This window comes from Lepidochelys kempii, chromosome 16 (genome assembly GCF_965140265.1).
Source record: "Lepidochelys kempii isolate rLepKem1 chromosome 16, rLepKem1.hap2, whole genome shotgun sequence".
In the NCBI taxonomy this organism is placed as follows: domain Eukaryota; kingdom Metazoa; phylum Chordata; order Testudines; family Cheloniidae; genus Lepidochelys; species Lepidochelys kempii.
The window spans coordinates 906,775-1,050,953 of record NC_133271.1 but is presented as its reverse complement, the minus strand read 5'-3'; positions in this window follow the sequence as shown (position 1 = coordinate 1,050,953).

The window sequence follows — 144,179 nt, the reverse complement described above, 5'->3', positions numbered from 1 at the left end:
CCCCTACACATACAGATACTACCAATACAAAACCAAACACACACACAAATGCCTTCTCCTCCAACAGAACTCCCACTCAGACTCCCCTGTTTACAGCTCTGTTTGCTAGCTCCTGTGCCGCTGCCTGACTGGCTGCTACCTTTATAGGAACCCTAGTCAGTGAAGCCCCGCCCCCTAATCAGGGCTCAGCTTCTCTCCCAGCACAAAGCCCCTCCAAGCCTCTACACATACAGATACTACCAATACAAAACCAAACACACACACAAATAGCTTCTCCTCCAACAGAACTCCAACTCAAAGTCCCCTATTTACAGCCCTGTTTCCTAGCTCCTGTACCGCTGCAGCTGTCTGTGTCGCTGCCTGAATGGCTGCTCCCTTTATAGGACCCTCGTCAGTGAAGCCCCGCCCCTTAATCAGGGCTCAGCTTCTCTCCCAGCACAAAGCCCCTCCAAGCCTCTACACATACAGATACCACCAATACAAAACCAAACACACACAAATACCTTCTCCTCCAACAGAACTCCCACTCAAACTCCCCTGTTTACAGCTCAGTTTTGTAGCTCCTGTTCCGCTGCAGCTGTCTGTGCCCCTGCCTGACTGGCTGCTCCCTTTATAGGACCCCTAGTCAATGAAGCCCGCCCCCTAATCAGGGCTGAGCTTCGCTCCCAGCACAAAGCCCCTCCAAGCCTCTACACATACAGATACTACCAATACAATACCAAACACACACACAAATACCTTCTCCTCCAACAGAAGTCCCACTCAAACTCCCCTGTTTACAGCTCTGTTTGCTAGCTCCTGTACCGCTGCAGCTGTCTGTGTCGCTGCCTGACTGGCTGCTCCCTTTATAGGACCCCTCGTCAGTGAAGCCCCGCCCCCTAATCAGGGCTCAGCTTCGCTCCCAGCACAAATCCCCTCCAAGCCTCTACACATACAGATACTACCAATACAAAACCAAACACACACACAAATAGCTTCTTCTCAAACAGAACTCCCACTCAAACTCCCCTGTTTACAGCTCTATTTGCTAGCTCCAGTGCCGCTGCAGCTGTCTGTGCCGCTGCCTGACTGGCTGCTACCTTTATAGGACCCCTCCTCAGTGAAGCCCCGCCCCCTAATCAGGGCTCAGCTTCGCTCCCAGCACAAAGCCCCTCCAAGCCTCTGCACATACAGATACCAACAATACAAAACCAAACACACACACAAATACCTTCTCCTCCAACAGAACTCCCACTCAAACTCCCCTGTTTACAGCTCTCTTTGCGAGCTCCTGTGCCACTGCAGCTGTCTGTGCCGCTGCCTGACTCGCTGCTGCCTTTATAGGACCCCTAGTCAGTGAAGCCCCGCCCCCTAATCAGGGCTCAGCTTCTCTCTCAGCACAAAGCCCCTACACATACAGATACCACCAACACAAAACCAAACACACACAAATACCTTCTCCTCCAACAGAACTCCCACTCAAACTCCCCTGTTTACAGCTCTGTTTGCTAGCTCCTGTGCCGCTGCAGCTGTCCGTGCCGCCGCCTGACTGGCTGCTCCCTTTATAGGACCCCTAGTCAGTGAAGCCCCGCCCCCTAATCAGGGCTCAGCTTCTCTCCCAGCACAAAGCCCCTACACATACAGATGCTACCAATACAAAACCAAACACACACACAAATGCCTTCTCCTCCAACAGAACTCCCACTCAGACTCCCCTGTTTACAGCTCTGTTTGCTAGCTCCTGTGCCGCTGCCTGACTGTCTGCTACCTTTATAGGACCCCTAGTCAGTGAAGCCCCGCCCCCTAATCAGGGCTCAGCTTCGCTCCCAGCACAAAGCCCCTCCAAGCCTCTACACATACAGATACTACCAATACAAAACCAAACACACACACAAATAGCTTCTCCTCCAACAGAACTCCCACTCAAAGTCCCCTATTTACAGCCCTGTTTGCTAGCTCCTGTACCGCTGCTGCTGCCTGTGTCGCTGCCTGACTGGCTGCTCCCTTTATAGGACCCCTCGTCAGTGAAGCCCCGCCCCCTAATCAGGGCTCAGCTTCTCTCCCAGCACAAAGCCCCTCCAAGCCTCGACACATACAGATACCACCAATACAAAACCAAACACACACAAATACCTTCTCCTCCAACAGAACTCCCACTCAAACTCCCCTGTTTACAGCTCTCTTTGCTAGCTCCTGTGCCACTGCAGCTGTCTGTGCCGCTGCCTGATTGGCTGCTGCCTTTATAGGACCCCTAGTCAGTGAAGCCCCGCCCCCTAATCAGAGCTCAGCTTCTCTCCCAGCACAAAGCCAATACACATACAGATACCACCAACACAAAAGCAAACACACACAAATACCTTCTCCTCGAACAGAACTCCCACTCAAACTTCCCTGTTCACAGCTCTGTTTGCTAGCTCCTGTGCCGCTGCAGCTGTCTGTGTCGCTGCCTGACTGGCTGCTCCCTTTATAGGACCCTCGTCAGTGAAGCCCCGCCCCTTAATCAGGGCTCAGCTTCTCTCCCAGCACAAAGCCCCTCCAAGCCTCTACACATACAGATACTACCAATACAAAACCAAACACACACACAAATAGCTTCTCCTCCAACAGAACTCCCACTCAAAGTCCCCTATTTACAGCCCAGTTTGCTAGCTCCTGTACCGCTGCAGCTGTCTGTGTCGCTGCCTGACTGGCTGCTCCCTTTATAGGACCCCTCGTCAGTGAAGCCCCGCCCCCTAATCAGGGCTCTGCTTCTCTCCCAGCACAAAGCCCCTCCAAGCCTCTACACATACAGATACCACCAATACAAAACCAAACACACACAAATACCTTCTCCTCCAACAGAACTCCCACTCAAAGTCCCCTATTTACAGCTCTGTTTGCTAGCTCCTGTACCGCTGCAGCTGTCTGTGTCGCTGCCTGACTGGCTGCTCCCTTTATAGGACCCCTCGTCAGTGAAGCCCCGCCCCCTAATCAGGGCTCAGCTTCTCTCCCAGCACAAAGCCCCTCCAAGCCTCTACACATACAGATACCACCAATACAAAACCAAACACACACACAAATACCTTCTTCTCAAACAGAACTCCCACTCAAACTCCCCTGTTTACAGCTCTATTTGCTAGCTCCAGTGCCGCTGCAGCTGTCTGTGCCGCTGCCTGACTGGTTGGTACCTTTATAGGACCCCTAGTCAGGGAAGCCCCGCCCCCTAATCACGGCTCAGATTCTCTCCCAGCACAAAGCCTCTACTCATACAGACACTACCAATACCAAACCAAACACACAAATACCTTCTCCTCGAACAGAACTCCCTCTCAAACTCACCTGTTTACAGCTCTGTTTGCTAGCTCCTGTGCCGCTGCCTGACTGGCTGCTACCTTTATAGGACCCCTCGTCAGTGAAGCCCCGCCCCCTAATCAGGGCTCAGCTTCGCTCCCAGCACAAAGCCCCTACACATACAGATACCACCAATACAAAACCAAAAACACACAGAAATACCTTCTCCTCAAACAGAACTCCCTCTCAAACTCCCCTGTTTACAGCTCGGTTTTGTAGCTCCTGTTCCGCTGCAGCTGTCTGTGCCCCTGCCTGACTGGCTGCTCCCTTTATAGGACCCCTAGTCAGTGAAGCCCCGCCCCCTAATCAGGGCTCAGCTTCGCTCCCAGCACAAAGCCCCTCCATGCCTCTACACATACAGATACTACCAATACAATACCAAACACACACACAAATACCTTCTCCTCCAACAGAAGTCCCTCTCAAACTCCCCTGTTTACAGCTCAGTTTTGTAGCTCCTGTTCCGCTGCAGCTGTCTGTGCCCCTGCCTGACTGGCTGCTCCCTTTATAGGACCCCTAGTCAATGAAGCCCGCCCCCTAATCAGGGCTGAGCTTCGCTCCCAGCACAAAGCCCCTCCATGCCTCTACACATACAGATACTACCAATACAATACCAAACACACACACAAATACCTTCTCCTCCAACAGAAGTCCCACTCAAACTCCCCTGTTTACAGCTCTGTTTGCTAGCTCCTGTACCGCTGCAGCTGTCTGTGTCGCTGCCTGACTGGCTGCTCCCTTTATAGGACCCCTAGTCAGGGAAGCCCCGCCCCCTAATCAGGGCTCAGCTTCTCTCTCAGCACAAAGCCCCTACACATACAGATACCACCAACACAAGACCAAACACACACAAATACCTTCTCCTCCAACAGAACTCCCACTCAAACTCCCCTGTTTACAGCTCTGTTTGCTAGCTCCTGTGCCGCTGCAGCTGTCCGTGCCGCCGCCTGACTGGCTGCTCCCTTATAGGACCCCTAGTCAGTGAAGCCCCGCCCCCTAATCAGGGCTCAGCTTCTCTCCCAGCACAAAGCCCCTACACATACAGATGCTACCAATACAAAACGAAACACACACACAAATGCCTTCTCCTCCAACAGAACTCCCACTCAGACTCCCCTGTTTACAGCTCTGTTTGCTAGCTCCTGTGCCGCTGCCTGACTGTCTGCTACCTTTATAGGACCCCTAGTCAGTGAATCCCCGCCCCTAATCAGGGCTCAGCTTCGCTCCCAGCACAAAGCCCCTCCAAGCCTCTACACATACAGATACTACCAATACAAAACCAAACACACACACAAATAGCTTCTCCTCCAACAGAACTCCCACTCAAAGTCCCCTATTTACAGCCCTGTTTGCTAGCTCCTGTACCGCTGCAGCTGTCTGTGCCGCTGCCTGATTGGCTGCTGCCTTTATAGGACCCCTAGTCAGTGAAGCCCCGCCCCCTAATCAGAGCTCAGCTTCTCTCCCAGCACAAAGCCCCTACACATACAGATACCACCAACACAAAAGCAAACACACACAAATACCTTCTCCTCCAACAGAACTCCCACTCAAACTCCCCTGTTTACAGCTCTGTTTGCTAGCTCCTGTTCCGCTGCAGCTGTCTGTGCCCCTGCCTGACTGGCTGCTCCCTTTATAGGACCCCTACTCAGTGAAGCCCCGCCCCCTTCTCAGGGCTCAGATTCTATCCCAGCACAAAGCCTCTACTCATACAGATACTACCAATACAAAACCAAACACACACAAATACCTTCTCTTCCAACAGAAGTCCCACTCAAACTCCCCTGTTCACAGTTCTGTTTGCTAGCTCCTGTGCCGCTGCCTGACTGGCTGCTACCTTTATAGGAACCCTAGTCAGTGAAGCCCCGCCCCCTAATCAGGGCTCAGCTTCTCTCCCAGCACAAAGCCCCTCCAAGCCTCTACACATACAGATACTACCAATACAAAACCAAACACACACAAATACCTTCTCCTCCAACAGAACTCCCTCTCAAACTCCCCTGTTTACAGCTCGGTTTTGTAGCTCCTGTTCCGCTGCAGCTGTCTGTGTTGCTGCCTGACTGGCTGCTCCCTTTATAGGACCCCTCGTGAGTGAAGCCCCGCCCCCTAATCAGGGCTCAGCTTCTCTCCCAGCACAAAGCCCCTACACATACAGATACCACCAACACAAAACAAAACACACACAAATACCTTCTCCTCCAACAGAACTCCAACTCAAACTTCCCTGTTTACAGCTCTGTTTGCTAGCTCCTGTGCCCCTGCAGCTGTCTGTGACGCTGCCTGACTGGCTGCTACCTTTATATGACCCCTAGTCAGTGAAGCCCGCCCCCTAATCAGGGCTCAGCTTCTCTCCCAGCACAAAGCCCCTCCAAGCCTCTACACATACAGATACTACCAATACAAAACCAAACACACACACAAATGCCTTCTCCTCCAACAGAACTCCCACTCAAACTCCCCTGTTTACAGCTCTGTTTGCTAGCTCCTGTGCCAATGCAGCTGTCTGTGCTGCTGCCTGACTGGCTGCTACCTTTATAGGACCCCTAGTCAGTGAAGCCCCGCCCCCTAATCAGGTCTCAGATTCTCTCCCAGCACAAAGCCTCTACTCATACAGATACTACCAATACAAAACCAAACACACACAAATACCTTCTCCTCCAACAGAACTCCCTCTCAAACTCCCCTGTTTACAGCTCGGTTTTGTAGCTCCTGTTCCGCTGCAGCTGTCTGTGCCCCTGCCTGACTGGCTGCTCCCTTTATAGGACCCCTAGTCAATGAAGCCCCGCCCCCTAATCAGGGCTCAGCTTCGCTCCCAGCACAAAGCCCCTCCATGCCTCTACACATACAGATACTACCAATACAATACCAAACACGCACACAAATACCATCTCCTCCAACAGAAGTCCAACTCAAACTCCCCTGTTTACAGCTCTGTTTGCTAGCTCCTGTGCCGCTGCCTGACTGGCTGCTACCTTTATAGGACCCCTAGTCAGTGAAGCCCCGCCCCCTAATCAGGGCTCAGCTTCGCTCCCAGCACAAAGACCCTCCAAGCCTCTACTCATACAGATACTACCAATACAATACCAAACACACACACAAATACCTTCTCCTCCAACAGAAGTCCCACTCAAACTCCCCTGTTTACAGCTCTGTTTGCTAGCTCCTGTACCGCTGCAGCTGTCTGTGTTGCTGCCTGACTGGCTGCTCCCTTTATAGGACCCCTCGTCAATGAAGCCCCGCCCCCTAATCAGGGCTCAGCTTCTCTCCCAGCACAAAGCCCCTACACATACAGATACCACCAACACACAACCAAACACACACAAATACCTTCTCCTCCAACAGAACTCCCACTCAAACTTCCCTGTTTACAGCTATGTTTGCTAGCTCCTGTGCCCCTGCAGCTGTCTGTGACGCTGCCTGACTGGCTGCTACCCTTATATGACCCCTAGTCAGTGAAGCCCCGCCCCCTAATCAGGGCTCAGCTTCTCTCCCAGCACAAAGCCCCTCCAAGCCTCTACACATACAGATACTACCAATACAAAACCAAACACACACACAAATGCCTTCTCCTCCAACAGAAATCCCACTCAAACTCCCCTGTTTACAGCTCAGTTTGCTAGCTCCTGTTCCGCTGCAGCTGTCTGTGCCCCTGCCTGACTGGCTGCTCCCTTTATAGGACCCCTAGTCAGTGAAGCCCCGCCCCCTAATCAGGGCTCAGCTTTTCTCCCAGCACAAAGCCCCTACACATACAGATACTACCAATACAAAACCAAACACACACAAATACCTTCTCCTCAAACAGAACTCCCTCTCAAACTCCCCTGTTTACAGCTCAGTTTGCTAGCTCCTGTTCCTCTGCAGCTGTCTGTGCCCCTGCCTGACTGGCTGCTCCCTTTATAGGACCCCTAGTCAGTGAAGCCCCGCCCCCTAATCAGGGCTCAGCTTCGCTCCCAGCACAAAGCCCCTCCAAGCCTCTACACATACAGGTACTACCAATACAATACCAAACACACACACAAATACCTTCTCCTCCAACAGAAGTCCCACTCAAACTCCCCTGTTTACAGCTCTGTTTGCTACCTCCTGTGCCGCTGCCTGACTGGCTGCTACCTTTATAGGACCCCTAGTCAGTGAACCCCCGCCCCCTAATCAGGGCTCAGCTTCGCTCCCAGCACAAAGCCCCTCCAAGCCTATACACATACAGATACCACCAATACAAAACCAAACACACACAGAAATACCTTCTCCTCAGACAGAACTCCCACTCAAACTCCCCTGTTTACAGCTCTGTTTGCTAGCTCCTGTGCCGCTGCCTGACTGGCTGCTACCTTTATAGGACGCCTAGTCAGTGAAGCCCCGCCCCCTTATCAGGGCTCAGCTTCTCTCCCAGCACAAAGCCTCTACACATACAGATACTACCAATACAAAACCAAACACACACAAACACCTTCTCCTCCAACAGAACTCCCACTCATACTCCCCTGTTTAGAGCTCTGTTTGCTAGCTCCTGTGCCGCTGCCTGACTGGCTGCTATCTTTCTAGGACCCCTAGTCAGTGAATCCCCGCCCCCTAATCAGGGCTCAGCTTTTCTACCAGCACAAAGACCCTACACATACAGATACTACCAATACAAAACGAAACACACACAAATACCTTCTCTTCCAACAGAACTCCCACTCAAACTCCCCTGTTTACAGCTCTGTTTGCTAGCTCCTGTACCGCTGCAGCTGTCTGTGTCGCTGCCTGACTGTCTGCTCCCTTTATAGGACCCCACGTCAGTGAAGCCCCGCCCCCTAATCAGGGCTCAGCTTCTCTCCCAGCACAAAGCCCCTCCAAGCCTCTACACATACAGATACCAACAATACAAAACCAAACACACACACAAATGCCTTCTCCTCCAACAGAACTCCCACTCAAACTCCCCTGTTTACATCTCTCTTTGCTAGCTCCTGTGCCACTGCAGCTGTCTGTGCCGCTGCCTGACTGGCTGCTGCCTTTATAGGACCCCTAGTCAGTGAAGCCCCGCCCCCTAATCAGGGCTCAGCTTTTCTCCCAGCACAAAGCCCCTACACATAACGATACTACCAATACAAAACCAAACACACACAAATACCTTCTCTTCCAACAGAAGTCCCACTCAAACTCCCCTGTTTACAGCTCTGTTTGCTAGCTCCTGTGCCGCTGCCTGACTGGCTGCTCCCTTTATAGGACCCCTCGTCAGTGAAGCCCCGCCCCCTAATCAGGGCTCAGCTTCTCTCCCAGCACAAAGCCCCTACACATACAGATGCGACCAATACAAAACCAAACACAGACAAATACCTTCTCCTCCAACAGAACTCCCACTCAAACTCCCCTGTTTACAGCTCTGTTTGCAAGCTCCTGTGCCCCTGCAGCTGTCTGTGACGCTGCCTGACTGGCTGCTACAATCATAGGACCCCTAGTCAGCGAAGCCCCGCCCCCTAATCAGGGCTCAGCTTCTCTCCCAGCACAAAGCCCCTCCAAGCCTCTATAAATACAGATACCACCAATACAAAACCAAACACACACACAAATACCTTCTCCTCAAACAGAACTCCCACTCAAACTCCCCTCTTTACAGCTCTATTTGCTAGCTCCAGTGCCGCTGCCTGACTGGCTGCTACCTTTATAGGACCCCTTGTCAGTGAAGCCCCGCCCCCTAATCAGGGCTCAGCTTCTCTCCCAGCACAAAGCCCCTCCAAGCCTCTACACATACAGATACCACCAATACAAAACCAAACACACACACAAATGCCTTCTCCTCCAACAGAACTCCCTCTCAAACTCCCCTGTTTACAGCTCTGTTTGCTAGCTCCAGTGCCGCTGCAGCTGTCTGTGCCGCTGCCTGACTGGCTGCTACCTTTATAGGACCCCTAGTCAGTGAAGCCCCGCCCCCTAATCAGGGCTCAGCTTCTCTCCCAGCACAAAGCCCCTCCAAGCCTCTACACATACAGATACTACCAATACAAAACCAAACAAACACAAATACCTTCTCCTCCAACAGAACTCCCACTCAAACTCCCCTGTTTACAGCTCAGTTTGCAAGCTCCTGTGCCAATGCAGCTGTCTGTGCCGCTGCCTGACTGGCTGCTACCTTTATAGGACCCCTGGTCAGTGAAGCCCTGCACGCTAATCAGGGCTCAGCTTCTCTCTCAGCACAAAGCCCCTACACATACAGATACCACCAACACAAAACCAAACACACACAAATACCTTCTCCACCAACAGTACTCCCACTCAAACTCCCCTGTTTACAGCTCTGTTTGCTAGCCTCTGTACCGCTGCAGCTGTCTGTGCAGCTGCCTGACTGGCTGCTCCCTTTATAGGACCCCTAGTCAGTGAAGCCCCGCCCCCTAATCAGGGCTCAGCTTCTCTCCCAGCACAAAGCCCCTCCAAGCCTCTACACATACAGATACTACCAATACAAAACCAAACAAACACAAATACCTTCTCCTCCAACAGAACTCCCACTCAAACTCCCCTGTTTACAGCTCTGTTTGCTAGCTCCTGTGCCGCTGCCTGACTGGCTGCTACCTTTATGGGACCCCTAGTCAGTGAAGCCCCGCCCCCTAATCAGGGCTCAGCTTCGCTCCCAGCACAAAGCCCCTCCAAGCCTCTACACATACAGATACTACCAATACAAAACCAAACACACACAAATACCTTCTCCTCCAACAGAACTCCCACTCAAACTCCCCTATTTACAGCCCTGTTTGCTAGCTCCTGTACCGCTGCAGCTGTCTGTGCCGCTGCCTGATTGGCTGCTGCCTTTATAGGACCCCTAGTCAGTGAAGCCCCGCCCCCTAATCAGAGCTCAGCTTCTCTCCCAGCACAAAGCCCCTACACATACAGATACCACCAACACAAAAGCAAACACACACAAATACCTTCTCCTCCAACAGAACTCCCACTCAAACTCCCCTGTTTACAGCTCTGTTTGCTAGCTCCTGTTCCGCTGCAGCTGTCTGTGCCCCTGCCTGACTGGCTGCTCCCTTTATAGGACCCCTACTCAGTGAAGCCCCGCCCCCTTCTCAGGGCTCAGATTCTATCCCAGCACAAAGCCTCTACTCATACAGATACTACCAATACAAAACCAAACACACACAAATACCTTCTCTTCCAACAGAAGTCCCACTCAAACTCCCCTGTTCACAGTTCTGTTTGCTAGCTCCTGTGCCGCTGCCTGACTGGCTGCTACCTTTATAGGAACCCTAGTCAGTGAAGCCCCGCCCCCTAATCAGGGCTCAGCTTCTCTCCCAGCACAAAGCCCCTCCAAGCCTCTACACATACAGATACTACCAATACAAAACCAAACACACACAAATACCTTCTCCTCCAACAGAACTCCCTCTCAAACTCCCCTGTTTACAGCTCGGTATTGTAGCTCCTGTTCCGCTGCAGCTGTCTGTGTTGCTGCCTGACTGGCTGCTCCCTTTATAGGACCCCTCGTGAGTGAAGCCCCGCCCCCTAATCAGGGCTCAGCTTCTCTCCCAGCACAAAGCCCCTACACATACAGATACCACCAACACAAAACCAAACACACACAAATACCTTCTCCTCCAACAGAACTCCAACTCAAACTTCCCTGTTTACAGCTCTGTTTGCTAGCTCCTGTGCCCCTGCAGCTGTCTGTGACGCTGCCTGACTGGCTGCTACCTTTATATGACCCCTAGTCAGTGAAGCCCCGCCCCCTAATCAGGGCTCAGCTTCTCTCCCAGCACAAAGCCCCTCCAAGCCTCTACACATACAGATACTACCAATACAAAACCAAACACACACACAAATGCCTTCTCCTCCAACAGAACTCCCACTCAAACTCCCCTGTTTACAGCTCTGTTTGCTAGCTCCTGTGCCAATGCAGCTGTCTGTGCTGCTGCCTGACTGGCTGCTACCTTTATAGGACCCCTAGTCAGTGAAGCCCCGCCCCCTAATCAGGTCTCAGATTCTCTCCCAGCACAAAGCCTCTACTCATACAGATACTACCAATACAAAACCAAACACACACAAATACCTTCTCCTCCAACAGAACTCCCTCTCAAACTCCCCTGTTTACAGCTCGGTTTTGTAGCTCCTGTTCCGCTGCAGCTGTCTGTGCCCCTGCCTGACTGGCTGCTCCCTTTATAGGACCCCTAGTCAATGAAGCCCCGCCCCCTAATCAGGGCTCAGCTTCGCTCCCAGCACAAAGCCCCTCCATGCCTCTACACATACAGATACTACCAATACAATACCAAACACGCACACAAATACCATCTCCTCCAACAGAAGTCCCACTCAAACTCCCCTGTTTACAGCTCTGTTTGCTAGCTCCTGTGCCGCTGCCTGACTGGCTGCTACCTTTATAGGACCCCTAGTCAGTGAAGCCCCGCCCCCTCATCAGGGCTCAGCTTCGCTCCCAGCACAAAGCCCCTCCAAGCCTCTACTCATACAGATACTACCAATACAATACCAAACACACACACAAATACCTTCTCCTCCAACAGAAGTCCCACTCAAACTCCCCTGTTTACAGCTCTGTTTGCTAGCTCCTGTACCGCTGCAGCTGTCTGTGTTGCTGCCTGACTGGCTGCTCCCTTTATAGGACCCCTCGTCAATGAAGCCCCGCCCCCTAATCAGGGCTCAGCTTCTCTCCCAGCACAAAGCCCCTACACATACAGATACCACCAACACAAAACCAAACACACACAAATACCTTCTCCTCCAACAGAACTCCCACTCAAACTTCCCTGTTTACAGCTCTGTTTGCTAGCTCCTGTGCCCCTGCAGCTGTCTGTGACGCTGCCTGACTGGCTGCTACCTTTATATGACCCCTAGTCAGTGAAGCCCCGCCCCCTAATCAGGGCTCAGCTTCTCTCCCAGCACAAAGCCCCTCCAAGCCTCTACACATACAGATACTACCAATACAAAACCAAACACACACACAAATGCCTTCTCCTCCAACAGAACTCCCACTCAAACTCCCCTGTTTACAGCTCTGTTTGCTAGCTCCTGTGCCAATGCCGCTGTCTGTGCTGCTGCCTGACTGGCAGCTACCTTTATAGGACCCCTAGTCAGTGAAGCCCCGCCCCCTAATCAGGGCTCAGATTCTCTCCCAGCACAAAGCCTCTACTCATACAGATACTACCAATACAAAACCAAACACACACAAGTACCTTCTCCTCCAACAGAACTCCCACTCAAACTCCCCTGTTTACAGCTCAGTTTGCTAGCTCCTGTTCCGCTGCAGCTGTCTGTGCCCCTGCCTGACTGGCTGCTCCCTTTATAGGACCCGTAGTCAGTGAAGCCCCGCCCCCTAATCAGGGCTCAGCTTTTCTCCCAGCACAAAGCCCCTACACATACAGATACTACCAATACAAAACCAAACACACACAAATACCTTCTCCTCAAACAGAACTCCCTCTCAAACTCCCCTGTTTACAGCTCAGTTTTGTAGCTCCTGTTCCTCTGCAGCTGTCTGTGCCCCTGCCTGACTGGCTGCTCCCTTTATAGGACCCCTAGTCAGTGAAGCCCCGCCCACTAATCAGGGCTCAGCTTCTCTCCCAGCACAAAGCCCCTACACATACAGATACCACCAACACAAAACCAAACACACACAAATACCTTCTCCTCCAACAGAACTCCCACTCAAACTTCCCTGTTTACAGCTCTGTTTGCTAGCTCCTGTGCCCCTGCAGCTGTCTGTGACGCTGCCTGACTGGCTGCTACCTTTATATGACCCCTAGTCAGTGAAGCCCCGCCCCCTAATCAGGGCTCAGCTTCTCTCCCAGCACAAAGCCCCTCCAAGCCTCTACACATACAGATACTACCAATACAAAACCAAACACACACACAAATGCCTTCTCCTCCAACAGAACTCCCACTCAAACTCCCCTGTTTACAGCTCTGTTTGCTAGCTCCTGTGCCAATGCAGCTGTCTGTGCTGCTGCCTGACTGGCTGCTACCTTTATAGGACCCCTAGTCAGTGAAGCCCCGCCCCCTAATCAGGTCTCAGATTCTCTCCCAGCACAAAGCCTCTACTCATACAGATACTACCAATACAAAACCAAACACGCACACAAATACCTTCTCCTCCAACAGAACTCCCACTCATACTCCCCTGTTTACAGCCCTGTTTGCTAGCTCCAGTACCGCTGCTGCTGTCTGTGTCGCTGCCTGATTGGCTGCTCCCTTTATAGGACCCCTCGTCAGTGAAGCCCCGCCCCCTAATCAGAGCTCAGCTTCTCTCCCAGCACAAAGCCTCTACACATACAGATACTACCAATACAAAACCAAACACACACAAACACCTTCTCCTCCAACAGAACTCCCACTCATACTCCCCTGTTTACAGCTCTGTTTGCTAGCTCCTGTGCCGCTGCCTGACTGGCTGCTACCTTTCTAGGACTCCTAGTCAGTGAAGCCCCGCCCCCTAATCAGGGCTCAGCTTTTCTCCCAGCACAAAGACCCTACACATACAGATACTACCAATACAAAACCAAACACACACAAATACCTTCTCTTCCAACAGAACTCCCACTCAAACTCCCCTGTTTACAGCTCTGTTTGCTAGCTCCTGTACCGCTGCAGCTGTCTGTGTCGCTGCCTGACTGGCTGCTGCCTTTATAGGACCCCTAGTCAGTGAAGCCCCGCCCCCTAATCAGGGCTCAGATTCTCTCCCAGCACAAAGCCTCTACTCATACAGATACTACCAATACAAAACCACACACACACAAATACCTTCTCTTCCAACAGAAGTCCCACTCCAACTCCCCTGTTTACAGCCCTGTTTGCTAGCTCCTGTGCCGCTGCCTGACTGGCTGCTCCCTTTATAGGACCCCTCGTCAGTGAAGCCCCGCCCCCTAATCAGGGCTCAGCTTCTCTCCCAGCACAAAGCCCCTCCAAGCCTCTACACATACAGATACCAACAATACAAAACCAAACACACACACAAATACCTTCTCCTCCAACAGAACTCCCACTCAAACTCCCCTGTTTACAGCTCTCTTTGCTAGCTCCTGTGCCACTGCAGCTGTCTGTGCCGCTGCCTGACTGGCTGCTGCCTTTATAGGACCCCTAGTCAGTGAAGCCAGCCCCCTAATCAGGGCTCAGCTTCTCTCTCAGCACAAAGCCCCTACACATACAGATAACACCAACACAAAACCAAACACACACAAATACCTTCTCCTCCAACAGAACTCCCACTCAAACTCCCCTGTTTACAGCTCTGTTTGCTAGCTCCTGTGCCGCTGCAGCTGTCCGTGCCGCCGCCTGACTGGCTGCTCCCTTTATAGGACCCCTAGTCAGTGAAGCCCCGCCCCCTAATCAGGGCTCAGCTTCTCTCCCAGAACAAAGCCCCTACACATACAGATACCACCAACACAAAACCAAACACACACAAATACCTTCTCCTCCAACAGAACTCCCACTCAAACTCCCCTGTTTACAGCTCAGTTTGCTAGCTCCTGTTCCGCTGCAGCTGTCTGTGCCCCTGCCTGACTGGCTGCTCCCTTTATAGGACCCCTAGTCAGTGAAGCACCGCCCCCTAATCAGGGCTCAGCTTTTCTCCCAGCACAAAGCCCGTACACATAACGATACTACCAATACAAAACCAAACACACACAAATACCTTCTCTTCCAACAGAAGTCCCACTCAAACTCCCCTGTTTACAGCTCTGTTTGCTAGCTCCTGTGCCGCTGCCTGACTGGCTGCTCCCTTTATAGGACCCCTCGTCAGTGAAGCCCCGCCCCCTAATCAGGGCTCAGCTTCTCTCCCAGCACAAAGCCCCTCCAAGCCTCTACACATACAGATACCAACAATACAAAACCAAACACACACACAAATACCTTCTCCTCCAACAGAACTCCCACTCAAAGTCCCCTGTTTACAGCTCTCTTTGCTAGCTCCTGTGCCACTGCAGCTGTCTGTGCCGCTGCCTGACTGGCTGCTGCCTTTATAGGACCCCTAGTCAGTGAAGCCAGCCCCCTAATCAGGGCTCAGCTTCTCTCTCAGCACAAAGCCCCTACACATACAGATAACACCAACACAAAACCAAACACACACAAATACCTTCTCCTCCAACAGAACTCCCACTCAAACTCCCCTGTTTACAGCTCTGTTTGCTAGCTCCTGTGCCGCTGCAGCTGTCCGTGCCGCCGCCTGACTGGCTGCTCCCTTTATAGGACCCCTAGTCAGTGAAGCCCCGCCCCCTAATCAGGGCTCAGCTTCTCTCCCAGAACAAAGCCCCTACACATACAGATACCACCAACACAAAACCAAACACACAAAAATACCTTCTCCTCCAACAGAACTCCCACTCAAACTCCCCTGTTTACAGCTCTGTTTGCTAGCTCCTGTGCCGCTGCCTGACTGGCTGCTACCTTTATAGGACCCCTAGTCAGTGAAGCCCCGCCCCCTAATCAGGGCTCAGCTTCTCTCCCAGCACAAAGCCCCTACACATACAGATGCGACCAATACAAAACCAAACACAGACAAATACCTTCTCCTCCAACAGAACTCCCACTCAAACTCCCCTGTTTACAGCTCTGTTTGCAAGCTCCTGTGCCCCTGCAGCTGTCTGTGACGCTGCCTGACTGGCTGCTACAATCATAGGACCCCTAGTCAGCGAAGCCCCGCCCCCTAATCAGGGCTCAGCTTCTCTCCCAGCACAAAGCCCCTCCAAGCCTCTACAAATACAGATACCACCAATACAAAACCAAACACACACACAAATACCTTCTCCTCAAACAGAACTCCCACTCAAACTCCCCTCTTTACAGCTCTATTTGCTAGCTCCAGTGCCGCTGCCTGACTGGCTGCTACCTTTATAGGACCCCTAGTCAGTGAAGCCCCGCCCCCTAATCAGGGCTCAGCTTCTCTCCCAGCACAAAGCCCCTCCAAGCCTCTACACATACAGATACCACCAATACAAAACCAAACACACACACAAATGCCTTCTCCTCCAACAGAACTCCCTCTCAAACTCCCCTGTTTACAGCTCTGTTTGCTAGCTCCAGTGCCGCTGCAGCTGTCTGTGCCGCTGCCTGACTGGCTGCTACCTTTATAGGACCCCTAGTCAGTGAAGCCCCGCCCCCTAATCAGGGCTCAGCTTCTCTCCCAGCACAAAGCCCCTCCAAGCCTCTACACATACAGATACTACCAATACAAAACCAAACAAACACAAATACCTTCTCCTCCAACAGAACTCCCACTCAAACTCCCCTGTTTACAGCTCAGTTTGCAAGCTCCTGTGCCAATGCAGCTGTCTGTGCCGCTGCCTGACTGGCTGCTACCTTTATAGGACCCCTGGTCAGTGAAGCCCTGCACGCTAATCAGGGCTCAGCTTCTCTCTCAGCACAAAGCCCCTACACATACAGATACCACCAACACAAAACCAAACACACACAAATACCTTCTCCACCAACAGTACTCCCACTCAAACTCCCCTGTTTACAGCTCTGTTTGCTAGCCTCTGTACCGCTGCAGCTGTCTGTGCAGCTGCCTGACTGGCTGCTCCCTTTATAGGACCCCTAGTCAGTGAAGCCCCGCCCCCAATCAGGGCTCAGCTTCTCTCCCAGCACAAAGCCCCTACACAAAGAGATACCACCAACACAAAACCAAACAAACACAAATACCTTCTCCTCCAACAGAACTCAAACTCAAACTCCCCTGTTTACAGCTCTGTTTGCTAGCTCCTGTGCCGCTGCCTGACTGGCTGCTACCTTTATGGGACCCCTAGTCAGTGAAGCCCCGCCCCCTAATCAGGGCTCAGCTTCGCTCCCAGCACAAAGCCCCTCCAAGCCTCTACACATACAGATACTACCAATACAAAACCAAACACACACAAATACCTTCTCCTCCAACAGAACTCCCACTCAAACTCCCCTGTTTACAGCTCTCTTTGCTAGCTCCTGTGCCACTGCAGCTGTCTGTGCCGCTGCCTGACTGGCTGCTCCCTTTATAGGACCCCTCGTCAGTGAAGCCCCGCCCCCTAATCAGGGCTCAGCTTCTCTCCCAGCACAAAGCCCCTCCAAGCCTCTACACATACAGATACCACCAATACAAAACCAAACACACACAAATACCTTCTCCTCCAACAGATCTCCCACTCAAACTCCCCTGTTTACAGCTCTCTTTGCTAGCTCCTGTGCCACTGCAGCTGTCCGTGCCGCTGCCTGACTGGCTGCTGCCTTTATAGAACCCCTAGTCAGTGAAGCCCCGCCCCCTAATCAGGGCTCAGCTTCTCTCCCAGCACAAAGCCCCTCCAAGCCTCTACACATACAGATACCACCAATACAAAACCAAACACACACAAATACCTTCTCCTCCAACAGATCTCCCACTCAAACTCCCCTGTTTACAGCTCTCTTTGCTAGCTCCTGTGCCACTGCAGCTGTCCGTGCCGCTGCCTGACTGGCTGCTGCCTTTATAGAACCCCTAGTCAGTGAAGCCCCGCCCCCTAATCAGGGCTCAGCTTCTCTCCCAGCACAAAGCCCCTACACATACAGATGCTACCAATACAAAACCAAACACAGACAAATACCTTCTCCTCCAACAGAACTCCCACTCAAACTCCCCTGTTTACAGCTCTGTTTGCTAGCTCCTGTGCCCCTGCAGCTGTCTGTGACGCTGCCTGACTGGCTGCTACAATCATAGGACCCCTAGTCAGCGAAGCCCCGCCCCCTAATCAGGGCTCAGCTTCTCTCCCAGCACAAAGCCCCTCCAAGCCTCAGCAAATACAGATACCACCAATACAAAACCAAACACAGACAAATACCTTCTCCTCAAACAGAACTCCCACTCAAACTCCCCTGTTTACAGCTCTATTTGCTAGCTCCAGTGCCGCTGCAGCTGTCTGTGCCGCTGCCTGACTGGTTGGTACCTTTATAGGACCCCTAGTCAGGGAAGCCCCGCCCCCTAATCAGGGCTCAGATTCTCTCTCAGCACAAAGCCCCTACACATACAGATACTACCAATACAAAACCAAACACACAAAAATACCTTCTCCTCCAACAGAACTCCCACTCAAACTCCCCTGTTTACAGCTCTGTTTGCTAGCTCCTGTGCTGCTGCCTGACTGGCTGCTAGCTTTATAGGACCCCTAGTCAGCGAAGTCCCGCCCCCTAATAAGGGCTCAGCTTCTCTCCCAGCACAGAGCCCCTCCAAGCCTCTACACATACAAATACTACCAATACAAAACCAAACACACACAAATACCTTCTCCTCCAACACAACTCCCACTCAAACTCCCCTGTTTACAGCTCTGTTTGCTTGCTCCTGTGCCGCTGCAGCTGTCTGTGCCGCTGCCTGACTGGCTGCTACCTTTATAGGACCCCTAGTCAGTGAAGCCCCGCCCCCTAATCAGGGCTCAGATTCTCTCTCAGCACAAAGCCCATACACATACAGATACTACCAATACAAAACCAAACACACACAAATACCTTCTCCTCCAACAGAACTCCCACTCAAACTCCCCTGTTTACAGCTCTGTTTGCTAGCTCCTGTGCTGCTGCCTGACTGGCTGCTAGCTTTATAGGACCCCTAGTCAGCGAAGTCCCGCCCCCTAATAAGGGCTCAGCTTCTCTCCCAGCACAGAGCCCCTCCAAGCCTCTACACATACAAATACTACCAATACAAAACCAAACACACACAAATACCTTCTCCTCCAACACAACTCCCACTCAAACTCCCCTGTTTACAGCTCTGTTTGCTCGCTCCTGTGCCGCTGCAGCTGTCTGTGCCGCTGCCTGACTGGCTGCTACCTTTATAGGACCCCTAGTCAGTGAAGCCCCGCCCCCCTTTCAGGGCTCAGCTTCTCTCCCAGCACAAAGCCTCTACACATACAGATACTACCAATACAAAACCAAACACACACAAACACCTTCTCCTCCAACAGAACTCCCACTCATACTCCCCTGTTTACAGCTCTGTTTGCTAGCTCCTGTGCCGCTGCCTGACTGGCTGCTACCTTTCTAGGACCCCTAGTCAGTGAAGCCCCGCCCCCTAATCAGGGCTCAGCTTTTCTCCCAGCACAAAGACCCTACACATACAGATACTGCCAATACAAAACCAAACACACACAAATACCTTCTCTTCCAACAGAACTCCCACTCAAACTCCCCTGTTTACAGCTCTGTTTGCTAGCTCCTGTGCCGCTGCCTGACTGGCTGCTCCCTTTATAGGACCCCTAGTCAGTGAAGCCCCGCCCCCTAATCAGGGCTCAGCTTCTCTCCCAGCACAAAGCCCCTACACATACAGATACTACCAATACAAAACCAAACACACACACACAAATACCTTCTCTTCCAACAGAAGTCCCACTCAAACTCCCCTGTTTACAGCTCTGTTTGGTAGCTCCTGTGCCGCTGCCTGACTGGCTGCTACCTTTATAATAACCCTAGTCAGTGAAGCCCCGCCCCCTAATCAGGGCTCAGCTTCTCTCTCAGCACAAAGCCCCTCCAAGCCTCTACACATACAGATACCAACAATACAAAACCAAACACACACACAAATACCTTCTCCTCCAACAGAACTCCCACTCAAACTCCCCTGTTTACAGCTCTCTTTGCTAGCTCCTGTGCCACTGCAGCTGTCTGTGCCGCTGCCTGACTGGCTGCTGCCTTTATAGGACCCCTAGTCAGTGAAGCCAGCCCCCTAATCAGGGCTCAGCTTCTCTCTCAGCACAAAGCCCCTACACATACAGATAACACCAACACAAAACCAAACACACACAAATACCTTCTCCTCCAACAGAACTCCCACTCAGACTCCCCTGTTCACAGCTCTGTTTGCTAGCTCCTGTGCCGCTGCCTGACTGGCTGCTACCTTTATAGGACCCCTAGTCAGTGAAGCCCCGCCCCCTAATCAGGGCTCAGCTTCTCTCCCAGCACAAAGCCCCTCCAAGCCTCTACACATACAGATACCAACAATACAAAACCAAACACACACACAAATACCTTCTCCTCCAACAGAACTCCCACTCAAACTCCGCTGTTTACAGCTGTCTTTGCTAGCTCCTGTGCCACTGCAGCTGTCTGTGCCGCTGCCTGACTGGCTGCTGCCTTTATAGGACCCCTAGTCAGTGAAGCCAGCCCCCTAATCAGGGCTCAGCTTCTCTCTCAGCACAAAGCCCCTACACATACAGATAACACCAACACAAAACCAAACACACACAAATACCTTCTCCTCCAACAGAACTCCCACTCAAACTCCCCTGTTTACAGCTCTGTTTGCTAGCTCCTGTGCCGCTGCAGCTGTCCGTGCCGCCGCCTGACTGGCTGCTCCCTTTATAGGACCCCTAGTCAGTGAAGCCCCGCCCCCTAATCAGGGCTCAGCTTCTCTCCCAGAACAAAGCCCCTACACATACAGATACCACCAACACAAAACCAAACACACACAAATACCTTCTCCTCCAACAGAACTCCCACTCAAACTCCCCTGTTTACAGCTCTGTTTGCTAGCTCCTGTGCCGCTGCCTGACTGGCTGCTACCTTTATGGGACCCCTAGTCAGTGAAGCCCCGCCCCCTAATCAGGGCTCAGCTTCGCTCCCAGCACAAAGCCCCTCCAAGCCTCTACACATACAGATACTACCAATACAAAACCAAACACACACAAATACCTTCTCCTCCAACAGAACTCCCACTCAAACTCCCCTGTTTACAGCTCTCTTTGCTAGCTCCTGTGCCACTGCAGCTGTCTGTGCCGCTGCCTGACTGGCTGCTCCCTTTATAGGACCCCTCGTCAGTGAAGCCCCGCCCCCTAATCAGGGCTCAGCTTCTCTCCCAGCACAAAGCCCCTCCAAGCCTCTACACATACAGACACCACCAATACAAAACCAAACACACACAAATACCTTCTCCTCCAACAGAACTCCCACTCAAACTCCCCTGTTTACAGCTCTGTTTGCTAGCTCCTGTACCGCTGCAGCTGTCTGTGCAGCTGCCTGACTGGCTGCTCCCTTTATAGGACCCCTAGTCAGTGAAGCCCCGCCCCCAATCAGGGCTCAGCTTCTCCCAGCACAAAGCCCCTACACATACAGATACCACCAACACAAAACCAAACACACACAAATACCTTCTCCTCCAACAGAACTCCCACTCAAACTCCCCTGTTTACAGCTCTGTTTGCTAGCTCCTGTGCCGCTGCCTGACTGGCTGCTACCTTTATGGGACCCCTAGTCAGTGAAGCCCCGCCCCCTAATCAGGGCTCAGCTTCGCTCCCAGCACAAAGCCCCTCCAAGCCTCTACACATACAGATACTACCAATACAAAACCAAACACACACAAATACCTTCTCCTCCAACAGAACTCCCACTCAAACTCCCCTGTTTACAGCTCTCTTTGCTAGCTCCTGTGCCACTGCAGCTGTCTGTGCCGCTGCCTGACTGGCTGCTCCCTTTATAGGACCCCTCGTCAGTGAAGCCCCGCCCCCTAATCAGGGCTCAGCTTCTCTCCCAGCACAAAGCCCCTCCAAGCCTCTACACATACAGATACCACCAATACAAAACCAAACACACACAAATACCTTCTCCTCCAACAGATCTCCCACTCAAACTCCCCTGTTTACAGCTCTCTTTGCTAGCTCCTGTGCCACTGCAGCTGTCCGTGCCGCTGCCTGACTGGCTGCTGCCTTTATAGAACCCCTAGTCAGTGAAGCCCCGCCCCCTAATCAGGGCTCAGCTTCTCTCCCAGCACAAAGCCCCTACACATACAGATGCTACCAATACAAAACCAAACACAGACAAATACCTTCTCCTCCAACAGAACTCCCACTCAAACTCCCCTGTTTACAGCTCTGTTTGCTAGCTCCTGTGCCCCTGCAGCTGTCTGTGACGCTGCCTGACTGGTTGGTACCTTTATAGGACCCCTAGTCAGGGAAGCCCCGCCCCCTAATCAGGGCTCAGATTCTCTCCCAGCACAAAGCCCCTCCAAGCCTCAGCAAATACAGATACCACCAATACAAAACCAAACACAGACAAATACCTTCTCCTCAAACAGAACTCCCACTCAAACTCCCCTGTTTACAGCTCTATTTGCTAGCTCCAGTGCCGCTGCAGCTGTCTGTGCCGCTGCCTGACTGGTTGGTACCTTTATAGGACCCCTAGTCAGGGAAGCCCCGCCCCCTAATCAGGGCTCAGATTCTCTCTCAGCACAAAGCCTCTACTCATACAGACACTACCAATACAAAACCAAACACACAAATACCTTCTCCTCCAACAGAACTCCCTCTCAAACTCACCTGTTTACAGCTCTGTTTGCTAGCTCCTGTGCCGCTGCAGCTGTCTGTTCCCCTGCCTGACTGGCTGCTCCCTTTATACGACCCCTAGTCAGTGAAGCCCCGCCCCCTAATCAGGGCTCAGATTCTCTCTCAGCACAAAGCCCCTACACATACAGATACTACCAATACAAAACCAAACACACACAAATACCTTCTCCTCCAACAGAACTCCCACTCAAACTCCCCTGTTTACAGCTCTGTTTGCTCGCTCCTGTGCCGCTGCAGCTGTCTGTGCCGCTGCCTGACTGGCTGCTACCTTTATAGGACCCCTAGTCAGTGAAGCCCCGCCCCCTAATCAGGGCTCAGCTTTTCTCCCAGCACAAAGCCCCTCCAAGCCTCTACACATACAGATACTACCAATACAAAACGAAACACACACATATACCTTCTCCTCCAACAGAACTCCACTCAAACTCACCTGTTTACAGCACTGTTTGCTAGCTGCTGTGCCGCTGCCTGACTGGCTGCTACCTTTATAGGGCGCCTAGTCAGTGAAGCCCCGCCCCCCTTTCAGGGCTCAGCTTCTCTCCCAGCACAAAGCCTCTACACATACAGATACTACCAATACAAAACCAAACACACACAAACACCTTCTCCTCCAACAGAACTCCCACTCATACTCCCCTGTTTACAGCTCTGTTTGCTAGCTCCTGTGCCGCTGCCTGACTGGCTGCTACCTTTCTAGGACCCCTAGTCAGTGAAGCCCCGCCCCCTAATCAGGGCTCAGCTTTTCTCCCAGCACAAAGACCCTACACATACAGATACTGCCAATACAAAACCAAACACACACAAATACCTTCTCTTCCAACAGAACTCCCACTCAAACTCCCCTGTTTACAGCTCTGTTTGCTAGCTCCTGTGCCGCTGCCTGACTGGCTGCTACCTTTATAGGACCCCTAGTCAGTGAAGCCCCGCCCCCTAATCAGGGCTCAGCTTCGCTCCCAGCACAAAGCCCCTCCAAGCCTCTACACATACAGATACTACCAATACAAAACCAAAAACACACACAAATACCTTCTCCTCCAACAGAACTCCCACTCAAACTCCCCTGTTTACAGCTCTGTTTGCTAGCTCCTGTACAGCTGCAGCTGTCTGTGTCGCTGCCTGACTGACTGCTCCCTTTATAGGACCCGTAGTCAGTGAAGCCCCGCCCCCTAATCAGGGCTCAGCTTTTCTCCCAGCACAAAGCCCCTACACATACAGATACTACCAATACAAAACCAAACACACACACACAAATACCTTCTCTTCCAACAGAAGTCCCACTCAAACTCCCCTGTTTACAGCTCTGTTTGCTAGCTCCTGTGCCGCTGCCTGACTGGCTGCTACCTTTATAATAACCCTAGTCAGTGAAGCCCCGCCCCCTAATCAGGGCTCAGCTTCTCTCCCAGCACAAAGCCCCTCCAAGCCTCTACACATACAGATACTACCAATACAAAACCAAACACACACAAATACCTTCTCCTCCAACAGAACTCCCTCTCAAACTCCCCTGTTTACAGCTCAGTTTTGTAGCTCCTGTTCCGCTGCAGCTGTCTGTGCCCCTGCCTGACTGGCTGCTCCCTCTATAGGACCCCTAGTCAATGAATACCCGCCCCCTAATCAGGGCTCAGCTTCGCTCCCAGCACAAAGCCCCTCCAAGCCTCTACCCATACAGATACTACCAATACAATACCAAACACACACACAAATAACTTCTCCTCCAACAGAAGTCCCACTCAAACTCCCCTGTTTACAGCTCTGTTTGCTAGCTCCTGTGCCACTGCAGCTGTCTGTGCCGCTGCCTGACTGGCTGCTGCCTTTATAGGACCCCTAGTCAGTGAAGCCCGCCCCCTAATCAGGGCTCAGCTTCTCTCTCAGCACAAAGCCCCTACATATACAGATACCACCAACACAAAACCAAACACACACACAAATACCTTCTCCTCCAACAGAACTCCCACTCAGACTCCCCTGTTCACAGCTCTGTTTGCTAGCTCCTGTGAAGCTGCCTGACTGGCTGCTACCTTTATAGGACCCCTAGTCAGTGAAGCCCCGCCCCCTAATCAGGGCTCAGCTTCGCTCCCAGCACAAAGCCCCTCCAAGCCTCTACACATACAGATACTACCAATACAAAACCAAACACACACAAATAGCTTCTCCTCCAACACAACTCCCACTCAAAGTCCCCTATATACAGCTCTGTTTGCTAGCTCCTGTACCGCTGCAGCTGTCTGTGTCGCTGCCTGACTGGCTGCTCCCTTTATAGGACCCCTCGTCAGTGAAGCCCCGCCCCCTAATCAGGGCTCAGCTTCTCTCCCAGCACAAAGCCCCTCCAAGCCTCTACACATACAGATACTACCAATACAAAACCAAACACACACAAATAGCTTCTCCTCCAACTCAACTCCCACTCAAAGTCCCCTATTTACAGCTCTGTTTGCTAGCTCCTGTACCGCTGCAGCTGTCTGTGTCGCTGCCTGACTGGCTGCTCCCTTTATAGGACCCCTAGTCAGGGAAGCCCCGCCCCCTAATCAGGGCTCAGATTCTCTCCCAGCACAAAGCCTCTACTCATACAGACACTACCAATACAAAACCAAACACACAAATAACTTCTCCTCCAACAGAACTCCCTCTCAAACTCACCTGTTTACAGCTCTGTTTGCTAGCTCCTGTGCCGCTGCCTGACTGGCTGCTACCTTTATAGGACCCCTCGTCAGTGAAGCCCCGCCCCCTAATCAGGGCTCAGCTTCTCTCCCAGCACAAAGCCCCTCCAAGCCTCTACACATACAGATACCACCAATACAAAACCAAACACACACAAATACCTTCTCCTCCAACAGAACTCCCACTCAAACTCCCCTGTTTACAGCTCAGTTTTGTAGCTCCTGTTCCGCTGCAGCTGTCTGTGCCCCTGCCTGACTGGCTGCTCCCTTTATAGGACCCCTAGTCAATGAAGCCCGACCCCTAATCAGGGCTGAGCTTCGCTCCCAGCACAAAGCCCCTCCAAGCCTCTACACATACAGATACTACCAATACAATACCAAACACACACACAAATACCTTCTCCTCCAACAGAAGTCCCACTCAAACTCCCCTGTTTACAGCTCTGTTTGCTAGCTCCTGTGCCGCTGCCTGACTGGCTGCTCCCTTTATAGGACCCCTAGTCAGTGAAGCCCCGCCCCCTAATCAGAGCTCAGCTTCTCTCCCAGCACAAAGCCCCTACACATACAGATACCACCAACACAAAAGCAAACACACACAAATACCTCCTCCTCGAACAGAACTCCCACTCAAACTCCCCTGTTTACAGCTCTGTTTGCTAGCTCCTGTACCGCTGCAGCTGTCTGTGCAGCTGCCTGACTGGCTGCTCCCTTTATAGGACCCCTAGTCAGTGAAGCCCCGCCCCCTAATCAGGGCTCAGCTTCTCTCCCAGCACAAAGCCCCTCCAAGCCTCTACACATACAGATACTACCAATACAAAACCAAACACACAAAAATACCTTCTCCAACAGAACTCCCACTCAAACTCCCCTGTTTACAGCTCTGTTTGCTACCTCCTGTGCCAATGCAGCTCTCTGTGCCGCTGCCTGACTGGCTGCTACCTTTATAGGACCCCTAGTCAGTGAAGCCCCGCCCCCTAATCAGGGCTCAGCTTCTCTCCCAGCACAAAGCCCCTCCAAGCCTCTACACATACAGATACTACCAATACAAAACCAAACACACACAAATACCTTCTCCTCCAACAGAACTCCCTCTCAAACTCCCCTGTTTACAGCTCAGTTTGCTAGCTCCTGTTCCGCTGCAGCTGTCTGTGCCCCTGCCTGACTGGCTGCTCCCTTTATAGGACCCGTAGTCAGTGAAGCCCCGCCCCCTAATCAGGGCTCAGCTTTTCTCCCAGCAGAAAGCCCCTACACATACATATACTACCAATACAAAACCAAACACACACAAATACCTTCTCTTCCAACAGATGTCCCACTCAAACTCCCTTGTTTACAGTTCTGTTTGCTAGCTCCTGTGCCGCTGCCTGACTGGCTGCTCCCTTTATAGGACCCCTCGTCAGTGAAGCCCCGCCCCCTAATCAGGGCTCAGCTTCTCTCCCAGCACAAAGCCCCTACACATACAGATACCACCAACACAAAACCAAACACACACAAATACCTTCTCCTCCAACAGAACTCCCACTCAAACTTCCCTGTTCACAGCTCTGTTTGCTAGCTCCTGTGCCGCTGCCTGACTGGCTGCTACCTTTATAGGACCCCTAGTCAGTGAAGCCCCGCCCCCTAATCAGGGCTCAGCTTCGCTCCCAGCACAAAGCCCCTCCAAGCCTCTACACATACAGATACTACCAATACAAAACCAAACACACACAAATAGCTTCTCCTCCAACAGAACTCCCACTCAAAGTCCCCTATTTACAGCTCTGTTTGCTAGCTCCTGTACCGCTGCAGCTGTCTGTGTCGCTGCCTGACTGGCTGCTCCCTTTATAGGACCCCTCGTCAGTGAAGCCCCGCCCCCTAATCAGGGCTCAGCTTCTCTCCCAGCACAAAGCCCCTCCAAGCCTCTACACATACAGATACCACCAATACAAAACCAAACACACACACAAATACCTTCTCCTCAAACAGAACTCCCACTCAAACTCCCCTGTTTACAGCTCTATTTGCTAGCTCCAGTGCCGCTGCAGCTGTCTGTGCCGCTGCCTGACTGGTTGGTACCTTTATAGGACCCCTAGTCAGGGAAGCCCCGCCCCCTAATCAGGGCTCAGATTCTCTCCCAGCACAAAGCCTCTACTCATACAGACACTACCAATACCAAACCAAACACACAAATACCTTCTCCTCCAACAGAACTCCCTCTCAAACTCACCTGTTTACAGCTCTGTTTGCTTGCTCCTGTGCCGCTGCAGCTGTCTGTGCCGCTGCCTGACTGGCTGCTACCTTTATAGGACCCCTAGTCAGTGAAGCCCCGCCCCCTAATCAGGGCTCAGATTCTCTCTCAGCACAAAGCCCCTACACATACAGATACTACCAATACAAAACCAAACACACACAAATACCTTCTCCTCCAACAGAACTCCCACTCAAACTCCCCTGTTTACAGCTCTGTTTGCTAGCTCCTGTGCTGCTGCCTGACTGGCTGCTAGCTTTATAGGACCCCTAGTAGGCGAAGTCCCGCCCCCTAATAAGGGCTCAGCTTCTCTCCCAGCACAGAGCCCCTCCAAGCCTCTACACATACAAATACTACCAATACAAAACCAAACACACACAAATACCTTCTCCTCCAACACAACTCCCACTCAAACTCCCCTGTTTACAGCTCTGTTTGCTCGCTCCTGTGCCGCTGCAGCTGTCTGTGCCGCTGCCTGACTGGCTGCTACCTTTATAGGACCCCTAGTCAGTGAAGCCCCGCCCCCTAATCAGGGCTCAGCTTTTCTCCCAGCACAAAGCCCCTCCAAGCCTCTACACATACAGATACTACCAATACAAAACGAAACACACACATATACCTTCTCCTCCAACAGAACTCCACTCAAACTCCCGTGTTTACAGCACTGTTTGCTAGCTGCTGTGCCGCTGCCTGACTGGCTGCTACCTTTATAGGGCGCCTAGTCAGTGAAGCCCCGCCCCCCTTTCAGGGCTCAGCTTCTCTCCCAGCACAAAGCCTCTACACATACAGATACTACCAATACAAAACCAAACACACACAAACACCTTCTCCTCCAACAGAACTCCCACTCATACTCCCCTGTTTACAGCTCTGTTTGCTAGCTCCTGTGCCGCTGCCTGACTGGCTGCTACCTTTCTAGGACCCCTAGTCAGTGAAGCCCCGCCCCCTAATCAGGGCTCAGCTTTTCTCCCAGCACAAAGACCCTACACATACAGATACTGCCAATACAAAACCAAACACACACAAATACCTTCTCTTCCAACAGAACTCCCACTCAAACTCCCCTGTTTACAGCTCTGTTTGCTAGCTCCTGTGCCGCTGCCTGACTGGCTGCTACCTTTATAGGACCCCTAGTCAGTGAAGCCCCGCCCCCTAATCAGGGCTCAGCTTCGCTCCCAGCACAAAGCCCCTCCAAGCCTCTACACATACAGATACTACCAATACAAAACCAAAAACACACACAAATACCTTCTCCTCCAACAGAACTCCCACTCAAACTCCCCTGTTTACAGCTCTGTTTGCTAGCTCCTGTACAGCTGCAGCTGTCTGTGTCGCTGCCTGACTGGCTGCTCCCTTTATAGGACCCCTAGTCAGTGAAGCCCCGCCCCCTAATCAGGGCTCAGCTTCTCTCCCAGCACAAAGCCCCTACACATACAGATACTACCAATACAAAACCAAACACACACACACAAATACCTTCTCTTCCAACAGAAGTCCCACTCAAACTCCCCTGTTTACAGCTCTGTTTGCTAGCTCCTGTGCCGCTGCCTGACTGGCTGCTACCTTTATAATAACCCTAGTCAGTGAAGCCCCGCCCCCTAATCAGGGCTCAGCTTCTCTCCCAGCACAAAGCCCCTCCAAGCCTCTACACATACAGATACTACCAATACAAAACCAAACACACACAAATACCTTCTCCTCCAACAGAACTCCCTCTCAAACTCCCCTGTTTACAGCTCAGTTTTGTAGCTCCTGTTCCGCTGCAGCTGTCTGTGCCCCTGCCTGACTGGCTGCTCCCTCTATAGGACCCCTAGTCAATGAATACCCGCCCCCTAATCAGGGCTCAGATTCGCTCCCAGCACAAAGCCCCTCCAAGCCTCTACCCATACAGATACTACCAATACAATACCAAACACACACACAAATACCTTCTCCTCCAACAGAAGTCCCACTCAAACTCCCCTGTTTACAGCTCTGTTTGCTAGCTCCTGTGCCGCTGCCTGACTGGCTGCTACCTTTATAGGACCCCTAGTCAGTGAAGCCCCGCCCCCTAATCAGGGCTCAGCTTTTCTCCCAGCACAAAGACCCTACACATACAGATACTACCAATACAAAACCAAACACACACAAATACCTTCTTTTCCAACAGAACTCCCACTCAAACTCCCCTGTTTACAGCTCTCTTTGCTAGCTCCTGTGCCACTGCAGCTGTCTGTGCCGCTGCCTGACTGGCTGCTGCCTTTATAGGACCCCTAGTCAGTGAAGCCCGCCCCCTAATCAGGGCTCAGCTTCTCTCTCAGCACAAAGCCCCTACATATACAGATACCACCAACACAAAACCAAACACACACACAAATACCTTCTCCTCCAACAGAACTCCCACTCAGACTCCCCTGTTCACAGCTCTGTTTGCTAGCTCCTGTGCCGCTGCCTGACTGGCTGCTACCTTTATAGGACCCCTAGTCAGTGAAGCCCCGCCCCCTAATCAGGGCTCAGCTTCTCTCCCAGCACAAAGCCCCTCCAAGCCTCTACACATACAGATACCAACAATACAAAACCAAACACACACACAAATACCTTCTCCTCCAACAGAACTCCCACTCAAACTCCCCTGTTTACAGCTCTCTTTGCTAGCTCCTGTGCCACTGCAGCTGTCTGTGCCGCTGCCTGACTGGCTGCTGCCTTTATAGGACCCCTAGTCAGTGAAGCCAGCCCCCTAATCAGGGCTCAGCTTCTCTCTCAGCACAAAGCCCCTACACATACAGATAACACCAACACAAAACCAAACACACACAAATACCTTCTCCTCCAACAGAACTCCCACTCAAACTCCCCTGTTTACAGCTCTGTTTGCTAGCTCCTGTGCCGCTGCAGCTGTCCGTGCCGCCGCCTGACTGGCTGCTCCCTTTATAGGACCCCTAGTCAGTGAAGCCCCGCCCCCTAATCAGGGCTCAGCTTCTCTCCCAGAACGAAGCCCCTACACATACAGATACCACCAACACAAAACCAAACACACACAAATACCTTCTCCTCCAACAGAACTCCCACTCAAACTCCCCTGTTTACAGCTCTGTTTGCTAGCTCCTGTGCCGCTGCCTGACTGGCTGCTACCTTTATAGGACCCCTAGTCAGTGAAGCCCCGCCCCCTAATCAGGGCTCAGCTTCGCTCCCAGCACAAAGCCCCTCCAAGCCTCTACACATACAGATACTACCAATACAAAACCAAACACACACAAATAGCTTCTCCTCCAACAGAACTCCCACTCAAACTCCCCTATTTACAGCTCTGTTTGCTAGCTCCTGTACCGCTGCAGCTGTCTGTGTCGCTGCCTGACTGGCTGCTCCCTTTATAGGACCCCTCGTCAGTGAAGCCCCGCCCCCTAATCAGGGCTCAGCTTCTCTCCCAGCACAAAGCCCCTCCAAGCCTCTGCACATACAGATACCACCAATACAAAACCAAACACACACAAATACCTTGTCCTCCAACAGAACTCCCACTCAAACTCCCCTGTTTACAGCTCTCTTTGCTAGCTCCTGTGCCACTGCAGCTGTCTGTGCCGCTGTCTGACTGGCTGCTGTCTTTATAGAACCCCTAGTCAGTGAAGCCCCGCCCCCTAATCAGGGCTCAGCTTCTCTCCCAGCACAAAGCCCCTACACATACAGATGCGACCAATACAAAACCAAACACAGACAAATACCTTCTCCTCCAACAGAACTCCCACTCAAACTCCCCTGTTTACAGCTCTGTTTGCAAGCTCCTGTGCCCCTGCAGCTGTCTGTGACGCTGCCTGACTGGCTGCTACAATCATAGGACCCATAGTCAGCGAAGCCCCGACCCCTAATCAGGGCTCAGCTTCTCTCCCAGCACAAAGCCCCTCCAAGCCTCTACAAATACAGATACCACCAATACAAAACCAAACACACACACAAATACCTTCTCCTCAAACAGAACTCCCACTCAAACTCCCCTCTTTACAGCTCTATTTGCTAGCTCCAGTGCCGCTGCCTGACTGGCTGCTACCTTTATAGGACCCCTAGTCAGTGAAGCCCCGCCCCCTAATCAGGGCTCAGCTTCTCTCCCAGCACAAAGCCCCTCCAAGCCTCTACACATACAGATACCACCAATACAAAACCAAACACACACACAAATGCCTTCTCCTCCAACAGAACTCCCTCTCAAACTCCCCTGTTTACAGCTCTGTTTGCTAGCTCCAGTGCCGCTGCAGCTGTCTGTGCCGCTGCCTGACTGGCTGCTACCTTTATAGGACCCCTAGTCAGTGAAGCCCCGCCCCCTAATCAGGGCTCAGCTTCTCTCCCAGCACAAAGCCCCTCCAAGCCTCTACACATACAGATACTACCAATACAAAACCAAACAAACACAAATACCTTCTCCTCCAACAGAACTCCCACTCAAACTCCCCTGTTTACAGCTCAGTTTGCAAGCTCCTGTGCCAATGCAGCTGTCTGTGCCGCTGCCTGACTGGCTGCTACCTTTATAGGACCCCTGGTCAGTGAAGCCCTGCACGCTAATCAGGGCTCAGCTTCTCTCTCAGCACAAAGCCCCTACACATACAGATACCACCAACACAAAACCAAACACACACAAATACCTTCTCCACCAACAGTACTCCCACTCAAACTCCCCTGTTTACAGCTCTGTTTGCTAGCCTCTGTACCGCTGCAGCTGTCTGTGCAACTGCCTGACTGGCTGCTCCCTTTATAGGACCCCTAGTCAGTGAAGCCCCGCCCCCAATCAGGGCTCAGCTTCTCTCCCAGCACAAAGCCCCTACACATACAGATACCACCAACACAAAACCAAACAAACACAAATACCTTCTCCTCCAACAGAACTCAAACTCAGACTCCCCTGTTTACAGCTCTGTTTGCTAGCTCCTGTGCCGCTGCCTGACTGGCTGCTACCTTTATGGGACCCCTAGTCAGTGAAGCCCCGCCCCCTAATCAGGGCTCAGCTTCGCTCCCAGCACAAAGCCCCTCCAAGCCTCTACACATACAGATACTACCAATACAAAACCAAACACACACAAATACCTTCTCCTCCAACAGAACTCCCACTCAAACTCCCCTGTTTACAGCTCTCTTTGCTAGCTCCTGTGCCACTGCAGCTGTCTGTGCCGCTGCCTGACTGGCTGCTCCCTTTATAGGACCCCTCGTCAGTGAAGCCCCGCCCCCTAATCAGGGCTCAGCTTCTCTCCCAGCACAAAGCCCCTCCAAGCCTCTACACATACAGACACCACCAATACAAAACCAAACACACACAAATACCTTCTCCTCCAACAGAACTCCCACTCAAACTCCCCTGTTTACAGCTCTGTTTGCTAGCTCCTGTACCGCTGCAGCTGTCTGTGCAGCTGCCTGACTGGCTGCTCCCTTTATAGGACCCCTAGTCAGTGAAGCCCCGCCCCCAATCAGGGCTCAGCTTCTCTCCCAGCACAAAGCCCCTACACATACAGATACCACCAACACAAAACCAAACACACACAAATACCTTCTCCTCCAACAGAACTCCCACTCAAACTCCCCTGTTTACAGCTCTGTTTGCTAGCTCCTGTGCCGCTGCCTGACTGGCTGCTACCTTTATGGGACCCCTAGTCAGTGAAGCCCCGCCCCCTAATCAGGGCTCAGCTTCGCTCCCAGCACAAAGCCCCTCCAAGCCTCTACACATACAGATACTACCAATACAAAACCAAACACACACAAATACCTTCTCCTCCAACAGAACTCCCACTCAAACTCCCCTGTTTACAGCTCTCTTTGCTAGCTCCTGTGCCACTGCAGCTGTCTGTGCCGCTGCCTGACTGGCTGCTCCCTTTATAGGACCCCTCGTCAGTGAAGCCCCGCCCCCTAATCAGGGCTCAGCTTCTCTCCCAGCACAAAGCCCCTCCAAGCCTCTACACATACAGATACCACCAATACAAAACCAAACACACACAAATACCTTCTCCTCCAACAGATCTCCCACTCAAACTCCCCTGTTTACAGCTCTCTTTGCTAGCTCCTGTGCCACTGCAGCTGTCCGTGCCGCTGCCTGACTGGCTGCTGCCTTTATAGAACCCCTAGTCAGTGAAGCCCCGCCCCCTAATCAGGGCTCAGCTTCTCTCCCAGCACAAAGCCCCTACACATACAGATGCTACCAATACAAAACCAAACACAGACAAATACCTTCTCCTCCAACAGAACTCCCACTCAAACTCCCCTGTTTACAGCTCTGTTTGCTAGCTCCTGTGCCCCTGCAGCTGTCTGTGACGCTGCCTGACTGGCTGCTACAATCATAGGACCCCTAGTCAGCGAAGCCCCGCCCCCTAATCAGGGCTCAGCTTCTCTCCCAGCACAAAGCCCCTCCAAGCCTCAGCAAATACAGATACCACCAGTACAAAACCAAACACAGACAAATACCTTCTCCTCAAACAGAACTCCCACTCAAACTCCCCTGTTTACAGCTCTATTTGCTAGCTCCAGTGCCGCTGCAGCTGTCTGTGCCGCTGCCTGACTGGTTGGTACCTTTATAGGACCCCTAGTCAGGGAAGCCCCGCCCCCTAATCAGGGCTCAGATTCTCTCTCAGCACAAAGCCTCTACTCATACAGACACTACCAATACAAAACCAAACACACAAATACCTTCTCCTCCAACAGAACTCCCTCTCAAACTCACCTGTTTACAGCTCTGTTTGCTAGCTCCTGTGCCGCTGCAGCTGTCTGTTCCCCTGCCTGACTGGCTGCTCCCTTTATACGACCCCTAGTCAGTGAAGCCCCGCCCCCTAATCAGGGCTCAGATTCTCTCTCAGCACAAAGCCCCTACACATACAGATACTACCAATACAAAACCAAACACACACAAATACCTTCTCCTCCAACAGAACTCCCACTCAAACTCCCCTGTTTACAGCTCTGTTTGCTAGCTCCTGTGCTGCTGCCTGACTGGCTGCTAGCTTTATAGGACCCCTAGTCAGCGAAGTCCCGCCCCCTAATAAGGGCTCAGCTTCTCTCCCAGCACAGAGCCCCTCCAAGCCTCTACACATACAAATACTACCAATACAAAACCAAACACACACAAATACCTTCTCCTCCAACACAACTCCCACTCAAACTCCCCTGTTTACAGCTCTGTTTGCTCGCTCCTGTGCCGCTGCAGCTGTCTGTGCCGCTGCCTGACTGGCTGCTACCTTTATAGGACCCCTAGTCAGTGAAGCCCCGCCCCCTAATCAGGGCTCAGCTTTTCTCCCAGCACAAAGCCCCTCCAAGCCTCTACACATACAGATACTACCAATACAAAACGAAACACACACATATACCTTCTCCTCCAACAGAACTCCACTCAAACTCCCGTGTTTACAGCACTGTTTGCTAGCTGCTGTGCCGCTGCCTGACTGGCTGCTACCTTTATAGGGCGCCTAGTCAGTGAAGCCCCGCCCCCCTTTCAGGGCTCAGCTTCTCTCCCAGCACAAAGCCTCTACACATACAGATACTACCAATACAAAACCAAACACACACAAACACCTTCTCCTCCAACAGAACTCCCACTCATACTCCCCTGTTTACAGCTCTGTTTGCTAGCTCCTGTGCCGCTGCCTGACTGGCTGCTACCTTTCTAGGACCCCTAGTCAGTGAAGCCCCGCCCCCTAATCAGGGCTCAGCTTTTCTCCCAGCACAAAGACCCTACACATACAGATACTGCCAATACAAAACCAAACACACACAAATACCTTCTCTTCCAACAGAACTCCCACTCAAACTCCCCTGTTTACAGCTCTGTTTGCTAGCTCCTGTGCCGCTGCCTGACTGGCTGCTACCTTTATAGGACCCCTAGTCAGTGAAGCCCCGCCCCCTAATCAGGGCTCAGCTTCGCTCCCAGCACAAAGCCCCTCCAAGCCTCTACACATACAGATACTACCAATACAAAACCAAAAACACACACAAATACCTTCTCCTCCAACAGAACTCCCACTCAAACTCCCCTGTTTACAGCTCTGTTTGCTAGCTCCTGTACAGCTGCAGCTGTCTGTGTCGCTGCCTGACTGGCTGCTCCCTTTATAGGACCCGTAGTCAGTGAAGCCCCGCCCCCTAATCAGGGCTCAGCTTCTCTCCCAGCACAAAGCCCCTCCAAGCCTCTACACATACAGATACTACCAATACAAAACCAAACACACACAAATACCTTCTCCTCCAACAGAACTCCCTCTCAAACTCCCCTGTTTACAGCTCAGTTTTGTAGCTCCTGTTCCGCTGCAGCTGTCTGTGCCCCTGCCTGACTGGCTGCTCCCTCTATAGGACCCCTAGTCAGTGAATACCCGCCCCCTAATCAGGGCTCAGCTTCGCTCCCAGCACAAAGCCCCTCCAAGCCTCTACCCATACAGATACTACCAATACAATACCAAACACACACACAAATAACTTCTCCTCCAACAGAAGTCCCACTCAAACTCCCCTGTTTACAGCTCTGTTTGCTAGCTCCTGTGCCGCTGCCTGACTGGCTGCTCCCTTTATAGGACCCCTAGTCAGTGAAGCCCCGCCCCCTAATCAGGGCTCAGCTTTTCTCCCAGCACAAAGACCCTACACATACAGATACTACCAATACAAAACCAAACACACACAAATACCTTCTTTTCCAACAGAACTCCCACTCAAACTCCCCTGTTTACAGCTCTCTTTGCTAGCTCCTGTGCCACTGCAGCTGTCTGTGCCGCTGCCTGACTGGCTGCTGCCTTTATAGGACCCCTAGTCAGTGAAGCCCGCCCCCTAATCAGGGCTCAGCTTCTCTCTCAGCACAAAGCCCCTACATATACAGATACCACCAACACAAAACCAAACACACACACAAATACCTTCTCCTCCAACAGAACTCCCACTCAGACTCCCCTGTTCACAGCTCTGTTTGCTAGCTCCTGTGCCGCTGCCTGACTGGCTGCTACCTTTATAGGACCCCTAGTCAGTGAAGCCCCGCCCCCTAATCAGGGCTCAGCTTCGCTCCCAGCACAAAGCCCCTCCAAGCCTCTACACATACAGATACTACCAATACAAAACCAAACACACACAAATAGCTTCTCCTCCAACACAACTCCCACTCAAAGTCCCCTATATACAGCTCTGTTTGCTAGCTCCTGTACCGCTGCAGCTGTCTGTGTCGCTGCCTGACTGGCTGCTCCCTTTATAGGACCCCTCGTCAGTGAAGCCCCGCCCCCTAATCAGGGCTCAGCTTCTCTCCCAGCACAAAGCCCCTCCAAGCCTCTACACATACAGATACTACCAATACAAAACCAAACACACACAAATAGCTTCTCCTCCAACTCAACTCCCACTCAAAGTCCCCTATTTACAGCTCTGTTTGCTAGCTCCTGTACCGCTGCAGCTGTCTGTGTCGCTGCCTGACTGGCTGCTCCCTTTATAGGACCCCTCGTCAGGGAAGCCCCGCCCCCTAATCAGGGCTCAGCTTCTCTCCCAGCACAAAGCCCCTCCAAGCCTCTACACATACAGATACTACCAATACAAAACCAAACACACACAAATAGCTTCTCCTCCAACTCAACTCCCACTCAAAGTCCCCTGTTTACAGCTCAGTTTTGTAGCTCCTGTTCCGCTGCAGCTGTCTGTGCCCCTGCCTGACTGGCTGCTCCCTTTATAGGACCCCTAGTCAATGAAGCCCGCCCCCTAATCAGGGCTGAGCTTCGCTCCCAGCACAAAGCCCCTCCAAGCCTCTACACATACAGATACTACCAATACAATACCAAACACACACACAAATACCTTCTCCTCCAACAGAAGTCCCACTCAAACTCCCCTGTTTACAGCTCTGTTTGCTAGCTCCTGTGCCGCTGCCTGACTGGCTGCTCCGTTTATAGGACCCCTAGTCAGTGAAGCCCCGCCCCCTAATCAGAGCTCAGCTTCTCTCCCAGCACAAAGCCCCTACACATACAGATACCAGCAACACAAAAGCAAACACACACAAATACCTTCTCCTCGAACAGAACTCCCACTCAAACTCCCCTGTTTACAGCTCTGTTTGCTAGCTCCTGTACCGCTGCAGCTGTCTGTGCAGCTGCCTGACTGGCTGCTCCCTTTATAGGACCCCTAGTCAGTGAAGCCCCGCCCCCTAATCAGGGCTCAGCTTCTCTCCCAGCACAAAGCCCCTCCAAGCCTCTACACATACAGATACTACCAATACAAAACCAAACACACAAAAATACCTTCTCCTCCAACAGAACTCCCACTCAAACTCCCCTGTTTACAGCTCTGTTTGCTACCTCCTGTGCCAATGCAGCTCTCTGTGCCGCTGCCTGACTGGCTGCTACCTTTATAGGACCCCTAGTCAGTGAAGCCCCGCCCCCTAATCAGGGCTCAGCTTCTCTCCCAGCACAAAGCCCCTCCAAGCCTCTACACATACAGATACTACCAATACAAAACCAAACACACACAAATACCTTCTCCTCCAACAGAACTCCCTCTCAAACTCCCCTGTTTACAGCTCAGTTTGCTAGCTCCTGTTCCGCTGCAGCTGTCTGTGTTGCTGCCTGACTGGCTGCTCCCTTTATAGGACCCCTCGTCAGTGAAGCCCCGCCCCCTAATCAGGGCTCAGCTTCTCTCCCAGCACAAAGCCCCTACACATACAGATACCACCAACACAAAACCAAACACACACAAATACCTTCTCCTCCAACAGAACTCCCACTCAAACTTCCCTGTTCACAGCTCTGTTTGCTAGCTCCTGTGCCGCTGCCTGACTGGCTGCTACCTTTATAGGACCCCTAGTCAGTGAAGCCCCGCCCCCTAATCAGGGCTCAGCTTCGCTCCCAGCACAAAGCCCCTCCAAGCCTCTACACATACAGATACTACCAATACAAAACCAAACACACACAAATAGCTTCTCCTCCAACAGAACTCCCACTCAAAGTCCCCTATTTACAGCTCTGTTTGCTAGCTCCTGTACCGCTGCAGCTGTCTGTGTCGCTGCCTGACTGGCTGCTCCCTTTATAGGACCCCTCGTCAGTGAAGCCCCGCCCCCTAATCAGGGCTCAGCTTCTCTCCCAGCACAAAGCCCCTCCAAGCCTCTACACATACAGATACCACCAATACAAAACCAAACACACACACAAATACCTTCTCCTCAAACAGAACTCCCACTCAAACTCCCCTGTTTACAGCTCTATTTGCTAGCTCCAGTGCCGCTGCAGCTGTCTGTGCCGCTGCCTGACTGGTTGGTACCTTTATAGGACCCCTAGTCAGGGAAGCCCCGCCCCCTAATCAGGGCTCAGATTCTCTCCCAGCACAAAGCCTCTACTCATACAGACACTACCAATACCAAACCAAACACACAAATACCTTCTCCTCCAACAGAACTCCCTCTCAAACTCACCTGTTTACAGCTCTGTTTGCTAGCTCCTGTGCCGCTGCCTGACTGGCTGCTACCTTTATAGGACCCCTCGTCAGTGAAGCCCCGCCCCCTAATCAGGGCTCAGCTTCTCTCCCAGCACAAAGCCCCTACACATACAGATACCATCAATACAAAACCAAAAACACACAGAAATACCTTCTCCTCAAACAGAACTCCCACTCAAACTCCCCTGTTTACAGCTCTATTTGCTAGCTCCAGTGCCGCTGCAGCTGTCTGTGCCGCTGCCTGACTGGCTGGTACCTTTATAGGACCCCTAGTCAGGGAAGCCCCGCCCGCTAATCAGGGCTCAGCTTCTCTCCCAGCACAAAGCCCCTACACATACAGATACTACCAATACAAAACCAAACACACACACAAATGCCTTCTCCTCCAACAGAACTCCCTCTCAAACTTCCCTGTTCACAGCTCTGTTTGCTAGCTCCTGTGCCGCTGCCTGACTGGCTGCTACCTTTATAGGAACCCTAGTCAGTGAAGCCCCGCCCCCTAATCAGGGCTCAGCTTCTCTCCCAGCACAAAGCCCCTCCAAGCCTCTACACATACAGATACTACCAATACAAAACCAAACACACACAAAAATAGCTTCTCCTCCAACAGAACTCCCACTCAAAGTCCCCTATTTACAGCCCTGTTTCCTAGCTCCTGTACCGCTGCAGCTGTCTGTGTCGCTGCCTGACTGGCTGCTCCCTTTATAGGACCCTCGTCAGTGAAGCCCCGCCCCCTAATCAGGGCTCAGCTTCTCTCCCAGCACAAAGCCCCTCCAAGCCTCTACACATACAGATACCACCAATACAAAACCAAACACACACACAAATACCTTCTCCTCCAACAGAACTCCAACTCAAACTCCCCTGTTTACAGCTCAGTTTTGTAGCTCCTGTTCCGCTGCAGCTGTCTCTGCCCCTGCCTGACTGGCTGCTCCCTTTATAGGACCCCAAGTCAATGAAGCCCGCCCCCTAATCAGGGCTGAGCTTCGCTCCCAGCACAAAGCCCCTCCAAGCCTCTACACATACAGATACTACCAATACAATACCAAACACACACACAAATACCTTCTCCTCCAACAGAAGTCCCACTCAAACTCCCCTGTTTACAGCTCTGTTTGCTAGCTCCTGTGCCAATGCAGCTGTCTGTGCCGCTGCCTGACTGGCTGCTACCTTTATAGGACCCCTAGTCAGTGAAGCCCCGCCCCCTAATCAGGGCTCAGATTCTCTCCCAGCACAAAGCCTCTACTCATACAGATACTACCAATACAAAACCAAACACACACAAATACCTTCTCCTCCAACAGAACTCCCTCTCAAACTCCCCTGTTTACAGCTCAGTTTGCTAGCTCCTGTTCCGCTGCAGCTGTCTGTGCCCCTGCCTGACTGGCTGCTCCCTTTATAGGAGCCGTAGTCAGTGAAGCCCCGCTCCCTAATCAGGGCTCAGCTTTTCTCCCAGCACAAAGCCCCTACACATACAGATACTACCAATACAATACCAAACACACACACAAATACCTTCTCCTCCAACAGAAGTCCCTCTCAAACTCCCCTGTTTACAGCTCAGTTTTGTAGCTCCTGTTCCGCTGCAGCTGTCTGTGCCCCTGCCTGACTGGCTGCTCCCTTTATAGGACCCCTAGTCAATGAAGCCCGCCCCTAATCAGGGCTGAGCTTCGCTCCCAGCACAAAGCCCCTCCAAGCCTCTACACATACAGATACTACCAATACCAAACACACACACAAATACCTTCTCCTCCAACAGAAGTCCCACTCAAACTCCCCTGTTTACAGCTCTGTTTGCTAGCTCCTGTGCCGCTGCAGCTGTCTGTTCCCCTGCCTGACTGGCTGCTCCCTTTATACGACCCCTAGTCAGTGAAGCCCCGCCCCCTAATCAGGGCTCAGATTCTCTCTCAGCACAAAGCCCCTACACATACAGATACTACCAATACAAAACCAAACACACACAAATACCTTCTCCTCCAACAGAACTCCCACTCAAACTCCCCTGTTTACAGCTCTGTTTGCTAGCTCCTGTGCTGCTGCCTGACTGGCTGCTAGCTTTATAGGACCCCTAGTCAGCGAAGTCCCGCCCCCTAATAAGGGCTCAGCTTCTCTCCCAGCACAGAGCCCCTCCAAGCCTCTACACATACAAATACTACCAATACAAAACCAAACACACACAAATACCTTCTCCTCCAACACAACTCCCACTCAAACTCCCCTGTTTACAGCTCTGTTTGCTCGCTCCTGTGCCGCTGCAGCTGTCTGTGCCGCTGCCTGACTGGCTGCTACCTTTATAGGACCCCTAGTCAGTGAAGCCCCGCCCCCTAATCAGGGCTCAGCTTTTCTCCCAGCACAAAGCCCCTCCAAGCCTCTACACATACAGATACTACCAATACAAAACGAAACACACACATATACCTTCTCCTCCAACAGAACTCCACTCAAACTCCCGTGTTTACAGCACTGTTTGCTAGCTGCTGTGCCGCTGCCTGACTGGCTGCTACCTTTATAGGGCGCCTAGTCAGTGAAGCCCCGCCCCCCTTTCAGGGCTCAGCTTCTCTCCCAGCACAAAGCATCTACACATACAGATACTACCAATACAAAACCAAACACACACAAACACCTTCTCCTCCAACAGAACTCCCACTCATACTCCCCTGTTTACAGCTCTGTTTGCTAGCTCCTGTGCCGCTGCCTGACTGGCTGCTACCTTTCTAGGACCCCTAGTCAGTGAAGCCCCGCCCCCTAATCAGGGCTCAGCTTTTCTCCCAGCACAAAGACCCTACACATACAGATACTACCAATACAAAACCAAACACACACACACAAATACCTTCTCTTCCAACAGAACTCCCACTCAAACTCCCCTGTTTACAGCTCTGTTTGCTAGCTCCTGTGCCGCTGCCTGACTGGCTGCTACCTTTATAGGAACCCTAGTCAGTGAAGCCCCGCCCCCTAATCAGGGCTCAGCTTCGCTCCCAGCACAAAGCCCCTCCAAGCCTCTACACATACAGATACTACCAATACAAAACCAAACACACACAAATACCTTCTCCTCCAACAGAACTCCCTCTCAAACTCCCCTGTTTACAGCTCAGTTTTGTAGCTCCTGTTCCGCTGCAGCTGTCTGTGCCCCTGCCTGACTGGCTGCTCCCTCTATAGGACCCCTAGTCAATGAATACCCGCCCCCTAATCAGGGCTCAGCTTCGCTCCCAGCACAAAGCCCCTCCAAGCCTCTACCCATACAGATACTACCAATACAATACCAAACACACACACAAATACCTTCTCCTCCAACAGAAGTCCCACTCAAACTCCCCTGTTTACAGCTCTGTTTGCTAGCTCCTGTGCCGCTGCCTGACTGGCTGCTACCTTTATAGGACCCCTAGTCAGTGAAGCCCCGCCCCCTAATCAGGGCTCAGCTTTTCTCCCAGCACAAAGACCCTACACATACAGATACTACCAATACAAAACCAAACACACACAAATACCTTCTTTTCCAACAGAACTCCCACTCAAACTCCCCTGTTTACAGCTCTCTTTGCTAGCTCCTGTGCCACTGCAGCTGTCTGTGCCGCTGCCTGACTGGCTGCTGCCTTTATAGGACCCCTAGTCAGTGAAGCCCGCCCCCTAATCAGGGCTCAGCTTCTCTCTCAGCACAAAGCCCCTACATATACAGATACCACCAACACAAAACCAAACACACACACAAAGACCTTCTCCTCCAACAGAACTCCCACTCAGACTCCCCTGTTCACAGCTCTGTTTGCTAGCTCCTGTTCCGCTGCAGCTGTCTGTGCCCCTGCCTGACTGGCTGCTCCCTTTATAGGACCCCTAGTCAATGAAGCCCGCCCCCTAATCAGGGCTGAGCTTCGCTCCCAGCACAAAGCCCCTCCAAGCCTCTACACATACAGATACTACCAATACAATACCAAACACACACACAAATACCTTCTCCTCCAACAGAAGTCCCACTCAAACTCCCCTGTTTACAGCTCTGTTTGCTAGCTCCTGTGCCAATGCAGCTGTCTGTGCCGCTGCCTGATTGGCTGCTACCTTTATAGGACCCCTAGTCAGTGAAGCCCCGCCCCCTAATCAGGGCTCAGCTTCTCTCCCAGCACAAAGCCCCTCCAAGCCTCTACACATACAGATACTACCAATACAAAACCAAACACACACAAATACCTTCTCCTCCAACAGAACTCCCTCTCAAACTCCCCTGTTTACAGCTCAGTTTGCTAGCTCCTGTTCCGCTGCAGCTGTCTGTGCCCCTGCCTGACTGGCTGCTCCCTTTATAGGACCCGTAGTCAGTGAAGCCCCGCCCCCTAATCAGGGCTCAGCTTTTCTCCCAGCAGAAAGCCCCTACACATACATATACTACCAATACAAAACCAAACACACACAAATACCTTCTCTTCCAACAGAAGTCCCACTCAAACTCCCTTGTTTACAGTTCTGTTTGCTAGCTCCTGTGCCGCTGCCTGACTGGCTGCTACCTTTATAGGACCCCTAGTTAATGAAGCCCCGCCCCCTAATCAGGGCTCAGCTTCGCTCCCAGCACAAAGCCCCTCCATGCCTCTACACATACATATACTACCAATACAATACCAAACACACACACAAATAACTTCTCCTCCAACAGAAGTCCCACTCAAACTCCCCTGTTTACAGCTCTGTTTGCTAGCTCCTGTGCCGCTGCCTGACTGGCTGCTACCTTTATAGGACCCCAGTCAGTGAAGCCCCGCCCCCTAATCAGGGCTCAGCTTCGCTCCCAGCACAAAGCCCCTCCAAGCCTCTACTCATACAGATACTACCAATACAATACCAAACACACACACAAATACCTTCTCCTCCAACAGAAGTCCCACTCAAACTCCCCTGTTTACAGCTCTGTTTGCTAGCTCCTGTACCTCTGCAGCTGTCTGTGTTGCTGCCTGACTGGCTGCTCCCTTTATAGGACCCCTCGTCAGTGAAGCCCCGCCCCCTAATCAGGGCTCAGCTTCTCTCCCAGCACAAAGCCCCTACACATACAGATACCACCAACACAAAACCAAACACACACAAATACCTTCTCCTCCAACAGAACTCCCACTCAAACTTCCCTGTTCACAGCTCTGTTTGCTAGCTCCTGTGCCGCTGCCTGACTGGCTGCTACCTTTATAGGACCCCTAGTCAGTGAAGCCCCGCCCCCTAATCAGGGCTCAGCTTCGCTCCCAGCACAAAGCCCCTCCAAGCCTCTACACACACAGATACTACCAATACAAAACCAAACACACACAAATAGCTTCTCCTCCAACAGAACTCCCACTCAAAGTCCCCTATTTACAGCTCTGTTTGCTAGCTCCTGTACCGCTGCAGCTGTCTGTGTCGCTGCCTGACTGGCTGCTCCCTTTATAGGACCCCTCGTCAGTGAAGCCCCGCCCCCTAATCAGGGCTCAGCTTCTCTCCCAGCACAAAGCCCCTCCAAGCCTCTACACATACAGATACCACCAATACAAAACCAAACACACACACAAATACCTTCTCCTCAAACAGAACTCCCACTCAAACTCCCCTGTTTACAGCTCTATTTGCTAGCTCCAGTGCCGCTGCAGCTGTCTGTGCCGCTGCCTGACTGGTTGGTACCTTTATAGGACCCCTAGTCAGGGAAGCCCCGCCCCCTAATCAGGGCTCAGATTCTCTCCCAGCACAAAGCCTCTACTCATACAGACACTACCAATACCAAACCAAACACACAAATACCTTCTCCTCCAACAGAACTCCCTCTCAAACTCACCTGTTTACAGCTCTGTTTGCTAGCTCCTGTGCCGCTGCCTGACTGGCTGCTACCTTTATAGGACCCCTCGTCAGTGAAGCCCCGCCCCCTAATCAGGGCTCAGCTTCTCTCCCAGCACAAAGCCCCTACACATACAGATACCACCAATACAAAACCAAAAACACACAGAAATACCTTCTCCTCAAACAGAACTCCCACTCAAACTGCCCTGTTTACAGCTCTATTTGCTAGCTCCAGTGCCGCTGCAGCTGTCTGTGCCGCTGCCTGACTGGCTGGTACCTTTATAGGACCCCTAGTCAGGGAAGCCCCGCCCGCTAATCAGGGCTCAGCTTCTCTCCCAGCACAAAGCCCCTACACATACAGATACTACCAATACAAAACCAAACACACACACAAATGCCTTCTCCTCCAACAGAACTCCCACTCAAACTTCCCTGTTCACAGCTCTGTTTGCTAGCTCCTGTGCCGCTGCCTGACTGGCTGCTACCTTTATAGGAACCCTAGTCAGTGAAGCCCCGCCCCCTAATCAGGGCTCAGCTTCTCTCCCAGCACAAAGCCCCTCCAAGCCTCTACACATACAGATACTACCAATACAAAACCAAACACACACACAAATAGCTTCTCCTCCAACAGAACTCCCACTCAAAGTCCCCTATTTACAGCCCTGTTTCCTAGCTCCTGTACCGCTGCAGCTGTCTGTGTCGCTGCCTGACTGGCTGCTCCCTTTATAGGACCCTCGTCAGTGAAGCCCCGCCCCTTAATCAGGGCTCAGCTTCTCTCCCAGCACAAAGCCCCTGCAAGCCTCTACACATACAGATACCACCAATACAAAACCAAACACGCACAAATACCTTCTCCTCCAACAGAACTCCCACTCAAACTCCCCTGTTTACAGCTCTCTTTGCTAGCTCCTGTGTCGCTGCCTGACTGGCTGCTCCCTTTATAGGACCCTCGTCAGTGAAGCCCCGCCCCCTAATCAGGGCTCAGCTTCTCTCCCAGCACAAAGCCCCTCCAAGCCTCTACACATACAGATACCACCAATACAAAACCAAACACACACAAATACCTTCTCCTCCAACAGAACTCCAACTCAAACTCCCCTGTTTACAGCTCAGTTTTGTAGCTCCTGTTCCGCTGCAGCTGTCTGTGCCCCTGCCTGACTGGCTGCTCCCTTTATAGGACCCCTAGTCAATGAAGCCCGCCCCCTAATCAGGGCTGAGCTTCGCTCCCAGCACAAAGCCCCTCCAAGCCTCTACACATACAGATACTACCAATACAATACCAAACACACACACAAATACCTTCTCCTCCAACAGAAGTCCCACTCAAACTCCCCTGTTTACAGCTGTGTTTGCTAGCTCCTGTACCGCTGCAGCTGTCTGTGTCGCTGCCTGACTGGCTGCTCCCTTTATAGGACCCCTCGTCAGTGAAGCCCCGCCCCCTAATCAGGGCTCAGCTTCTCTCCCAGCACAAAGCCCCTACACATACAGATGCTACCAATACAAAACCAAACACACACACAAATGCCTTCTCCTCCAACAGAACTCCCACTCAAAGTCCCCTGTTTACAGCTCTGTTTGCTAGCTCCTGTACCGCTGCAGCTGTCTGTGCAGCTGCCTGACTGGCTGCTCCCTTTATAGGACCCCTAGTCAGTGAAGCCCCGCCCCCTAATCAGGGCTCAGCTTCTCTCCCAGTACAAAGCCCCTCCAAGCCTCTACACATACAGATACTACCAATACAAAACCAAACACACAAAAATACCTTCTCCTCCAACAGAACTCCCACTCAAAGTCCCCTGTTTACAGCTCTGTTTGCTAGCTCCTGTGCCAATGCAGCTGTCTGTGCCGCTGCCTGACTGGCTGCTACCTTTATAGGACCCCTAGTCAGTGAAGCCCCGCCCCCTAATCAGGGCTCAGATTCTCTCCCAGCACAAAGCCTCTACTCATACAGATACTACCAATACAAAACCAAACACACACAAATACCTTCTCCTCCAACAGAACTCCCTCTCAAACTCCCCTGTTTACAGCTCAGTTTGCTAGCTCCTGTTCCGCTGCAGCTGTCTGTGCCCCTGCCTGACTGGCTGCTCCCTTTATAGGAGCCGTAGTCAGTGAAGCCCCGCTCCCTAATCAGGGCTCAGCTTTTCTCCCAGCACAAAGCCCCTACACATACAGATACTACCAATACAATACCAAACACACACACAAATACCTTCTCCTCCAACAGAAGTCCCTCTCAAACTCCCCTGTTTACAGCTCAGTTTTGTAGCTCCTGTTCCGCTGCAGCTGTCTGTGCCCCTGCCTGACTGGCTGCTCCCTTTATAGGACCCCTAGTCAATGAAGCCCGCCCCTAATCAGGGCTGAGCTTCGCTCCCAGCACAAAGCCCCTCCAAGCCTCTACACATACAGATACTACCAATACCAAACACACACACAAATACCTTCTCCTCCAACAGAAGTCCCACTCAAACTCCCCTGTTTACAGCTCTGTTTGCTAGCTCCTGTGCCGCTGCAGCTGTCTGTTCCCCTGCCTGACTGGCTGCTCCCTTTATACGACCCCTAGTCAGTGAAGCCCCGCCCCCTAATCAGGGCTCAGATTCTCTCTCAGCACAAAGCCCCTACACATACAGATACTACCAATACAAAACCAAACACACACAAATACCTTCTCCTCCAACAGAACTCCCACTCAAACTCCCCTGTTTACAGCTCTGTTTGCTAGCTCCTGTGCTGCTGCCTGACTGGCTGCTAGCTTTATAGGACCCCTAGTCAGCGAAGTCCCGCCCCCTAATAAGGGCTCAGCTTCTCTCCCAGCACAGAGCCCCTCCAAGCCTCTACACATACAAATACTACCAATACAAAACCAAACACACACAAATACCTTCTCCTCCAACACAACTCCCACTCAAACTCCCCTGTTTACAGCTCTGTTTGCTCGCTCCTGTGCCGCTGCAGCTGTCTGTGCCGCTGCCTGACTGGCTGCTACCTTTATAGGACCCCTAGTCAGTGAAGCCCCGCCCCCTAATCAGGGCTCAGCTTTTCTCCCAGCACAAAGCCCCTCCAAGCCTCTACACATACAGATACTACCAATACAAAACGAAACACACACATATACCTTCTCCTCCAACAGAACTCCACTCAAACTCCCGTGTTTACAGCACTGTTTGCTAGCTGCTGTGCCGCTGCCTGACTGGCTGCTACCTTTATAGGGCGCCTAGTCAGTGAAGCCCCGCCCCCCTTTCAGGGCTCAGCTTCTCTCCCAGCACAAAGCATCTACACATACAGATACTACCAATACAAAACCAAACACACACAAACACCTTCTCCTCCAACAGAACTCCCACTCATACTCCCCTGTTTACAGCTCTGTTTGCTAGCTCCTGTGCCGCTGCCTGACTGGCTGCTACCTTTCTAGGACCCCTAGTCAGTGAAGCCCCGCCCCCTAATCAGGGCTCAGCTTTTCTCCCAGCACAAAGACCCTACACATACAGATACTACCAATACAAAACCAAACACACACACACAAATACCTTCTCTTCCAACAGAACTCCCACTCAAACTCCCCTGTTTACAGCTCTGTTTGCTAGCTCCTGTGCCGCTGCCTGACTGGCTGCTACCTTTATAGGAACCCTAGTCAGTGAAGCCCCGCCCCCTAATCAGGGCTCAGCTTCGCTCCCAGCACAAAGCCCCTCCAAGCCTCTACACATACAGATACTACCAATACAAAACCAAACACACACAAATACCTTCTCCTCCAACAGAACTCCCTCTCAAACTCCCCTGTTTACAGCTCAGTTTTGTAGCTCCTGTTCCGCTGCAGCTGTCTGTGCCCCTGCCTGACTGGCTGCTCCCTCTATAGGACCCCTAGTCAATGAATACCCGCCCCCTAATCAGGGCTCAGCTTCGCTCCCAGCACAAAGCCCCTCCAAGCCTCTACCCATACAGATACTACCAATACAATACCAAACACACACACAAATACCTTCTCCTCCAACAGAAGTCCCACTCAAACTCCCCTGTTTACAGCTCTGTTTGCTAGCTCCTGTGCCGCTGCCTGACTGGCTGCTACCTTTATAGGACCCCTAGTCAGTGAAGCCCCGCCCCCTAATCAGGGCTCAGCTTTTCTCCCAGCACAAAGACCCTACACATACAGATACTACCAATACAAAACCAAACACACACAAATACCTTCTTTTCCAACAGAACTCCCACTCAAACTCCCCTGTTTACAGCTCTCTTTGCTAGCTCCTGTGCCACTGCAGCTGTCTGTGCCGCTGCCTGACTGGCTGCTGCCTTTATAGGACCCCTAGTCAGTGAAGCCCGCCCCCTAATCAGGGCTCAGCTTCTCTCTCAGCACAAAGCCCCTACATATACAGATACCACCAACACAAAACCAAACACACACACAAAGACCTTCTCCTCCAACAGAACTCCCACTCAGACTCCCCTGTTCACAGCTCTGTTTGCTAGCTCCTGTTCCGCTGCAGCTGTCTGTGCCCCTGCCTGACTGGCTGCTCCCTTTATAGGACCCCTAGTCAATGAAGCCCGCCCCCTAATCAGGGCTGAGCTTCGCTCCCAGCACAAAGCCCCTCCAAGCCTCTACACATACAGATACTACCAATACAATACCAAACACACACACAAATACCTTCTCCTCCAACAGAAGTCCCACTCAAACTCCCCTGTTTACAGCTCTGTTTGCTAGCTCCTGTGCCAATGCAGCTGTCTGTGCCGCTGCCTGATTGGCTGCTACCTTTATAGGACCCCTAGTCAGTGAAGCCCCGCCCCCTAATCAGGGCTCAGCTTCTCTCCCAGCACAAAGCCCCTCCAAGCCTCTACACATACAGATACTACCAATACAAAACCAAACACACACAAATACCTTCTCCTCCAACAGAACTCCCTCTCAAACTCCCCTGTTTACAGCTCAGTTTGCTAGCTCCTGTTCCGCTGCAGCTGTCTGTGCCCCTGCCTGACTGGCTGCTCCCTTTATAGGACCCGTAGTCAGTGAAGCCCCGCCCCCTAATCAGGGCTCAGCTTTTCTCCCAGCAGAAAGCCCCTACACATACATATACTACCAATACAAAACCAAACACACACAAATACCTTCTCTTCCAACAGAAGTCCCACTCAAACTCCCTTGTTTACAGTTCTGTTTGCTAGCTCCTGTGCCGCTGCCTGACTGGCTGCTACCTTTATAGGACCCCTAGTTAATGAAGCCCCGCCCCCTAATCAGGGCTCAGCTTCGCTCCCAGCACAAAGCCCCTCCATGCCTCTACACATACATATACTACCAATACAATACCAAACACACACACAAATAACTTCTCCTCCAACAGAAGTCCCACTCAAACTCCCCTGTTTACAGCTCTGTTTGCTAGCTCCTGTGCCGCTGCCTGACTGGCTGCTACCTTTATAGGACCCCAGTCAGTGAAGCCCCGCCCCCTAATCAGGGCTCAGCTTCGCTCCCAGCACAAAGCCCCTCCAAGCCTCTACTCATACAGATACTACCAATACAATACCAAACACACACACAAATACCTTCTCCTCCAACAGAAGTCCCACTCAAACTCCCCTGTTTACAGCTCTGTTTGCTAGCTCCTGTACCTCTGCAGCTGTCTGTGTTGCTGCCTGACTGGCTGCTCCCTTTATAGGACCCCTCGTCAGTGAAGCCCCGCCCCCTAATCAGGGCTCAGCTTCTCTCCCAGCACAAAGCCCCTACACATACAGATACCACCAACACAAAACCAAACACACACAAATACCTTCTCCTCCAACAGAACTCCCACTCAAACTTCCCTGTTCACAGCTCTGTTTGCTAGCTCCTGTGCCGCTGCCTGACTGGCTGCTACCTTTATAGGACCCCTAGTCAGTGAAGCCCCGCCCCCTAATCAGGGCTCAGCTTCGCTCCCAGCACAAAGCCCCTCCAAGCCTCTACACACACAGATACTACCAATACAAAACCAAACACACACAAATAGCTTCTCCTCCAACAGAACTCCCACTCAAAGTCCCCTATTTACAGCTCTGTTTGCTAGCTCCTGTACCGCTGCAGCTGTCTGTGTCGCTGCCTGACTGGCTGCTCCCTTTATAGGACCCCTCGTCAGTGAAGCCCCGCCCCCTAATCAGGGCTCAGCTTCTCTCCCAGCACAAAGCCCCTCCAAGCCTCTACACATACAGATACCACCAATACAAAACCAAACACACACACAAATACCTTCTCCTCAAACAGAACTCCCACTCAAACTCCCCTGTTTACAGCTCTATTTGCTAGCTCCAGTGCCGCTGCAGCTGTCTGTGCCGCTGCCTGACTGGTTGGTACCTTTATAGGACCCCTAGTCAGGGAAGCCCCGCCCCCTAATCAGGGCTCAGATTCTCTCCCAGCACAAAGCCTCTACTCATACAGACACTACCAATACCAAACCAAACACACAAATACCTTCTCCTCCAACAGAACTCCCTCTCAAACTCACCTGTTTACAGCTCTGTTTGCTAGCTCCTGTGCCGCTGCCTGACTGGCTGCTACCTTTATAGGACCCCTCGTCAGTGAAGCCCCGCCCCCTAATCAGGGCTCAGCTTCTCTCCCAGCACAAAGCCCCTACACATACAGATACCACCAATACAAAACCAAAAACACACAGAAATACCTTCTCCTCAAACAGAACTCCCACTCAAACTGCCCTGTTTACAGCTCTATTTGCTAGCTCCAGTGCCGCTGCAGCTGTCTGTGCCGCTGCCTGACTGGCTGGTACCTTTATAGGACCCCTAGTCAGGGAAGCCCCGCCCGCTAATCAGGGCTCAGCTTCTCTCCCAGCACAAAGCCCCTACACATACAGATACTACCAATACAAAACCAAACACACACACAAATGCCTTCTCCTCCAACAGAACTCCCACTCAAACTTCCCTGTTCACAGCTCTGTTTGCTAGCTCCTGTGCCGCTGCCTGACTGGCTGCTACCTTTATAGGAACCCTAGTCAGTGAAGCCCCGCCCCCTAATCAGGGCTCAGCTTCTCTCCCAGCACAAAGCCCCTCCAAGCCTCTACACATACAGATACTACCAATACAAAACCAAACACACACACAAATAGCTTCTCCTCCAACAGAACTCCCACTCAAAGTCCCCTATTTACAGCCCTGTTTCCTAGCTCCTGTACCGCTGCAGCTGTCTGTGTCGCTGCCTGACTGGCTGCTCCCTTTATAGGACCCTCGTCAGTGAAGCCCCGCCCCTTAATCAGGGCTCAGCTTCTCTCCCAGCACAAAGCCCCTGCAAGCCTCTACACATACAGATACCACCAATACAAAACCAAACACGCACAAATACCTTCTCCTCCAACAGAACTCCCACTCAAACTCCCCTGTTTACAGCTCTCTTTGCTAGCTCCTGTGTCGCTGCCTGACTGGCTGCTCCCTTTATAGGACCCTCGTCAGTGAAGCCCCGCCCCCTAATCAGGGCTCAGCTTCTCTCCCAGCACAAAGCCCCTCCAAGCCTCTACACATACAGATACCACCAATACAAAACCAAACACACACAAATACCTTCTCCTCCAACAGAACTCCAACTCAAACTCCCCTGTTTACAGCTCAGTTTTGTAGCTCCTGTTCCGCTGCAGCTGTCTGTGCCCCTGCCTGACTGGCTGCTCCCTTTATAGGACCCCTAGTCAATGAAGCCCGCCCCCTAATCAGGGCTGAGCTTCGCTCCCAGCACAAAGCCCCTCCAAGCCTCTACACATACAGATACTACCAATACAATACCAAACACACACACAAATACCTTCTCCTCCAACAGAAGTCCCACTCAAACTCCCCTGTTTACAGCTGTGTTTGCTAGCTCCTGTACCGCTGCAGCTGTCTGTGTCGCTGCCTGACTGGCTGCTCCCTTTATAGGACCCCTCGTCAGTGAAGCCCCGCCCCCTAATCAGGGCTCAGCTTCTCTCCCAGCACAAAGCCCCTACACATACAGATGCTACCAATACAAAACCAAACACACACACAAATGCCTTCTCCTCCAACAGAACTCCCACTCAAAGTCCCCTGTTTACAGCTCTGTTTGCTAGCTCCTGTACCGCTGCAGCTGTCTGTGCAGCTGCCTGACTGGCTGCTCCCTTTATAGGACCCCTAGTCAGTGAAGCCCCGCCCCCTAATCAGGGCTCAGCTTCTCTCCCAGTACAAAGCCCCTCCAAGCCTCTACACATACAGATACTACCAATACAAAACCAAACACACAAAAATACCTTCTCCTCCAACAGAACTCCCACTCAAACTCCCCTGTTTACAGCTCTGTTTGCTAGCTCCTGTGCCAATGCAGCTGTCTGTGCCGCTGCCTGACTGGCTGCTACCTTTATAGGACCCCTAGTCAGTGAAGCCCCGCCCCCTAATCAGGGCTCAGATTCTCTCCCAGCACAAAGCCTCTACTCATACAGATACTACCAATACAAAACCAAACACACACAAATACCTTCTCCTCCAACAGAACTCCCTCTCAAACTCCCCTGTTTACAGCTCAGTTTGCTAGCTCCTGTTCCGCTGCAGCTGTCTGTGCCCCTGCCTGACTGGCTGCTCCCTTTATAGGAGCCGTAGTCAGTGAAGCCCCGCTCCCTAATCAGGGCTCAGCTTTTCTCCCAGCACAAAGCCCCTACACATACAGATACTACCAATACAAAACCAAACACACACAAATACCTTCTCTTCCAACAGAAGTCCCACTCAAACTCCCCTGTTTACAGTTCTGTTTGCTAGCTCCTGTGCCGCTGCCTGACTGGCTGCTACCTTTATAGGACCCCAAGTCAATGAAGCCCCGCCCCCTAATCAGGGCTCAGCTTCGCTCCCAGCACAAAGCCCCTCCATGCCTCTACACATACAGATACTACCAATACAATACCAAACACACACACAAATACCTTCTCCTCCAACAGAAGTCCCTCTCAAACTCCCCTGTTTACAGCTCAGTTTTGTAGCTCCTGTTCCGCTGCAGCTGTCTGTGCCCCTGCCTGACTGGCTGCTCCCTTTATAGGACCCCTAGTCAATGAAGCCCGCCCCTAATCAGGGCTGAGCTTCGCTCCCAGCACAAAGCCCCTCCAAGCCTCTACACATACAGATACTACCAATACCAAACACACACACAAATACCTTCTCCTCCAACAGAAGTCCCACTCAAACTCCCCTGTTTACAGCTCTGTTTGCTAGCTCCTGTACCGCTGCAGCTGTCTGTGTCGCTGCCTGACTGGCTGCTCCCTTTATAGGACCCCTCGTCAGTGAAGCCCCGCCCCCTAATCAGGGCTCAGCTTCTCTCCCAGCACAAAGCCCCTCCAAGCCTCTGCACATACAGATACCAACAATACAAAACCAAACACACACACAAATACCTTCTCCTCCAACAGAACTCCCACTCAAACTCCCCTGTTTACAGCTCTGTTTGCTAGCTCCTGTACCGCTGCAGCTGTCTGTGCCGCTGCCTGACTGGCTGCTGCCTTTATAGGACCCCTAGTCAGTGAAGCCCCGCCCCCTAATCAGGGCTCAGCTTCTCTCTCAGCACAAAGCCCCTACACATACAGATGCTACCAATACAAAACCAAACACACACACAAATGCCTTCTCCTCCAACAGAACTCCCACTCAAAGTCCCCTATTTACAGCCCTGTTTGCTAGCTCCTGTACCGCTGCTGCTGTCTGTGTCGCTGCCTGACTGGCTGCTCCCTTTATAGGACCCCTCGTCAGTGAAGCCCCGCCCCCTAATCAGGGCTCAGATTCTCTCCCAGCACAAAGCCCCTCCAAGCCTCGACACATACAGATACCACCAATACAAAATCAAACACACACAAATACCTTCTCCTCCAACAGAACTCCCTCTCAAAATCCCCTGTTTACAGCTCAGTTTGCTAGCTCCTGTTCCGCTGCAGCTGTCTGTGCCCCTGCCTGACTGGCTGCTCCCTTTATAGGACCCGTAGTCAGTGAAGCCCCGCCCCCTTATCAGGGCTCAGATTCTCTCCCAGCACAAAGCCTCTACTCATACAGATACTACCAATACAAAACCAAACACACACAAATACCTTCTCTTCCAACAGAAGTCCCACTCAAACTCCCCTGTTCACAGTTCTGTTTGCTAGCTCCTGTGCCGCTGCCTGACTGGCTGCTACCTTTATAAGAACCCTAGTCAGTGAAGCCCCGCCCCCTAATCAGGGCTCAGCTTCTCTCCCAGCACAAAGCCCCTCCAAGCCTCTACACATACAGATACTACCAATACAAAACCAAACACACACAAATACCTTCTCCTCCAACAGAACTCCCTCTCAAACTCCCCTGTTTACAGCTCGGTTTTGTAGCTCCTGTTCCGCTGCAGCTGTCTGTGCCCCTGCCAGACTGGCTGCTCCCTTTATAGGACCCCTAGTCAATGAAGCCCCGCCCCCTAATCAGGGCTCAGATTCTCTCCCAGCACAAAGCCTCTACTCATACAGATACTACCAATACAAAACCAAACACACACAAATACCTTCTCCTCCAACAGAACTCCCTCTCAAACTCCCCTGTTTACAGCTCAGTTTGCTAGCTCCTGTTCCGCTGCAGCTGTCTGTGCCCCTGCCTGACTGGCTGCTCCCTTTATAGGACCCGTCGTCAGTGAAGCCCCGCCCCCTAATCAGGGCTCAGCTTTTCTCCCAGCACAAAGCCCCTACACATACAGATACTACCAATACAAAACCAAACACACACAAATACCTTCTCTTCCAACAGAAGTCCCACTCAAACTCCCCTGTTTACAGTTCTGTTTGCTAGCTCCTGTGCCGCTGCCTGACTGGCTGCTACCTTTATAGGACCCCTAGTCAATGAAGCCCCGCCCCCTAATCAGGGCTCAGCTTCGCTCCCAGCACAAAGCCCCTCCATGCCTCTACACATACAGATACTACCAATACAATACCAAACACACACACAAATACCTTCTCCTCCAACAGAAGTCCCTCTCAAACTCCCCTGTTTACAGCTCAGTTTTGTAGCTCCTGTTCCGCTGCAGCTGTCTGTGCCCCTGCCTGACTGGCTGCTCCCTTTATAGGACCCCTAGTCAATGAAGCCCGCCCCCTAATCAGGGCTGAGCTTCGCTCCCAGCACAAAGCCCCTCCATGCCTCTACACATACAGATACTACCAATACAATACCAAACACACACACAAATACCTTCTCCTCCAACAGAAGTCCCACTCAAACTCCGCTGTTTACAGCTCTGTTTGCTAGCTCCTGTACCGCTGCAGCTGTCTGTGTCGCTGCCTGACTGGCTGCTCCCTTTATAGGACCCCTCGTAAGTGAAGCCCCGCCCCCTAATCAGGGCTCAGATTCTCTCCCAGCACAAAGCCTCTACTCATACAGATACTACCAATACAAAACCAAACACACACAAATACCTTCTCCTCCAACAGAACTCCCTCTCAAACTCCCCTGTTTACAGCTCAGTTTGCTAGCTCCTGTTCCGCTGCAGCTGTCTGTGCCCCTGCCTGACTGGCTGCTCCCTTTATAGGAGCCGTAGACAGTGAAGCCCCGCTCCCTAATCAGGGCTCAGCTTTTCTCCCAGCACAAAGCCCCTACACATACAGATACTACCAATACAAAACCAAACACACACAAATACCTTCTCTTCCAACAGAAGTCCCACTCAAACTCCCCTGTTTACAGTTCTGTTTGCTAGCTCCTGTGCCGCTGCCTGACTGGCTGCTACCTTTATAGGACCCCTAGTCAATGAAGCCCCGCCCCCTAATCAGGGCTCAGCTTCGCTCCCAGCACAAAGACCCTCCATGCCTCTACACATACAGATACTACCAATACAATACCAAACACACACACAAATACCTTCTCCTCCAACAGAAGTCCCTCTCAAACTCCCCTGTTTACAGCTCAGTTTTGTAGCTCCTGTTCCGCTGCAGCTGTCTGTGCCCCTGCCTGACTGGCTGCTCCCTTTATAGGACCCCTAGTCAATGAAGCCCGCCCCTAATCAGGGCTCAGCTTCGCTCCCAGCACAAAGCCCCTCCAAGCCTCTGCACATACAGATACCAACAATACAAAACCAAACACACACACAAATACCTTCTCCTCCAACAGAACTCCCACTCAAACTCCCCTGTTTACAGCTCTCTTTGCGAGCTCCTGTGCCACTGCAGCTGTCTGTGCCGCTGCCTGACTGGCTGCTGCCTTTATAGGACCCCTAGTCAGTGAAGCCCCGCCCCCTAATCAGGGCTCAGCTTCTCTCTCAGCACAAAGCCCCTACACATACAGATACCACCAACACAAAACCAAACACACAAATACCTTCTCCTCCAACAGAACTCCCACTCAAACTCCCCTGTTTACAGCTCTGTTTGCTAGCTCCTGTGCCGCTGCAGCTGTCCGTGCCGCCGCCTGACTGGCTGCTCCCTTTATAGGACCCCTAGTCAGTGAAGCCCCGCCCCCTAATCAGGGCTCAGCTTCTCTCCCAGCACAAAGCCCCTACACATACAGATGCTACCAATACAAAACCAAACACACACACAAATGCCTTCTCCTCCAACAGAACTCCCACTCAGACTCCCCGGTTTACAGCTCTGTTTGCTAGCTCCTGTGCCGCTGCCTGACTGTCTGCTACCTTTATAGGACCCCTCGTCAGTGAAGCCCCGCCCCCTAATCAGGGCTCAGCTTCGCTCCCAGCACAAAGCCCCTCCAAGCCTCTACACATACAGATACTACCAATACAAAACCAAACACACACACAAATAGCTTCTCCTCCAACAGAACTCCCACTCAAAGTCCCCTATTTACAGCCCTGTTTGCTAGCTCCTGTACCGCTGCTGCTGTCTGTGTCACTGCCTGACTGGCTGCTCCCTCTATAGGACCCCTCGTCAGTGAAGCCCCGCCCCCTAATCAGGGCTCAGCTTCTCTCCCAGCACAAAGCCCCTCCAAGCCTCTACACATACAGATACTACCAATACAAAACCAAACACACACAAATACCTTCTCCTCCAACAGAACTCCCTCTCAAACTCCCCTGTTTACAGCTCGGTTTTGTAGCTCCTGTTCCGCTGCAGCTGTCTGTGCCCCTCCCTGACTGGCTGCTCCCTTTATAGGACCCCTAGTCAATGAAGCCCCGCCCCCTAATCAGGGCTCAGATTCTCTCCCAGCACAAAGCCTCTACTCATACAGATACTACCAATACAAAACCAAACACACACAAATACCTTCTCCTCCAACAGAACTCCCTCTCAAACTCCCCTGTTTACAGCTCAGTTTGCTAGCTCCTGTTCCGCTGCAGCTGTCTGTGCCCCTGCCTGACTGGCTGCTCCCTTTATAGGACCCCTCGTCAGTGAAGCCCCGCCCCCTAATCAGGGCTCAGCTTTTCTCCCAGCACAAAGCCCCTACACATACAGATACTACCAATACAATACCAAACACACACACAAATACCTTCTCTTCCAACAGAAGTCCCACTCAAACTCCCCTGTTTACAGTTCTGTTTGCTAGCTCCTGTGCCGCTGCCTGACTGGCTGCTACCTTTATAGGACCCCTAGTCAATGAAGCCCCGCCCCCTAATCAGGGCTCAGCTTCGCTCCCAGCACAAAGCCCCTCCATGCCTCTACACATACAGATACTACCAATACAATACCAAACACACACACAAATACCTTCTCCTCCAACAGAAGTCCCTCTCAAACTCCCCTGTTTACAGCTGAGTTTTGTAGCTCCTGTTCCGCTGCAGCTGTCTGTGCCCCTGCCTGACTGGCTGCTCCCTTTATAGGACCCCTAGTCAATGAAGCCCGCCCCCTAATCAGGGCTGAGCTTCGCTCCCAGCACAAAGCCCCTCCATGCCTCTACACATACAGATACTACCAATACAATACCAAACACACACACAAATACCTTCTCCTCCAACAGAAGTCCCACTCAAACTCCCCTGTTTACAGTTCTGTTTGCTAGCTCCTGTGCCGCTGCCTGACTGGCTGCTACCTTTATAGGACCCCTAGTCAATGAAGCCCCGCCCCCTAATCAGGGCTCAGCTTCGCTCCCAGCACAAAGACCCTCCATGCCTCTACACATACAGATACTACCAATACAATACCAAACACACACACAAATACCTTCTCCTCCAACAGAAGTCCCTCTCAAACTCCCCTGTTTACAGCTCAGTTTTGTAGCTCCTGTTCCGCTGCAGCTGTCTGTGCCCCTGCCTGACTGGCTGCTCCCTTTATAGGACCCCTAGTCAATGAAGCCCGCCCCTAATCAGGGCTCAGCTTCGCTCCCAGCACAAAGCCCCTCCAAGCCTCTGCACATACAGATACCAACAATACAAAACCAAACACACACACAAATACCTTCTCCTCCAACAGAACTCCAACTCAAACTCCCCTGTTTACAGCTCTCTTTGCGAGCTCCTGTGCCACTGCAGCTGTCTGTGCCGCTGCCTGACTGGCTGCTGCCTTTATAGGACCCCTAGTCAGTGAAGCCCCGCCCCCTAATCAGGGCTCAGCTTCTCTCTCAGCACAAAGCCCCTACACATACAGATACCACCAACACAAAACCAAACACACAAATACCTTCTCCTCCAACAGAACTCCCACTCAAACTCCCCTGTTTACAGCTCTGTTTGCTAGCTCCTGTGCCGCTGCAGCTGTCCGTGCCGCCGCCTGACTGGCTGCTCCCTTTATAGGACCCCTAGTCAGTGAAGCCCCGCCCCCTAATCAGGGCTCAGCTTCTCTCCCAGCACAAAGCCCCTACACATACAGATGCTACCAATACAAAACCAAACACACACACAAATGCCTTCTCCTCCAACAGAACTCCCACTCAGACTCCCCGGTTTACAGCTCTGTTTGCTAGCTCCTGTGCCGCTGCCTGACTGTCTGCTACCTTTATAGGACCCCTCGTCAGTGAAGCCCCGCCCCCTAATCAGGGCTCAGCTTCGCTCCCAGCACAAAGCCCCTCCAAGCCTCTACACATACAGATACTACCAATACAAAACCAAACACACACACAAATAGCTTCTCCTCCAACAGAACTCCCACTCAAAGTCCCCTATTTACAGCCCTGTTTGCTAGCTCCTGTACCGCTGCTGCTGTCTGTGTCGCTGCCTGACTGGCTGCTCCCTTTATAGGACCCCTCGTCAGTGAAGCCCCGCCCCCTAATCAGGGCTCAGCTTCTCTCCCAGCACAAAGCCCCTCCAAGCCTCTACACATACAGATACTACCAATACAAAACCAAACACACACAAATACCTTCTCCTCCAACAGAACTCCCTCTCAAACTCCCCTGTTTACAGCTCGGTTTTGTAGCTCCTGTTCCGCTGCAGCTGTCTGTGCCCCTCCCTGACTGGCTGCTCCCTTTATAGGACCCCTAGTCAATGAAGCCCCGCCCCCTAATCAGGGCTCAGATTCTCTCCCAGCACAAAGCCTCTACTCATACAGATACTACCAATACAAAACCAAACACACACAAATACCTTCTCCTCCAACAGAACTCCCTCTCAAACTCCCCTGTTTACAGCTCAGTTTGCTAGCTCCTGTTCCGCTGCAGCTGTCTGTGCCCCTGCCTGACTGGCTGCTCCCTTTATAGGACCCCTCGTCAGTGAAGCCCCGCCCCCTAATCAGGGCTCAGCTTTTCTCCCAGCACAAAGCCCCTACACATACAGATACTACCAATACAATACCAAACACACACACAAATACCTTCTCTTCCAACAGAAGTCCCACTCAAACTCCCCTGTTTACAGTTCTGTTTGCTAGCTCCTGTGCCGCTGCCTGACTGGCTGCTACCTTTATAGGACCCCTAGTCAATGAAGCCCCGCCCCCTAATCAGGGCTCAGCTTCGCTCCCAGCACAAAGCCCCTCCATGCCTCTACACATACAGATACTACCAATACAATACCAAACACACACACAAATACCTTCTCCTCCAACAGAAGTCCCTCTCAAACTCCCCTGTTTACAGCTGAGTTTTGTAGCTCCTGTTCCGCTGCAGCTGTCTGTGCCCCTGCCTGACTGGCTGCTCCCTTTATAGGACCCCTAGTCAATGAAGCCCGCCCCCTAATCAGGGCTGAGCTTCGCTCCCAGCACAAAGCCCCTCCATGCCTCTACACATACAGATACTACCAATACAATACCAAACACACACACAAATACCTTCTCCTCCAACAGAAGTCCCACTCAAACTCCCCTGTTTACAGCTCTGTTTGCTAGCTCCTGTACCGCTGCAGCTGTCTGTGTCGCTGCCTGACTGGCTGCTCCCTTTATAGGACCCCTCGTCAGTGAAGCCCCGCCCCCTAATCAGGGCTCAGCTTCTCTCCCAGCACAAAGCCCCTCCAAGCCTCTGCACATACAGATACCAACAATACAAAACCAAACACACACACAAATACCTTCTCCTCCAACAGAACTCCCACTCAAACTCCCCTGTTTACAGCTCTCTTTGCGAGCTCCTGTGCCACTGCAGCTGTCTGTGCCGCTGCCTGACTGGCTGCTGCCTTTATGGGACCCCTAGTCAGTGAAGCCCCGCCCCCTAATCAGGGCTCAGCTTCTCTCTCAGCACAAAGCCCCTACACATACAGATACCACCAACACAAAACCAAACACACACAAATACCTTCTCCTCCAACAGAACTCCCACTCAAACTCCCCTGTTTACAGCTCTGTTTGCTAGCTCCTGTGCCGCTGCAGCTGTCCGTGCCGCCGCCTGACTGGCTGCTCCCTTTATAGGACCCCTAGTCAGTGAAGCCCCGCCCCCTAATCAGGGCTCAGCTTCTCTCCCAGCACAAAGCCCCTACACATACAGATGCTACCAATACAAAACCAAACACACACACAAATGCCTTCTCCTCCAACAGAACTCCCACTCAGACTCCCCTGTTTACAGCTCTGTTTGCTAGCTCCTGTGCCGCTGCCTGACTGTCTGCTACCTTTATAGGACCCCTAGTCAGTGAAGCCCCGCCCCCTAATCAGGGCTCAGCTTCGCTCCCAGCACAAAGCCCCTCCAAGCCTCTACACATACAGATACTACCAATACAAAACCAAACACACACACAAATAGCTTCTCCTCCAACAGAACTCCCACTCAAAGTCCCCTATTTACAGCCCTGTTTGCTAGCTCCTGTACCGCTGCTGCTGCCTGTGTCGCTGCCTGACTGGCTGCTCCCTTTATAGGACCCCTCGTCAGTGAAGCCCCGCCCCCTAATCAGGGCTCAGCTTCTCTCCCAGCACAAAGCCCCTCCAAGCCTCGACACATACAGATACCACCAATACAAAACCAAACACACACAAATACCTTCTCCTCCAACAGAACTCCCACTCAAACTCCCCTGTTTACAGCTCTCTTTGCTAGCTCCTGTGCCACTGCAGCTGTCTGTGCCGCTCCCTGACTGGCTGCTGCCTTTATAGGACCCCTAGTCAGTGAAGCCCCGCCCCCTAATCAGAGCTCAGCTTCTCTCCCAGCACAAAGCCCCTACACATACAGATACCACCAACACAAAAGCAAACACACACAAATACCTTCTCCTCGAACAGAACTCCCACTCAAACTCCCCTGTTCACAGTTCTGTTTGCTAGCTCCTGTGCCGCTGCCTGACTGGCTGCTACCTTTATAGGAACCCTAGTCAGTGAAGCCCCGCCCCCTAATCAGGGCTCAGCTTCTCTCCCAGCACAAAGCCCCTCCAAGCCTCTACACATACAGATACTACCAATACAAAACCAAACACACACAAATACCTTCTCCTCCAACAGAACTCCCTCTCAAACTCCCCTGTTTACAGCTCGGTTTTGTAGCTCCTGTTCCGCTGCAGCTGTCTGTGCCCCTGCCTGACTGGCTGCTCCCTTTATAGGACCCCTAGTCAATGAAGCCCCGCCCCCTAATCAGGGCTCAGCTTCGCTCCCAGCACAAAGCCCCTCCATGCCTCTACACATACAGATACTACCAATACAATACCAAACACACACACAAATACCTTCTCCTCCAACAGAAGTCCCACTCAAACTCCCCTGTTTACAGCTCTGTTTGCTAGCTCCTGTACCGCTGCAGCTGTCTGTGTCGCTGCCTGACTGGCTGCTCCCTTTATAGGACCCCTCGTCAGTGAAGCCCCGCCCCCTAATCAGGGCTCAGCTTCTCTCCCAGCACAAAGCCCCTCCAAGCCTCTGCACATACAGATACCAACAATACAAAACCAAACACACACAAATACCTTCTCCTCCAACAGAACTCCCTCTCAAACTCCCCTGTTTACAGCTCGGTTTTGTAGCTCCTGTTCCGCTGCAGCTGTCTGTGCCCCTGCCAGACTGGCTGCTCCCTTTATAGGACCCCTAGTCAATGAAGCCCCGCCCCCTAATCAGGGCTCAGATTCTCTCCCAGCACAAAGCCTCTACTCATACAGATACTACCAATACAAAACCAAACACACACAAATACCTTCTCCTCCAACAGAACTCCCACTCAAACTCCCCTGTTTACAGCTCTGTTTGCTAGCTCCTGTGCCGCTGCAGCTGTCCGTGCCGCCGCCTGACTGGCTGCTCCCTTTATAGGACCCCTAGTCAGTGAAGCCCCGCCCCCTAATCAGGGCTCAGCTTCCCTCCCAGCACAAAGCCCCTACACATACAGATGCTACCAATACAAAACCAAACACACACACAAATGCCTTCTCCTCCAACAGAACTCCCACTCAGACTCCCCTGTTTACAGCTCTGTTTGCTAGCTCCTGTGCCGCTGCCTGACTGTCTGCTACCTTTATAGGACCCCTAGTCAGTGAAGCCCCGCCCCCTAATCAGGGCTCAGCTTCGCTCCCAGCACAAAGCCCCTCCAAGCCTCTACACATACAGATACTACCAATACAAAACCAAACACACACACAAATAGCTTCTCCTCCAACAGAACTCCCACTCAAAGTCCCCTATTTACAGCCCTGTTTGCTAGCTCCTGTACCGCTGCTGCTGCCTGTGTCGCTGCCTGACTGGCTGCTCCCTTTATAGGACCCCTCGTCAGTGAAGCCCCGCCCCCTAATCAGGGCTCAGCTTCTCTCCCAGCACAAAGCCCCTCCAAGCCTCGACACATACAGATACCACCAATACAAAACCAAACACACACAAATACCTTCTCCTCCAACAGAACTCCCACTCAAACTCCCCTGTTTACAGCTCTCTTTGCTAGCTCCTGTGCCACTGCAGCTGTCTGTGCCGCTCCCTGACTGGCTGCTGCCTTTATAGGACCCCTAGTCAGTGAAGCCCCGCCCCCTAATCAGAGCTCAGCTTCTCTCCCAGCACAAAGCCCCTACACATACAGATACCACCAACACAAAAGCAAACACACACAAATACCTTCTCCTCGAACAGAACTCCCACTCAAACTCCCCTGTTCACAGTTCTGTTTGCTAGCTCCTGTGCCGCTGCCTGACTGGCTGCTACCTTTATAGGAACCCTAGTCAGTGAAGCCCCGCCCCCTAATCAGGGCTCAGCTTCTCTCCCAGCACAAAGCCCCTCCAAGCCTCTACACATACAGATACTACCAATACAAAACCAAACACACACAAATACCTTCTCCTCCAACAGAACTCCCTCTCAAACTCCCCTGTTTACAGCTCGGTTTTGTAGCTCCTGTTCCGCTGCAGCTGTCTGTGCCCCTGCCTGACTGGCTGCTCCCTTTATAGGACCCCTAGTCAATGAAGCCCCGCCCCCTAATCAGGGCTCAGCTTCGCTCCCAGCACAAAGCCCCTCCATGCCTCTACACATACAGATACTACCAATACAATACCAAACACACACACAAATACCTTCTCCTCCAACAGAAGTCCCACTCAAACTCCCCTGTTTACAGCTCTGTTTGCTAGCTCCTGTACCGCTGCAGCTGTCTGTGTCGCTGCCTGACTGGCTGCTCCCTTTATAGGACCCCTCGTCAGTGAAGCCCCGCCCCCTAATCAGGGCTCAGCTTCTCTCCCAGCACAAAGCCCCTCCAAGCCTCTGCACATACAGATACCAACAATACAAAACCAAACACACACAAATACCTTCTCCTCCAACAGAACTCCCTCTCAAACTCCCCTGTTTACAGCTCGGTTTTGTAGCTCCTGTTCCGCTGCAGCTGTCTGTGCCCCTGCCAGACTGGCTGCTCCCTTTATAGGACCCCTAGTCAATGAAGCCCCGCCCCCTAATCAGGGCTCAGATTCTCTCCCAGCACAAAGCCTCTACTCATACAGATACTACCAATACAAAACCAAACACACACAAATACCTTCTCCTCCAACAGAACTCCCTCTCAAACTCCCCTGTTTACAGCTCAGTTTGCTAGCTCCTGTTCCGCTGCAGCTGTCTGTGCCCCTGCCTGACTGGCTGCTCCCTTTATAGGACCCGTCGTCAGTGAAGCCCCGCCCCCTAATCAGGGCTCAGCTTTTCTCCCAGCACAAAGCCCCTACACATACAGATACTACCAATACAAAACCAAACACACACAAATACCTTCTCTTCCAACAGAAGTCCCACTCAAACTCCCCTGTTTACAGTTCTGTTTGCTAGCTCCTGTGCCGCTGCCTGACTGGCTGCTACCTTTATAGGACCCCTAGTCAATGAAGCCCCGCCCCCTAATCAGGGCTCAGCTTCGCTCCCAGCACAAAGCCCCTCCATGCCTCTACACATACAGATACTACCAATACAATACCAAACACACACACAAATACCTTCTCCTCCAACAGAAGTCCCTCTCAAACTCCCCTGTTTACAGCTCAGTTTTGTAGCTCCTGTTCCGCTGCAGCTGTCTGTGCCCCTGCCTGACTGGCTGCTCCCTTTATAGGACCCCTAGTCAATGAAGCCCGCCCCCTAATCAGGGCTGAGCTTCGCTCCCAGCACAAAGCCCCTCCATGCCTCTACACATACAGATACTACCAATACAATACCAAACACACACACAAATACCTTCTCCTCCAACAGAAGTCCCACTCAAACTCCGCTGTTTACAGCTCTGTTTGCTAGCTCCTGTACCGCTGCAGCTGTCTGTGTCGCTGCCTGACTGGCTGCTCCCTTTATAGGACCCCTCGTAAGTGAAGCCCCGCCCCCTAATCAGGGCTCAGCTTCTCTCCCAGCACAAAGCCCCTCCAAGCCTCTGCACATACAGATACCAACAATACAAAACCAAACACACACACAAATACCTTCTCCTCCAACAGAACTCCCACTCAAACTCCCCTGTTTACAGCTCTCTTTGCGAGCTCCTGTGCCACTGCAGCTGTCTGTGCCGCTGCCTGACTGGCTGCTGCCTTTATAGGACCCCTAGTCAGTGAAGCCCCGCCCCCTAATCAGGGCTCAGCTTCTCTCTCAGCACAAAGCCCCTACACATACAGATACCACCAACACAAAACCAAACACACACAAATACCTTCTCCTCCAACAGAACTCCCACTCAAACTCCCCTGTTTACAGCTCTGTTTGCTAGCTCCTGTACCGCTACAGCTGTCTGTGCAGCTGCCTGACTGGCTGCTCCCTTTATAGGACCCCTAGTCAGTGAAGCCCCGCCCCCTAATCAGGGCTCAGCTTCTCTCCCAGCACAAAGCCCCTCCAAGCCTCTACACATACAGATACTACCAATACAAAACCAAACACACAAAAATACCTTCTCCTCCAACAGAACTCCCACTCAAACTCCCCTGTTTACAGCTCTGTTTGCTAGCTCCTGTGCCAATGCAGCTGTCTGTGCCGCTGCCTGACTGGCTGCTACCTTTATAGGACCCCTAGTCAGTGAAGCCCCGCCCCCTAATCAGGGCTCAGATTCTCTCCCAGCACAAAGCCTCTACTCATACAGATACTACCAATACAAAACCAAACACACACAAATACCTTCTCCTCCAACAGAACTCCCTCTCAAACTCCCCTGTTTACAGCTCAGTTTGCTAGCTCCTGTTCCGCTGCAGCTGTCTGTGCCCCTGCCTGACTGGCTGCTCCCTTTATAGGAGCCGTAGACAGTGAAGCCCCGCTCCCTAATCAGGGCTCAGCTTTTCTCCCAGCACAAAGCCCCTACACATACAGATACTACCAATACAAAACCAAACACAAACAAATACCTTCTCTTCCAACAGAAGTCCCACTCAAACTCCCCTGTTTACAGTTCTGTTTGCTAGCTCCTGTGCCGCTGCCTGACTGGCTGCTACCTTTATAGGACCCCTAGTCAATGAAGCCCCGCCCCCTAATCAGGGCTCAGCTTCGCTCCCAGCACAAAGACCCTCCATGCCTCTACACATACAGATACTACCAATACAATACCAAACACACACACAAATACCTTCTCCTCCAACAGAAGTCCCTCTCAAACTCCCCTGTTTACAGCTCAGTTTTGTAGCTCCTGTTCCGCTGCAGCTGTCTGTGCCCCTGCCTGACTGGCTGCTCCCTTTATAGGACCCCTAGTCAATGAAGCCCGCCCCTAATCAGGGCTCAGCTTCGCTCCCAGCACAAAGCCCCTCCAAGCCTCTGCACATACAGATACCAACAATACAAAACCAAACACACACACAAATACCTTCTCCTCCAACAGAACTCCCACTCAAACTCCCCTGTTTACAGCTCTCTTTGCGAGCTCCTGTGCCACTGCAGCTGTCTGTGCCGCTGCCTGACTGGCTGCTGCCTTTATAGGACCCCTAGTCAGTGAAGCCCCGCCCCCTAATCAGGGCTCAGCTTCTCTCTCAGCACAAAGCCCCTACACATACAGATACCACCAACACAAAACCAAACACACAAATACCTTCTCCTCCAACAGAACTCCCACTCAAACTCCCCTGTTTACAGCTCTGTTTGCTAGCTCCTGTGCCGCTGCAGCTGTCCGTGCCGCCGCCTGACTGGCTGCTCCCTTTATAGGACCCCTAGTCAGTGAAGCCCCGCCCCCTAATCAGGGCTCAGCTTCTCTCCCAGCACAAAGCCCCTACACATACAGATGCTACCAATACAAAACCAAACACACACACAAATGCCTTCTCCTCCAACAGAACTCCCACTCAGACTCCCCGGTTTACAGCTCTGTTTGCTAGCTCCTGTGCCGCTGCCTGACTGTCTGTGTCGCTGCCTGACTGGCTGCTCCCTTTATAGGACCCCTCGTCAGTGAAGCCCCGCCCCCTAATCAGGGCTCAGCTTCTCTCCCAGCACAAAGCCCCTCCAAGCCTCTACACATACAGATACTACCAATACAAAACCAAACACACACAAATACCTTCTCCTCCAACAGAACTCCCTCTCAAACTCCCCTGTTTACAGCTCGGTTTTGTAGCTCCTGTTCCGCTGCAGCTGTCTGTGCCCCTCCCTGACTGGCTGCTCCCTTTATAGGACCCCTAGTCAATGAAGCCCCGCCCCCTAATCAGGGCTCAGATTCTCTCCCAGCACAAAGCCTCTACTCATACAGATACTACCAATACAAAACCAAACACACACAAATACCTTCTCCTCCAACAGAACTCCCTCTCAAACTCCCCTGTTTACAGCTCAGTTTGCTAGCTCCTGTTCCGCTGCAGCTGTCTGTGCCCCTGCCTGACTGGCTGCTCCCTTTATAGGACCCCTCGTCAGTGAAGCCCCGCCCCCTAATCAGGGCTCAGCTTTTCTCCCAGCACAAAGCCCCTACACATACAGATACTACCAATACAATACCAAACACACACACAAATACCTTCTCTTCCAACAGAAGTCCCACTCAAACTCCCCTGTTTACAGTTCTGTTTGCTAGCTCCTGTGCCGCTGCCTGACTGGCTGCTACCTTTATAGGACCCCTAGTCAATGAAGCCCCGCCCCCTAATCAGGGCTCAGCTTCGCTCCCAGCACAAAGCCCCTCCATGCCTCTACACATACAGATACTACCAATACAATACCAAACACACACACAAATACCTTCTCCTCCAACAGAAGTCCCTCTCAAACTCCCCTGTTTACAGCTGAGTTTTGTAGCTCCTGTTCCGCTGCAGCTGTCTGTGCCCCTGCCTGACTGGCTGCTCCCTTTATAGGACCCCTAGTCAATGAAGCCCGCCCCCTAATCAGGGCTGAGCTTCGCTCCCAGCACAAAGCCCCTCCATGCCTCTACACATACAGATACTACCAATACAATACCAAACACACACACAAATACCTTCTCCTCCAACAGAAGTCCCACTCAAACTCCCCTGTTTACAGCTCTGTTTGCTAGCTCCTGTACCGCTGCAGCTGTCTGTGTCGCTGCCTGACTGGCTGCTCCCTTTATAGGACCCCTCGTCAGTGAAGCCCCGCCCCCTAATCAGGGCTCAGCTTCTCTCCCAGCACAAAGCCCCTACACATACAGATGCTACCAATACAAAACCAAACACACACACAAATGCCTTCTCCTCCAACAGAACTCCCACTCAGACTCCCCTGTTTACAGCTCTGTTTGCTAGCTCCTGTGCCGCTGCCTGACTGTCTGCTACCTTTATAGGACCCCTAGTCAGTGAAGCCCCGCCCCCTAATCAGGGCTCAGCTTCGCTCCCAGCACAAAGCCCCTCCAAGCCTCTACACATACAGATACTACCAATACAAAACCAAACACACACACAAATAGCTTCTCCTCCAACAGAACTCCCACTCAAAGTCCCCTATTTACAGCCCTGTTTGCTAGCTCCTGTACCGCTGCTGCTGCCTGTGTCGCTGCCTGACTGGCTGCTCCCTTTATAGGACCCCTCGTCAGTGAAGCCCCGCCCCCTAATCAGGGCTCAGCTTCTCTCCCAGCACAAAGCCCCTCCAAGCCTCGACACATACAGATACCACCAATACAAAACCAAACACACACAAATACCTTCTCCTCCAACAGAACTCCCACTCAAACTCCCCTGTTTACAGCTCTCTTTGCTAGCTCCTGTGCCACTGCAGCTGTCTGTGCCGCTCCCTGACTGGCTGCTGCCTTTATAGGACCCCTAGTCAGTGAAGCCCCGCCCCCTAATCAGAGCTCAGCTTCTCTCCCAGCACAAAGCCCCTACACATACAGATACCACCAACACAAAAGCAAACACACACAAATACCTTCTCCTCGAACAGAACTCCCACTCAAACTCCCCTGTTTACAGCTCTGTTTGCTAGCTCCTGTACCGCTGCAGCTGTCTGTGCAGCTGCCTGACTGGCTGCTCCCTTTATAGGACCCCTAGTCAGTGAAGCCCCGCCCCCTAATCAGGGCTCAGATTCTCTCCCAGCACAAAGCCTCTACTCATACAGATACTACCAATACAAAACCAAACACACACAAATACCTTCTCCTCCAACAGAACTCCCTCTCAAACTCCCCTGTTTACAGCTCAGTTTGCTAGCTCCTGTTCCGCTGCAGCTGTCTGTGCCCCTGCCTGACTGGCTGCTCCCTTTATAGGACCCGTAGTCAGTGAAGCCCCGCCCCCTTATCAGGGCTCAGATTCTCTCCCAGCACAAAGCCTCTACTCATACAGATACTACCAATACAAAACCAAACACACACAAATAACTTCTCTTCCAACAGAAGTCCCACTCAAACTCCCCTGTTCACAGTTCTGTTTGCTATCTCCTGTGCCGCTGCCTGACTGGCTGCTACCTTTATAGGAACCCTAGTCAGTGAAGCCCCGCCCCCTAATCAGGGCTCAGCTTCTCTCCCAGCACAAAGCCCCTCCAAGCCTCTACACATACAGATACTACCAATACAAAACCAAACACACACAAATACCTTCTCCTCCAACAGAACTCCCTCTCAAACTCCCCTGTTTACAGCTCGGTTTTGTAGCTCCTGTTCCGCTGCAGCTGTCTGTGCCCCTGCCTGACTGGCTGCTCCCTTTATAGGACCCCTAGTCAATGAAGCCCCGCCCCCTAATCAGGGCTCAGCTTCGCTCCCAGCACAAAGCCCCTCCATGCCTCTACACATACAGATACTACCAATACAATACCAAACACACACACAAATACCTTCTCCTCCAACAGAAGTCCCACTCAAACTCCCCTGTTTACAGCTCTGTTTGCTAGCTCCTGTACCGCTGCAGCTGTCTGTGTCGCTGCCTGACTGGCTGCTCCCTTTATAGGACCCCTCGTCAGTGAAGCCCCGCCCCCTAATCAGGGCTCAGCTTCTCTCCCAGCACAAAGCCCCTCCAAGCCTCTGCACATACAGATACCAACAATACAAAACCAAACACACACACAAATACCTTCTCCTCCAACAGAACTCCCACTCAAACTCCCCTGTTTACAGCTCTGTTTGCTAGCTCCTGTGCCGCTGCAGCTGTCCGTGCCGCCGCCTGACTGGCAGCTCCCTTTATAGGACCCCTAGTCAGTGAAGCCCCGCCCCCTAATCAGGGCTCAGCTTCTCTCCCAGCACAAAGCCCCTACACATACAGATGCTACCAATACAAAACCAAACACACACACAAATGCCTTCTCCTCCAACAGAACTCCCACTCAGACTCCCCTGTTTACAGCTCTGTTTGCTAGCTCCTGTGCCTCTGCCTGACTGTCTGCTACCTTTATAGGACCCCTAGTCAGTGAAGCCCCGCCCCCTAATCAGGGCTCAGCTTCGCTCCCAGCACAAAGCCCCTCCAAGCCTCTACACATACAGATACTACCAATACAAAACCAAACACACACACAAATAGCTTCTCCTCCAACAGAACTCCCACTCAAAGTCCCCTATTTACAGCCCTGTTTGCTAGCTCCTGTACCGCTGCTGCTGCCTGTGTAGCTGCCTGACTGGCTGCTCCCTTTATAGGACCCCTCGTCAGTGAAGCCCCGCCCCCTAATCAGGGCTCAGCTTCTCTCCCAGCACAAAGCCCCTCCAAGCCTCGACACATACAGATACCACCAATACAAAACCAAACACACAAATACCTTCTCCTCCAACAGAACTCCCACTCAAACTCCCCTGTTTACAGCTCTCTTTGCTAGCTCCTGTGCCACTGCAGCTGTCTGTGCCGCTCCCTGACTGGCTGCTGCCTTTATAGGACCCCTAGTCAGTGAAGCCCCGCCCCCTAATCAGAGCTCAGCTTCTCTCCCAGCACAAAGCCCCTACACATACAGATACCACCAACACAAAAGCAAACACACACAAATACCTTCTCCTCGAACAGAACTCCCACTCAAACTCCCCTGTTTACAGCTCTGTTTGCTAGCTCCTGTACCGCTGCAGCTGTCTGTGCAGCTGCCTGACTGGCTGCTCCCTTTATAGGACCCCTAGTCAGTGAAGCCCCGCCCCCTAATCAGGGCTCAGATTCTCTCCCAGCACAAAGCCTCTACTCATACAGATACTACCAATACAAAACCAAACACACACAAATACCTTCTCCTCAAACAGAACTCCCTCTCAAACTCCCCTCTTTACAGCTCAGTTTGCTAGCTCCTGTTCCGCTGCAGCTGTCTGTGCCCCTGCCTGACTGGCTGCTCCCTTTATAGGACCCGTAGTCAGTGAAGCCCCGCCCCCTTATCAGGCCTCAGATTCTCTCCCAGCACAAAGCCTCTACTCATACAGATACTACCAATACAAAACCAAACACACACAAATACCTTCTCTTCCAACAGAAGTCCCACTCAAACTCCCCTGTTCACAGTTCTGTTTGCTAGCTCCTGTGCCGCTGCCTGACTGGCTGCTACCTTTATAGGAACCCTAGTCAGTGAAGCCCCGCCCCCTAATCAGGGCTCAGCTTCTCTCCCAGCACAAAGCCCCTCCAAGCCTCTACACATACAGATACTACCAATACAAAACCAAACACACACAAATACCTTCTCCTCCAACAGAACTCCCTCTCAAACTCCCCTGTTTACAGCTCGGTTTTGTAGCTCCTGTTCCGCTGCAGCTGTCTGTGCCCCTGCCTGACTGGCTGCTCCCTTTATAGGACCCCTAGTCAATGAAGCCCCGCCCCCTAATCAGGGCTCAGCTTCGCTCCCCGCACAAAGCCCCTCCATGCCTCTACACATACAGATACTACCAATACAATACCAAACACACACACAAATACCTTCTCCTCCAACAGAAGTCCCACTCAAACTCCCCTGTTTACAGCTCTGTTTGCTAGCTCCTGTGCCAATGCAGCTGTCTGTGCTGCTGCCTGACTGGCTGCTACCTTTATAGGACCCCTAGTCAGTGAAGCCCCGCCCCCTAATCAGGTCTCAGATTCTCTCCCAGCACAAAGCCTCTACTCATACAGATACCACCAACACAAAACCAAACACACACAAATACCTTCTCCTCCAACAGAACTCCCACTCAAACTTCCCTGTTTACAGCTCTGTTTGCTAGCTCCTGTGCCCCTGCAGCTGTCTGTGACGCTGCCTGACTGGCTGCTACCTTTATATGACCCCTAGTCAGTGAAGCCCCGCCCCCTAATCAGGGCTCAGCTTCTCTCCCAGCACAAAGCCCCTCCAAGCCTCTACACATACAGATACTACCAATACAAAACCAAACACACACACAAATGCCTTCTCCTCCAACAGAACTCCCACTCAAACTCCCCTGTTTACAGCTCTGTTTGCTAGCTCCTGTGCCAATGCCGCTGTCTGTGCTGCTGCCTGACTGGCTGCTACCTTTACAGGACCCCTAGTCAGTGAAGCCCCGCCCCCTAATCAGGGCTCAGATTCTCTCCCAGCACAAAGCCTCTACTCATACAGATACTACCAATACAAAACCAAACACACACAAGTACCTTCTCCTCCAACAGAACTCCCTCTCAAACTCCCCTGTTTACAGCTCAGTTTGCTAGCTCCTGTTCCGCTGCAGCTGTCTGTGCCCCTGCCTGACTGGCTGCTCCCTTTATAGGACCCGTAGTCAGTGAAGCCCCGCCCCCTAATCAGGGCTCAGCTTTTCTCCCAGCACAAAGCCCCTACACATACAGATACTACCAATACAAAACCAAACACACACAAATACCTTCTCCTCAAACAGAACTCCCTCTCAAACTCCCCTGTTTACAGCTCAGTTTTGTAGCTCCTGTTCCTCTGCAGCTGTCTGTGCCCCTGCCTGACTGGCTGCTCCCTTTATAGGACCCCTAGTCAGTGAAGCCCCGCCCCCTAATCAGGGCTCAGCTTCGCTCCCAGCACAAAGCCCCTCCAAGCCTCTACACATACAGATACCACCAATACAAAACCAAACACACACACAAATACCTTCTCCTCAGACAGAACTCCCACTCAAACTCCCCTGTTTACAGCTCTGTTTGCTAGCTCCTGTGCCGCTGCCTGACTGGCTGCTACCTTTATAGGACGCCTAGTCAGTGAAGCCCCGCCCCCTTATCAGGGCTCAGCTTCTCTCCCAGCACAAAGCCTCTACACATACAGATACTACCAATACAAAACCAAACACACACAAACACCTTCTCCTCCAACAGAACTCCCACTTATACTCCCCTGTTTAGAGCTCTGTTTGCTAGCTCCTGTGCCGCTGCCTGACTGGCTGCTATCTTTCTAGGACCCCTAGTCAGTGAAGCCCCGCCCCCTAATCAGGGCTCAGCTTCTCTCCCAGCACAAAGCCCCTCCAAGCCTCTACAAATACAGATACCACCAATACAAAACCAAACACACAAATACCTTCTCCTCCAACAGAACTCCCTCTCAAACTCCCCTGTTTACAGCTCTGTTTGCTAGCTCCAGTGCCGCTGCAGCTGTCTGTGCCGCTGCCTGACTGGCTGCTACCTTTATAGGACCCCTGGTCAGTGAAGCCCTGCACGCTAATCAGGGCTCAGCTTCTCTCCCAGCAAAAAGCCCCTACACATACAGATACCACCAATACAAAACCAAACACACACAAATACCTTCTCCTCCAACACAACTCCCACTCAAACTCCCGTGTTTACAGCACTGTTTGCTAGCTCCTGTGCTGCTGCCTGGCTGGCTGCTAGCTTTATAGGACCCCTAGTCAGGGAAGTCCCGCCCCCTAATAAGGGCTCAGCTTCTCTCCCAGCACAAAGCCCCTCCAAGCCTCTACACATACAAATGCTACCAATACAAAACCAAACACACACAAATACCTTTTCCTCAAAAAGAACTCCCACTCAAACTCCCCTGTTTACAGCTCTATTTGCTAGCTCCAGTGCCGCTGCAGCTGTATGTGCCGCTTCCTGACTGGTTGGTACCTTTATAGGACCCCTAGTCAGGGAAGCCCCGCCCCCTAATCAGGGCTCAGCTTCTCTCCCAGCACAAAGCCTCTACTCATACAGATACTACCAATACAAAACCAAACACACAAATACCTTCTCCTCCAACAGAACTCCCTCTCAAACTCCCCTGTTTACAGCTCTGTTTGCTAGCTCCTGTGCTGCTGCCTGACTGCTGCTACCTTTATAGGACCCCTAGTCAGTGAAGCCCCGCCCCCTAATCAGGGCTCAGCTTCGCTCCCAGCACAAAGCCCCTCCAAGCCTCTACACATACAGATACCACCAATACAAAACCAAACACACACACAAATGCCTTCTCCTCCAACAGAACTCCCTCTCAAACTCCCCTGTTTACAGCTCTGTTTGCTAGCTCCAGTGCCGCTGCAGCTGTCTGTGCCGCTGCCTGACTGGCTGCTACCTTTATAGGACCCCTAGTCAGTGAAGCCCCGCCCCCTAATCAGGGCTCAGCTTCGCTCCCAGCACAAAGCCCCTCCAAGCCCCTACACATACAGATACTACCAATACAAAACCAAACACACACACAAATAGCTTCTCCTCCAACAGAACTCCCACTCAAAGTCCCCTGTTTACAGCCCTGTTTGCTAGCTCCTGTACCGCTGCTGCTGCCTGTGTCGCTGCCTGACTGGCTGCTCCCTTTATAGGATCCCTCGTCAGTGAAGCCCCGCCCCCTAATCAGGGCTCAGCTTCTCTCCCAGCACAAAGCCCCTCCAAGCCTCGACACATACAGATACCACCAATACAAAACCAAACACACAAATACCTTCTCCTCCAACAGAACTCCCACTCAAACTCCCCTGTTTACAGCTCTCTTTGCTAGCTCCTGTGCCACTGCAGCTGTCTGTGCCGCTCCCTGACTGGCTGCTGCCTTTATAGGACCCCTAGTCAGTGAAGCCCCGCCCCCTAATCAGAGCTCAGCTTCTCTCCCAGCACAAAGCCCCTACACATACAGATACAACCAACACAAAAGCAAACACACACAAATACCTTCTCCTCGAACAGAACTCCCACTCAAACTCCCCTGTTTACAGCTCTGTTTGCTAGCTCCTGTACCGCTGCAGCTGTCTGTGCAGCTGCCTGACTGGCTGCTCCCTTTATAGGACCCCTAGTCAGTGAAGCCCCGCCCCCTAATCAGGGCTCAGATTCTCTCCCAGCACAAAGCCTCTACTCATACAGATACTACCAATACAAAACCAAACACACACAAATACCTTCTCCTCAAACAGAACTCCCTCTCAAACTCCCCTCTTTACAGCTCAGTTTGCTAGCTCCTGTTCCGCTGCAGCTGTCTGTGCCCCTGCCTGACTGGCTGCTCCCTTTATAGGACCCGTAGTCAGTGAAGCCCCGCCCCCTTATCAGGCCTCAGATTCTCTCCCAGCACAAAGCCTCTACTCATACAGATACTACCAATACAAAACCAAACACACACAAATACCTTCTCTTCCAACAGAAGTCCCACTCAAACTCCCCTGTTCACAGTTCTGTTTGCTAGCTCCTGTGCCGCTGCCTGACTGGCTGCTACCTTTATAGGAACCCTAGTCAGTGAAGCCCCGCCCCCTAATCAGGGCTCAGCTTCTCTCCCAGCACAAAGCCCCTCCAAGCCTCTACACATACAGATACTACCAATACAAAACCAAACACACACAAATACCTTCTCCTCCAACAGAACTCCCTCTCAAACTCCCCTGTTTACAGCTCGGTTTTGTAGCTCCTGTTCCGCTGCAGCTGTCTGTGCCCCTGCCTGACTGGCTGCTCCCTTTATAGGACCCCTAGTCAATGAAGCCCCGCCCCCTAATCAGGGCTCAGCTTCGCTCCCCGCACAAAGCCCCTCCATGCCTCTACACATACAGATACTACCAATACAATACCAAACACACACACAAATACCTTCTCCTCCAACAGAAGTCCCACTCAAACTCCCCTGTTTACAGCTCTGTTTGCTAGCTCCTGTGCCAATGCAGCTGTCTGTGCTGCTGCCTGACTGGCTGCTACCTTTATAGGACCCCTAGTCAGTGAAGCCCCGCCCCCTAATCAGGTCTCAGATTCTCTCCCAGCACAAAGCCTCTACTCATACAGATACTACCAATACAAAACCAAACACACACAAATACCTTCTCCTCCAACAGAACTCCCTCTCAAACTCCCCTGTTTACAGCTCGGTTTTGTAGCTCCTGTTCCACTGCAGCTGTCTGTGCCCCTGCCTGACTGGCTGCTCCCTTTATAGGACCCCTAGTCAATGAAGCCCCGCCCCCTAATCAGGGCTCAGCTTCGCTTCCCGCACAAAGCCCCTCCATGCCTCTACACATACAGATACTACCAATACAATACCAAACACACACACAAATACCTTCTCCTCCAACAGAAGTCCCACTCAAACTCCCCTGTTTACAGCTCTGTTTGCTAGCTCCTGTGCCAATGCAGCTGTCTGTGCTGCTGCCTGACTGGCTGCTACCTTTATAGGACCCCTAGTCAGTGAAGCCCCGCCCCCTAATCAGGTCTCAGATTCTCTCCCAGCACAAAGCCTCTACTCATACAGATACCACCAACACAAAACCAAACACACACAAATACCTTCTCCTCCAACAGAACTCCCACTCAAACTTCCCTGTTTACAGCTCTGTTTGCTAGCTCCTGTGCCCCTGCAGCTGTCTGTGACGCTGCCTGACTGGCTGCTACCTTTATATGACCCCTAGTCAGTGAAGCCCCGCCCCCTAATCAGGGCTCAGCTTCTCTCCCAGCACAAAGCCCCTCCAAGCCTCTACACATACAGATACTACCAATACAAAACCAAACACACACACAAATGCCTTCTCCTCCAACAGAACTCCCACTCAAACTCCCCTGTTTACAGCTCTGTTTGCTAGCTCCTGTGCCAATGCCGCTGTCTGTGCTGCTGCCTGACTGGCTGCTACCTTTATAGGACCCCTAGTCAGTGAAGCCCCGCCCCCTAATCAGGGCTCAGATTCTCTCCCAGCACAAAGCCTCTACTCATACAGATACTACCAATACAAAACCAAACACACACAAGTACCTTCTCCTCCAACAGAACTCCCTCTCAAACTCCCCTGTTTACAGCTCAGTTTGCTAGCTCCTGTTCCGCTGCAGCTGTCTGTGCCCCTGCCTGACTGGCTGCTCCCTTTATAGGACCCGTAGTCAGTGAAGCCCCGCCCCCTAATCAGGGCTCAGCTTTTCTCCCAGCACAAAGCCCCTACACATACAGATACTACCAATACAAAACCAAACACACACAAATACCTTCTCCTCAAACAGAACTCCCTCTCAAACTCCCCTGTTTACAGCTCAGTTTTGTAGCTCCTGTTCCTCTGCAGCTGTCTGTGCCCCTGCCTGACTGGCTGCTCCCTTTATAGGACCCCTAGTCAGTGAAGCCCCGCCCCCTAATCAGGGCTCAGCTTCGCTCCCAGCACAAAGCCCCTCCAAGCCTATACACATACAGATACCACCAATACAAAACCAAACACACACAGAAATACCTTCTCCTCAGACAGAACTCCCACTCAAACTCCCCTGTTTACAGCTCTGTTTGCTAGCTCCTGTGCCGCTGCCTGACTGGCTGCTACCTTTATAGGACGCCTAGTCAGTGAAGCCCCGCCCCCTTATCAGGGCTCAGCTTCTCTCCCAGCACAAAGCCTCTACACATACAGATACTACCAATACAAAACCAAACACACACAAACACCTTCTCCTCCAACAGAACTCCCACTTATACTCCCCTGTTTAGAGCTCTGTTTGCTAGCTCCTGTGCCGCTGCCTGACTGGCTGCTATCTTTCTAGGACCCCTAGTCAGTGAAGCCCCGCCCCCTAATCAGGGCTCAGCTTCTCTCCCAGCACAAAGCCCCTCCAAGCCTCTACAAATACAGATACCACCAATACAAAACCAAACACACAAATACCTTCTCCTCCAACAGAACTCCCTCTCAAACTCCCCTGTTTACAGCTCTGTTTGCTAGCTCCAGTGCCGCTGCAGCTGTCTGTGCCGCTGCCTGACTGGCTGCTACCTTTATAGGACCCCTGGTCAGTGAAGCCCTGCACGCTAATCAGGGCTCAGCTTCTCTCCCAGCAAAAAGCCCCTACACATACAGATACCACCAATACAAAACCAAACACACACAAATACCTTCTCCTCCAACACAACTCCCACTCAAACTCCCGTGTTTACAGCACTGTTTGCTAGCTCCTGTGCTGCTGCCTGGCTGGCTGCTAGCTTTATAGGACCCCTAGTCAGGGAAGTCCCGCCCCCTAATAAGGGCTCAGCTTCTCTCCCAGCACAAAGCCCCTCCAAGCCTCTACACATACAAATGCTACCAATACAAAACCAAACACACACAAATACCTTTTCCTCAAAAAGAACTCCCACTCAAACTCCCCTGTTTACAGCTCTATTTGCTAGCTCCAGTGCCGCTGCAGCTGTATGTGCCGCTTCCTGACTGGTTGGTACCTTTATAGGACCCCTAGTCAGGGAAGCCCCGCCCCCTAATCAGGGCTCAGCTTCTCTCCCAGCACAAAGCCTCTACTCATACAGATACCACCAATACAAAACCAAACACACACACAAATGCCTTCTCCTCCAACAGAACTCCCTCTCAAACTCCCCTGTTTACAGCTCTGTTTGCTAGCTCCAGTGCCGCTGCAGCTGTCTGTGCCGCTGCCTGACTGGCTGCAACCTTTATAGGACCCCTAGTCAGTGAAGCCCCGCCCCCTAATCAGGGCTCAGCTTCTCTCCCAGCACAAAGCCCCTCCAAGCCTCTGCACATACAGATACTACCAATACAAAACCAAACAAACACAAATACCTTCTCCTCCAACAGAACTCCCACTCAAACTCCCCTGTTTACAGCTCAGTTTGCAAGCTCCTGTGCCACTGCAGCTGTCTGTGCCGCTGCCTGACTGGCTGCTACCTTTATAGGACCCCTGGTTAGTGAAGCCCTGCACGCTAATCAGGGCTCAGCTTCTCTCCCAGCACAAAGCCCCTCCAAGCCTCTACACATACAGATACCACCAATACAAAACCAAACACACACACAAATGCCTTCTCCTCCAACAGAACTCCCTCTCAAACTCCCCTGTTTACAGCTCTGTTTGCTAGCTCCAGTGCCGCTGCAGCTGTCTGTGCCGCTGCCTGACTGGCTGCTACCTTTATAGGACCCCTAGTCAGTGAAGCCCCGCCCCCTAATCAGGGCTCAGCTTCGCTCCCAGCACAAAGCCCCTCCAAGCCTCTACACATACAGATACTACCAATACAAAACCAAACACACACACAAATAGCTTCTCCTCCAACAGAACTCCCACTCAAAGTCCCCTATTTACAGCCCTGTTTGCTAGCTCCTGTACCGCTGCTGCTGCCTGTGTCGCTGCCTGACTGGCTGCTCCCTTTATAGGACCCCTCGTCAGTGAAGCCCCGCCCCCTAATCAGGGCTCAGCTTCTCTCCCAGCACAAAGCCCCTCCAAGCCTCGACACATACAGATACCACCAATACAAAACCAAACACACAAATACCTTCTCCTCCAACAGAACTCCCACTCAAACTCCCCTGTTTACAGCTCTCTTTGCTAGCTCCTGTGCCACTGCAGCTGTCTGTGCCGCTCCCTGACTGGCTGCTGCCTTTATAGGACCCCTAGTCAGTGAAGCCCCGCCCCCTAATCAGAGCTCAGCTTCTCTCCCAGCACAAAGCCCCTACACATACAGATACCACCAACACAAAAGCAAACACACACAAATACCTTCTCCTCGAACAGAACTCCCACTCAAACTCCCCTGTTTACAGCTCTGTTTGCTAGCTCCTGTACCGCTGCAGCTGTCTGTGCAGCTGCCTGACTGGCTGCTCCCTTTATAGGACCCCTAGTCAGTGAAGCCCCGCCCCCTAATCAGGGCTCAGATTCTCTCCCAGCACAAAGCCTCTACTCATACAGATACTACCAATACAAAACCAAACACACACAAATACCTTCTCCTCAAACAGAACTCCCTCTCAAACTCCCCTCTTTACAGCTCAGTTTGCTAGCTCCTGTTCCGCTGCAGCTGTCTGTGCCCCTGCCTGACTGGCTGCTCCCTTTATAGGACCCGTAGTCAGTGAAGCCCCGCCCCCTTATCAGGCCTCAGATTCTCTCCCAGCACAAAGCCTCTACTCATACAGATACTACCAATACAAAACCAAACACACACAAATACCTTCTCTTCCAACAGAAGTCCCACTCAAACTCCCCTGTTCACAGTTCTGTTTGCTAGCTCCTGTGCCGCTGCCTGACTGGCTGCTACCTTTATAGGAACCCTAGTCAGTGAAGCCCCGCCCCCTAATCAGGGCTCAGCTTCTCTCCCAGCACAAAGCCCCTCCAAGCCTCTACACATACAGATACTACCAATACAAAACCAAACACACACAAATACCTTCTCCTCCAACAGAACTCCCTCTCAAACTCCCCTGTTTACAGCTCGGTTTTGTAGCTCCTGTTCCGCTGCAGCTGTCTGTGCCCCTGCCTGACTGGCTGCTCCCTTTATAGGACCCCTAGTCAATGAAGCCCCGCCCCCTAATCAGGGCTCAGCTTCGCTCCCCGCACAAAGCCCCTCCATGCCTCTACACATACAGATACTACCAATACAATACCAAACACACACACAAATACCTTCTCCTCCAACAGAAGTCCCACTCAAACTCCCCTGTTTACAGCTCTGTTTGCTAGCTCCTGTGCCAATGCAGCTGTCTGTGCTGCTGCCTGACTGGCTGCTACCTTTATAGGACCCCTAGTCAGTGAAGCCCCGCCCCCTAATCAGGTCTCAGATTCTCTCCCAGCACAAAGCCTCTACTCATACAGATACTACCAATACAAAACCAAACACACACAAATACCTTCTCCTCCAACAGAACTCCCTCTCAAACTCCCCTGTTTACAGCTCGGTTTTGTAGCTCCTGTTCCACTGCAGCTGTCTGTGCCCCTGCCTGACTGGCTGCTCCCTTTATAGGACCCCTAGTCAATGAAGCCCCGCCCCCTAATCAGGGCTCAGCTTCGCTCCCAGCACAAAGCCCCTCCATGCCTCTACACATACAGATACTACCAATACAATACCAAACACGCACACAAATACCATCTCCTCCAACAGAAGTCCCACTCAAACTCCCCTGTTTACAGCTCTGTTTGCTAGCTCCTGTACCGCTGCAGCTGTCTGTGTTGCTGCCTGACTGGCTGCTCCCTTTATAGGACCCCTCGTCAATGAAGCCCCGCCCCCTAATCAGGGCTCAGCTTCTCTCCCAGCACAAAGCCCCTACACATACAGATACCACCAACACAAAACCAAACACACACAAATACCTTCTCCTCCAACAGAACTCCCACTCAAACTTCCCTGTTTACAGCTCTGTTTGCTAGCTCCTGTGCCCCTGCAGCTGTCTGTGACGCTGCCTGACTGGCTGCTACCTTTATATGACCCCTAGTCAGTGAAGCCCCGCCCCCTAATCAGGGCTCAGCTTCTCTCCCAGCACAAAGCCCCTCCAAGCCTCTACACATACAGATACTACCAATACAAAACCAAACACACACACAAATGCCTTCTCCTCCAACAGAACTCCCACTCAAACTCCCCTGTTTACAGCTCTGTTTGCTAGCTCCTGTGCCAATGCCGCTGTCTGTGCTGCTGCCTGACTGGCTGCTACCTTTATAGGACCCCTAGTCAGTGAAGCCCCGCCCCCTAATCAGGGCTCAGATTCTCTCCCAGCACAAAGCCTCTACTCATACAGATACTACCAATACAAAACCAAACACACACAAGTACCTTCTCCTCCAACAGAACTCCCTCTCAAACTCCCCTGTTTACAGCTCAGTTTGCTAGCTCCTGTTCCGCTGCAGCTGTCTGTGCCCCTGCCTGACTGGCTGCTCCCTTTATAGGACCCGTAGTCAGTGAAGCCCCGCCCCCTAATCAGGGCTCAGCTTTTCTCCCAGCACAAAGCCCCTACACATACAGATACTACCAATACAAAACCAAACACACACAAATACCTTCTCCTCAAACAGAACTCCCTCTCAAACTCCCCTGTTTACAGCTCAGTTTTGTAGCTCCTGTTCCTCTGCAGCTGTCTGTGCCCCTGCCTGACTGGCTGCTCCCTTTATAGGACCCCTAGTCAGTGAAGCCCCGCCCCCTAATCAGGGCTCAGCTTCGCTCCCAGCACAAAGCCCCTCCAAGCCTATACACATACAGATACCACCAATACAAAACCAAACACACACAGAAATACCTTCTCCTCAGACAGAACTCCCACTCAAACTCCCCTGTTTACAGCTCTGTTTGCTAGCTCCTGTGCCGCTGCCTGACTGGCTGCTACCTTTATAGGACGCCTAGTCAGTGAAGCCCCGCCCCCTTATCAGGGCTCAGCTTCTCTCCCAGCACAAAGCCTCTACACATACAGATACTACCAATACAAAACCAAACACACACAAACACCTTCTCCTCCAACAGAACTCCCACTTATACTCCCCTGTTTAGAGCTCTGTTTGCTAGCTCCTGTGCCGCTGCCTGACTGGCTGCTATCTTTCTAGGACCCCTAGTCAGTGAAGCCCCGCCCCCTAATCAGGGCTCAGCTTCTCTCCCAGCACAAAGCCCCTCCAAGCCTCTACAAATACAGATACCACCAATACAAAACCAAACACACAAATACCTTCTCCTCCAACAGAACTCCCTCTCAAACTCCCCTGTTTACAGCTCTGTTTGCTAGCTCCAGTGCCGCTGCAGCTGTCTGTGCCGCTGCCTGACTGGCTGCTACCTTTATAGGACCCCTGGTCAGTGAAGCCCTGCACGCTAATCAGGGCTCAGCTTCTCTCCCAGCAAAAAGCCCCTACACATACAGATACCACCAATACAAAACCAAACACACACAAATACCTTCTCCTCCAACACAACTCCCACTCAAACTCCCGTGTTTACAGCACTGTTTGCTAGCTCCTGTGCTGCTGCCTGGCTGGCTGCTAGCTTTATAGGACCCCTAGTCAGGGAAGTCCCGCCCCCTAATAAGGGCTCAGCTTCTCTCCCAGCACAAAGCCCCTCCAAGCCTCTACACATACAAATGCTACCAATACAAAACCAAACACACACAAATACCTTTTCCTCAAAAAGAACTCCCACTCAAACTCCCCTGTTTACAGCTCTATTTGCTAGCTCCAGTGCCGCTGCAGCTGTATGTGCCGCTTCCTGACTGGTTGGTACCTTTATAGGACCCCTAGTCAGGGAAGCCCCGCCCCCTAATCAGGGCTCAGCTTCTCTCCCAGCACAAAGCCTCTACTCATACAGATACTACCAATACAAAACCAAACACACAAATACCTTCTCCTCCAACAGAACTCCCTCTCAAACTCCCCTGTTTACAGCTCTGTTTGCTAGCTCCTGTGCTGCTGCCTGACTGCTGCTACCTTTATAGGACCCCTAGTCAGTGAAGCCCCGCCCCCTAATCAGGGCTCAGCTTCGCTCCCAGCACAAAGCCCCTCCAAGCCTCTACACATACAGATACCACCAATACAAAACCAAACACACACACAAATGCCTTCTCCTCCAACAGAACTCCCTCTCAAACTCCCCTGTTTACAGCTCTGTTTGCTAGCTCCAGTGCCGCTGCAGCTGTCTGTGCCGCTGCCTGACTGGCTGCAACCTTTATAGGACCCCTAGTCAGTGAAGCCCCGCCCCCTAATCAGGGCTCAGCTTCTCTCCCAGCACAAAGCCCCTCCAAGCCTCTGCACATACAGATACTACCAATACAAAACCAAACAAACACAAATACCTTCTCCTCCAACAGAACTCCCACTCAAACTCCCCTGTTTACAGCTCAGTTTGCAAGCTCCTGTGCCACTGCAGCTGTCTGTGCCGCTGCCTGACTGGCTGCTACCTTTATAGGACCCCTGGTTAGTGAAGCCCTGCACGCTAATCAGGGCTCAGCTTCTCTCCCAGCACAAAGCCCCTCCAAGCCTCTACACATACAGATACCACCAATACAAAACCAAACACACACACAAATGCCTTCTCCTCCAACAGAACTCCCTCTCAAACTCCCCTGTTTACAGCTCTGTTTGCTAGCTCCAGTGCCGCTGCAGCTGTCTGTGCCGCTGCCTGACTGGCTGCTACCTTTATAGGACCCCTAGTCAGTGAAGCCCCGCCCCCTAATCAGGGCTCAGCTTCGCTCCCAGCACAAAGCCCCTCCAAGCCTCTACACACACAGATACTACGAATACAATACCAAACAAACACAAATACCTTCTCCTCCAACAGAACTCCCACTCAAACTCCCGTGTTTACAGCACTGTTTGCTAGCTCCTGTGCTGCTGCCTGACTGGCTGCTAGCTTTATAGGACCCCTAGTCAGGGAAGTCCCGCCCCCTAATAAGGGCTCAGCTTCTCTCCCAGCACAAAGCCTCTACACATACAGATACTACCAATACAAAACCAAACACACACAAACACCTTCTCATCCAACAGAACTCCCACTCATACTCCCCTGTTTACAGCTCTGTTTGCTAGCTCCTGTGCCGCTGCCTGACTGGCTGCTACCTTTATAGGACCCCTAGTCAGGGAAGCCCCGCCCCTTAATCAGGGCTCAGCTTCGCTCCCAGCACAAAGCCCCTCCAAGCCTCTACACATACAGATACTACCAATACAAAACCAAAAACACACACAAATACCTTCTCCTCCAACAGAACTCCCACTCAAACTCCCCTGTTTACAGCTCTGTTTGCTAGCTCCTGTACCGCTGCAGCTGTCTGTGCAGCTGCCTGACTGGCTGCTCCCTTTATAGGACCCCTCGTCAGTGAAGCCCCGCCCCCTAATCAGGGCTCAGCTTCTCTCCCAGCACAAAGCCCCTCCAAGCCTCTGCACATACAGACACCACCAATACAAAACCAAACACACACACAAATACCTTCTCCTCCAACAGAACTCCCACTCAAACTCCCCTGTTTACAGCTCTCTTTGCTAGCTCCTGTGCCACTGCAGCTGTCTGTGCCGCTGCCTGACTGGCTGCTGCCTTTATAGAACCCCTAGTCAGTGAAGCCCCGCCCCCTAATCAGGGCTCAGCTTCTCTCCCAGCACAAAGCCCCTACACATACAGATACCACCAACACAAAACCAAACACACACAAATACCTTCTCCTCGAACAGAACTCCCACTCAAACTCCCCTGTTTACAGCTCTGTTTGCTAGCTCCTGTACCGCTCCAGCTGTCTGTGCAGCTGCCTGACTGGCTGCTCCCTTTATAGGACCCCTAGTCAGTGAAGCCCCGCCCCCTAATCAGGGCTCAGCTTCTCTCCCAGCGCAAAGCCCCTACACATACAGATGCTACCAATACAAAACCAAACACACACAAATACCTTCTCCTCCAACAGAACTCCTACTCAAACTCCCCTGTTTACAGCTCTGTTTGCTAGCTCCTGTGCCCCTGGAGCTGTCTGTGACGATGCCTGACTGGCTGCTCCCTTTATAGGACCCCTAGTCGGTGAAGCCCCGCCCCCTAATCAGGGCTCAGCTTCGCTCCCAGCACAAAGCCCCTCCAAGCCTCTACACATACAGATACTACCAATACAAAACCAAACACACGCAAATACCTTCTCCTCCAACAGAACTCCCTCTCAAACACCCCTGTTTACAGCTCAGTTTGCTAGCTCCTGTACCGCTGCAGCTGTCTGTGTCGCTGCCTGAATGGCTGCTCCCTTTATAGCACCCCTCGTCAGTGAAGCCCCGCCCCCTAATCAGGGCTCAGCTTCTCTCCCAGCACAAAGCCCCTCCAAGCCTCTACACATACAGATACCAACAATACAAAACCAAACACACACACAAATACCTTCTCCTCCAACAGAACTCCCTCTCAAACTCCCCTGTTTACAGCTCAGTTTGCTAGCTCCTGTACCGCTGCAGCTGTCTGTGTCGCTGCCTGAATGGCTGCTCCCTTTATAGGACCCCTAGTCAGTGAAGCCCCGCCCCCTAATCAGGGCTCAGCTTCTCTCCCAGCACAAAGCCCCTACACATACAGATGCTACCAATACAAAACCAAACACACACAAATACCTTCTCCTCCAACAGAACTCCCACTCAAACTCCCCTGTTTACAGCTCTGTTTGCTAGCTCCTGTGCCCCTGGAGCTGTCTGTGACGCTGCCTGACTGGCTGCTACAATCATAGGACCCCTAGTCAGCGAAGCCCCGCCCCCTAATCAGGGCTCAGCTTCTCTCCCAGCACAAAGCCCCTACACATACAGATACCACCAACACAAAAAAAAACACACACAAATACCTTCTCCTCGAACAGAACTCCCACTCGAACTCCCCTGTTTACAGCTCTGTTTGCTAGCTCCTGTACCGCTGCAGCTGTCTGTGCAGCTGCCTGACTGGCTGCTCCCTTTATAGGACCCCTAGTCAGTGAAGCCCCGCCCCCTAATCAGGGCTCAGCTTCTCTCCCAGCACAAAGCCCCTACACATACAGATGCTACCAATACAGAACCAAACACACACAAATACCTTCTCCTCCAACAGAACTCCCACTCAAACTCCCCTGTTTACAGCTCTGTTTGCTAGCTCCTGTGCCCCTGGAGCTGTCTGTGACGCTGCCTGACTGGCTGCTACAATCATAGGACCCCTAATCAGCGAAGCTCCGCCCCCTAATCAGGGCTCAGCTTTTCTCCCAGCACAAAGCCCCTCCAAGCCTCTACACATACAGATACTGCCAATACAATACCAAGCACACACACAAATACCTTCTCCTCCAACAGAAGTCCCACTCAAACTCCCCTGTTTACAGCTCTGTTTGCTAGCTCCTGTGTTGCTGCCTGACTGGCTGCTCCCTTTATAGGAACCCTCGTCAGGGAAGTCCCGCCCCCTAATCAGGGCTCAGCTTTTCTCCCAGCACAAAGCCCCTCCAAGCCTCTACACATACAGATACTACCAATACGAAACCAAACACACACATATACCTTCTCCTCCAACAGAACTCCCACTCAAACTCCCGTGTTTACAGCACTGTTTGCTAGCTGCTGTGCCGCTGCCTGACTGGCTGCTACCTTTATAGGACCCCTCGTCAGTGAAGCCCCGCCCCCTAATCAGGGCTCAGCTTCTCTCCCAGCACAAAGCCCCTCCAAGCCTCTACACATACAGATACCAACAATACAAAACCAAACACACACACAAATACCTTCTCCTCCAACAGAACTCCCACTCAAACTCCCTTGTTTACAGCTCTCTTTGCTAGCTCCTGTGCCACTGCAGCTGTCTGTGCCGCTGCCTGACTGACTGCTGCCTTTATAGGACCCCTAGTCAGTGAAGCCCCGCCCCCTAATCAGGGCTCAGCTTCTCTCCCAGCACAAAGCCCCTACACATACAGATGCTACCAATACAAAACCAAACACACACACACATGCCTTCTCCTCCAACAGAACTCCCACTCAGACTCCCCTGTTTACAGCTCTGTTTGCTAGCTCCTGTGCCGCTGCCTGACTGGCTGCTCCCTTTATAGGACCCCTTGTCGGTGAAGCCCCGCCCCCTAATCAGGGCTCAGCTTCTCTCCCAGCACAAAGCCCCTCCAAGCCTCTACACATACAGATACCAACAATACAAAACCAAACACACACACAAATACCTTCTCCTCCAACAGAACTCCCACTCAAACTCCCCCGTTTGCTAGCTCCTGTGCCAATGCAGCTGTCTGTGCCGCTGCCTGACTGGCTGCTACCTTTATAGGACCCCTAGTCAGTGAAGACCCGCCCCCTAATCAGGGCTCAGATTCTCTCCCAGCACAAAGCCTCTACTCATACAGCTACTACCAATACAAAACCAAACACCCACACAAATACCTTCTCTTCCAACAGAAGTCCCACTCAAACTCCCCTGTTTACAGCTCTGTTTGCTAGCTCCAGTGCCGCTGCAGCTGTCTGTGCCGCTGCCTGACTGGCTGCTACCTTTATAGGAACCCTAGTCAGTGAAGCCCCGCCCCCTAATCAGGGCTCAGCTTCTCTCCCAGCACAAAGCCCCTCCAAGCCTCTACACATACAGATACTACCAATACAAAACCAAACAAACACAAATACCTTCTCCTCCAACAGAACTCCCACTCAAACTCCCCTGTTTACAGCTCAGTTTGCCAGCTCCTGTGCCACTGCAGCTGTCTGTGCCGCTGCCTGACTGGCTGCTACCTTTATAGGACCCCTGGTCAGTGAAGCCCTTCACGCTAATCAGGGCTCAGCTTCTCTCCCAGCAAAAACCCCCTACACATACAGATACCACCAATACAAAACCAAACACACACACAAATACCTTCTCCTCCAACAGAACTCCCACTCAAACTCCCGTGTTTACAGCACTGTTTGATAGCTGCTGTGCCGCTGCCTGACTGGCTGCTACCTTTATAGGACGCCTAGTCAGTGAAGCCCCGCCCCCTTATCGGGGCTCAGCTTCTCTCCCAGCACAAAGCCTCTACACATACAGATACTACCAATACAAAACCAAAAACACACACAAATACCTTCTCCTCCAACAGAACTCCCACTCAAACTCCCCTGTTTACAGCTCTGTTTGCGAGCTCCTGTACCGCTGCAGCTGTCTGTGTCGCTGCCTGACTGGCTGCTCCCTTTATAGGACCCCTCGTCAGTGAAGCCCCGCCCCCTAATCAGGGCTCAGCTTCTCTCCCAGCACGAAGCCCCTCCAAGCCTCTACACATACAGATACCAACAATACAAAACCAAACACACACACAAATACCTTCTCCTCCAACAGAACTCCCACTCAAACTCCCCTGTTTACAGCTCTCTTTGCTAGCTCCTGTGCCACTGCAGCTGTCTGTGCCGCTGCCTGACTGACTGCTGCCTTTATAGGACCCCTAGTCAGTGAAGCCCCGCCCCCTAATCAGGGCTCAGCTTCTCTCTCAACACAAAGCCCCTACACATACAGATACCACCAACACAAATCCAAACACACACAAATACCTTCCCCTCCAACAGAACTCCCACTCAAACTCCCCTGTTTACAGCTCCGTTTGCTAGCTCCTGTGCCGCGGCAGCTGTCCGTGCCGCCGCCTGACTGGCTGCTCCCTTTATAGGACCCCTAGTCAGTGAAGCCCCGCCCCCTAATCAGGGCTCAGCTTCTCTCCCAGCACAAAGCCCCTACACATACAGATGCTACCAATACAAAACCAAGCACACACACAAATGCCTTCTCCTCCAACAGAACTCCCACTCAGACTCCCCTGTTTACAGCTCTGTTTGCTACCTCCTGTGCCGCTGCCTGACTGGCTGCTCCCTTTATAGGACCCCTAGTCAGTGAAGCCCCGCCCCCTAATCAGGGCTCAGCTTCGCTCCCAGCACAAAGCCCCTCCAAGCCTCTACACATACAGATACTACCAATACAAAACCAAACACACACAAATACCTTCTCCTCCAACAGAACTCCCTCTCAAACTCCGCTGTTTACAGCTCAGTTTGCTAGCTCCTGTTCCGCTGCAGCTGTCTGTGTTGCTGCCTGACTGGCTGCTTCCTTTATAGGACCCGTAGTCAGTGAAGCCCCGCCCCCTAATCAGGGCTCAGCTTTTCTTCCAGCACAAAGCCCCTACACATACAGATACTACCAAATCAAAACCAAACACCCACACAAATACCTTCTCTTCCAACAGAAGTCCCACTCAAACTCCCGTGTTTACAGCTCTGTTTGCTAGCTCCAGTGCCGCTGCAGCTGTCTGTGCCGCTGCCTGACTGGCTGCTACCTTTATAGGACCCCTGGTCAGTGAAGCCCTGCACGCTAATCAGGGCTCAGCTTCTCTCCCAGCACAAAGCCCCTACACATACAGATACTACCAAATCAAAACCAAACACCCACACAAATACCTTCTCCTCCAACAGAACTCCCACTCAAACTCCCGTGTTTACAGCACTGTTTGCTAGCTCCTGTGCTGCTGCCTGACTGGCTGCTAGCTTTATAGGACCCCTAGTCAGGGAAGTCCCGCCCCCTAATAAGGGCTCAGCTTCTCTCCCAGCACAAAGCCCCTCCAAGCCTCTACACATACAAATACTACCAATACAAAACCAAACACACACAAATACCTTCTCCTTCAACAGAACTCCCACTCAAACTCCCCTGTTTACAGCTCTCTTTGCTCGCTCCTGTGCCGCTGCAGCTGTCTGTGCCGCTGCCTGACTGGCTGCTACCTTTATAGGACGCCTAGTCAGTGAAGCCCCGCCCCCTTATCGGGGCTCAGCTTCTCTCCCAGCACAAAGCCTCTACACATACAGATACTACCAATACAAAACCAAACACACACAAACACCTTCTCCTCCAACAGAAGTCCCACTCAAACTCCCCTGTTTACAGCTCTGTTTGCTAGCTCCTGTGCCGCTGCCTGACTGGCTGCTCCCTTTATAGGACCCCTCGTCAGTGAAGCCACGCCCCCTAATCAGGGCTCAGCTTCTCTCCCAGCACAAAGCCCCTCCAAGCCTCTACACATACAGATACCAACAATACAAAACCAAACACACAGACAAATACCTTCTCCTCCAACAGAACTCCCACTCAAACTCCCCTGTTTGCTGGCTCCTGTGCCAATGCAGCTGTCTGTGCCGCTGCCTGACTGGCTGCTACCTTTATAGGACCCCTAGTCAGTGAAGCCCCGCCCCCTAATCAGGGCTCAGATTCTCTCCCAGCACAAAGCCTCTACTCATACAGATACTACCAATACAAAACCAAACACACACACAAATACCTTCTCTTCCAACAGAAGTCCCACTCAAACTCCCCTGTTTACAGCTCTGTTTGCTAGCTCCTGTGCCGCTGCCTGACTGGCTGCTACCTTATAGGACCCCTAGTCAGTGAAGCCCCGCCCCCTAATCAGGGCTCAGCTTCGCTCCCAGCACAAAGCCCCTCCAAGCCTCTACTCATACAGATACTACCAATACAATACCAAACACACACAAATACCTTCTCCTCCAACAGAACTCCCACTCAAACTTCCCAGTTTACAGCTCTGTTTGCTAGCTCCTGTGCCCCTGCAGCTGTCTGTGACGCTGCCTGACTGGCTGCTACCTTTATAGGACCCCTAGTCAGTGAAGCCCCGCCCCCTAATCAGGGCTCAGCTTCTCTCCCAGCACAAAGCCCCTTCAAGCCTCTACACATACAGATACCAACAATACAATACCAAACACACACACAAATACCTTCTCCTCCAACAGAACTCCCACTCAAACTCCCCTGTTTACAGCTCTCTTTGCTAGCTCCTGTGCCACTGCAGCTGTCTGTGCCGCTGCCTGACTGGCTGCTCCCTTTACAGGACCCCTAGTCAGTGAAGCCCCGCCCCCTAATCAGGGCTCAGCTTCTCTCCCAGCACAAAGCCCCTACACATACAGATGCTACCAATACAAAACCAAACACACACACAAATGCCTTCTCCTCCAACAGAACTCCCACTCAGACTCCCCTGTTTACAGCTCTGTTTGCTAGCTCCTGTGCCGCTGCCTGACTGGCTGCTACCTTTATAGGACCCCTAGTCAGTGAAGCCCCGCCCCCTAATCAGGGCTCAGCTTCGCTCCCAGCACAAAGCCCCTCCAAGCCTCTACACATACAGATACCAACAATACAAAACCAAACACACAGACAAATACCTTCTCCTCCAACAGAACTCCCACTCAAACTCCCCTGTTTGCTGGCTCCTGTGCCAATGCAGCTGTCTGTGCCGCTGCCTGACTGGCTGCTACCTTTATAGGACCCCTAGTCAGTGAAGCCCCGCCCCCTTATCAGGGCTCAGATTCTCTCCCAGCACAAAGCCTCTACTCATACAGATACTACCAATACAAAACCAAACACACACACAAATACCTTCTCTTCCAACAGAAGTCCCACTCAAACGCCCCTGTTTACAGCTCTGTTTGCTAGCTCCTGTGCCGCTGCCTGACTGGCTGCTACCTTATAGGACCCCTAGTCAGTGAAGCCCCGCCCCCTAATCAGGGCTCAGCTTCGCTCCCAGCACAAAGCCCCTCCAAGCCTCTACTCATACAGATACTACCAATACAATACCAAACACACACAAATACCTTCTCCTCCAACAGAACTCCCACTCAAACTTCCCAGTTTACAGCTCTGTTTGCTAGCTCCTGTACCGCTGCAGCTGTCTGTGTTGCTGCCTGACTGGCTGCTCCCTTTATAGGACCCCTCGCCAGTGAAGCCCTGCCCCCTAATCAGGGCTCAGCTTCTCTCCCAGCACAAAGCCCCTACACATACAGATACCACCAATACAAAACCAAACACACACAAATACCTTCTCCTCCAACAGAACTCCCACTCAAACTTCCCTGTTTACAGCTCTGTTTGCTAGCTCCTGTGCCCCTGCAGCTGTCTGTGACGCTGCCTGACTGGCTGCTACCTTTATAGGACCCCTAGTCAGTTAAGCCCCGCCCCCTAATCAGGGCTCAGCTTCTCTCCCAGCACAAAGCCCCTCCAAGCCTATACACATACAGATACCACCAATACAAAACCAAACACACACAGAAATACCTTCTCCTCAAACAGAACTCCCACTCAAACTCCCCTGTTTACTGCTCTATTTGCTAGCTCCAGTGCCTCTGCAGATGTCTGTGCCGCTGCCTGACTGGCTGGTACCTTTATAGGACCCCTAGACAGGGAAGCCCCGCCCCCTAATCAGGGCTCAGCTTCTCTCCCAGCACAAATCCCCTCCAAGCCTCTACACATACAGATACTACCAGTACAAAACCAAACACACACACAAATGCCTTCTCCCCCAACAGAACTCCCACTCAAACTCCCCTGTTTTCAGCTCTGTTTGCTAGCTCCTGTACCGCTGCAGCTGTCTGTGTTGCTGCCTAACTGGCTGCTCCCTTTATAGGACCCCTCGTCAGTGAAGCCCCGCCCCCTAATCAGGGCTCAGCTTCTCTCCCAGCACAAAGCCCCTACACATACAGATACCACCAACACAAAACCAAACACACACAAATACCTTCTCCTCCAACAGAACTCCCTCTCAAACTCCCCTGTTTACAGCTCTGTTTGCTAGCTCCTGTGCCGCTGCCTGACTGGCTGCTACCTTTATAGGAACCCTAGTCAGTGAAGCCCCGCCCCCTAATCAGGGCTCAGCTTCTCTCCCAGCACAAAGCCCCTCCAAGCCTCTACACATACAGATATTACCAATACAAAACCAAACACACACAGAAATACCTTCTCCTCAAACAGAACTCCCACTCAAACTCCCCTGTTTACTGCTCTATTTGCTAGCTCCAGTGCCGCTGTCTGACTGGCTGGTACCTTTATAGGACCCCTAGTCAGGGAAGCCCCGCCCCCTAATCAGGGCTCAGCTTCTCTCCCAGCACAAAGCCCCTACACATACAGATACGACCAATACAAAACCAAGCACACACAAATGCCTTCTCCTCCAACAGAATTCCCACTCAAACACCCCTGTTTACAGCTCTGTTTGCTAGCTCCTGTGCCGCTGCAGCTGTCTGTGCCGCTGCCTGACTGGCTGCTACCTTTATAGGACCCCTAGTCAGTGAAGCCCCGCCCCCTAATCAGGGCTCAGCTTTTCTCCCAGCACAAAGCCCCTCCAAGCCTCTACACATACAGATACTACCAGTACGAAACCAAACACACACATATACCTTCTCCTCCAACAGAACTCCCACTCAAACTCCCGTGTTTACAGCACAGTTTGCTAGCTGCTGTGCCGCTGCCTGACTGGCTGCTACCTTTATAGGACCCCTAGTCAGTGAAGCCCCGCCCCCTTATCAGGGCTCAGCTTTTCTCCCAGCACAAAGCCCCTCCAAGCCTCTACACATACAGATACTACCAGTACGAAACCAAACACACACAAATACCTTCTCCTCCAACAGAACTCCCACTCAAACTCCCCTGTTTACAGCTCTCTTTGCTAGCTCCTGTGCCACTGCAGCTGTCTGTGCCGCTGCCTGACTGCCTGCTGCCTTTATAGGACCCCTAGTCAGTGAAGCCCCGCCCCCTAATCAGGGCTCAGCTTTTCTCCCAGCACAAAGCCCCTACACATACAGATACTACCAATACAAAACCAAACACACACAAATACCTTCTCCTCCAACAGAGGTCCCACTAAAACTCCCCTGTTTACAGCTCTGTTTGCTAGCTCCTGTGCCACTGCAGCTGTCTGTGCCGCTGCCTGACTGGCTGGTACCTTTATAGGACCCCTAGTCAGTGAAGCCCCGCCCCCTAATCAGGGCTCAGCTTCTCTCCCAGCACAAAGCCCCTCCAAGCCTCTACACATACAGATATTACCAATACAAAACCAAACACACACAGAAATACCTTCTCCTCAAACAGAACTCCCACTCAAACTCCCCTGTTTACTGCTCTATTTGCTAGCTCCAGTGCCGCTGCCTGACTGGCTGCTACCTTTATAGGACCCCTAGTCAGTGAAGCCCCGCCCCCTAATCAGGGCTCAGCTTCGCTCCCAGCACAAAGCCCCTCCAAGCCTCTACACATACAGATACTAACAATACAAAACCAAACAAACACAAATACCTTCTCCTCCAACAGAACTCCCACTCAAACTCCCCTGTTTACAGCTCAGTTTGCAAGCTCCTGTGCCACTGCAGCTGTCTGTGACGCTGCCTGACTGGCTGCTACAATCATAGGACCCCGAGTCAGCGAAGCCCCGTCCCCTAATCAGGGATCAGCTTCTCTCCCAGCACAAAGCTCCTCCAAGCCTCTACAAACACAGATACCACCAATACAAAACCAGACACACACACAAATACCTTCTCCTCCAACAGAACTCCCACTCAAACTCCCCTGTTTACAGCTCTGTTTGCTAGCTCCTGTATCGCTGCAGCTGTCTGTCCAGCTGCCTGACTGGCTGCTCCCTTTATAGGACCCCTAGTCAGTGAAGCCCCACCCCCTAATCAGGGCTCAGCTTCTCTCCCAGCACAAAGCCCCTCCAAGCCTCTACACATACAGATACTAACAATACAAAACCAAACAAACACAAATACCTTCTCCTCCAACAGAACTCCCACTCAAACTCCCCTGTTTACAGCTCAGTTTGCAAGCTCCTGTGCCACTGCAGCTTTCTGTGCCGCTGCCTGACTGGCTGCTCCCTTTATAGGACCCCTCGTCAGTGAAGCCCCGCCCCCTAATCAGGGCTCAGCTTCTCTCCCAGCACAAAGCCCCTCCAAGCCTCTACACATACAGATACCACCAATACAAAACCAAACACACACACAAATACCTTCTCCTCCAACAGAACTCCCACTCAAACTCCCCTGTTTACAGCTCTGTTTGCTAGCTCCTGTACCGCTGCAGCTGTCTGTGCAGCTGCCTGACTGGCTGCTCCGCTTATAGGACCCCTAGTCAGTGAAGCCCCCCCCCAATCAGGGCTCAGCTTCTCTCCCAGCACAAAGCCCCTACACATACAGATACCACGAATACAAAACCAAACACACACACAAATACCTTCTCCTCCAACAGAACTCCCACTCAAACTCCCCTGTTTACAGCTCTGTTTGCTAGCTCCTGTACCGCTGCAGCTGTCTGTGTCGCTGCCTGACTGGCTGCTACCTTTACAGGACCCCTAGTCAGTGAAGCCCCGCCCCCTAATCAGGGCTCAGCTTCGCTCAAAGCACAAAGCCACTGCAAGCCTCTACACATACAGATACTACCAATACAATACCAAACACACACACAAATACCTTCTCCTCCAACAGAAGTCCCACTCAAACTCCCCTGTTTACAGCTCTGTTTGCTAGCTCCTGTACCGCTGCAGCTGTCTGTGTCGCTGCCTGACTGGCTGCTACCTTTACAGGACCCCTAGTCAGTGAAGCCCCGCCCCCTAATCAGAGCTCAGCTTCGCTCAAAGCACAAAGCCACTGCAAGCCTCTACACATACAGATACTACCAATACAATACCAAACAAACACACAAATACCTTCTCCTCCAACAGAAGTCCCACTCAAACTCCCCTGTTTACAGCTCTGTTTGCTAGCTCCTGTACCGCTGCAGCTGTCTGTGTTGCTGCCTGACTGGCTGCTCCCTTTATATGACCCCTCATCAGTGAAGCCCGGCCCCCTAATCAGGGCTCAGTTTCTCTCCCAGCACAAAGCCCCTACACATACAGATACCACCAATACAAAACCAAACACACACAGAAATACCTTCTCCTCAAAGAGAACTCCCACTCAAACTCCCCTGTTTACAGCTCTATTTGCTAGCTCCAGTGCCGCTGCAGATGTCTGTGCCGCTGCCTGACTGGCTGGTACCTTTATAGGACCCCTAGTCAGGGAAGCCCCGCCCCCTAATCAGGGCTCAGCTTCTCTCCCAGCACAAATCCCCTCCAAGCCTCTACACATACAGATACTAGCAATACAAAACCAAACACACACAAATGCCTTCTCCTCCAACAGAATTCCCACTCAAACTCCCCTGTTTACAGCTCTGTTTGCTAGCTCCAGTGCCGCTGCAGCTGTCTGTGCCGCTGTCTGACTGGCTGGTACCTTTATAGGACCCCTGGTCAGTGAAGCCCCGCCCCCTAATCAGGGCTCAGCTTCTCTCCCAGCACAAAGCCCCTACACATACAGATACGACCAATGCAAAACCAAGCACACACAAATACCTTCTCCTCCAACAGAACTCCCACTCAAACTCCCCTGTTTACAGCTCTGTTTGCAAGCTCCTGTGCCGCTGCCTGACTGGTTGCTACCTTTAGAGGACCCCTAGTCAGGGAAGCCCCGCCCCCTAATCAGGGCTCAGCTTCTCTCCCAGCACAAATCCCCTCCAAGCCTCTACACATACAGATACTAGCAATACAAAACCAAACACACACAAATGCCTTCTCCTCCAACAGAATTCCCACTCAAACTCCCCTGTTTACAGCTCTGTTTGCTAGCTCCTGTGCCCCTGCAGCTGTCTGTGACGCTGCCTGACTGGCTGCTACAATCATAGGACCCCTAGTCAGCGAAGCCCCGTCCCCTAATCAGGGCTCAGTTTCTCTCCCAGCACAAAGCTCCTCCAAGCCTCTACAAATACAGATACCACCAATACAAAACCAAACACACACACACAAATACCTTCTCCTCAAACAGAACTCCCACTCAAACTCCCCTGTTTACAGCTCTATTTGCTAGCTCCAGTGCCGCTGCAGCTGTCTGTGCCGCTGCCTGACTGGCTGGTACCTTTATAGGACCCCTAGTCAGGGAAGCCCCGCCCGCTAATCAGGGCTCAGCTTTTCTCCCAGCACAAAGCCCCTACACATACAGATACTACCAATACAAAACCAAACACACACAAATACCTTCTCCTCCAACAGAAGTCCCACTCAAACTCCCCTGTTTACAGCTCTGTTTGCTAGCTCCTGTGCCGCTGCCTGACTGGCTGCTACCTTTATAGGACGCCTAGTCAGTGAAGCCCCGCCCCCTTATCAGGGCTCAGCTCCTCTCCCAGCACAAAGCCTCTACACATACAGATACTACCAATACAAAACCAAACACACACAAATACCTTCTCCTCCAACAGAACTCCCACTCAAACACCCCTGTTTACAGCTCTGTTTGCTAGCTCCTGTACCGCTGCAGCTGTCTGTGCAGCTGCCTGACTGGCTGGCTGCTCCCTTTATAGGACCCCTAGTCAGTGAAGCCCCGCCCCCTAATCAGGGCTCAGCTTCTCTCGCAGCACAAAGCCCCTACACTTACAGATACCACCAATACAAAACCAAACACACACACAAATACCTTCTCCTCCAACAGAACTCCCACTCAGACTCCCCTGTTTACAGCTCTGTTTGCTAGCTCCTGTGCCGCTGCCTGACTGGCTGCTACCTTTATAGGACCCCTAGTCAGTGAAGCCCCGCCCCCTAATCAGGGCTCAGCTTCTCTCCCAGCACAAAGCCCCTCCAAGCCTCTACACATACAGATACTACCAATACAAAACCAAACACACACAGAAATAGCTTCTCCTCCAACAGAACTCCCACTCAAAGTCCCCTATTTACAGCTCTATTTGCTAGCTCCTGTACCGCTGCAGCTGTCTGTGTCGCTGCCTGACTGGCTGCTCCCTTTATAGGACCCCTCGTCAGTGAAGCCCCGCCCCCTAATCAGGGCTCAGCTTCTCTCCCAGCACAAAGCCCCTCCAAGCCTCTACACATACAGATACCACCAATACAAAACCAAACACAAACACAAATACCTTCTCCTCGAACAGAACTCCCACTCAAACTCCCCTGTTTACAGCTCTGTTTGCTAACTCCTGTACCGCTGCAGCTGTCTGTGCAGCTGCCTGACTGGCTGCTCCCTTTATAGGACCCCTAGTCAGTGAAGCCCCGCCCCCTAATCAGGGCTCAGCTTCTCTCCCAGCACAAAGCCCCTCCAAGCCTCTACACATACAGATACCACCAATACAAAACCAAACACACACACAAATGCCTTCTCCTCCAACAGAACTCCCTCTCAAACTCCCCTGTTTACAGCTCTGTTTGCTAGCTCCAGTGCCGCTGCAGCTGTCTGTGCCGCTGCCTGACTGGCTGCTACCTTTATAGGACCCCTAGTCAGTGAAGCCCCGCCCCCTAATCAGGGCTCAGCTTCTCTCCCAGCACAAAGCCCCTCCAAGCCTCTACACATACAGATACCACCAATACAAAACCAAACACACACACAAATGCCTTCTCCTCCAACAGAACTCCCTCTCAAACTCCCCTGTTTACAGCTCTGTTTGCTAGCTCCAGTGCCGCTGCAGCTGTCTGTGCCGCTGCGTGACTGGCTGCTACCTTTATAGGACGCCTAGTCAGTGAAGCCCCGCCCCCTTATCAGGGCTCAGCTTCTCTCCCAGCACAAAGCCCCTCCAAGCCTCTACACATACAGATACTACCAATACAAAACCAAACACACACAAACACCTTCTCCTCCAACAGAACTCCCACTCATACTCCCCTGTTTACAGCTCTGTTTGCTAGCTCCTGTGCCGCTGCCTGACTGGCTGCTACCTTTCTAGGACCCCTAGTCAGTGAAGCCCCGCCCCCTAATCAGGGCTCAGCTTCGCTCCCAGCACAAAGCCCCTCCAAGCCTCTACACATACAGATACTACCAATACAAAACCAAAAACACACACAAATACCTTCTCCTCCAACAGAACTCCCACTCAAACTCCCCTGTTTACAGCTCTCTTTGCTAGCTCCTGTGCCACTGCAGCTGTCTGTGCCGCTGCCTGACTGGCTGCTGCCTTTATAGGACCCCTAGTCAGTGAAGCCCCGCCCCCTATTCAGGGCTCAGCTTCTCTCCCAGCACAAAGCCCCTACACATACAGATACAACCAACACAAAAGCAAACACACACAAATACCTTCTCCTCGAAGAGAACTCCCACTCAAACTCCCCTGTTTACAGCTCTGTTTGCTAGCTCCTGTACCGCTGCAGCTGTCTGTGCCGCTGCCTGACTGGCTGCTACCTTTATAGGACCCCTAGTCAGTGAAGCCCCGCCCCCTAATCAGGGCTCAGCTTCGCTCCCAGCACAAAGCTCCTCCAAGCCTCTACAAATACAGATACCACCAATACAAAACCAAACACACACAAAAATACCTTCTCCTCCAACAGAACTCCCACTCAAACTCCCCTGTTTACAGCTCTGTTTGCTAGCTCCTGTACCGCTGCAGCTGTCTGTGCAGCTGCCTGACTGGCTGCTACCTTTATAGGACGCCTAGACAGTGAAGCCCCGCCCCCTTTTCAGGGCTCAGCTTCTCTCCCAGCACAAAGCCTCTACACATACAGATACTACCAATACAAAACCAAACACACACAAACACCTTCTCCTCCAACAGAACTCCCACTCATACTCCCCTGTTTACAGCTCTGTTTGCTAGCTCCTGTGCCGCTGCCTGACTGGCTGCTACCTTTCTAGGACCCCTAGTCAGTGAAGCCCCGCCCCCTAATCAGGGCTCAGCTTTTCTCCCAGCACAAAGACCCTACACATACAGATACTACCAATACAAAACCAAACACACACAAATACCTTCTCTTCCAACAGAACTCCCACTCAAACTCCCCTGTTTACAGCTCTGTTTGCTAGCTCCTGTGCCGCTGCCAGACTGGCTGCTACCTTTATAGGACCCCTAGTCAGTGAAGCCCCGCCCCCTAATCAGGGCTCAGCTTCGCTCCCAGCACAAAGCCCCTCCAAGCCTCTACACATACAGATACTACCAATACAAAACCAAAAACACACAAAAATACCTTGTCCTCCAACAGAACTCCCACTCAAACTCCCCTGTTTACAGCTCTGTTTGCTAGCTCCTGTACCGCTGCAGCTGTCTGTGTCGCTGCCTGACTGGCTGCTCCCTTTCTAGGACCCCTAGTCAGTGAAGCCCCACCCCCTTTTCAGGGCTCAGCTTCTCTCCCAGCACAAAGCCTCTACACATACAGATACTACCAATACAAAACCAAACACACACAAACACCTTCTCCTCCAACAGAACTCCCACTCATACTCCCCTGTTTACAGCTCTGTTTGCTAGCTCCTGTGCCGCTGCCTGACTGGCTGCTACCTTTATAGGACCCCTTGTCAGTGAAGCCCCGCCCCCTAATCAGGGCTCAGCTTTTCTCCCAGCACAAAGACCCTACACATACAGATACTACCAATACAAAACCAAACACACACAAATACCTTCTCTTCCAACAGAACTCCCACTCAAACTCCCCTGTTTACAGCTCTGTTTGCTAGCTTCTGTACCGCTGCAGCTGTCTGTGTCGCTGCCTGACTGGCTGCTCCCTTTATAGGACCCCTAGTCAGTGAAGCCCCGCCCCCTAATCAGGGCTCAGCTTCTCTCGCAGCACAAAGCCCCTACACATACTGATACCACCAATACAAAACCAAACACACACACAAATACCTTCTCCTCCAACAGAACTCCCACTCAGACTCCCCTGTTCACAGCTCTGTTTGCTAGCTCCTGTGCCGCTGCCTGACTGGCTGCTACCTTTATAGGACCCCTAGTCAGTGAAGCCCCGCCCCCTAATCAGGGCTCAGCTTCGCTCCCAGCACAAAGCCCCTCCAAGCCTCTACACATACAGATACTACCAATACAAAACCAAACACGCACAAATAGCTTCTCCTCCAACAGAACTCCCACTCAAAGTCCCCTATTTACAGCTCTGTTTGCTAGCTCCTGTACCGCTGCAGCTGTCTGTGTCGCTGCCTGACTGGCTGCTCGCTTTATAGGACCCCTCGTCAGTGAAGCCCCGCCCCCTAATCAGGGCTCAGCTTCTCTCCCAGCACAAAGCCCCTCCAAGCCTCTACACATACAGATACCACCAATACAAAACCAAACACACACACAAATACCTTCTCCTCAAACAGAACTCCCACTCAAACTCCCCTGTTTACAGCTCTATTTGCTAGCTCCAGTGCCGCTGCAGCTGTCTGTGCCGCTGCCTGACTGGTTGGTACCTTTATAGGACCCCTAGTCAGGGAAGCCCCGCCCCCTAATCAGGGCTCAGATTCTCTCCCAGCACAAAGCCTCTACTCATACAGACACTACCAATATAAAACCAAACACACAAATACCTTCTCCTCCAACAGAACTCCCTCTCAAACTCACCTGTTTACAGCTCTGTTTGCTAGCTCCTGTGCCGCTGCAGCTGTCTGTGCCCCTGCCTGACTGGCTGCTCCCTTTATAGGACCCCTAGTCAGTGAAGCCCCGCCCCCTAATCAGGGCTCAGCTTCGCTCCCAGCACAAAGCCCCTCCAAGCCTCTACACATACAGATACTACCAATACAATACCAAACACACACACAAATACCTTCTCCTCCAACAGAAGTCCCACTCAAACTCCCCTGTTTACAGCTCTGTTTGCTAGCTCCTGTGCCGCTGCCTGACTGGCTGCTACCTTTATAGGACCCCTCGTCAGTGAAGCCCCGCCCGCTAATCAGGGCTCAGCTTCTCTCCCAGCACAAAGCCCCTACACATACAGATACCACCAATACAAAACCAAACACACACACAAATGCCTTCTCCTCCAACAGAACTCCCACTCAGACTCCCCTGTTTACAGCTCTGTTTGCTAGCTCCTGTGCCGCTGCCTGACTGGCTGCTACCTTTATAGGAACCCTAGTCAGTGATGCCCCGCCCCCTAATCAGGGCTCAGCTTCTCTCCCAGCACAAAGCCCCTCCAAGCCTCTACACATACAGATACTACCAGTACAAAACCAAACACACACACAAATAGCTTCTCCTCCAACAGAACTCCCACTCAAAGTCCCCTATTTACAGCCCTGTTTGCTAGCTCCTGTACCGCTGCAGTTGTCTGTGTCGCTGCCTGACTGGCTGCTCCCTTTATAGGACCCCTCGTCAGTGAAGCCCCGCCCCCTAATCAGGGCTCAGCTTCTCTCCCTGCACAAAGCCCCTCCAAGCCTCTACACGTACAGATACCACCAATACAAAACCAAACACACACAAATACCTTCTCCTCCAACAGAACTCCCACTCAAACTCCCCTGTTTACAGCTCTCTTTGCTAGCTCCTGTGCCACTGCAGCTGTCTGTGCCGCTGCCTGACTGGCTGCTGCCTTTATAGGACCCCTTGTCAGTGAAGCCCCGCCCCCTAATCAGGGCTCAGCTTCTCTCCCAGCACAAAGCCCCTCCAAGCCTCTACACATACAGATACTACCAATACAATACCAAACACACACACAAATACCTTCTCCTCCAACAGAAGTCCCACTCAAACTCCCCTGTTTACAGCTCTGTTTGCTAGCTCCTGTACCGCTGCAGATGTCTGTGTCGCTGCCTGACTGGCTGCTCCCTTTATAGGACCCCTCGTCAGTGAAGCCCCGCCCCCTAATCAGGGCTCAGCATCTCTCCCAGCACAAAGCCCCTCCAAGCCTCTGCACATACAGATACCAACAATACAAAACCAAACACACACACAAATACCTTCTCCTCCAACAGAACTCCCACTCAAACTCCCCTGTTTACAGCTCTGTTTGCTAGCTCCTGTGCCGCTGCAGCTGTCCGTGCCGCCGCCTGACTGGCTGCTCCCTTTATAGGACCCCTAGTCAGTGAAGCCCCGCCCCCTAATCAGGGCTCAGCTTCGCTCCCAGCACAAAGCCCCTACACATACAGATACTACCAATACAAAACCAAACACGCACAAATAGCTTCTCCTCCAACAGAACTCCCACTCAAAGTCCCCTATTTACATCTCTGTTTGCTAGCTCCTGTACCGCTGCAGCTGTCTGTGCCGCTGCCTGACTGGTTGGTACCTTTATAGGACCCCTAGTCAGTGAAGCCCCGCCCCCTAATCAGGGCTCTGCTTTTCTCCCAGCACAAAGCCCCTACACATACAGATACTACCAATACAATACCAAACACACACACAAATACCTTCTCCTCCAACAGAACTCCCACTCAAACTCCCCTGTTTACAGCTCTGTTTGCTAGCTCCTGTGCCGCTGCCTGACTGGCTGCTACCTTTATAGGACCCCTCGTCAGTGAAGCCCCGCCCCCTAATCAGGGCTCAGCTTCTCTCCCAGCACAAAGCCCCTCCAAGCCTCTACACATACAGATACCACCAATACAAAACCAAACACACACACAAATACCTTCTCCTCAAACAGAACTCCCACTCAAACTCCCCTGTTTACAGCTCTATTTGCTAGCTCCTGTGCCGCTGCAGCTGTCTGTGCCCCTGCCTGACTGGCTGCTCCCTTTATAGGACCCCTAGTCAGTAAAGCCCCGCCCCCTAATCAGGGCTCAGCTTCGCTCCCAGCACAAAGCCCCTCCAAGCCTCTACACATACAGATACTACCAATACAATACCAAACACACACAAATACCTTCTCCTCCAACAGAACTCCCACTCAAACTCCCCTGTTTACAGCTCTATTTGCTAGCTCCAGTGCCGCTGCAGCTGTCTGTGCCGCTGCCTGACTGGCTGGTACCTTTATAGGACCCCTAGTCAGGGAAGCCCCGCCCCCTAATCAGGGCTCAGCTTTTCTCCCAGCACAAAGACCCTACACATACAGATACTACCAAAACAAAACCAAACACACACAAATACCTTCTCTTCCAACAGAACTCCCACTCAAACTCCCCTGTTTACAGCTCTGTTTGCTAGCTCCTGTGCCGCTGCCAGACTGGCTGCTACCTTTATAGGACCCCTAGTCAGTGAAGCCCCGCCCCCTAATCAGGGCTCAGCTTCGCTCCCAGCACAAAGCCCCTCCAAGCCTCTACACATACAGATACTACCAATACAAAACCAAAAACACACACAAATACCTTCTCCTCCAACAGAACTCCCACTCAAACTCCCCTGTTTACAGCTCTGTTTGCTAGCTCCTGTACCGCTGCAGCTGTCTGTGTCGCTGCCTGACTGGCTGCTCCCTTTATAGGACCCGTAGTCAGTGAAGCCCCGCCCCCTAATCAGGGCTCAGCTTCTCTCCCAGCACAAAGCCCCTACACATACAGATACTACCAATACAAAACCAAACACACACAAATACCTTCTCCTCCAACAGAACTCCCTCTCAAACTCCCCTGTTTACAGCTCAGTTTTGTAGCTCCTGTTCCGCTGCAGCTGTCTGTGCCCCTGCCTGACTGGCTGCTCCCTTTATAGGAACCCTAGTCAATGAATACCCGCCCCCTAATCAGGGCTCAGCTTCGCTCCCAGCACAAAGCCCCTCCAAGCCTCTACACATACAGATACTACCAATACAATACCAAACACACACACAAATACCTTCTCCTCCAACAGAAGTCCCACTCAAACTCCCCTGTTTACAGCTCTGTTTGCTAGCTCCTGTGCCGCTGCCTGACTGGCTGCTACCTTTATAGGACCCCTTGTCAGTGAAGCCCCGCCCCCTAATCAGGGCTCAGCTTTTCTCCCAGCACAAAGACCCTACACATACAGATACTACCAATACAAAACCAAACACACACAAATACCTTCTCTTCCAACAGAACTCCCACTCAAACTCCCCTGTTTACAGCTCTGTTTGCTAGCTCCTGTACCGCTGCAGCTGTCTGTGTCGCTGCCTGACTGGCTGCTACCTTTCTAGGACCCCTAGTCAGTGAAGCCCCGCCCCCTAATCAGGGCTCAGCTTTTCTCCCAGCACAAAGACCCTACACATACAGGTACTACCAATACAAAACCAAACACACACAAATACCTTCTTTTCCAACAGAACTCCCACTCAAACTCCCCTGTTTACAGCTCTGTTTGCTAGCTCCTGTACCGCTGCAGCTGTCTGTGCAGCTGCCTGACTGGCTGCTCCCTTTATAGGACCCCTAGTCAGTGAAGCCCCGCCCCCTAATCAGGGCTCAGCTTCTCTCGCAGCACAAAGCCCCTACACATACTGATACCACCAATACAAAACCAAACACACACACAAATACCTTCTCCTCCAACAGAACTCCCACTCAGACTCCCCTGTTCACAGCTCTGTTTGCTAGCTCCTGTGCCGCTGCCTGACTGGCTGCTACCTTTATAGGACCCCTAGTCAGTGAAGCCCCGCCCCCTAATCAGGGCTCAGCTTCGCTCCCAGCACAAAGCCCCTCCAAGCCTCTACACATACAGATACTACCAATACAAAACCAAACACGCACAAATAGCTTCTCCTCCAACAGAACTCCCACTCAAAGTCCCCTATTTACAGCTCTGTTTGCTAGCTCCTGTACCGCTGCAGCTGTCTGTGTCGCTGCCTGACTGGCTGCTCGCTTTATAGGACCCCTCGTCAGTGAAGCCCCGCCCCCTAATCAGGGCTCAGCTTCTCTCCCAGCACAAAGCCCCTCCAAGCCTCTACACATACAGATACCACCAATACAAAACCAAACACACACACAAATACCTTCTCCTCAAACAGAACTCCCACTCAAACTCCCCTGTTTACAGCTCTATTTGCTAGCTCCAGTGCCGCTGCAGCTGTCTGTGCCGCTGCCTGACTGGTTGGTACCTTTATAGGACCCCTAGTCAGGGAAGCCCCGCCCCCTAATCAGGGCTCAGATTCTCTCCCAGCACAAAGCCTCTACTCATACAGACACTACCAATACAAAACCAAACACACAAATACCTTCTCCTCCAACAGAACTCCCTCTCAAACTCACCTGTTTACAGCTCTGTTTGCTAGCTCCTGTGCCGCTGCAGCTGTCTGTGCCCCTGCCTGACTGGCTGCTCCCTTTATAGGACCCCTAGTCAGTGAAGCCCCGCCCCCTAATCAGGGCTCAGCTTCGCTCCCAGCACAAAGCCCCTCCAAGCCTCTACACATACAGATACTACCAATACAATACCAAACACACAAACAAATACCTTCTCCTCCAAAAGAAGTCCCACTCAAACTCCCCTGTTTACAGCTCTGTTTGCTAGCTCCTGTGCCGCTGCCAGACTGGCTGCTACCTTTATAGGACCCCTCGTCAGTGAAGCCCCGCCCGCTAATCAGGGCTCAGCTTCTCTCCCAGCACAAAGCCCCTACACATACAGATACCACCAATACAAAACCAAACACACACACAAATGCCTTCTCCTCCAACAGAACTCCCACTCAGACTCCCCTGTTTACAGCTCTGTTTGCTAGCTCCTGTGCCGCTGCCTGACTGGCTGCTACCTTTCTAGGACCCCTAGTCAGTGAAGCCCCGCCCCCTAATCAGGGCTCAGCTTTTCTCCCAGCACAAAGACCCTACACATACAGATACTACCAATACAAAACCAAACACACACAAATACCTTCTCTTCCAACAGAACTCCCACTCAAACTCCCCTGTTTACAGCTCTGTTTGCTAGCTCCTGTACCGCTGCAGCTGTCTGTGTCGCTGCCTGACTGGCTGCTCCCTTTATAGGACCCCTCGTCAGTGAAGCCCCGCCCCCTAATCAGGGCTCAGCTTCTCTCGCAGCACAAAGCCCCTACACATACAGATATCACCAATACAAAACCAAACACACACACAAATATCTTCTCCTCCAACAGAACTCCCACTCAGACTCCCCTGTTTACAGCTCTGTTTGCTAGCTCCTGTGCCGCTGCCTGACTGGCTGCTACCTTTATAGGACCCCTAGTCAGTGAAGCCCCGCCCCCTAATCAGGGCTCAGCTTCGCTCCCAGCACAAAGCCCCTCCAAGCCTCTACACATACAGATACTACCAATACAAAACCAAAAACACACACAAATACCTTCTCCTCCAACAGAACTCCCACTCAAACTCCCCTGTTTACAGCTCTGTTTGCTAGCTCCTGTACCGCTGCAGCTGTCTGTGCAGCTGCCTGACTGGCTGCTCCCTTTATAGGACCCCTAGTCAGTGAAACCCCGCCCCCTATTCAGGGCTCAGCTTCTCTCCCAGCACAAAACCCCTCCAAGCCTCTACACATACAGATACTACCAATACAAAACCAAACACACAAAAATACCTTCTCCTCCAACAGAACTCCCATTCATACTCCCCTGTTTACAGCTCTGTTTGCTAGCTCCTGTGCCAATGCAGCTGTCTGTGCCGCTGCCTGACTGGCTGCTACCTTTATAGGACCCCTGGTCAGTGAAGCCGCGCCCCCTAATCAGGGCTCAGATTCTCTCCCAGCACAAAGCCTCTACTCATACAGATACTACCAATACAAAACCAAACACACACAAATACCTTCTCCTCCAACAGAAGTCCCACTCAAACTCCCCTGTTTACAGCTCTGTTTTCTAGCTCCTGTGCCACTGCCTGACTGGCTGCTACCTTTATAGGAACCCTAGTCAGTGAAGCCCCGCCCCCTAATCAGGGCTCAGATTCTCTCCCAGCACAAAGCCCCTCCAAGCCTCTACACATACAGATACTACCAATACAAAACCAAACACACACAAATACCTTCTCCTCCAACAGAACTCCCTCTCAAACTCCCCTGTTTACAGCTCAGTTTTGTAGCTCCTGTTCCGCTGCAGCTGTCTGTGCCCCTGCCTGACTGGCTGCTCCCTTTATAGGACCCCTAGTCAATGAAGCCCCGCCCCCTAATCAGGGCTCAGCTTCGCTCCCAGCACAAAGCCCCTACACATACAGATACCACCAATACAAAACCAAACACACACAAATACCTTTTCCTCCAACAGAACTCCCACTCAAACTCCCCTGTTTACAGCTCTGTTTGCTAGCTCCTGTGCCCCTGCAGCTGTCTGTGACGCTGCCTGACTGGCTGCTACAATCATAGGACCCCTAGTCAGCGAAGCCCCGTCCCCTAATCAGGGCTCAGCTTCTCTCCCAGCACAAAGCTCCTCCAAGCCTCTACAAATACAGATACCACCAATACAAAACCAAACACACACACAAATACCTTCTCCTCAAACAGAACTCCCACTCAAACTCCCCTGTTTACAGCTCTATTTGCTAGCTCCAGTGCCGCTGCAGCTGTCTGTGCCGCTGCCTGACTGGCTGGTACCTTTATAGGACCCCTAGTCAGGGAAGCCCCGCCCGCTAATCAGGGCTCAGCTTTTCTCCCAGCACAAAGACCCTACACATACAGATACTACCAATACAATACCAAACACACACAAATACCTTCTCTTCCAACAGAACTCCCACTCAAACTCCCGTGTTTACAGCACTGTTTGCTAGCTCCTGTGCTGCTGCCTGACTGGCTGCTAGCTTTATAGGACCCCTAGTCAGGGAAGTCCCGCCCCCTAATAAGGGCTCAGCTTCTCTCCCAGCACAAAGCCCCTCCAAGCCTCTACACATACAAATACTACCAGTACAAAACCAAACACACACAAATACCTTCTCCTCGAACAGAACTCCCGCTCAAACTCCAGTGTTTACAGCTCTGTTTGCTAGCTCCTGTACCGCTGCAGCTCTCTGTGCCGCTGCCTGACTGGCTGCTCCCTTTATAGGACCCCTCGTCAGTGAAGCCCCGCCCCCTAATCAGGGCTCAGCTTCTCTCCCAGCACAAAGCCCCTCCAAGCCTCTACACATACAGATACCAACAATACAAAACCAAACACACACACAAATACCTTCTCCTCCAACAGAACTCCCACTCAAACTACCCTGTTTACAGCTCTCTTTGCTTGCTCCTGTGCCACTGCAGCTGTCTGTGCCGCTGCCTTACTGGCTGCTGCCTTTATAGGACCCCTAGTCAGTGAAGCCAGCCCCCTAATCAGTGCTCAGCTTCTCTCTCAGCACAAAGCCCCTACACATACAGATAACACCAACTCAAAACCAAACACACACAAATACCTTCTCCTCCAACAGAACTCCAACTAAAACTCCCCTGTTTACAGCTCTGTTTGCTAGCTCCTGTGCCGCTGCAGCTGTCCGTGCCACCGCCTGACTGGCTGCTCCCTTTATAGAACCCCTAGTCAGTGAAGCCCCGCCCCCTAATCAGGGCTCAGCTTCTCTCCCAGCACAAAGCCCCTCCAAGCCTCTACACATACAGATACTACCAATACAAAACCAAACACACACAAATACCTTCTCCTCCAACAGAACTCCCGCTCAAACTCCCCTGTTTACAGCTCTGTTTGCTAGCTCCTGTACCGCTGCAGCTGTCTGTGCAGCTGCCTGACTGGCTGCTCCCCTTATAGGACCCGTAGTCAGTGAAGCCCGGCCCCCTAATCAGGGCTCAGCTTTTCTCCCAGCACAAAGCCCCTACACATACAGATACTACCAATACAAAACCAAACACACACAAATACCTTCTCTTCCAACAGAAGTCCCACTCAAACTCCCCTGTTTACAGCTCTGTTTGCTAGCTCCTGTGCCGCTGCCTGACTGGCTGCTCCCTTTATAGGACCCCTCGTCAGTGAAGCCCCGCCCCCTAATCAGGGCTCAGCTTCTCTCCCAGCACAAAGCCCCTCCAAGCCTCTACACATACAGATACCAACAATACAAAACCAAACACACACACAAATACCTTCTCCTCCAACAGAACTCCCACTCAAACTCCCCTGTTTACAGCTCTGTTTGCTAGCTCCTGTGCCACTGCAGCTGTCTGTGCCGCTGCCTGACTGGCTGCTGCCTTTATAGAACCCCTAGTCAGAGAAGCCCCGCCCCCTAATCAGGGCTCAGCTTCTCTCCCAGCACAAAGCCCCTACACATACAGATGCTACCAATACAAAACCAAACACAGACAAATACCTTCTCCTCCAACAGAACTCCACTCAAACTCCCCTGTTTACAGCTCTGTTTGCTAGCTCCTGTGCCCCTGCAGCTGTCTGTGACGCTGCCTGACTGGCTGCTACAATCATAGGACCCCTAGTCAGCGAAGCCCCGCCCCCTAATCAGGGCTCAACTTCTCTCCCAGCACAAAGCCCCTCCAAGCCTCTACACATACAGATACCAACAATACAAAACCAAACACACACACAAATACCTTCTCCTCCAACAGAACTCCCACTCAAACTCCCCTGTTTACAGCTCTGTTTGCTAGCTCCTGTGCCGCTGCAGCTGTCCGTGCCGCCGCCTGACTGGCTGCTCCCTTTATAGGACCCCTAGTCAGTGAAGCCCCGCCCCCTAATCAGGGCTCAGCTTCTCTCCCAGCACAAAGCCCCTACACATACAGATGCTACCAATAAAAAACCAAACACACACACAAATGACTTCTCCTCCAACAGAACTCCCACTCAAACTCCCCTGTTTACAGCTCTCTTTGCTAGCTCCTGTGCCACTGCAGCTGTCTGTGCCGCTGCCTGACTGGCTGCTGCCTTTATAGGACCCCTAGTCAGTGAAGCCCCGCCCCCTAATCAGGGCTCAGATTCTCTCCCAGCACAAAGCCTCTACTCATACAGATACTACCAATACAAAACCAAACACACACAAATACCTTCTCCTCCAACAGAACTCCCACTCAGACTCCCCTGTTCACAGCTCTGTTTGCTAGCTCCTGTGCCGCTGCCTGACTGGCTGCTACCTTTATAGGACCCCTAGTCAGTGAAGCCCCGCCCCCTAATCAGGGCTCAGCTTCGCTCCCAGCACAAAACCCCTCCAAGCCTCTACACATACAGATACTACCAATACAAAACCAAACACGCACAAATAGCTTCTCCTCCAACAGAACTCCCACTCAAAGTCCCCTATTTACATCTCTGTTTGCTAGCTCCTGTACCGCTGCAGCTGTCTGTGTCGCTGCCTGACTAGCTGCTCCCTTTATAGGACCCCTCGTCAGTGAAGCCCCGCCCCCTAATCAGGGCTCAGCTTCTCTCCCAGCACAAAGCCCCTCCAAGCCTCTACACATACAGATACCACCAATACAAAACCAAACACACACACAAATACCTTCTCCTCGAACAGAACTCCCACTCAAACTCCCCTGTTTACAGCTCTATTTGCTAGCTCCAGTGCCGCTGCAGCTGTCTGTGCCGCTGCCTGACTGGTTGGTACCTTTATAGGACCCCTAGTCAGTGAAGCCCCGCCCCCTAATCAGGGCTCTGCTTTTCTCCCAGCACAAAGCCCCTACACATACAGATACTACCAATACAATACCAAACACACACACAAATACCTTCTCCTCCAACAGAACTCCCACTCAAACTCCCCTGTTTACAGCTCTGTTTGCTAGCTCCTGTGCTGCTGCCTGACTGGCTGCTACCTTTATAGGACCCCTCGTCAGTGAAGCCCCGCCCCCTAATCAGGGCTCAGCTTCTCTCCCAGCACAAAGCCCCTCCAAGCCTCTACACATACAGATACCACCAATACAAAACCAAACACACACACAAATACCTTCTCCTCAAACAGAACTCCCACTCAAACTCCCCTGTTTACAGCTCTATTTGCTAGCTCCTGTGCCGCTGCAGCTGTCTGTGCCCCTGCCTGACTGGCTGCTCCCTTTATAGGACCCCTAGTCAGTGAAGCCCCGCCCCCTAATCAGGGCTCAGCTTCGCTCCCAGCACAAAGCCCCTCCAAGCCTCTACACATACAGATACTACCAATACAATACCAAACACACACACAAATACCTTCTCCTCCAACAGAACTCCCACTCAAACTCCTCTGTTTACAGCTCTGTTTGCTAGCTCCTGTGCCGCTGCCTGACTGGCTGCTACCTTTATAGGACCCCTTGTCAGTGAAGCCCCGCCCCCTAATCAGGGCTCAGCTTTTCTCCCAGCACAAAGACCCTACACATACAGATACTACCAATACAAAACCAAACACACACAAATACCTTCTCTTCCAACAGAACTCCCACTCAAACTCCCCTGTTTACAGCTCTGTTTGCCAGCTCCTGTACCGCTGCAGATGTCTGTGCCGCTGCCTGACTGGCTGCTACCTTTATAGGACCCCTTGTCAGTGAAGCCCCGCCCCCTAATCAGGGCTCAGCTTTTCTCCCAGCACAAAGACCCTACACATACAGATACCACCAATACAAAACCAAACACACACACAAATACCTTCTCCTCAAACAGAACTCCCACTCAAACTCCCCTGTTTACAGCTCTATTTGCTAGCTCCAGTGCCGCTGCAGATGTCTGTGCCGCTGCCTGACTGGTTGGTACCTTTATAGGACCCCTAGTCAGGGAAGCCCCGCCCGCTAATCAGGGCTCAGCTTCTCTCCCAGCACAAAGCCCCTACACATACAGATACTACCAATACAAAACCAAACACACACAAATGCCTTCTCCTCCAACAGAACTCCCACTCAGACTCCCCTGTTTACAGCTCTGTTTGCTAGCTCCTGTGCCGCTGCCTGACTGGCTGCTACCTTTATAGGAACCCTAGTCAATGAAGCCCGCCCCCTAATCAGGGCTGAGCTTCGCTCCCAGCACAAAGCCCCTCCAGGCCTCTACACATACAGATACTACCAATACAATACCAAACACACACACAAATACCTTCTCCTCCAACAGAAGTCCCACTCAAACTCCCCTGTTTACAGCTCTGTTTGCTAGCTCCTGTACCGCTGCAGATGTCTGTGTCGCTGCCTGACTGGCTGCTCCCTTTATAGGACCCCTCGTCAGTGAAGCCCCGCCCCCTAATCAGGGCTCAGCTTCTCTCTCAGCACAAAGCCCCTACACATACAGATACCACCAACACAAAACCAAACACACCCAAATACCTTATCCTCCAACAGAACTCCCACTCAAACTCCCCTGTTTACAGCTCTGTTTGCTAGCTCCTGTGCCGCTGCAGCTGTCCGTGCCACCGCCTGACTGGCTGCTCCCTTTATAGGACCCCTAGTCAGTGAAGCCCCGCCCCCTAATCAGGGCTCAGCTTCTCTCCCAGCACAAAGCCTCTACACATACAGATGCTACCAATACAAAACCAAACACACACACAAATGCCTTCTCCTCCAACAGAACTCCCACTCAAACTCCCCTGTTTACAGCTCTGTTTGCTAGCTCCTGTGCCGCTGCCAGACTGGCTGCTACCTTTATAGGACCCCTAGTCAGTGAAGCCCCGCCCCCTAATCAGGGCTCAGCTTCGCTCCCAGCACAAAGCCCCTCCAAGCCTCTACACATACAGATACTACCAATACAAAACCGAAAACACACAAAAATACCTTCTCCTCCAACAGAACTCCCACTCAAACTCCCCTGTTTACAGCTCTGTTTGCTAGCTCCTGTACCGCTGCAGCTGTCTGTGCAGCTGCCTGACTGGCTGCTACCTTTATAGGACGCCTAGACAGTGAAGCCCCGCCCCCTTTTCAGGGCTCAGCTTCTCTCCCAGCACAAAGCCTCTACACATACAGATACTACCAATACAAAACCAAACACACACAAACACCTTCTCCTCCAACAGAACTCCCACTCATACTCCCCTGTTTACAGCTCTGTTTGCTAGCTCCTGTGCCGCTGCCTGACTGGCTGCTACCTTTCTAGGACCCCTAGTCAGTGAAGCCCCGCCCCCTAATCAGGGCTCAGCTTTTCTCCCAGCACAAAGACCCTACACATACAGATACTACCAATACAAAACCAAACACACACAAATACCTTCTCTTCCAACAGAACTCCCACTCAAACTCCCCTGTTTACAGCTCTGTTTGCTAGCTCCTGTGCCGCTGCCAGACTGGCTGCTACCTTTATAGGACCCCTAGTCAGTGAAGCCCCGCCCCCTAATCAGGGCTCAGCTTCGCTCCCAGCACAAAGCCCCTCCAAGCCTCTACACATACAGATACTACCAATACAAAACCAAAAACACACAAAAATACCTTCTCCTCCAACAGAACTCCCACTCAAACTCCCCTGTTTACAGCTCTGTTTGCTAGCTCCTGTACCGCTGCAGCTGTCTGTGTCGCTGCCTGACTGGCTGCTCCCTTTCTAGGACCCCTAGTCAGTGAAGCCCCACCCCCTTTTCAGGGCTCAGCTTCTCTCCCAGCACAAAGCCTCTACACATACAGATACTACCAATACAAAACCAAACACACACAAACACCTTCTCCTCCAACAGAACTCCCACTCATACTCCCCTGTTTACAGCTCTGTTTGCTAGCTCCTGTGCCGCTGCCTGACTGGCTGCTACCTTTATAGGACCCCTTGTCAGTGAAGCCCCGCCCCCTAATCAGGGCTCAGCTTTTCTCCCAGCACAAAGACCCTACACATACAGATACTACCAATACAAAACCAAACACACACAAATACCTTCTCTTCCAACAGAACTCCCACTCAAACTCCCCTGTTTACAGCTCTGTTTGCTAGCTTCTGTACCGCTGCAGCTGTCTGTGTCGCTGCCTGACTGGCTGCTACCTTTATAGGACCCCTAGTCAGTGAAGCCCCGCCCCCTAATCAGGGCTCAGCTTTTCTCCCAGCACAAAGACCCTACACATACAGGTACTACCAATACAAAACCAAACACACACAAATACCTTCTTTTCCAACAGAACTCCCACTCAAACTCCCCTGTTTACAGCTCTGTTTGCTAGCTCCTGTACCGCTGCAGCTGTCTGTGCAGCTGCCTGACTGGCTGCTCCCTTTATAGGACCCCTAGTCAGTGAAGCCCCGCCCCCTAATCAGGGCTCAGCTTCTCTCGCAGCACAAAGCCCCTACACATACTGATACCACCAATACAAAACCAAACACACACACAAATACCTTCTCCTCCAACAGAACTCCCACTCAGACTCCCCTGTTCACAGCTCTGTTTGCTAGCTCCTGTGCCGCTGCCTGACTGGCTGCTACCTTTATAGGACCCCTAGTCAGTGAAGCCCCGCCCCCTAATCAGGGCTCAGCTTCGCTCCCAGCACAAAGCCCCTCCAAGCCTCTACACATACAGATACTACCAATACAAAACCAAACACGCACAAATAGCTTCTCCTCCAACAGAACTCCCACTCAAAGTCCCCTATTTACAGCTCTGTTTGCTAGCTCCTGTACCGCTGCAGCTGTCTGTGTCGCTGCCTGACTGGCTGCTCGCTTTATAGGACCCCTCGTCAGTGAAGCCCCGCCCCCTAATCAGGGCTCAGCTTCTCTCCCAGCACAAAGCCCCTCCAAGCCTCTACACATACAGATACCACCAATACAAAACCAAACACACACACAAATACCTTCTCCTCAAACAGAACTCCCACTCAAACTCCCCTGTTTACAGCTCTATTTGCTAGCTCCAGTGCCGCTGCAGCTGTCTGTGCCGCTGCCTGACTGGTTGGTACCTTTATAGGACCCCTAGTCAGGGAAGCCCCGCCCCCTAATCAGGGCTCAGATTCTCTCCCAGCACAAAGCCTCTACTCATACAGACACTACCAATATAAAACCAAACACACAAATACCTTCTCCTCCAACAGAACTCCCTCTCAAACTCACCTGTTTACAGCTCTGTTTGCTAGCTCCTGTGCCGCTGCAGCTGTCTGTGCCCCTGCCTGACTGGCTGCTCCCTTTATAGGACCCCTAGTCAGTGAAGCCCCGCCCCCTAATCAGGGCTCAGCTTCGCTCCCAGCACAAAGCCCCTCCAAGCCTCTACACATACAGATACTACCAATACAATAGCAAACACACACACAAATACCTTCTCCTCCAACAGAAGTCCCACTCAAACTCCCCTGTTTACAGCTCTGTTTGCTAGCTCCTGTGCCGCTGCCTGACTGGCTGCTACCTTTATAGGACCCCTCGTCAGTGAAGCCCCGCCCGCTAATCAGGGCTCAGCTTCTCTCCCAGCACAAAGCCCCTACACATACAGATACCACCAATACAAAACCAAACACACACACAAATGCCTTCTCCTCCAACAGAACTCCCACTCAGACTCCCCTGTTTACAGCTCTGTTTGCTAGCTCCTGTGCCGCTGCCTGACTGGCTGCTACCTTTATAGGACCCCTCGTCAGTGAAGCCCCGCCCCCTAATCAGGGCTCAGCTTCTCTCCCAGCACAAAGCCCCTCCAAGCCTCTACACATACAGATACCACCAATACAAAACCAAACACACACACAAATACCTTCTCCTCAAACAGAACTCCCACTCAAACTCCCCTGTTTACAGCTCTATTTGCTAGCTCCTGTGCCGCTGCAGCTGTCTGTGCCCCTGCCTGACTGGCTGCTCCCTTTATAGGACCCCTAGTCAGTGAAGCCCCGCCCCCTAATCAGGGCTCAGCTTCGCTCCCAGCACAAAGCCCCTCCAAGCCTCTACACATACAGATACTACCAATACAATACCAAACACACACACAAATACCTTCTCCTCCAACAGAACTCCCACTCAAACTCCCCTGTTTACAGCTCTATTTGCTAGCTCCAGTGCCGCTGCAGCTGTCTGTGCCGCTGCCTGACTGGCTGGTACCTTTATAGGACCCCTAGTCAGGGAAGCCCCGCCCCCTAATCAGGGCTCAGCTTTTCTCCCAGCACAAAGACCCTACACATACAGATACTACCAAAACAAAACCAAACACACACAAATACCTTCTCTTCCAACAGAACTCCCACTCAAACTCCCCTGTTTACAGCTCTGTTTGCTAGCTCCTGTGCCGCTGCCAGACTGGCTGCTACCTTTATAGGACCCCTAGTCAGTGAAGCCCCGCCCCCTAATCAGGGCTCAGCTTCGCTCCCAGCACAAAGCCCCTCCAAGCCTCTACACATACAGATACTACCAATACAAAACCAAAAACACACACAAATACCTTCTCCTCCAACAGAACTCCCACTCAAACTCCCCTGTTTACAGCTCTGTTTGCTAGCTCCTGTACCGCTGCAGCTGTCTGTGTCGCTGCCTGACTGGCTGCTCCCTTTATAGGACCCCTAGTCAGTGAAGCCCCGCCCCCTAATCAGGGCTCAGCTTCTCTCCCAGCACAAAGCCCCTACACATACAGATACTACCAATACAAAACCAAACACACACAAATACCTTCTCCTCCAACAGAACTCCCTCTCAAACTCCCCTGTTTACAGCTCAGTTTTGTAGCTCCTGTTCCGCTGCAGCTGTCTGTGCCCCTGCCTGACTGGCTGCTCCCTTTATAGGAACCCTAGTCAATGAATACCCGCCCCCTAATCAGGGCTCAGCTTCGCTCCCAGCACAAAGCCCCTCCAAGCCTCTACACATACAGATACTACCAATACAATACCAAACACACACACAAATACCTTCTCCTCCAACAGAAGTCCCACTCAAACTCCCCTGTTTACAGCTCTGTTTGCTAGCTCCTGTGCCGCTGCCTGACTGGCTGCTACCTTTATAGGACCCCTTGTCAGTGAAGCCCCGCCCCCTAATCAGGGCTCAGCTTTTCTCCCAGCACAAAGACCCTACACATACAGGTACTACCAATACAAAACCAAACACACACAAATACCTTCTCTTCCAACAGAACTCCCACTCAAACTCCCCTGTTTACAGCTCTGTTTGCTAGCTCCTGTACCGCTGCAGCTGTCTGTGTCGCTGCCTGACTGGCTGCTACCTTTATAGGACCCCTAGTCAGTGAAGCCCCGCCCCCTAATCAGGGCTCAGCTTTTCTCCCAGCACAAAGACCCTACACATACAGGTACTACCAATACAAAACCAAACACACACAAATACCTTCTTTTCCAACAGAACTCCCACTCAAACTCCCCTGTTTACAGCTCTGTTTGCTAGCTCCTGTACCGCTGCAGCTGTCTGTGCAGCTGCCTGACTGGCTGCTCCCTTTATAGGACCCCTAGTCAGTGAAGCCCCGCCCCCTAATCAGGGCTCAGCTTCTCTCGCAGCACAAAGCCCCTACACATACTGATACCACCAATACAAAACCAAACACACACACAAATACCTTCTCCTCCAACAGAACTCCCACTCAGACTCCCCTGTTCACAGCTCTGTTTGCTAGCTCCTGTGCCGCTGCCTGACTGGCTGCTACCTTTATAGGACCCCTAGTCAGTGAAGCCCCGCCCCCTAATCAGGGCTCAGCTTCGCTCCCAGCACAAAGCCCCTCCAAGCCTCTACACATACAGATACTACCAATACAAAACCAAACACGCACAAATAGCTTCTCCTCCAACAGAACTCCCACTCAAAGTCCCCTATTTACAGCTCTGTTTGCTAGCTCCTGTACCGCTGCAGCTGTCTGTGTCGCTGCCTGACTGGCTGCTCGCTTTATAGGACCCCTCGTCAGTGAAGCCCCGCCCCCTAATCAGGGCTCAGCTTCTCTCCCAGCACAAAGCCCCTCCAAGCCTCTACACATACAGATACCACCAATACAAAACCAAACACACACACAAATACCTTCTCCTCAAACAGAACTCCCACTCAAACTCCCCTGTTTACAGCTCTATTTGCTAGCTCCAGTGCCGCTGCAGCTGTCTGTGCCGCTGCCTGACTGGTTGGTACCTTTATAGGACCCCTAGTCAGGGAAGCCCCGCCACCTAATCAGGGCTCAGATTCTCTCCCAGCACAAAGCCTCTACTCATACAGACACTACCAATACAAAACCAAACACACAAATACCTTCTCCTCCAACAGAACTCCCTCTCAAACTCACCTGTTTACAGCTCTGTTTGCTAGCTCCTGTGCCGCTGCAGCTGTCTGTGCCCCTGCCTGACTGGCTGCTCCCTTTATAGGACCCCTAGTCAGTGAAGCCCCGCCCCCTAATCAGGGCTCAGCTTCGCTCCCAGCACAAAGCCCCTCCAAGCCTCTACACATACAGATACTACCAATACAATACCAAACACACACACAAATACCTTCTCCTCCAACAGAAGTCCCACTCAAACTCCCCTGTTTACAGCTCTGTTTGCTAGCTCCTGTGCCGCTGCCAGACTGGCTGCTACCTTTATAGGACCCCTCGTCAGTGAAGCCCCGCCCGCTAATCAGGGCTCAGCTTCTCTCCCAGCACAAAGCCCCTACACATACAGATACCACCAATACAAAACCAAACACACACACAAATGCCTTCTCCTCCAACAGAACTCCCACTCAGACTCCCCTGTTTACAGCTCTGTTTGCTAGCTCCTGTGCCGCTGCCTGACTGGCTGCTACCTTTCTAGGACCCCTAGTCAGTGAAGCCCCGCCCCCTAATCAGGGCTCAGCTTTTCTCCCAGCACAAAGACCCTACACATACAGATACTACCAATACAAAACCAAACACACACAAATACCTTCTCTTCCAACAGAACTCCCACTCAAACTCCCCTGTTTACAGCTCTGTTTGCTAGCTCCTGTACCGCTGCAGCTGTCTGTGTCGCTGCCTGACTGGCTGCTCCCTTTATAGGACCCCTCGTCAGTGAAGCCCCGCCCCCTAATCAGGGCTCAGCTTCTCTCGCAGCACAAAGCCCCTACACATACAGATATCACCAATACAAAACCAAACACACACACAAATATCTTCTCCTCCAACAGAACTCCCACTCAGACTCCCCTGTTTACAGCTCTGTTTGCTAGCTCCTGTGCCGCTGCCTGACTGGCTGCTACCTTTATAGGACCCCTAGTCAGTGAAGCCCCGCCCCCTAATCAGGGCTCAGCTTCGCTCCCAGCACAAAGCCCCTCCAAGCCTCTACACATACAGATACTACCAATACAAAACCAAAAACACACACAAATACCTTCTCCTCCAACAGAACTCCCACTCAAACTCCCCTGTTTACAGCTCTTTTTGCTAGCTCCTGTACCGCTGCAGCTGTCTGTGCAGCTGCCTGACTGGCTGCTCCCTTTATAGGACCCCTAGTCAGTGAAACCCCGCCCCCTATTCAGGGCTCAGCTTCTCTCCCAGCACAAAACCCCTCCAAGCCTCTACACATACAGATACTACCAATACAAAACCAAACACACAAAAATACCTTCTCCTCCAACAGAACTCCCATTCATACTCCCCTGTTTACAGCTCTGTTTGCTAGCTCCTGTGCCAATGCAGCTGTCTGTGCCGCTGCCTGACTGGCTGCTACCTTTATAGGACCCCTGGTCAGTGAAGCCGCGCCCCCTAATCAGGGCTCAGATTCTCTCCCAGCACAAAGCCTCTACTCATACAGATACTACCAATACAAAACCAAACACACACAAATACCTTCTCCTCCAACAGAAGTCCCACTCAAACTCCCCTGTTTACAGCTCTGTTTTCTAGCTCCTGTGCCACTGCCTGACTGGCTGCTACCTTTATAGGAACCCTAGTCAGTGAAGCCCCGCCCCCTAATCAGGGCTCAGATTCTCTCCCAGCACAAAGCCCCTCCAAGCCTCTACACATACAGATACTACCAATACAAAACCAAACACACACAAATACCTTCTCCTCCAACAGAACTCCCTCTCAAACTCCCCTGTTTACAGCTCAGTTTTGTAGCTCCTGTTCCGCTGCAGCTGTCTGTGCCCCTGCCTGACTGGCTGCTCCCTTTATAGGACCCCTAGTCAATGAAGCCCCGCCCCCTAATCAGGGCTCAGCTTCGCTCCCAGCACAAAGCCCCTACACATACAGATACCACCAATACAAAACCAAACACACACAAATACCTTCTCCTCCAACAGAACTCCCACTCAAACTCCCCTGTTTACAGCTCTGTTTGCTAGCTCCTGTGCCCCTGCAGCTGTCTGTGACGCTGCCTGACTGGCTGCTACAATCATAGGACCCCTAGTCAGCGAAGCCCCGTCCCCTAATCAGGGCTCAGCTTCTCTCCCAGCACAAAGCTCCTCCAAGCCTCTACAAATACAGATACCACCAATACAAAACCAAACACACACACAAATACCTTCTCCTCAAACAGAACTCCCACTCAAACTCCCCTGTTTACAGCTCTATTTGCTAGCTCCAGTGCCGCTGCAGCTGTCTGTGCCGCTGCCTGACTGGCTGGTACCTTTATAGGACCCCTAGTCAGGGAAGCCCCGCCCGCTAATCAGGGCTCAGCTTTTCTCCCAGCATAAAGACCCTACACATACAGATACTACCAATACAATACCAAACACACACAAATACCTTCTCTTCCAACAGAACTCCCACTCAAACTCCCGTGTTTACAGCACTGTTTGCTAGCTCCTGTGCTGCTGCCTGACTGGCTGCTAGCTTTATAGGACCCCTAGTCAGGGAAGTCCCGCCCCCTAATAAGGGCTCAGCTTCGCTCCCAGCACAAAGCCCCTACACATACAGATACCACCAATACAAAACCAAACACACACAAATACCTTCTCCTCGAACAGAACTCCCGCTCAAACTCCCCTGTTTACAGCTCTGTTTGCTAGCTCCTGTACCGCTGCAGCTCTCTGTGCCGCTGCCTGACTGGCTGCTCCCTTTATAGGACCCCTCGTCAGTGAAGCCCCGCCCCCTAATCAGGGCTCAGCTTCTCTCCCAGCACAAAGCCCCTCCAAGCCTCTACACATACAGATACCAACAATACAAAACCAAACACACACACAAATACCTTCTCCTCCAACAGAACTCCCACTCAAACTACCCTGTTTACAGCTCTCTTTGCTTGCTCCTGTGCCACTGCAGCTGTCTGTGCCGCTGCCTTACTGGCTGCTGCCTTTATAGGACCCCTAGTCAGTGAAGCCAGCCCCCTAATCAGTGCTCAGCCTCTCTCTCAGCACAAAGCCCCTACACATACAGATAACACCAACACAAAACCAAACACACACAAATACCTTCTCCTCCAACAGAAGTCCCACTAAAACTCCCCTGTTTACAGCTCTGTTTGCTAGCTCCTGTGCCGCTGCAGCTGTCCGTGCCACCGCCTGACTGGCTGCTCCCTTTATAGAACCCCTAGTCAGTGAAGCCCCGCCCCCTAATCAGGGCTCAGCTTCTCTCCCAGCACAAAGCCCCTCCAAGCCTCTACACATACAGATACCAACAATACAAAACCAAACACACACACAAATACCTTCTCCTCCAACAGAACTCCCACTCAAGCTCCCCTGTTTACAGCTCTCTTTGCTAGCTCCTGTGCCACTGCAGCTGTCTGTGCCGCTGCCTGACTAGCTGCTGCCTTTATAGGACCCCTAGTCAGTGAAGCCAGCCCCCTAATCAGGGCTCAGCTTCTCTCTCAGCACAAAGCCCCTACACATACAGATACCACCAACACAAAACCAAACACAGACAAATACCTTCTCCTCCAACAGAACTCCACTCAAACTCCCCTGTTTACAGCTCTGTTTGCTAGCTCCTGTGCCCCTGCAGCTGTCTGTGACGCTGCCTGACTGGCTGCTACAATCATAGGACCCCTAGTCAGCGAAGCCCCGCCCCCTAATCAGGGCTCTGCTTTTCTCCCAGCACAAAGCCCCTACACATACAGATACTACCAATACAATACCAAACACACACACAAATACCTTCTCCTCCAACAGAAGTCCCACTCAAACTCCCCTGTTTACAGCTCTGTTTGCTAGCTCCTGTGCCACTGCCTGACTGGCTGCTACCTTTATAGGACCCCTTGTCAGTGAAGCCCCGCCCCCTAATCAGGGCTCAGCTTTTCTCCCAGCACAAAGACCCTACACATACAGATACTACCAATACAAAACCAAACACACACAAATACCTTCTCCTCCAACAGAACTCCCACTCAAACTCCCCCGTTTACAGCTCTGTTTGCTAGCTCCTGTACCGCTGCAGCTGTCTGTGCAGCTGCCTGACTGGCTGCTCCCTTTATAGGACTCCTAGTCAGTGAAACCCCGCCCCCTATTCAGGGCTCAGCTTCTCTCCCAGCACAAAACCCCTCCAAGCCTCTACACATACAGATACTACCAATACAAAACCAAACACACAAAAATACCTTCTCCTCCAACAGAACTCCCATTCATACTCCCCTGTTTACAGCTCTGTTTGCTAGCTCCTGTGCCAATGCAGCTGTCTGTGCCGCTGCCTGACTGGCTGCTACCTTTATAGGACCCCTGGTCAGTGAAGCCGCGCCCCCTAATCAGGGCTCAGATTCTCTCCCAGCACAAAGCCTCTACTCATACAGATACTACCAATACAAAACCAAACACACACAAATACCTTCTCCTCCAACAGAAGTCCCACTCAAACTCCCCTGTTTACAGCTCTGTTTTCTAGCTCCTGTGCCACTGCCTGACTGGCTGCTACCTTTATAGGAACCCTAGTCAGTGAAGCCCCGCCCCCTAATCAGGGCTCAGATTCTCTCCCAGCACAAAGCCCCTCCAAGCCTCTACACATACAGATACTACCAATACAAAACCAAACACACACAAATACCTTCTCCTCCAACAGAACTCCCTCTCAAACTCCCCTGTTTACAGCTCAGTTTTGTAGCTCCTGTTCCGCTGCAGCTGTCTGTGCCCCTGCCTGACTGGCTGCTCCCTTTATAGGACCCCTAGTCAATGAAGCCCCGCCCCCTAATCAGGGCTCAGCTTCGCTCCCAGCACAAAGCCCCTACACATACAGATACCACCAATACAAAACCAAACACACACAAATACCTTCTCCTCCAACAGAACTCCCACTCAAACTCCCCTGTTTACAGCTCTGTTTGCTAGCTCCTGTGCCCCTGCAGCTGTCTGTGACGCTGCCTGACTGGCTGCTACAATCATAGGACCCCTAGTCAGCGAAGCCCCGTCCCCTAATCAGGGCTCAGCTTCTCTCCCAGCACAAAGCTCCTCCAAGCCTCTACAAATACAGATACCACCAATACAAAACCAAACACACACACAAATGCCTTCTCCTCAAACAGAACTCCCACTCAAACTCCCCTGTTTACAGCTCTATTTGCTAGCTCCAGTGCCGCTGCAGCTGTCTGTGCCGCTGCCTGACTGGCTGGTACCTTTATAGGACCCCTAGTCAGGGAAGCCCCGCCCGCTAATCAGGGCTCAGCTTTTCTCCCAGCACAAAGACCCTACACATACAGATACTACCAATACAATACCAAACACACACAAATACCTTCTCTTCCAACAGAACTCCCACTCAAACTCCCGTGTTTACAGCACTGTTTGCTAGCTCCTGTGCTGCTGCCTGACTGGCTGCTAGCTTTATAGGACCCCTAGTCAGGGAAGTCCCGCCCCCTAATAAGGGCTCAGCTTCGCTCCCAGCACAAAGCCCCTACACATACAGATACCACCAATACAAAACCAAACACACACAAATACCTTCTCCTCGAACAGAACTCCCGCTCAAACTCCCCTGTTTACAGCTCTGTTTGCTAGCTCCTGTACCGCTGCAGCTCTCTGTGCCGCTGCCTGACTGGCTGCTCCCTTTATAGGACCCCTCGTCAGTGAAGCCCCGCCCCCTAATCAGGGCTCAGCTTCTCTCCCAGCACAAAGCCCCTCCAAGCCTCTACACATACAGATACCAACAATACAAAACCAAACACACACACAAATACCTTCTCCTCCAACAGAACTCCCACTCAAACTACCCTGTTTACAGCTCTCTTTGCTTGCTCCTGTGCCACTGCAGCTGTCTGTGCCGCTGCCTTACTGGCTGCTGCCTTTATAGGACCCCTAGTCAGTGAAGCCAGCCCCCTAATCAGTGCTCAGCCTCTCTCTCAGCACAAAGCCCCTACACATACAGATAACACCAACACAAAACCAAACACACACAAATACCTTCTCCTCCAACAGAAGTCCCACTAAAACTCCCCTGTTTACAGCTCTGTTTGCTAGCTCCTGTGCCGCTGCAGCTGTCCGTGCCACCGCCTGACTGGCTGCTCCCTTTATAGAACCCCTAGTCAGTGAAGCCCCGCCCCCTAATCAGGGCTCAGCTTCTCTCCCAGCACAAAGCCCCTCCAAGCCTCTACACATACAGATACCAACAATACAAAACCAAACACACACACAAATACCTTCTCCTCCAACAGAACTCCCACTCAAGCTCCCCTGTTTACAGCTCTCTTTGCTAGCTCCTGTGCCACTGCAGCTGTCTGTGCCGCTGCCTGACTAGCTGCTGCCTTTATAGGACCCCTAGTCAGTGAAGCCAGCCCCCTAATCAGGGCTCAGCTTCTCTCTCAGCACAAAGCCCCTACACATACAGATACCACCAACACAAAACCAAACACACACAAATACCTTCTCCTCCAACAGTACTCCCACTCAAACTCCCCTGTTTACAGCTCTGTTTGCTAGCTCCTGTACCGCTGCAGCTGTCTGTGCAGCTGCCTGACTGGCTGCTCCTTTTATAGGACCCCTAGTCAGTGAAGCCCCGCCCCCTAATCAGGGCTCAGCTTCGCTCCCAGCACAAAGCCCCTCCAAGCCTCTACACATACAGATACTACCAATACAAAACCAAACACACACAAATAGCTTCTCCTCCAACAGAACTCCCACTCAAAGTCCCCTTTTTACAGCTCTGTTTGCTAGCTCCTGTACCGCTGCAGCTGTCTGTGTCGCTGCCTGACTGGCTGCTCCCTTTATAGGACCCCTCGTCAGTGAAGCCCCGCCCCCTAATCAGGGCTCAGCTTCTCTCCCAGCACAAAGCCCCTACACATACAGATGCTACCAATACAAAACCAAACACAGACAAATACCTTCTCCTCCAACAGAACTCCACTCAAACTCCCCTGTTTACAGCTCTGTTTGCTAGCTCCTGTGCCCCTGCAGCTGTCTGTGACGCTGCCTGACTGGCTGCTACAATCATAGGACCCCTAGTCAGCGAAGCCCCGCCCCCTAATCAGGGCTCTGCTTTTCTCCCAGCACAAAGCCCCTACACATACAGATACTACCAATACAATACCAAACACACACACAAATACCTTCTCCTCCAACAGAAGTCCCACTCAAACTCCCCTGTTTACAGCTCTGTTTGCTAGCTCCTGTGCCACTGCCTGACTGGCTGCTACCTTTATAGGACCCCTTGTCAGTGAAGCCCCGCCCCCTAATCAGGGCTCAGCTTTTCTCCCAGCACAAAGACCCTACAAATACAGATACTACCAATACAAAACCAAACACACACAAATACCTTCTCTTCCAACAGAACTCCCACTCAAACTCCCCTGTTTACAGCTCTGTTTGCCAGCTCCTGTACCGCTGCAGATGTCTGTGCCGCTGCCTGACTGGTTGGTACCTTTATAGGACCCCTAGTCAGGGAAGCCCCGCCCCCTAATCAGGGCTCAGCTTCTCTCCCAGCACAAAGCCCCTCCAAGCCTCTACACATACAGATACCACCAATACAAAACCAAACACACACACAAATACCTTCTCCTCAAACAGAACTCCCACTCAAACTCCCCTGTTTACAGCTCTATTTGCTAGCTCCAGTGCCGCTGCAGATGTCTGTGCCGCTGCCTGACTGGTTGGTACCTTTATAGGACCCCTAGTCAGGGAAGCCCCGCCCGCTAATCAGGGCTCAGCTTCTCTCCCAGCACAAAGCCCCTACACATACAGATACTACCAATACAAAACCAAACACACACAAATGCCTTCTCCTCCAACAGAACTCCCACTCAGACTCCCCTGTTTACAGCTCTGTTTGCTAGCTCCTGTGCCGCTGCCTGACTGGCTGCTACCTTTGTAGGAACCCTAGTCAATGAAGCCCGCCCCCTAATCAGGGCTGAGCTTCGCTCCCAGCACAAAGCCCCTCCAGGCCTCTACACATACAGATACTACCAATACAATACCAAACACACACACAAATACCTTCTCCTCCAACAGAAGTCCCACTCAAACTCCCCTGTTTACAGCTCTGTTTGCTAGCTCCTGTACCGCTGCAGATGTCTGTGTCGCTGCCTGACTGGCTGCTCCCTTTATAGGACCCCTCGTCAGTGAAGCCCCGCCCCCTAATCAGGGCTCAGCTTCTCTCTCAGCACAAAGCCCCTACACATACAGATACCACCAACACAAAACCAAACACACACAAATACCTTATCCTCCAACAGAACTCCCACTCAAACTCCCCTGTTTACAGCTCTGTTTGCTAGCTCCTGTGCCCCTGCAGCTGTCTGTGACGCTGCCTGACTGGCTGCTACAATCATAGGACCCCTAGTCAGCGAAGCCCCGCCCCCTAATCAGGGCTCAGCTTCTCTCCCAGCACAAAGCCCCTCCAAGCCTCTACAAATACAGATACCACCAATACAAAACCAAACACACACACAAATACCTTCTCCTCCAACAGAACTCCCACTCAAACTCCCCTGTTTACAGCTCTGTTTGCTAGCTCCTGTGCTGCTGCCTGACTGGCTGCTAGCTTTATAGGACCCCTAGTCAGGGAAGTCCCGCCCCCTAATAAGGGCTCAGCTTCTCTCCCATCACAAAGCCCCTCCAAGCCTCTACACATACAAATACTACCAATACAAAACCAAACACACACAAATACCTTCTCCTCCAACACAACTCCCACTCAAACTCCCGTGTTTACAGCACTGTTTGCTAGCTGCTGTGCCGCTGCCTGACTGGCTGCTACCTTTATAGGATGCCTAGTCAGTGAAGCCCCGCCCCCTTTTCAGGGCTCAGCTTCTCTCCCAGCACAAAGCCTCTACACATACAGATACTACCAATACAAAACCAAACACACACAAACACCTTCTCCTCCAACAGAACTCCCACTCATACTCCCCTGTTTACAGCTCTGTTTGCTAGCTCCTGTGCCGCTGCCTGACTGGCTGCTACCTTTCTAGGACCCCTAGTCAGTGAAGCCCCGCCCCCTAATCAGGGCTCAGCTTTTCTCCCAGCACAAAGACCCTACACATACAGATACTACCAATACAAAACCAAACACACACAAATACCTTCTCTTCCAACAGAACTCCCACTCAAACTCCCCTGTTTACAGCTCTGTTTGCTAGCTCCTGTGCCGCTGCCAGACTGGCTGCTACCTTTATAGGACCCCTAGTCAGTGAATCCCCGCCCCCTAATCAGGGCTCAGCTTCGCTCCCAGCACAAAGCCCCTCCAAGCCTCTACACATACAGATACTACCAATACAAAACCAAAAACACACAAAAATACCTTCTCCTCCAACAGAACTCCCAATCAAACTCCCCTGTTTACAGCTCTGTTTGCTAGCTCCTGTACCGCTGCAGCTGTCTGTGTCGCTGCCTGACTGGCTGCTCCCTTTCTAGGACCCCTAGTCAGTGAAGCCCCGCCCCCTTTTCAGGGCTCAGCTTCTCTCCCAGCACAAAGCCTCTACACATACAGATACTACCAATACAAAACCAAACACACACAAACACCTTCTCCTCCAACAGAACTCCCACTCATACTCCCCTGTTTACAGCTCTGTTTGCTAGCTCCTGTGCCGCTGCCTGACTGGCTGCTACCTTTATAGGACCCCTTGTCAGTGAAGCCCCGCCCCCTAATCAGGGCTCAGCTTTTCTCCCAGCACAAAGACCCTACACATACAGATACTACCAATACAAAACCAAACACACACAAATACCTTCTCTTCCAACAGAACTCCCACTCAAACTCCCCTGTTTACAGCTCTGTTTGCTAGCTCCTGTACCGCTGCAGCTGTCTGTGTCGCTGCCTGACTGGCTGCTACCTTTATAGGACCCCTAGTCAGTGAAGCCCCGCCCCCTAATCAGGGCTCAGCTTTTCTCCCAGCACAAAGACCCTACACATACAGGTACTACCAATACAAAACCAAACACACACAAATACCTTCATTTCCAACAGAACTCCCACTCAAACTCCCCTGTTTACAGCTCTGTTTGCTAGCTCCTGTACCGCTGCAGCTGTCTGTGTCGCTGCCTGACTGGCTGCTCCCTTTATAGGACCCCTACTCAGTGAAGCCCCGCCCCCTAATCAGGGCTCAGCTTCTCTCGCAGCACAAAGCCCCTACACATACTGATACCACCAATACAAAACCAAACACACACACAAATACCTTCTCCTCCAACAGAACTCCCACTCAGACTCCCCTGTTCACAGCTCTGTTTGCTAGCTCCTGTGCCGCTGCCTGACTGGCTGCTACCTTTATAGGACCCCTAGTCAGTGAAGCCCCGCCCCCTAATCAGGGCTCAGCTTCGCTCCCAGCACAAAGCCCCTCCAAGCCTCTACACATACAGATACTACCAATACAAAACCAAACACGCACAAATAGCTTCTCCTCCAACAGAACTCCCACTCAAAGTCCCCTATTTACAGCTCTGTTTGCTAGCTCCTGTACCGCTGCAGCTGTCTGTGTCGCTGCCTGACTGGCTGCTCGCTTTATAGGACCCCTCGTCAGTGAAGCCCCGCCCCCTAATCAGGGCTCAGCTTCTCTCCCAGCACAAAGCCCCTCCAAGCCTCTACACATACAGATACCACCAATACAAAACCAAACACACACACAAATACCTTCTCCTCAAACAGAACTCCCACTCAAACTCCCCTGTTTACAGCTCTATTTGCTAGCTCCAGTGCCGCTGCAGCTGTCTGTGCCGCTGCCTGACTGGTTGGTACCTTTATAGGACCCCTAGTCAGGGAAGCCCCGCCCCCTAATCAGGGCTCAGATTCTCTCCCAGCACAAAGCCTCTACTCATACAGACACTACCAATATAAAACCAAACACACAAATACCTTCTCCTCCAACAGAACTCCCTCTCAAACTCACCTGTTTACAGCTCTGTTTGCTAGCTCCTGTGCCGCTGCAGCTGTCTGTGCCCCTGCCTGACTGGCTGCTCCCTTTATAGGACCCCTAGTCAGTGAAGCCCCGCCCCCTAATCAGGGCTCAGCTTCGCTCCCAGCACAAAGCCCCTCCAAGCCTCTACACATACAGATACTACCAATACAATACCAAACACACACACAAATACCTTCTCCTCCAACAGAAGTCCCACTCAAACTCCCCTGTTTACAGCTCTGTTTGCTAGCTCCTGTGCCGCTGCCTGACTGGCTGCTACCTTTATAGGACCCCTCGTCAGTGAAGCCCCGCCCGCTAATCAGGGCTCAGCTTCTCTCCCAGCACAAAGCCCCTACACATACAGATACCACCAATACAAAACCAAACACACACACAAATGCCTTCTCCTCCAACAGAACTCCCACTCAGACTCCCCTGTTTACAGCTCTGTTTGCTAGCTCCTGTGCCGCTGCCTGACTGGCTGCTACCTTTATAGGAACCCTAGTCAGTGAAGCCCCGCCCCCTAATCAGGGCTCAGCTTCTCTCCCAGCACAAAGCCCCTCCAAGCCTCTACACATACAGATACTACCAGTACAAAACCAAACACACACACAAATAGCTTCTCCTCCAACAGAACTCCCACTCAAAGTCCCCTATTTACAGCCCTGTTTGCTAGCTCCTGTACCGCTGCAGTTGTCTGTGTCGCTGCCTGACTGGCTGCTCCCTTTATAGGACCCCTCGTCAGTGAAGCCCCGCCCCCTAATCAGGGCTCAGCTTCTCTCCCAGCACAAAGCCCCTCCAAGCCTCTACACGTACAGATACCACCAATACAAAACCAAACACACAAAAATACCTTCTCCTCCAACAGAACTCCCACTCAAACTCCCCTGTTTACAGCTCTCTTTGCTAGCTCCTGTGCCACTGCAGCTGTCTGTGCCGCTGCCTGACTGGCTGCTGCCTTTATAGGACCCCTTGTCAGTGAAGCCCCGCCCCCTAATCAGGGCTCAGCTTCTCTCCCAGCACAAAGCCCCTCCAAGCCTCTACACATACAGATACTACCAATACAATACCAAACACACACACAAATACCTTCTCCTCCAACAGAAGTCCCACTCAAACTCCCCTGTTTACAGCTCTGTTTGCTAGCTCCTGTACCGCTGCAGATGTCTGTGTCGCTGCCTGACTGGCTGCTCCCTTTATAGGACCCCTCGTCAGTGAAGCCCCGCCCCCTAATCAGGGCTCAGCATCTCTCCCAGCACAAAGCCCCTCCAAGCCTCTGCACATACAGATACCAACAATACAAAACCAAACACACACACAAATACCTTCTCCTCCAACAGAACTCCCACTCAAACTCCCCTGTTTACAGCTCTGTTTGCTAGCTCCTGTGCCGCTGCAGCTGTCCGTGCCGCCGCCTGACTGGCTGCTCCCTTTATAGGACCCCTAGTCAGTGAAGCCCCGCCCCCTAATCAGGGCTCAGCTTCTCTCCCAGCACAAAGCCCCTACACATACAGATGCTACCAATACAAAACCAAACACACACACAAATGACTTCTCCTCCAACAGAACTCCCACTCAAACTCCCCTGTTCACAGCTCTGTTTGCTAGCTCCTGTGCCGCTGCCTGACTGGCTGCTACCTTTATAGGACCCCTAGTCAGTGAAGCCCCGCCCCCTAATCAGGGCTCAGCTTCGCTCCCAGCACAAAACCCCTCCAAGCCTCTACACATACAGATACTACCAATACAAAACCAAACACGCACAAATAGCTTCTCCTCCAACAGAACTCCCACTCAAAGTCCCCTATTTACATCTCTGTTTGCTAGCTCCTGTACCGCTGCAGCTGTCTGTGTCGCTGCCTGACTGGCTGTTCCCTTTATAGGACCCCTCGTCAGTGAAGCCCCGCCCCCTAATCAGGGCTCAGCTTCTCTCCCAGCACAAAGCCCCTCCAAGCCTCTACACATACAGATACCACCAATACAAAACCAAACACACACACAAATACCTTCTCCTCAAACAGAACTCCCACTCAAACTCCCCTGTTTACAGCTCTATTTGCTAGCTCCAGTGCCGCTGCAGCTGTCTGTGCCGCTGCCTGACTGTTTGGTACCTTTATAGGACCCCTAGTCAGTGAAGCCCCGCCCCCTAATCAGGGCTCTGCTTTTCTCCCAGCACAAAGCCCCTACACATACAGATACTACCAATACAATACCAAACACACACACAAATACCTTCTCCTCCAACAGAACTCCCACTCAAACTCCCCTGTTTACAGCTCTGTTTGTTAGCTCCTGTGCCGCTGCCTGACTGGCTGCTACCTTTATAGGACCCCTCGTCAGTGAAGCCCCGCCCCCTAATCAGGGCACAGCTTCTCTCCCAGCACAAAGCCCCTCCAAGCCTCTACACATACAGATACCACCAATACAAAACCAAACACACACACAAATACCTTCTCCTCAAACAGAACTCCCACTCAAACTCCCCTGTTTACAGCTCTATTTGCTAGCTCCTGTGCCGCTGCAGCTGTCTGTGCCCCTGCCTGACTGGCTGCTCCCTTTATAGGACCCCTAGTCAGTGAAGCCCCGCCCCCTAATCAGGGCTCAGCTTCGCTCCCAGCACAAAGCCCCTCCAAGCCTCTACACATACAGATACTACCAATACAATACCAAACACACACACAAATACCTTCTCCTCCAACAGAACTCCCACTCAAACTCCCCTGTTTACAGCTCTATTTGCTAGCTCCAGTGCCGCTGCAGCTGTCTGTGCCGCTGCCTGACTGGCTGGTACCTTTATAGGACCCCTAGTCAGGGAAGCCCCGCCCCCTAATCAGGGCTCAGCTTTTCTCCCAGCACAAAGACCCTACACATACAGATACTACCAAAACAAAACCAAACACACACAAATACCTTCTCTTCCAACAGAACTCCCACTCAAACTCCCCTGTTTACAGCTCTGTTTGCTAGCTCCTGTGCCGCTGCCAGACTGGCTGCTACCTTTATAGGACCCCTAGTCAGTGAAGCCCCGCCCCCTAATCAGGGCTCAGCTTCGCTCCCAGCACAAAGCCCCTCCAAGCCTCTACACATACAGATACTACCAATACAAAACCAAAAACACACACAAATACCTTCTCCTCCAACAGAACTCCCACTCAAACTCCCCTGTTTACAGCTCTGTTTGCTAGCTCCTGTACCGCTGCAGCTGTCTGTGTCGCTGCCTGACTGGCTGCTCCCTTTATAGGACCCCTAGTCAGTAAAGCCCCGCCCCCTAATCAGGGCTCAGCTTCTCTCCCAGCACAAAGCCCCTACACATACAGATACTACCAATACAAAACCAAACACACACAAATACCTTCTCCTCCAACAGAACTCCCTCTCAAACTCCCCTGTTTACAGCTCAGTTTTGTAGCTCCTGTTCCGCTGCAGCTGTCTGTGCCCCTGCCTGACTGGCTGCTCCCTTTATAGGAACCCTAGTCAATGAATACCCGCCCCCTAATCAGGGCTCAGCTTCGCTCCCAGCACAAAGCCCCTCCAAGCCTCTACACATACAGATACTACCAATACAATACCAAACACACACACAAATACCTTCTCCTCCAACAGAAGTCCCACTCAAACTCCCCTGTTTACAGCTCTGTTTGCTAGCTCCTGTGCCGCTGCCTGACTGGCTGCTACCTTTATAGGACCCCTTGTCAGTGAAGCCCCGCCCCCTAATCAGGGCTCAGCTTTTCTCCCAGCACAAAGACCCTACACATACAGATACTACCAATACAAAACCAAACACACACAAATACCTTCTCTTCCAACAGAACTCCCACTCAAACTCCCCTGTTTACAGCTCTGTTTGCTAGCTCCTGTACCGCTGCAGCTGTCTGTGTCGCTGCCTGACTGGCTGCTACCTTTATAGGACCCCTAGTCAGTGAAGCCCCGCCCCCTAATCAGGGCTCAGCTTTTCTCCCAGCACAAAGACCCTACACATACAGGTACTACCAATACAAAACCAAACACACACAAATACCTTCTTTTCCAACAGAACTCCCACTCAAACTCCCCTGTTTACAGCTCTGTTTGCTAGCTCCTGTACCGCTGCAGCTGTCTGTGCAGCTGCCTGACTGGCTGCTCCCTTTATAGGACCCCTAGTCAGTGAAGCCCCGCCCCCTAATCAGGGCTCAGCTTCTCTCGCAGCACAAAGCCCCTACACATACTGATACCACCAATACAAAACCAAACACACACACAAATACCTTCTCCTCCAACAGAACTCCCACTCAGACTCCCCTGTTTACAGCTCTGTTTGCTAGCTCCTGTGCCGCTGCCTGACTGGCTGCTACCTTTATAGGACCCCTCGTCAGTGAAGCCCCGCCCCCTAATCAGGGCTCAGCTTCTCTCCCAGCACAAAGCCCCTCCAAGCCTCTACACATACAGATACCACCAATACAAAACCAAACACACACACAAATACCTTCTCCTCAAACAGAACTCCCACTCAAACTCCCCTGTTTACAGCTCTATTTGCTAGCTCCTGTGCCGCTGCAGCTGTCTGTGCCCCTGCCTGACTGGCTGCTCCCTTTATAGGACCCCTAGTCAGTGAAGCCCCGCCCCCTAATCAGGGCTCAGCTTCGCTCCCAGCACAAAGCCCCTCCAAGCCTCTACACATACAGATACTACCAATACAATACCAAACACACACACAAATACCTTCTCCTCCAACAGAACTCCCACTCAAACTCCCCTGTTTGCAGCTCTATTTGCTAGCTCCAGTGCCGCTGCAGCTGTCTGTGCCGCTGCCTGACTGGCTGGTACCTTTATAGGACCCCTAGTCAGGGAAGCCCCGCCCGCTAATCAGGGCTCAGCTTCTCTCCCAGCACAAAGCCCCTACACATACAGATACTACCAATACAAAACCAAACACACACACAAATACCTTCTCCTCCAACAGAACTCCCTCTCAAACTCATCTGTTTACAGCTCTGTTTGCTAGCTCCTGTGCCGCTGCAGCTGTCTGTTCCCCTGCCTGACTGGCTGCTCCCTTTATAGGACCCCTAGTCAGTGAAGCCCCGCCCCCTAATCAGGGCTCAGCTTTTCTCCCAGCACAAAGCCCCTCCAAGCCTCTACACATACAGATACTACCAATACGAAATCAAACACACACATATACCTTCTCCTCCAACAGAACTCCCACTCAAACTCCCGTGTTTACAGCACTGTTTGCTAGCTGCTGTGCCGCTGCCTGACTGGCTGCTACCTTTATAGGACGCCTAGTCAGTGAAGCCCCGCCCCCTTTTCAGGGCTCAGCTTCTCTCCCAGCACAAAGCCTCTACACATACAGATACTACCAATACAAAACCAAACACACACAAACACCTTCTCCTCCAACAGAACTCCCACTCATACTCCCCTGTTTACAGCTCTGTTTGCTAGCTCCTGTGCCGCTGCCTGACTGGCTGCTACCTTTCTAGGACCCCTAGTCAGTGAAGCCCCGCCCCCTAATCAGGGCTCAGCTTCGCTCCCAGCACAAAGCCCCTCCAAGCCTCTACACATACAGATACTACCAATACAAAACCAAAAACACACACAAATACCTTCTCCTCCAACAGAACTCCCACTCAAACTCCCCTGTTTACAGCTCTGTTTGCTAGCTCCTGTACCGCTGCAGCTGTCTGTGTCGCTGCCTGACTGGCTGCTCCCTTTATAGGACCCCTAGTCAGTGAAGCCCCGCCCCCTAATCAGGGCTCAGCTTCTCTCCCAGCACAAAGCCCCTACACATACAGATACTACCAATACAAAACCAAACACACACAAATACCTTCTCTTCCAACAGAACTCCCACTCAAACTCCCCTGTTTACAGCTCTGTTTGCTAGCTCCTGTGCCGCTGCCTGACTGGCTGCTACCTTTATAGGACCCATTGTCAGTGAAGCCCCGCCCCCTAATCAGGGCTCAGCTTTTCTCCCAGCACAAAGACCCTACACATACAGATACTACCAATACAAAACCAAACACACACAAATACCTTCTCTTCCAACAGAACTCCCACTCAAACTCCCCTGTTTACAGCTCTGTTTGCTAGCTCCTGTACCGCTGCAGCTGTCTGTGTCGCTGCCTGACTGGCTGCTCCCTTTATAGGACCCCTCGTCAGTGAAGCCCCGCCCCCTAATCAGGGCTCAGCTTCTCTCCCAGCACAGAGCCCCTCCAAGCCTCTACACATACAGATACCACCAATACAAAACCAAACACACACACAAATACCTTCTCCTCAAACAGAACTCCCACTCAAACTCCCCTGTTTACAGCTCTATTTGCTAGCTCCAGTGCCGCTGCAGCTGTCTGTGCCGCTGCCTGACTGGCTGCTACCTTTATAGGACCCCTCGTCAGTGAAGCCCCGCCCGCTAATCAGGGCTCAGCTTCTCTCCCAGCACAAAGCCCCTACACATACAGATACCACCAATACAAAACCAAACACACACACAAATGCCTTCTCCTCCAACAGAACTCCCACTCAAACTCCCCTGTTTACAGCTCTGTTTGCTAGCTCCTGTGCCGCTGCCTGACTGGCTGCTCCCTTTATAGGACCCCTCGTCAGTTAAGCCCCGCCCCCTAATCAGGGCTCAGCATCTCTCCCAGCACAAAGCCCCTCCAAGCCTCTGCACATACAGATACCAACAATACAAAACCAAACACACACACAAATACCTTCTCCTCCAACAGAACTCCCACTCAAACTCCCCTGTTTACAGCTCTGTTTGCTAGCTCCTGTGCCACTGCAGCTGTCCGTGCCGCCGCCTGACTGGCTGCTCCCTTTATAGGACCCCTAGTCAGTGAAGTCCCGCCCCCTAATCAGGGCTCAGCTTCTCTCCCAGCACAAAGCCCCTACACATACAGATGCTACCAATACAAAACCAAACACACACACAAATGACTTCTCCTCCAACAGAACTCCCACTCAAACTCCCCTGTTTACAGCTCTCTTTGCTAGCTCCTGTGCCACTGCAGCTGTCTGTGCCGCTGCCTGACTGGCTGCTGCCTTTATAGGACCCCTAGTCAGTGAAGCCCCGCCCCCTAATCAGAGCTCAGCTTCTCTCCCAGCACAAAGCCCCTACACCTACAGATACCACCAACACAAAAGCAAACACACACAAATACCTTCTCCTCGAATAGAACTCCCACTCAAACTCCCCTGTTTACAGCTCTGTTTGCTAGCTCCTGTACCGCTGCAGCTGTCTGTGCAGCTGCCTGACTGGCTGCTCCCTTTATAGGACCCCTAGTCAGTGAAGCCCCGCCCCCTAATCAGGGCTCAGATTCTCTCCCAGCACAAAGCCTCTACTCATACAGATACTACCAATACAAAACCAAACACACACAAATACCTTCTCCTCCAACAGAACTCCCACTCAGACTCCCCTGTTCACAGCTCTGTTTGCTAGCTCCTGTGCCGCTGCCTGACTGGCTGCTACCTTTATAGGACCCCTAGTCAGTGAAGCGCCGCCCCCTAATCAGGGCTCAGCTTCGCTCCCAGCACAAAACCCCTCCAAGCCTCTACACATACAGATACTACCAATACAAAACCAAACACGCACAAATAGCTTCTCCTCCAACAGAACTCCCACTCAAAGTCCCCTATTTACAGCTCTGTTTGCTAGCTCCTGTACCGCTGCAGCTGTCTGTGTCGCTGCCTGACTGGCTGCTCCCTTTATAGGACCCCTCGTCAGTGAAGCCCCGCCCCCTAATCAGGGCTCAGCTTCTCTCCCAGCACAAAGCCCCTCCAAGCCTCTACACATACAGATACCACCAATACAAAACCAAACACACACACAAATACCTTCTCCTCAAACAGAACTCCCACTCAAACTCCCCTGTTTACAGCTCTATTTGCTAGCTCCTGTGCCGCTGCAGCTGTCTGTGCCCCTGCCTGACTGGCTGCTCCCTTTATAGGACCCCTAGTCAGTGAAGCCCCGCCCCCTAATCAGGGCTCAGCTTCGCTCCCAGCACAAAGCCCCTCCAAGCCTCTACACATACAGATACTACCAATAAAATACCAAACACACACACAAATACCTTCTCCAACAGAACTCCCACTCAAACTCCCCTGTTTGCAGCTCTATTTGCTAGCTCCAGTGCCGCTGCAGCTGTCTGTGCCGCTGCCTGACTGGCTGGTACCTTTATAGGACCCCTAGTCAGGGAAGCCCCGCCCGCTAATCAGGGCTCAGCTTCTCTCCCAGCACAAAGCCCCTACACATACAGATACTACCAATACAAAACCAAACACACACACAAATGCCTTCTCCTCCAACAGAACTCCCACTCAGACTCCACTGTTTACAGCTCTGTTTGCTAGCTCCTGTGCCGCTGCCTGACTGGCTGCTACCTTTATAGGAACCCTAGTCAATGAAGCCCGCCCCCTAATCAGGGCTGAGCTTCGCTCCCAGCACAAAGCCCCTCCAAGCCTCTACACATACAGATACTACCAATACAATACCAAACACACACACAAATACCTTCTCCTCCAACAGAAGTCCCACTCAAACTCCCCTGTTTACAGCTCTGTTTGCTAGCTCCTGTACCGCTGCAGATGTCTGTGACGCTGCCTGACTGGCTGCTCCCTTTATAGGACCCCTAGTCAGTGAAGCCCCGCCCCCTAATCAGGGCTCAGCTTCTCTCCCAGCACAAAGCCTCTACACATACAGATGCTACCAATACAAAACCAAACACACACACAAATGCCTTCTCCTCCAACAGAACTCCCACTCAAACTCCCCTGTTTACAGCTCTCTTTGCTAGCTCCTGTGCTGCTGCCTGCCTGGCTGCTAGCTTTATAGGACCCCTAGTCAGGGAAGTCCCGCCCCCTAATAAGGGCTCAGCTTCTCTCCCAGCACAAAGCCCCTCCAAGCCTCTACACATACAAATACTACCAATACAAAACCAAACACACACAAATACCTTCTCCTCCAACACAACTTCCACTCAAACTCCCCTGTTTACAGCTCTGTTTGCTCGCTCCTGTGCCGCTGCAGCTGTCTGTGCCGCTGCCTGACTGGCTGCTACCTTTATAGGACCCCTAGTCAGTGAAGCCCCGCCCCCTAATCAGGGCTCAGCTTTTCTCCCAGCACAAAGCCCCTCCAAGCCTCTACACATACAGATACTACCAATACGAAATCAAACACACACATATACCTTCTCCTCCAACAGAACTCCCACTCAAACTCCCGTGTTTACAGCACTGTTTGCTAGCTGCTGTGCCGCTGCCTGACTGGCTGCTACCTTTATAGGACGCCTAGTCAGTGAAGCCCCGCCCCCTTTTCAGGGCTCAGCTTCTCTCCCAGCACAAAGCCTCTACACATACAGATACTACCAATACAAAACCAAACACACACAAACACCTTCTCCTCCAACAGAACTCCCACTCATACTCCCCTGTTTACAGCTCTGTTTGCTAGCTCCTGTGCCGCTGCCTGACTGGCTGCTACCTTTCTAGGACCCCTAGTCAGTGAAGCCCCGCCCCCTAATCAGGGCTCAGCTTCGCTCCCAGCACAAAGCCCCTCCAAGCCTCTACACATACAGATACTACCAATACAAAACCAAAAACACACACAAATACCTTCTCCTCCAACAGAACTCCCACTCAAACTCCCCTGTTTACAGCTCTGTTCGCTAGCTCCTGTACCGCTGCAGCTGTCTGTGTCGCTGCCTGACTGGCTGCTCCCTTTATAGGACCCCTAGTCAGTGAAGCCCCGCCCCCTAATCAGGGCTCAGCTTCTCTCCCAGCACAAAGCCCCTACACATACAGATACTACCAATACAAAACCAAACACACACAAATACCTTCTCTTCCAACAGAACTCCCACTCAAACTCCCCTGTTTACAGCTCTGTTTGCTAGCTCCTGTGCCGCTGCCTGACTGGCTGCTACCTTTATAGGACCCCTTGTCAGTGAAGCCCCGCCCCCTAATCAGGGCTCAGCTTTTCTCCCAGCACAAAGACCCTACACATACAGATACTACCAATACAAAACCAAACACACACAAATACCTTCTCTTCCAACAGAACTCCCACTCAAACTCCCCTGTTTACAGCTCTGTTTGCTAGCTCCTGTACCGCTGCAGCTGTCTGTGTCGCTGCCTGACTGGCTGCTCCCTTTATAGGACCCCTCGTCAGTGAAGCCCCGCCCCCTAATCAGGGCTCAGCTTCTCTCCCAGCACAAAGCCCCTCCAAGCCTCTACACATACAGATACCACCAATACAAAACCAAACACACACACAAATACCTTCTCCTCAAACAGAACTCCCACTCAAACTCCCCTGTTTACAGCTCTATTTGCTAGCTCCAGTGCCGCTGCAGCTGTCTGTGCCGCTGCCTGACTGGCTGCTACCTTTATAGGACCCCTCGTCAGTGAAGCCCCGCCCGCTAATCAGGGCTCAGCTTCTCTCCCAGCACAAAGCCCCTACACATACAGATACCACCAATACAAAACCAAACACACACACAAATGCCTTCTCCTCCAACAGAACTCCCACTCAAACTCCTCTGTTTGCTAGCTCCTGTGCCGCTGCCTGACTGGCTGCTCCCTTTATAGGACCCCTCGTCAGTGAAGCCCCGCCCCCTAATCAGGGCTCAGCATCTCTCCCAGCACAAAGCCCCTCCAAGCCTCTGCACATACAGATACCAACAATACAAAACCAAACACACACACAAATACCTTCTCCTCCAACAGAACTCCCACTCAAACTCCCCTGTTTACAGCTCTCTTTGCTAGCTCCTGTGCCACTGCAGCTGTATGTGCCGCTGCCTGACTGGCTGCTGCCTTTATAGGACCCCTAGTCAGTGAAGCCCCGCCCCCTAATCAGAGCTCAGCTTCTCTCCCAGCACAAAGCCCCTACACCTACAGATACCACCAACACAAAAGCAAACACACACAAATACCTTCTCCTCGAATAGAACTCCCACTCAAACTCCCCTGTTTACAGCTCTGTTTGCTAGCTCCTGTACCGCTGCAGCTGTCTGTGCAGCTGCCTGACTGGCGGCTCCCTTTATAGGACCCCTAGTCAGTGAAGCCCCGCCCCCTAATCAGGGCTCAGCTTCTCTCCCAGCACAAAGCCCCTCCAAGCCTCTACACATACAGATACTACCAATACAAAACCAAACACACAAAAATACCTTCTCCTCCAACAGAACTCCCACTCAAACTCCCCTGTTTACAGCTCTGTTTGCTAGCTCCTGTGCCAATGCAGCTGTCTGTGCCGCTGCCTGACTGGCTGCTACCTTTATAGGACCCCTAGTCAGTGAAGCCCCGCCCCCTAATCAGGGCTCAGATTCTCTCCCAGCACAAAGCCTCTACTCATACAGATACTACCAATACAAAACCAAACACACACAAATACCTTCTCCTCCAACAGAACTCCCACTCAGACTCCCCTGTTCACAGCTCTGTTTGCTAGCTCCTGTGCCGCTGCCTGACTGGCTGCTCCCTTTATAGGACCCCTCGTCAGTGAAGCCCCGCCCCCTAATCAGGGCTCAGCTTCGCTCCCAGCACAAAGCCCCTCCAAGCCTCTACCCATACAGATACCACCAATACAAAACCAAACACACACACAAATACTTTCTCCTCAAACAGAACTCCCACTCAAACTCCCCTGTTTACAGCTCTATTTGCTAGCTCCAGTGCCGCTGCAGCTGTCTGTGCCGCTGCCTGACTGGTTGGTACCTTTATAGGACCCCTAGTCAGGGAAGCCCCGCCCCCTAATCAGGGCTCAGATTCTCTCCCAGCACAAAGCCTCTACTCATACAGACACTACCAATACAAAACCAAACACACAAATACCTTCTCCTCCAACAGAACTCCCTCTCAAACTCACCTGTTTACAGCTCTGTTTGCTAGCTCCTGTGCCGCTGCAGCTGTCTGTGCCCCTGCCTGACTGGCTGCTCCCTTTATAGGACCCCTAGTCAGTGAAGCCCCGCCCCGTAATCAGGGCTCAGCTTCGCTCCCAGCACAAAGCCCCTCCAAGCCTCTACACATACAGATACTACCAATACAATACCAAACACACACACAAATACCTTCTCCTCCAACAGAACTCCCACTCAAACTCCCCTGTTTACAGCTCTATTTGCTAGCTCCAGTGCCGCTGCAGCTGTCTGTGCCGCTGCCTGACTGGCTGGTACCTTTATAGGACCCCTAGTCAGGGAAGCCCCGCCCGCTAATCAGGGCTCAGCTTCTCTCCCAGCACAAAGCCCCTACACATACAGATACTACCAATACAAAACCAAACACACACACAAATGCCTTCTCCTCCAACAGAACTCCCACTCAGACTCCCCTGTTTACAGCTCCGTTTGCTAGCTCCTGTGCCGCTGCCTGACTGGCTGCTACCTTTATAGGAACCCTAGTCAATGAAGCCCGCCCCCTAATCAGGGCTGAGCTTCGCTCCCAGCACAAAGCCCCTCCAAGCCTCTACACATACAGATACTACCAATACAATACCAAACACACACACAAATACCTTCTCCTCCAACAGAACTCCCACTCAAACTCCCCTGTTTACAGCTCTGTTTGCTAGCTCCTGTGCCGCTGCAGCTGTCCGTGCCGCCGCCTGACTGGCTGCTCCATTTATACGACCCCTAGTCAGTGAAGCCCCGCCCCCTAATCAGGGCTCAGCTTCTCTCCCAGCACAAAGCCTCTACACATACAGATGCTACCAATACAAAACCAAACACACACACAAATACCTTCTCCTCAAACAGAACTCCCACTCAAACTCCCCTGTTTACAGCTCTGTTTGCTAGCTCCTGTGCCGCTGCAGCTGTCTGTTCCCCTGCCTGACTGGCTGCTCCCTTTATAGGACCCCTAGTCAGTGAAGCCCCGCCCCCTAATCAGGGCTCAGCTTCGCTCCCAGCACAAAGCCCCTCCAAGCCTCTACACATACAGATACTACCAATACAAAACCAAAAACACACACAAATACCTTCTCCTCCAACAGAACTCCCACTCAAACTCCCCTGTTTACAGCTCTGTTTGCTAGCTCCTGTACCGCTGCAGCTGTCTGTGTCGCTGCCTGACTGGCTGCTCCCTTTATAGGACCCCTAGTCAGTGAAGCCCCGCCCCCTAATCAGGGCTCAGCTTCTCTCCCAGCACAAAGCCCATACACATACAGATACCACCAACACAAAAGCAAACACACACAAATACCTTCTCCTCGAACAGAACTCCCACTCAAACTCCCCTGTTTACAGCTCTGTTTGCTAGCTCCTGTACCGCTGCAGCTGTCTGTGCAGCTGCCTGACTGGCTGCTCCCTTTATAGGACCCCTAGTCAGTGAAGCCCCGCTCCCTAATCAGGGCTCAGCTTCGCTCCCAGCACAAAGCCCCTCCAAGCCTCTACACATACAGATACTACCAATACAAAACCAAAAACACACACAAATACCTTCTCCTCAAACAGAACTCCCACTCAAACTCCCCTGTTTACAGCTCTGTTTGCTAGCTCCTGTGCCGCTGCAGCTGTCTGTTCCCCTGCCTGACTGGCTGCTCCCTTTATAGGACCCCTAGTCAGTGAAGCCCCGCCCCCTAATCAGGGCTCAGCTTCGCTCCCAGCACAAAGCCCCTCCAAGCCTCTACACATACAGATACTACCAATACAAAACCAAAAACACACACAAATACCTTCTCCTCCAACAGAACTCCCACTCAAACTCCCCTGTTTACAGCTCTGTTTGCTAGCTCCTGTACCGCTGCAGCTGTCTGTGTCGCTGCCTGACTGGCTGCTCCCTTTATAGGACCCCTAGTCAGTGAAGCCCCGCCCCCTAATCAGGGCTCAGCTTCTCTCCC